Genomic DNA, 120,046 nt, shown 5'->3' on the forward strand with positions numbered 1-120,046 from the left:
ATTTTTCTGCAAAATATTTTTTTTTTTATTTTTCATAAAATTCTTTTTGGCTTTTAATAAATTTTAACAAAAAGACCGTTTCATGTCTTATTAAGAAAATAATTATATGAAAGTAAACAATATTTTTCTTGACTTGAATAATCTAAGAGTCGTTTTAAAATATAATTATTTCTAAAAGTGAGTTCTGATGAAAGCTTGTGATATTAAAGTTAAATCGTTTACATTCAAACAATGACATTGATATACACAATCATAATATTTTTATATTCCTGGTTTTATTCCTTAACCTTAATCATAAATGATATGGCTTCTGTTAATTGTATTTTGCTAACTCGATGAGAAATTTTTCTTCTCGATGTAAATTTTCTTCATAATTCGTTTGTTTTACCTTTTTGTTTCCAATTCTTTATATATTTACAAAGAGTTTCTTTTAATTGTTAGGATAAAAAGAAGAGTTTGGTTTGATTTATTTTATATAAAGTTACGGTAGTATTATGTTCAAATGAGGAAACTACATTAATTAATTGACATTCATTTTTTTATAATTTATCTTTTAATACGATTATGTCAATCTTTTGTATTCATTGTATCATGTTTAAAGATGATGAATTGTGATTTTAGAAATTATTAAGTTAATAAAGAAATCATTCAAAAAATTTAATTAAATTAATATGAATCATTTGATATGAAAAAAATGTAATAAACTAATCAATTACCTATGTACAAACCTTTTGAATACTCAAATAAAATATTAAGGTTTTAAAGCTTTTTTTTTGATAATTTGCAATAATTTGTTAACATTCAAATAAATTTTTTTTTAACTTGAAAATATTTTGAAAAGTTTAGTGTTAGGAATTTATATTAATTAAAAAATTTAAAAAAAAACTTTATAATTTATAAATAAAATTCAACGAGCTAATAACAGTTTAATCAGCTCTTCAAACCCGATTTTACATGTAATTGAGACTTCTTGAAATATAAGTAAGTAAGTAAGTAAAAAGTACAGCGTTTGTTTCTAAAGTTCTTTAAAAAGTTTTGAATGGTATGACTTCTATTGTACATTCAGAATATTAAGGTGCATTAACATAAATCAAGGGACATAATTTATAACAATCTTAATTTTTATTAAAAAGAAATATTTCATTCTAATGAAGGAACAAAAAGTTATATAGCGTTATAGTTTTATTCATAAAATAATAGAAAAGACTAAACTTTTAATTATATTTAATTTAAGTATGAAATAACTAAGAAAATTTTCTTTCCAGAATTTCTTTTCACTGTAAATGAACAAACATAATTTCGCGCTGCAACTTTTTAAGGAAGGGAAAATTTATTTCATCTTGAGGAATCTTTTTACTTTTATTCCTTTTTCGGAGAATGGAAACCTTACATAAATTTTATTTTTGTTATATTTACACAACTTTAACATCTTTATTTCTTTCATAAGAAAGTTTGTCTTATTTTTTTCCTACTTTCTTCTTTATGCCACTGACTGTTAATAAAGACAGTCAAAGAGGCAAACAATTGTTTTTTTTTGTAATACTTGCTGTTCTATTTTAGCTTTTGTAGCTCTATGATATCATTGATTTATTCTATATGGGTCGGTTTGAATCTTTTTTTCCATTTTTATTTTAGAAAAGTTTTATTTCTTCTCTTCATTTTATATTTTGGGCATTTTATGAAGTTCATGGATATTGTACTATTCCTAGAAATCATTCCCATAAGGATCAATGATGCACAGTTCGTGCATGGAAAATTTGAAATATTTTTTTCTACCTAAGTTTTAAATGTAATTTATGATTTAATCGTAAATATTCTTCAATGCATGTCTTTAGATGATTTTTAATTTCTTATTAAGAGAATAACACAACATACAGATTTTTATGGAAATTCAATAATCTTCATTTTCAGTACATTTTTTCATTGCAAAATGCGCTTTTTTCGACACTCGTTTGTCTAACTGGATAAAAGATATATTTAAAATATCTCAAAAAGAGATAGTTTTTTTAAAGAAATTTTATTGATTTTCTTTTTAAATTTAACTTAATTTTGATGTGGAACATTTTTTGTCTTTAGGATTACATTGAAATTAAAATGTCCGGATATAATTTGCATCTCATAGCCTAATTCTGTCGAACAAAAGCTGTCTTTACAAATCATAAGAATTTAATTACGATTTAAATAAACGACATTTTTGACTTCAACCTAATCAATTTCAATTTATAAGTTTTTTTTAAATTTTTTGAGCGAAAAAGAGGTGAAAAAATTGTAAAAGTTTGATGCCGTTTGATGGTTTCGAAATAAAGTCTTTGAATTTTAAAAATTTATCAATAAAATTGTCTTCCGAATCACGGAAATGCAAAATTGATTATTGATTTAGTGATAAAAATGCACTTTACTTATCTAGTTATGATAACAATTTATACTTCATTCATTGTGTAACGTTTGATGTTCTTCCCAAATTTTCTTAGTTCAGTCAAACATTAAGTAAATCAAAATAAATTTTAATTAAAAAATATTTCCTTTTATATATATATTTTTAAATATTTTATAGAGGCATCTCCACATCATAACAAATTCCTTCTCCTCAATTATTCAGAAACTGTTTATCATTTAAACTTTTTTGGCATACATTTTTAATTTTTATATTTTTGTTTTATTCAATCGCTCTTGTTAAAAATGTTTATCATCAAAACGCTGAACAATTTTTTTTCTTCCTTTTTGATTCATTTTTTATGTAGAAATAATAAAAATTTTGCTATATGTATACATAATATGTATATATTATTTTTTTTCATTCCATTAAAAGCATGTGAATGATAAAGTGATATGATGTATTGGATGGCGATTAAAAAATTTCATTTCTTTCCTCTTATAGATGATATGTGTGATCATCCGATAATGAAATTTTATTTAAAAAATGTATCTCGGTTCCGTATTTTATTGGAGATACATATAAGGATAAAAATTTTGATATTAAAATAGTTACCTAAAGAATGTTGATGAAATTATGAATAATAACGTTTTAATTATTTCACTGTTTATGAAAATTGATGTATTTTTTGAGCTGTTTGACGCTGTAATAAAAACAATTAATTTTTTTTGTTTAAAAAAAAAATATTAATATAAAGTGGCATATCATATAAATTATTAGTGATCAGAAAAAACAAAAAAATTACCTTGAACACGATCAGCTTTCGAACTGCTTGGTGGAACGGATTCTCTAGATTCAATCGGACTTGAATAAGGAGTTCTTAGAGGCCTATCACCTTCAACGCTTTCTTCATTACTTTTCCAATAGATAGAAGCTATGGTAGCTAGGCACTATTATGGTCATTATCATGTTTGTAATAGCATATGAGGGACATGTCAAGATGGGTTGCAATGACATTTTGTGAGAAAATAATAATATGGAAAGAAAAATGTAAACAGCATAAAAATATTGTTGGCTACAAATATTTAGCAATTATACGTCAATTATTCATACTTTTAATTTCATATCGCCTTTTTTGAAATGTCGCTGACGTACACGAAACTCTAGACCCAATGTTGTCGTCTCTAAGCCTTTTTTTATCGCATAAATAATGTTTGAGAAAAAAATATATATAGCACAACATTTTATGTGAATGTATTTAGATATATACATGTATATAAGATTTTTTTTATTACCTTCCCGTCCTGTTACTAGCGTTTCATATTGGCGTGTAAGAATCGGATCGGCAGGTTCACCATTTATAAACCATTGTAAGTGTGCTGCTGGTTTGGATCTCCCCGATGTGCAATTAAGCCTCACCATATCGCCAATTTGATAGCGTGCTTTACCTCCTGTGATGACTGGACCATGATCCGGTGTTGCTGTAGGAAATAAATAACATAAAAGTAAATATTTTTACGTCAATCACTTGTACTTATATCAAGTATACACTCCATGCTATGATAAACTTTTTGTTTTATTATTTATACTGAAAGTAATATGGTCTAAGAATGAAACTTTGAGATCAAGGTGTTAAAAGAGCACTAGATGTGAAGAGAACACATTGTATTGTTATGTGTGTTCACAACAAATGCGAGAGAAAATGAATTATGCAAAAAATTACTGCTCCACTCTTAATTTATGGTTGTAAAAAATATAAATTATGTAACCATTTGTTTTTTCTCTCTAGCATCCTCATTTCTTTTCTTCGCAATGCATGTATATGTGCGCACATGTTTTATTTATTATTTAATTTTCGAAATTTATAGTAACGCTTATAATGGACGTTAAAAATTACATTCCTGTATACATGTTTCTTACTATATCAAAAACCATACTTTACGAACGGTTTATCAGTGTAATGTTACGATAAGCTATTCTACGTTGCTATGTTTTTGTTATTTCTTGAAAAATATATACTATTTTTTTGGTTTTTTTTTTCAAATCAATTAAAACTTTCAAATTTTAAAAATTTCAACATAGGTGTTTAAAAAAATTTTTAAATTAGTGAAACTAAAATTAAAAAAAAAAATAATTAGGTGTTACGTACCAACAACAATCATATCACCATGGTCTGAAACAGTTGTAAATGAGGGAGCCTCTCCAGATATTTCACATCGATATCGACCAGTAGAAGCAAGTGTAACGTTCTCTAAAACAACTTGATTATCGGATGAGTTGTGAAGCTATAGATATAAGTGAAAACATATTTCAATTGATTGATTTATTAATATTAGAATTACTGATGGATAATGGAGAAAACACTTACGTTAACATAAATTCCATTTTGCATAAAAACTTGAGCAGGAGGATGATCTCGTGGCACGTATCGATAAAACTCGTATCCATCTTTATACCATTTTACTGAATATAATGCTTCTCCATTCATATCAAAGTGGCATTCTAATCTAACTGTGTTATTTCTTATAACATGATTAGGAATTCTCACTTCAGTTAAACGTAAACTTTCGGTAACATCTGAAGGAAAAAACAGTTGGGATTTATTTAGATACTTATATTTCTATTTAATTTTAGTATAATGGATTTATATTTGATTTTATGAGAGAAATAATATAAAGGAATGCGTCATTACATCTTAAAAAATTTCAATAATATCAATTAGTGCTCAAAATATAATCGAAAATAAACAAAATAAACAACAAAAAATATTTAAAAAGGGAATTCAATCTGAGTTGATTTAATGCAGAACCATAAAACCGATAAATGATATTTTTCATTGATTTAATGGCTTTTATAAAAATGAAAAAGAAAGAGCAACGGCATTTATGAAACTGGTAAAAATTATGTAAATTGTCTGTTCATTAACGTCAATAGTGACAAGAGTGTGGGAGAAGAGGTGGAAATTTTAATTTAATTGACTATGACTTGGAAATTGTGAAATTGTGTGAATGGTTTCATCGATTGAAAGCTATACAGCATTGAAATGGCAACTCATTTATTTATTTTTGTTGCGAATCAAATTATGTATATTCAAACAAAAAGGTAAAACTCATCTCTTTTATGAACATTATACCTTCAACATAATTGTTCAATAATTTGGAGGATATATTTATTCTATAAAATTAAGATCAAATATGGAAAATATGTTGCCATCGTAGTTCAATATTAAAGACAATATTTAGAATATTTCATTGAAACATATTTTTATAAATCACATTGAATTTTAAAATAAAAGTTTAGTTTATTAGTAAAAAAAAACAACTTTTAACATCTGTTGAGCTTTAATAAAGTTTACATGTGTATTTCGCTGTAAACAAACAAAGGCATTACTTGAAAGAGAATAAAGATAAAAAAGTGAAAAGAAAAAGGAAAAAGAAACATCAACAACATAAATTGGACTCGAAGTTAATCTTGAAAAAGGACACAAAAGGAAATAATGGATGTTGTGTTTGTACGCGTCATAATTTATATAGCAACCACGACTTATGCGTGTCATTTGTTACTTTACAGTGTAAACCATTTTATATCTTTTGTAAAAGATGATTAAGGGATTCCTGTTTTACTACTTTTGCATTTTTTTCTCTCTTGTTTTCATAATTAATAAACGTGGAGAGATAAGGCCCTAGGTAATAAAAATTTACAGGTATTGCAATCTATAATAATGATCTTTTGTACATTTTTATAAGGCTTTGTTTTTACTAGGATGGTTAGAATTTTTTTAAAAAAACAAACGGGATCATTAGGATTGAATAATTAACTATAATTTTAAATTATCACATCTAAAATGATTGCTTTTAGGAGTTATTACTAATTTGGCAATTAATAATATGCAGCATAAAAAACTTAATGTATGAGGTCATGTAAACTAAATGAAACTTAAATAAGAATAAGTTTAATTGATAGGAGACAACAAGATCACATATTTATTGAGTGAATTGTACATGTTAATCTAATACAAAAAATAAATTTGAAACAAAATATTGTGTCACATTGTTTCAGAACAGGAAATTTTCTCCCTTAGAAATGGAGGTATATTCTTATACCAGAAGTAAAATAAAATGTAATTCAATTTCAAAATTAGATATTTTAAAGGAAATGTTAGCAATACAATATTTTTTTCTCCTCTTTCAAGAGTAAGAAATATAAAGATAAGTATTCTCATATTGTAGAGTCTTTTGATAAAGCTTTTCTACATCATTTATTCATTAGTAAATCTTAAAAAATTCACCTCGCACATTGCCAATAATTCATCTGATAAATTATAGACACTAATGAGTACTATATAGGAAAAATACGTGCGCGTAATAAAAACGTTTTTTGGGTAGAGTTTCAAATTGCAAACTGCCTTATTAGATTTTTTTCATTTGGTAGGTATAAGTAAGGTCTTTCAGAAAAGTATTCATATGTTACACTTTAAAAACCTCAAAAAAGTTCAAAAAAATGCATGTTTTTAGAGCAAGAAGCGATAAATTCCCAAGTTACTTTCATTATGTTAGCAATACAATATTTTTTTCTCCTCTTTCAAGGAAGAAAAGCTTGAGTAAGAAATATAAAGATAAGTATTCTCATATTGTAGAGTCTTTTGATAAAGCTTTTCTACATCATTTATTCATTAGATTGAAGCAAAGGGAATTTAAATGGAGGTATATTCTTATATTTGGATGAAATTTGGATATAGAAAAAAAGTTAAAGTGAAAATACCGAAGTAAGTATCATGAAGGTATAAAAATAAAATGTAATTCCATTTCATTGAAAGGGAAATGAGTGAAATGAATGAATGAATGAATAAAAAAATAAAAAATTGCGACCTCGTTAGATATTTTATGCAGGAGAGCAATTATGAAAAAATTTCAAAAAATAAAAATTTCTAATGTATATACGTGGGTGTACAGAAGAATTATAGCTATGGGAAGAATTTGGTTTGATATCAGATTAAGTAGGGATTATCAAATTTCACTTGTGTTTTTTTATGAAATAAAAAATGAGAAAAATGCCAAAGTAAAATCCTACCTTGAATAAGTATAATGGAGAGAAGTATAACAAAGCCGTAGGAGTTGTGTTGAAACATATCCATGATCTTGCAAATGTTTAGATTTTTCGTCTTTTTTTTATCTCTCTTTTTTTTTCTTTCACTTTTTCTACTTTATCAAATTACGCTAGTACTGATGTTTTTAATTTAATGGCTTTTCTGTTTCAGTCTTCAGTTTTTCGCTCAATTTCCACTCCTCGGCGTTTCATTCGCTCGTTGTAGATGAAGATTTATTATCGATAGAGTAAGGGAAAGCTTATCAATTTTCGTCGTTTTCTGGTGTTTTTTTCTTTCATTTATAGCTTACATAAATTTATTAAATATTACTGTCTATTCTTTTCGAGCACAAATAATATTCTTTTCCACTAATGCATTCATTATAATTAAATTTGACAGAGCTTTTCTTTTCCTTCACGCATTTTTTCACTTCCTTTTTGTTCCTTATAATTTTTTATGATATTATATACTCCTTCCTTCCTTTATTTTAGCTAAAAGAGGCATTTTTTATCTTGTAATTTAATTTCTCAATATATGTTTTACTCTTTTCATCGTCATCATCAATATCAGTTATCTGTACTGATGAAAACTCAATAAAGCTAAATTGCTCAGTTTATGATGCTAACGATTCACATCTGAAACGTGGAAAAAATATTTCTTTCCTCACATTTTCATTTAAAAATTATTAAATATTTGTGGTGTTCGTGTCAGTTCGGTTTCAACTTGAACAGTGATATAAAGTTTACAACGTGTTATATTGTGGTTTTTATTTTAATCAGCTTTCAACTATTTTGTTATGACGAACTATTTTAAGACAATAAAAAAAATTCCAGTTAAAGACAGTAGTTAGTCAAATTAAAGCTCTAAACTGTTAAATTCAATTTTATTAGCATGAATTTAAAAAAGTTACACTTGCTGTTGATTCTAGAGGAAAACAAATACAAAAAGTTCCTGAAAGCCTTAGGCTTCTAAAAGAATTTCTCAAGATAGTTAAGAATGCAGTTGAAGATGGAGTCAAGAGATTAGAAATGAGACTTTTGAGATTTTATTATTGAATTCACTCCAGTATAAGTTTAACTGGAATCATTATATTATGTATTGTATATTATATAGCCCTTTAACATTTTTCATTTTTAACAGAAATATAACAGGAATAAATTAGTCACGCAATTCGCAATCTTACTAGGCAATTGAATACAAGTCAAGGAAAGTTTAACCCATTAATATTTTCTTGATTTAGCTCTGGAGGCTTTATAAATAAAATAATTGAATATTATTCATTGTGTAAGAATAATAAATTTCAATACAATAATAGTGATGAGACAATATTAATGAATTGTTTTATAAACTTGAATAGACTTTCTACAATTGAAACTGAACCATCTATAAAATCTTTAAAATAATATCCTTAAATTGGAAAATTTAAAAAAAAAATAATATTAATTTTGAACCCTTTTACTCCATTAGAATTCATTCAATTATTGCTTGTTTACAAAGTATTTCTATAAATTTTTAATTTGAAATAAATACATTGTTATAAAAAAAAAACCACGTTTTCCGTGTGGATCATGTAACATTGTGCAGTTGAAAACTAAATTTTCAAATTATGTTTTAAAAGTTTTATATGCATATAGCCATGATCATGTTTTATGCTTTTGCATAAAATTCCAAATTCTTCTCTGTTTAAGATTCTCTCGTCCGAATTACTTAAAATTGGTCGAGATTCGCCGTGACAGTGCCATCAAGATAACTTCGAATATTACCGATATTATGGCGACGCAGCGGTCCATATGTAGATTAAAGCTCTAATGTAGATCACAAGAGAGTTAGACTTGAGTTTCAAACGTATACTATGGATATGTTAGAACTTAAAAGTTTACATCCTTTACAAGTATATCTTCAGTAGTGGACGAAAAATCGATTAAAGGATTTAAAAACTAACAGAAAAACTGACAGGAAAGCAAGTTAAGTAAAAAAAAATAGTACAATTAGATTCAGAATACTTTCAAGGATATTTTTGCTTTTCGATTTGTGAATTTTAAATTGTATCTGAAAACACACTTTGGAGAATTAGAAAGAAAATGTTTAAATACATAAACTTTTTGCTTTTTTAAACGACTTTTAGTGGAACATTTTATTACTTAATTTAAAATTTAAAAGCTTTTGTATTCATTCAGTTTTCCTATGAGAACGCCTTGCGTTTCGATACCACTAAGGCAATAAAAATAAACAATGTTGATCGCTTTTTCGCGGCCAGAAAAATTCATTGGGGTGGAAAAAAGTGTTTCGTGCCATAAATTCATTCCCTTGTCGAACTAATTATTGAGCGGTTTTTAATAGAGCTTTTGCAGCCTTATATTTAATATAAAGAAGAAAAGGAATTATTTTAGAAAGCAATAATAGCAATAATAAGGGTAAAATAGAAAAAAATGTATTGAAAAATTTATAGCATGAGCTAAATTATAACAATTTACGACTTATCAAAAATAGAAAAAAAGAGAAGCAACAATAACGTATATGCTGTAAGAAAATTGCACTTAATTTTCCATGTAAACACATTCTTGTTTGCTGTTTTTTCTTCATGATGTGAATAATTATGGGGTAGCAGTAACAATTGCGATAAAATCATCACATGGCATCATACACTACCATACGTGAGTATGAGACACATATGATTATGACTATATAAAACCCTACAAATGTACTTAAATGTATATAAAAATAATCTTTATTCTTTTCAAATGAATACCTTAGCACCACCATAATAAAACGAAAACATGCTTTGATGCTTTCTGTGTTTTTTACATCAATTTTTTTCCGTCTACAATTATCTCGTGATGATTCAAAGATTTTTCTCTGTGTGCTCATTTTTTATGCCATCTGGGTCTTTTTTCCTGAGTACAAAAAGGTCGACCAGATTTGTGAAATCTCTCGACATGTTTCTCTCTCCTCATATTTTCCCTTTTACCCTTACACTAATTTTTGTCGTTCTTTTACATTTTTTTCTCTTTGCTGCTCTCAATTCTGTCCATCCACTGTGATTTTCCTTTTGATTATTTTTATTAATGATGAATGTTTTGAAGTTGATTGTGGACATTTATTTTTGGTCTAGTTGCTCATGTCACTGCCTTCTATACAAAATAAGTATATGGTTCTGAATATTATGAGCAATCATAAATATCTTTTTTCTTCTGTCATTTATTCTTATCTTTTTTATATTAAATTTATCATAATAATCTTCTTTTTGTTTATTGTTTTCGTTTTTGTCATATGTCCATAATGATGATGCGCGATTCTAACTATGCATAGATGTTATTAGTACAGAATGCGTATATTTCATGACACTATCAATTTTCCTTTTTTTTTGTACACTTTTTATTGATATACTCGACGTGGATTACATAAGCTTAGTGCTTGAAATGAAAAGCACTTTATAAATTTAAATGAGCACGTTAGTTTAACAAAATACATAGATCAGCTCATATTTGTGAACAACAGTAGATCCATTGTCGACCTATCGTACATTAAAAGTAATTTGTCTGATTCACGCAATAAATTTTGTTAATGATGTGAAGTCCGACTGTAATCTATCACAATGTAAACCAATTGTTGTCGTACAAATGCACAAACATAATAGACCTTATGTCTCTCTTTCACTCACGTTCACTCTAATGCCTAGTACATATACGGGAGCATTTCTCATTAAGCCAAAGGATATTAACTCAATAGCAATGTGTGCACATAACATATAGTATCAGGAGGTTAATAATTAATCTTCATCATCATATTTCTTTCATAAAAAATATGTACAATTTTGTAAATTACATACAAATTTACGCACATTTCGATTTTTGTATATTCATTTTCTAAAATTTTCGACTCAAATTTAAATTAATTAAACAATTCTTATTAATTATTAGTGACCAAACATATATTTGAAGCAAAATGTTTTATAACTCAAACTTAAAATTCAAGTTTCACAGCAAATAATAAACATATGGCAACATGACTCAAATTTTGGGTTGCTCCATAGTGAAAATTTTTATGTAAAAACAATTATGATAATTAACTTTCCTATATACTAATAATAGTAATGTGGATATTTCAATGATTTTTCTGAGAGTGTAGGTAGACTAATTTGAAATAATGTTCTAATAATCTATCAAGAATGTTATTAACTATAATACAAACTTTATTTTTGAATTTTCAAAAAACAATCAAGCATGTGTCATCCAACTTTTCTAGTTTAACTAGTTTAAAAGTTTTCACAAATCCAATCACTTGTGCCATAATTCCAAATGTTTAAGTAATACTAATCTTTTCTCATCATAACTACGATAATGGTTCAAAAGAATAGAATATAACGTTCCTCGTTTTTTTTTTGGATAATATATAATTAAGAAGGAAGGAAAGAAGTATTCTCATCCAAAACTGAGCATTTTAATATTTAGCTTTATTGGAAGTGGTAAAACTTCAATAAAGCAATATTAAATTAATAATAATGATTTAAATTTTATGGAAGGTGGTTAAGAAGGAAGAAGAATTGTAGATTAAGAAAAATCGTAAAGTACGAATCGTGTAAATATAAAAAAGTTAAGGGTGGATTGTTATATTAATATAACCTACATTTTATATTCATTATATTTATTTTATGGTTTTTTTTTGTGTATTTTCACTTGATTGAACGTAAGTAGATGCCTTAATATTCATTCAATTATTTTCCATGAGCGAGAATCGCTTGTGTCGTTTCAATCACGTAACATCACAGTGCCGTTCATTTCTCATTGTTTTTATGCAAAACACAAGCTTTTATCTGCATATAAATATTAATAATTTAGATATGTTTTATGAATACATGTATGTACTTTTTTTATTATTATATTTCTTTATTTATTGCACACTATACACATTCTGTCTCACACAACTTGTGTGTATATAGATACAAGCTTTCCTATACGGAATTGTCGCGCACGAAAAATTGTGTGGCTTTTCACTTGATATGTTGGCATGAAACTGAAAAAAATTTCATCTGATTTGCCGTTTTTCTCTCAAAAATCAAAAGAATATAAAATTTTCTTCTTCCTTATGATTGTGGGGCGCATGAATTTTCCTCATAACGATAGAGGCGCCACCATGTTAGAGAATAAAACGATTTAATATTCGATATGCATATAGCATATATAGAGTAAAGCTGACGAAACGAGCAATAAATTTTTTTCTGTTCATTCTGCTTTTTTTCCTTTTTTGACTATACTTTCATTATGGGCTATATAGTCGTGGAACATAAAAAAGCTTTATCATTTCTGATGGAAATTATCTCACTTTCGGGAAGATTTTAATCAATGTTTTCTCATTATCTGCCGCTCCATCAGTTATAGAGCTATATAGAGATATTTTTATTGTAATTTTATCATTTATGCCTCACTTTTCCTCCGGCCTATAAATCTCTTTTGTGTTTTAATATTTTTTCGGTGTTTGCAAAATAATAAAATAAATTATTTTTATTAATGTAATTAACGTGAACAACTCAGCATTATATCAAGCATCTTCTCTCAATTTTCATCGCTTCTTATATAAAAAAATGAAATTCAAAATTTTACATTCAGTATTCTTTTTTTAGTAGATAATTTTCTTAATAATTTTAATAGTTATTTTTATTTCTTTTAACATTAAAATTGTAGAAATTTTTTTGTATTTAGATATATTCCTTTTGTCGTTACATTTTTCTATCTATACACTTCTCCTTAAAAAGTGTCCGAAGAATATCAATTGAGTTTACCTCCTGGCGATTTATGGTATTAAAGATATTTTATAATAATGCAATATGTTTTCTTTTTTCTTAAAGAAAAGTCTGCATTTGACATTTTCATTTTTTAGTAGAAGTTTTTAGATAAGACTTATTTTCTTCATTGCTCTTATTTTTCTGATAAAAAATACTTCTTTATAATTGCATAATTAAATCGGTTGTTAACGATTGAAATGAAAAATAATTATTTTAAATGACCAAAAGTATAAGGTAACATAATTTTCAAAGTATGAAATCATAAAGAACAGAATAAAACAAATTAACTATTCTATTTTTGAAAATTGTATAACTTGCCAATAATCTAAACTGATTTGAATATGCTAATGGTCAATTAATAAAGTTTCTGTATTTCACTTGCAATTAAAAGCTTTGAGGTATATTTCCACTAACTACCATTCAAAATTAAAAGTTAATATGTTAAGTCTTTAACCCACACGTATTTCCATTTTCATTTCTTAAAAAATTAGACCTAAGCGACTCTTAAATTAACCATGAGGTTTTTAATCTTCTATACTAAGAAAATGTGCTAATTTTCAGTACTAATTTGTAAGTTTTCAACTCGATTTTCAATATTAATAATATGAGAATATTAATAAAGTATGTGTAATATAAACACATATTATGAATATTTAATTATTTCAACCTAAAAAAATCAAAAAAGAATTCATGAATAACTGCAACATTTTTTTTTGCATAGAAACATTTTCATAAAGGATATGAAAATAAAAACGGTAACAAAAGACATTCATTATTATGTACAAAAAAAAAACATTCTTAGATCTTTTATTGTAATTTTCAATTGAAGTAAAGTTCATTATTTGAAATATGTATAAATATGACAACACCCTTCACGTTTGTACAAACAGAAACAGTGCTTTTATGATTTGAATATTTGACATCATTATGGCGGAATTAAGGTTTTGCAAAATTTTTCTCTCTCTGTTTTCACCCCTCTCATTTTTGTTTCATTATTTTGTGTTATCATATTTCTTATTCTATTTATAGTTAGTAAGTGGGCATTAACAAAACGCATAGGATTCAAATAACTTTAAACCAAATTTTCTTAGCCTCAAAGCATAAAACATAGTGAACAAAATAAAAAAAAGTCCATTTAGTTATCTATTGTAAGATGATTCAAGCATACATGGGGTTAATCGAAGCCAGAAAAAATTTCATTCGTTCATGTTTTTACTCTTGTTGAATAATGCTTACGTGTAAATATGTGAATCGCAACTTAAGCACGATTTTCATTAAAATCAGCATGCATAAGTGTATATTTAAAAGCGGCGAAGTTTCAATGAATTGTTCATTTATCGCAGTATTGTGTTTCAGAAACTTTTTGTTCCATTTTATACAATTTTATTAAGTGGAAAATTTTTTCACATCGAAGTATGTATTCAAATTCAGATAAAGGCAAATAATACCTTACGCTGATTATTTTCTAAGAAAGAAAGGAAATCAATAGGAATAATGTAATGTGATGTGCTATGATAAACATGTTTACATGCTTTGTTAAGCAAGAATTTAAGGTAAATTAAAACCTTGCTTGTGTTTGGAAAAATAATTGAGCTACTGACTATCTGTTTTAAGAAAGCTTATTTTTATATCTCAAAATCGAATATCATTCTGTATTCGATCGATCATGTAAACGGAATACAATTGAAAACCGGTAAAATGTGTTCATCTTAATTTTGTCAATTATTTTCTTAAATAACTAAAATTATTTACTCACAAAATTGTAGGATGTGAAATGACGCAATTGTAAAACGATTTTCATCAATTTGTGCTGAGTAAATAATACTGAAGGATTTTCTTTCTGAAGCTCTTTTGATTATTTTCTTCCTTTTTAACGTTCATACTCTAATTCGATATATGTGGAGTAGAATAATTTGAGATCGAAATGAGATGGTTTTTTATTTGCCACGCGTTTCATTTCAATTGTTTGTGTTTGTATAGCATTTTGAAATCATTAGAATGATCCATACCATTGAGCATGAAATATATTCGCAAACATGTTCTGTGATGTGCCACGGAAATCAAATAAAATTTTACTCAAGAATCGTTCTTTTCTTTTTTCTCGCACTTATTCTCCATGTAACAAGATTATAGATATATTGGAATATTCGATTACACTGAAATCTTTTGTCTCTTTGCATAAATATTATAGCAATATAAAGGCGGAAAGGGAAATCGATCTCGAAATTTGAAGGTTTTGTTATCGTACCTAAATAACAAATTTCCACAAGTTTTACAAAAAAAAATGCTGTAATTTATTTCTTGGAATTGATAATGAGACATCTTCATTTTCTTCTTTACTGTTGCCGTAATTAAGCTATCCATTATTTGAATATACAAAATAATAAATGAAGCAAGTGCCTTGTTGAGAAAATGGCACAAGTCAACAATATTTAGGTACCATAAATCTTTTCTTATGGCCTACTTTATTCCTAAGTTTTTTATTTCCTAATTTTCTCTTTTTTAGATATTAGTGCGTTTTTTTCAAAACGTTTAATTTTAATTAAGCATTAGTAACTAGAAAATGTTAACAAAAATTTAAAAATTATTTTGCTAAAAAATAAAAATTCAATTAACGAATTCATTTTATTTTTACTAATTTTCATTTTTATATAATGTTAAAAAATTCTCAACTAAAAAGTATCTTCAGTTGACGTTTAAAATCTCTTCTTCCATGTTTCTCCTCAAGATAAAAAATAGCATTCATTCAATTTTGAAAAATAAAGCCCCTTTTCCTGTTGAATTCTTTTTACAGTTTACAAGACATCAGAAATTATTTAAAATATCGTTTTGCTAGAATAATTTAAACTGAAATGACTATATTAAAAGGAATTAACTTTTCACAATACTTTCTCATCAAATGTTTTAAAACAGCATTGTATGTTTTGTAGCTATTTTTTGAAGCGGAAAAATGATGAGGATTATTTTGATGTTCTGAATTCTTTATTTTCTCATGCCCCTTATAACTTATTGACTTAATGATTCATAAAAGTTGAATAATTTTGGCCAAAAATAAAAATATTTTTCTTTTCAAGTCGCATTTAAGTTTAGACCTTAATAATGCTTAGTTCCATTTTGTTGTCAACGCCATATTTAATTTTCTTCTAAAAACCACTAGATCAATCACTTTTGATGGCAATTATCAGTTGATCAGTTATCTAGTAGAAAAATAGTGCTTGTTTAATTGGTCATTTAGATAAATAAATCCTTATTATATAAATGAATAGCCATTGGGAATATAGAGTTCTATACCATTACTTTGACGGTTTCGTTTCTTGAAATAAAAATCACCATTTAATGCTGGTTGACATGATTGAAAGATAAATACATTTTCATCAAAAGTGCAAAGTAGTATTTTTGTATTAAACCAAAAAGCTCGGAGGATAACTGTGTTCAACTTTGATTTGTTTGATTCCTATTGAAGTGTTTTTTAACGAAAAAATTTATCTCTCGTGTAAATTGGATCATTAAAATTGGGTTTGTCAGGTAAATATGGTTTTTAAATTAATACTTCAACAATCCATGAATAAATAAATAATCTACTTCATTTCAAAGATGAAGGAGGAATCAATGAGAAAAAGGAAGGAAAACCCGAGATAGATTTTTTTCCTGCTGAAAACTCAAGCTAAAAATCATTTGGAAAACAGGGAAAAATTAGAACTGTTGGAACGCTTTATTAAAATAAAGAATTTAACTTGAATATTAATTAGTTACTATTTTCTGTACTTATAGTATAATACAATGTGACCTTTTGGAAAACTCAATACTTACACCTACTTCTGCAAAAGTTTCGTCTGTGAATGAAAATACATACGTGTGTTTGTGTATGTGGGTGTACAAAAAATACGGTTACGCATTGCAAGCTATTTAATTTAATTTTCTTTTCTACCTTTGACAGGTTCTATTCACCTTTTACATCGTCACTCGTTGCTTTCGATTTTTTTAATACATTTTTCTAGCAAACAGTAATTCGATAACTATGAGAATTTAATTTAATTGAAAAAATTTGGAAGATTTCAATTGCCTAAAATCAAAATGAAAATATGTTATGAGATTCTCTATTTTATTGATGTCATGTATATCATTGTTAAATAGTACCACAGAACAATGCAGAAAATGTGAACGAAAGCATAAAGAATGGAAGAAAAGTTTCATAAAATCTCATGAAATTAACGAAGGAAAATGAACAAATAAATAAATATTGCTTAAGAAAATTTACTGGTACAGCAAAATAAATTACATTAAGTTTACTTTGAGAAGATTAGTGAAGTTGTGTAATTTGTTATGTTTATTAGTTAAATTCCAGTAGAATTAGAATTTATGTTTACATGTAAACTTGTTTCATGGCTGTTACTTTACGAATAGTGCAAAAGCACCATTTATATGACCCTCTACAATACATTTCTTTACTCTCATCTATTCATTCGTATGTAGGTATATGTACATAAACATTCTCACAAGTTTATAGTTTGTGATGCTATGAGAAAGTTTTCACAATCTTCGCTAGAAGAAAATTGGCAAAGTTTAAGTTTATATAAAAATAAAACGTAAATTAAATAATTGAACAACAAAATGTTTGTGACGTTGTAAAATGATGACAATATAGCTCACTTGATTTTTATGTGAATTTTTTCTTTTTGTTATAAATGATCACTTGCTCATGGACGTAGCAGGGGGTATAAAAATTAAAAAAAAAGTTAAAATTAAACTGATTCTTAAAAATATTAATTTCCATAATTTTCAATGCTCTAATTATTAACATACCATTAGAGCTAGTAACGATTTAGTAGGGGCCTGCTTGAAATTTTTAAACTACGCTCCTGAATGATAGTTAACAAATACATATATATGTATATATATATAGCTTTTTAATTTTATATTATTCAATGATCATGTTCAACGGTAAACAGGATAAATTTTACTCATGTGATGAAGAAATTATTGTATAAATTTATATTACGTACTATAATTATAAAATAAGTGCTGATAACTAAATCAAGTTTTAATAACTATTTTTCCATACAGCTGCAGTGTGTTTAAATTGTTGAGGGAATTAGTGAATTAACTAATTGATGCTATTGCAAAAATTCATTAAATTATTTGTAATTATGTCACTTTAGAAGCTGAATAATTTTGAATTATGGTTTTGCTTTTTGTATAATGAACATGCAAATCCCCGCGACTGAATTATTTTGAAAATGAAAAATGAGCACGCAATAAAATTTTTATGCAATCTGGGATGAAATTCGATATAAAAGTTTTAGCTTATATTTTACTAATGATTTTTTTTTCTAATGCTAAACTGAAAATTTCCTTTAACTCTTGTTCTATGTATAAAAAACTTAATTAATCATTCTCATCGACTTTTTTTTAAAACTGACATTTAAATTATAAGCGACGTTTTCAAGTGAGTAAAGCTATTGTTTCACCAAAACCAGGGAACACTTATGGGCTAACCATAATCAGATTATTTATAATCACAGCAAGGAAAAGCAAAACACTAGAAAATCTAGATAAATTGAATTTTTAATGTATTATCTTCCCAATGGTGTTGTGATTTCAAGCATATTTAAAGAATGATATAAAAGCGTAAGGAGATGTGTGTAGATGAGAAATATTGTTCTTGTGTATTTTGAGCAAAAAAAAATATTTTATGTATTCTCTAAACAAAAATGACAAGATACGACCAAATTTTTAACCTATAACTTTTTCTTAATTTTTTGCTCTCTGGCTTTGAAACTGAGATGTATGAGTACATTTATATATATATATAATTTAATAAATAGTCGTCTTCGGATGACGCTATTCTTCATGACACAAAAAAAGCACTCCAAAACTTTTCCGCTCTTTTCATATTCATGAGAAAATCTAATTTTCCGCATGAATATTTTGATCCAATTACTCTGAATTTATATCTTTTGGCTACAACATCTTGAATATAATAGAGTTAAAATATTGAAAATCTTCTTCCTCTTTTGGAGATTTTTTACTTTTTCTTTTTATTTTTTAGTCTGCTTTGCTTCTAGTCTAGAATTAACTCTTTAATTTTTGCTCTGTTCTTTTAAGAAAGTAGAAAAATTAAAACCATGTTTTTTTTTCGTTTACTTTAACATTTTAAACTCATTTTGTGATAGAACGATAGAGATGAGGAAGCAGATAAATAGTATGTTTAGTTAAAATGGTCTTGTCTAAGTCTAGTAGAACGAAATAGAATGTATAAAAGTCCATTTGATGCATTATAAAATTAGTAACATAAATAGTGAACATAACAGTTTGACAAATTTGGTTTTTTTATTTTCATTTTCTCCAAAATAAGCTCAATGACTAGATTCAAAATTATTTCCATGCAAATTCAAATTTTTTACTTTAAATGAAACCTGTTTTAACTTGTCAGAAGAATCAAAATTATAATTCAAGATACAGATTGTCAAAAAGATTTGGAATAGGTTTGTAATTAGTTTGACATGAAGGATGAAGATAATCTCTGTTAAAAGCCTTGAGACCTTAGAAAATCTACGTACAGTATATTTGGCTTCTGTTGTTACAATTAAGTGAAGCAAAGAATAAAATTTAAATTTAACGTCTCCCCTTAGGAGACTAAAATTAAGCTCTTAAAATTTATTTATCAATATTGAAAATGAAAGTTTGAGTATCCATTTACTTCATACAGCAAAATAAGAAATAAGAAAAGCTAAACGGAAAAAAATAAAAATAATAATTTTCTACCTTTCTTTGCTTTTCTTTTTCATTCATATCTTTTTGTGAAAATACAATACATACATTTTTATATTGGTCGAAAGAGAAACGAAATGGTAGAATCTTGAAAAAGAAAAGCTCAGCATACACACTAACTCTAATTTCAATTTTATTTAGCTTTCTTTTCTATTTATCACCCATTTAGAAACTGATTGTTCGGCAGAACTTACCTCGGATGGCAGTCAGACTGATTTTGTTGATGCGAGTCACGTTGGCACAAGCACACAAAGAGATGTGAAAGAAATGAAGAAGGCGAAAGAACATTGTGATAGAGGAGGAAGGGAAAGAGGAATGAGATGGAAAAATCAATCAGATAAAAGTAGGTTTTTGCAAGTTTTAGCAAGAAAATATTGTTGGATCATACATAAAAGAAGTAAAATAAATAGATTTTTTTGAAATCTGGAATCGATTTTAATAGTTCTCTCATGGACCTGATTGAAAATAGTGCTTATCAAAGCTTTTCTTATTTTTCTCGCGTGCAATTTTCTAATATACTTTTATGAAAAAGAAAAAATAAAAGAAAGTAAAAAGAAAAGAAAGAATGATGATGAGGATAACTAAAATTCAATTGTCTCAAAAAGTATTATAATAATGGAACTATAAGTATTTTTTTTCCAAGGTATAACAATTTGGGACAATTTTATTTCATTTCTTTTATTTCCTTCTTTCTTTTCTTCTTTGCTTTCAATTTCCCCACACACGATGGACATTGATTTACGAAATAAATAAAGAAATGTAGGAAAATCCTAATCCCTAAAGTGGTTTCGTTTCTCTCCAATATCACGTCAAAATGATGAAGGTTAATAACACATCAAACCGAATGCGGTGACCATGGATGGTAATAAAATGAAATAGAAATGTTTCTCATATGTAAGTGTGCACCATTGAACGTAATAAAATCATCCCAATGGAAAGTGTCAAAGATAATTTAATTGATAAATAACATTGCGAAAAAGGCAGTGGATTAGAAATGTTTGTATATGTTACCACTAGCAATGTCAATTCTATAACGAGGGTGTTGCCATAAAATTATATAAGGAAAAATAAAAGTATATCCAAAGTGTTAAGAAAAGGAGACTTTTAATGAAAATATATACCTCGTATATAAAGAAAATGAAGAAAGAAACTACTGAATTGAAATTTTTCTTATATGAACTACATAACAATGCAGATTTATGCTGCATAGTTTTTTTAATGTTTCATATTTTTGCATGATTCATTCTGGATGTTTTTGCAAAGACTTACATATACCATTGAAATGTTTAAAATGTGCATATTCATTAACAAATAAAGAAGAATAAAAATTCTTTTTATAAATGTATATTGAAGATGTGCCTTAGTTAAATTTCTATTTGTTATCTAAAATATAGTATGACATATTTAATATTAGATTTTAATTAAGTTGAAATAAATCCTCGCCAAATTTTCATTAAAAATTTTTGTTTGTTTAAAATTTCACATAAATTTAAGTTTCATCCTTTTAAAAATACGAACGGCTTTTAAATTTGTTTAAGTATTTTAAATGTGAATTTATTTTATTTTACCTAAAATTGGTTGAAATTTGTTGAAAAACTTAGTGATTATGACATTATTTTTGCATAAACGTACAAATTTTTTCTATCCATTTGAAAATTGTAACTTAGTCTAGGGGTCATTCATTTACAACATTTATCATTTAGAGGAGCGCGAAGAATTGTTTTCTTAAGTTTTAATAATTCCATATTACTAATTTCGCAAAAATAATATTTTATTATTAAAAAGCACTGACTCCAAGTAATATCATTTTGTCTGACATAGGTAGTTTGAATAATTGAAAACGTAAGGATAAATTCAAAAAATAAAAACTTGCAAAAGGAAGATATAAGAGTAAGACAGTGAAAGATCTTCAATTGAAAAATTTCTTCATCTCTTTACATGTACTAAACTGATAAATAAAAGATATGTGTAATGTTGAAGTTGTTTTCATTCTGTGTGAGAAAACAAATGAGTACGAATTGTGTTTGTGCAAAAATGTGTGTACACCATAAGTCCTAAAGTGTAAGAGCATACTAGGTTGCGGAACATTTCAAGCATAAAATATTGCTACAACAAACACATTACGATGATACGGTAAGAATAAAAGAATAAATTAAAGGTCATGAATAATGAAAAATTTTCCCATCTTTTTCTCCTCAGCTGTAATGCCTTTTTCCTTTTGTTATACCCTCAATATGCGTATACATATATATACAATGTTGTATGTTTACATTGAATAATCTCTCATTCTCCTACTAACTGAATGTGTGAGGAATCAAAAAATTCGTAAAAATGTTGCTGTTTTCATTCTCATATAAATGTACGGATATGTAGATGTGTATGTTTCATTGTGGAATACAAAGCATCTCTTTCTACTCATAACCATACATTTTCTTCTCAATCATAAAATATTATGACTTTTTGTTGGCTGCTTCATTTTTTCTTTCTCTTTACTCGAATCCTTTTGTTTTTTTTTCTTTGCTTTCGATCCAATGTATTCATGCATGTAATCACAAAGATTAGATGGAATCTGTGAGATGTGTATGAATACGTAGTAGTTATATCTGTGGATGAAGAAAGCCTTTCTTCATTGTTTTATTATTTTTATGAGCTCTTTTCGTTTCAAGTAAAGCATTTGAAAAGAAGAAGAAATATTCGGATAATACGATTTCTTAAATAAATGTACATACACACAAAACAAAAGCTCCTTAGCTTCATGATTCTCTCAATACTTTTGCTTCATAATTTTTCAAAAGGGTTAAGAATGTAATTAAAAATTTTAAGCTACATTTCCATACATTTAAATAATTTTCATTATAATATGAGTATGCTTTAATTGATCTCTGTGGCAATTTATATGTATGTTTTTTTATATATTTTTTTAAACCACATCATGTTATTTTGAACATAAATTCACATTAAAATTCTATATATCGTATTATAAAATTAATATCTTTTATATGTATAATTCATCCTCTTGCGGCTTTTAGCAACAGAAGAATTTTTCTTTTCGCTGTCTCGAGATAATTTCTATGTTCATGTCTCCTTTTTATTTTATAGAATAGAAGGATAGAAACAAAAGAAAAAAAAAACGAGAAAGTGATAAATATGCAGTGATTCTTACAGTGCTACGTAAATTTTCCAAGTGATAAACGTTTCAATGCAATTTCTCAAACAATTCCTAAAATTGATACAAATTTATATTACGTGTTAATACATTTTTCATTCATGCCAAACGACTTTTATCATTCTATCCATTTTACTTAGAGTTTTATATATGGCATAAGTATATACATATCTATAGATTTATATGTACAGAATGAACGTTTCAAAGATATTGTTATAGATGACTAGCAATATATTTAGCATATTTTTCTATTCGATCACAATGCCGTTTAGTACATTGGCTGGATTGAAAATAAGGAAGAAATATTTTTACGCATATATCGATATTTGAGTGGTATCAATTCAATCTTTTACACGTACACCTTACAATGACTGAGAAAATAGAAATAAAGTAAAAGAAGAAGAAAAGAAATTGAATGAGAGAAATGACTAGAAATTTATCATAATGTTTAGGTACGTGCTCCTTTATTGTTGAATGTATGAGCAAATTGGTAAAAGTGTTTTGTATGCAACAAAAATTTATTACGATAAAGCTAAATACACCCCTACTCACAATTTCAGAATTTTCTCTAACTGATAAGAATTTTAAACATGAATTTGTATTTACGTCAATATATCAAATTTTACTTTACATTCAGAATAGTATCGAATGCCTGACTGAAAAGTGATTCAATAACAAATCACTGATTTTTTTTGTTAGTTATCACAACAATCCAAAATATTATTTTGGACCATTAAATATTTTTTAAATACAAACCATTCAAATGAGCTTTTTAACTTGACGCTCGCAAGCAAAAATAAAAAAACTAAGAACCATGTTTTTAATTCTTTCAGCCCATTAATTTAATCATTAATTTTTATTATAATAACCAAAAATATTTTTAAGTAAAATTAATTTTTTTTCTTTTTTAGCATTTAACGGTTACCTTTTTTGCTTTTAACATACAATTTTAAATTGCATTAGTTGCCAATGCTTGTAAAATAATTTCATTTTATTGTATCAAATTAAATGTATGTAAAAAGGGTTTGTGTTCTAATGCATATTCAGATATTTAAAATGCTTTTCTGAGTTGCTTTTATATTTAAATATTTTAAAATTACTAAAAACATTGATTAATGGAATTATAATTCAAAAATTTATTACATGTGTTCAGAAGTGACTAAAACTCTACTGTATCTTTTTGAAGGCTGGTCGTGGGTATTGAAGTGATATGTAGGAATTCTGAAATATTATCATTTGTTCTTTTGAAAACATTATTTGCTAATCAAAAACTCAAAAATACGTTCAAGTCACGCGATCATTTACCACAAAACTCAAAAGTAAAGAGTGTTCTTCATATAATTGTTTAATTTAAGTTAAATAAAGAAAAATGTCTAATATATTACTCCATATTACTCAATTAAATGGCGAAGTATCTCTATCTAATACTTAAAAGTAAAAGATATATTTAGTCTTCAAAGGAATTTTTTCTTTGAAAAATCAAGGGAGAAATTCGAATAAAGTAAGGTTAAAAATTGTAAGGATTCCTTTTGACGCATTTAATTCGATTTTTCAAAACATTTTTAAACTTCAAACGTGCTGAAGGTATTTAAGGTGTTTTCAATGTTTTGGTAAAGTCGTTTATCGATTAACTGCTAAAATTACACTAATTTTAAAGGTATTTTGAGAATAAATATAGATCAAGTTTCTCGTTTAAATTACAAGTTCTTTGGACTAGTTAAATGAAAGTGAAAATTGATTCTCAATCGATTTTAGGTTTCATATTTTATCTATTGAAAATCGAAACTTCATTATTTAAAATTATTTTATTTCCAGTAACTTTTAACGTAAACAAATACAGGATAAGATAGTTCTTCAATAATCTTCTGTTGTTTTTATTTTTTTTTTTTTTTTGCTAAAATAGTTGAATTTGTGAAATTGTAGTGCATAACTGTAATCAAATGGAAAGAGAGAAAGACAGTGTGTACAATTTAATTAATTTAAAAGTTTTATTAAGTTTCTCAATAAAAGTATTGAATTTCAGAAAAAGTAGCTTAAACATTCTGAAATATTATGTTCTCTATCGTATTGTAAAACATTATGTGTCATTATCGATGTTTTTGTATGTCTCTTCATGTATGAGAGAATGCTCAGTTGGTAAAATTGCAATTGGAGTTGTGGTGTTTCGTTCACTTAATAATGGCTTTTGAGAGGACGTTTCTCGCATTGGAAATGTTGGCATGACTTCAATTCTACTAATTGATGTTGCTGTCTTTCGATCGCACCTTTTAATGATTTTTTGAATTTAGTGGAAAGAGAGAAAAGGACATATTACGAGTGGTAAGCTATTTGAAATTTGATTCAATCGAGTGGTAAACCCATTCTTTCTTCATACCTTTGTCCAAAATAGCCTGGACTGCATTGACATTCGAAGTTCCCATCATCTTTTGGTAGTGATTTGCATGTTCCATATTGGCATACATCATGATTCTTTTCACAATAATTAAGCTCTTCGTCGCACAACATACCACCCCATCCAGGATGACAATTACATTCCTGATAATAGTCAGTTTGAAAACGAACAGAGAGAAACAAAATTAAATATACAACAGATGCTGTTTACGACAAAATATGCTTGTGATGGCGATAGTAAAGTAAAAAGTTTGATTTAATTACCCATGGGCGAGTACAATTTCCATTTTTACAACCTGGATACGGATGACACTGAAAACGTTTTTCATATGAAGATAAATTTATCTTAAGTTTCACAAATAATAATACCTCTGAGCAATTATTTCCTACCCAGCCGACTTTACACCGACATGTTCCCGGTTTTGTACAATAGCCACTTTGCTTATTGCAATTCGGACTACAAATAGCTATTGATTGATTACACACAAATTATTTTACATGGCAATATATTGAAAAACCATAAAACTACCTCTATCACATAAAAATCCAGTCCATCCCGGTAAACATTGACATTCAAAGGGATTTGTACATGTTCCATGCATACATCCTGGTAAAATTTGACAATCTCGACAATTTTTTCCAGTCCAGCCAATCCTGCACTGCATTTTAATCAATTTTCAAAAGGAAGTTAATTAATTAACAAATAACAAAGTAATTGAAAAAAAAATAAGCATAAAGTTTTAGAATATTTCTATAATTTATTTACCTTACACTCTCCAGCGGTTTCGCAATATCCATGAGTTGGGTGGCAATCTTCTCTACAAATTGCTTTTTAAGAGACAAAAAATTAAATGTTTGAATTTTTAATACAAAATCATTATTATATACAATAAAATGTAAATTATTAATAGTATTAGAAATAGTATTACAGGAATATTGTTTGAAAAAAGATGAAATACATACGTTCATTGCAAAAGACACCTCTCCATCCCTTCACACACTGACACTCAAATGGATTGTGGCAAATGCCATTCTGACACCCTGGCAAAGGAATACATTGCTCACAGTTTTCACCGTAGAAGCCAAGCTTGCAGCGACATTCAAATGGTCGCTTACAATATCCATTCTGTGGATCGCACTTTTGTTTACATATAGGAACGTCACATAAGTCTCCTTGCCAACCTTTGATTTATTGTTCAAGAAAATATAGTTTTCTATTTACACAAATTTTCAATCAAGACTATTTTTTATCAAGTCAATAGTCAAACTAAATATGTCCAAAAATTTAAACAACATATTTACTGTGTATAATGAGATTTAAAAAATACATTACCCGGTAAACATTTCAAGTCACCATTTTCATCACATTTGTAATGGAAATATTCATTTTGTTGTGGAACTTCGCAAGCCTTTAATTAAAAGACATTGTTATAAACACAATTAAAAATGAAAAAAAGATATAAGATTCAAATTAACAGGCAGTAAAGAGCAACAAATTCATTATCATCATCCGCTCAGTTCGTAACACATATAAATATGATTATTGTAATTTAGCTCAACGCTGTGCATATAAAAATAAAAATTCACTAATTGAATTCCAACGGGTCTGCAATAAAAATTCTAATTATGATGTCCACGCATTTCTTTTTATTTGATTTTATTTTTATTCGCACTACGTATTGTTTTTTCTTTCTTATTTTCTTATTTCTTATTTTTTTTGGGAAAGTTCCGATAAATAAATGATTCGGTACACAAACAGTAGAAGAATAAAAATAATAGAAAGAATAAAGGAGAAAAGAAATTCAATTAATACATTTTGTGTTAATGAAAGACATTAATTGAGTAATTTATATCCGCACACAGAATGTAGAACTTGCTCATTCTTTCCACAACATACAATCATATAAAATCTCATTTTCTCACCTGTTTCTTCCATTTTGGTATATTTTTGTTATTGTTAGCTTTAACAAGTGCAAGGACTTGTATAGAGCACAAACTAATTAGAAGTAATATCTGTTTATCGAGCATATTATATGTATTATAATGTTACTTTTTTCCTGACTGCAAGCTCTTCACATACACTCTTTTATTTGTGTTATTCTCTTGTCGCAAGTATTTATACAGGCAAGTGATCAAGCAAAAAAGTATCAATGTAATTCTATACACAACTTGAAGAAGACTGTTAGGCGCTCATGGTTTGAAGAATGTTTATGCTGAAATAATGATGGAATGAAGAGAAAGAGAAGAGAAATGGGATTCTTGAGTATTATAATACCTGCGACTTTTTACTAGAATTGATGATTCGTTGTATAATGAAAACTGCATTTATCTGATTTCTAAAAATCAGATAGGTACTTTTAATAAAATGTTTTGGTAAATTATAAAACTAAATAACACATTGATAGTTTGCAAGTATATGACTATGATGATTATTATATAAGTAAATATAACAGTTTTAAGTTCTTTCTTCTTTTCAAGATTTGATTTTTTTCGTCGTTATATGCATGTAATAATATCGTATCTAGCGAAATTAATGTGATTAATTAATTTTATTATTATTAATAAATCTGAAATAATGTCAAAAATTTCCTAAATTATTTAAGAGAACTATTAATAGTAATTACATAAAAAGTTAATTAATCTAATAAGCTATAAACATTGTGATAAAAAGATTATCACTTTTACGAGTAAATAAATAAACAAAATTTGTACTTTTACGCGTGAATTATTGTCATTTCATGTCACTATAAGCATAGTATTTATGCAATGACTGGAATATATTCTATTAAGTTACTGTTCACACGTTTACAAAAACTTTTCTTCTCTTTCATATTTTTTTCTCTTTTTCTCATTCATAAAATTCATTTTAACATTCGTCGTCTTCATTCAATAGTATTGTAAATAAAAGGTAAGCATTTAACGGTTCTAGTTCTTTCTGATATAACTGCTTTTCTGTCTTTGTATACATTGTGATGAAATGAAATGTAATTTCTGCATCTTAGGAAACAAACAGACTCCAGATTACAGTGATAATCGTTATTTTGGTGAAAAATAAACCAGAGATGTTTTAAAATACTAGAATATTTTCACAAGATGACAAAATATGAATAAAAAAATTGTTTAATCATGATGATAATGTTTGTATGACTCTAAAAGGCTTCAACATTTCAGACATAAGGAAGAGTTTAATTTTATAGTGAAAGCAGTAACGATAAGGAAGCTAAAATTGAAAATATATTTCCACGAGTCATCGAACGTCGGTACAGAAAAGAGAAATATGTAAGGTAAAAAAAAAAAAAAATTCAGATGCCTTTCAGCACTTTATTATGTATTCTTAGTATAGTAAAAGAAAACTCTTCAAACAACAAAAAGTCATAAGACAGAATAATAAAATCTCGGTAATGCTAAAATTTCATCGAAGTTTTTGACGTACAAAGTGAGAGAAAGGAAGAAAAATATTTAATGAGGAACACTGGAAGACAAAATATTGATTTAGATTATTTTATAATCCCTGCGAAAATACAAAATTAATATTTGCTTAAGGATTCTCATACCAAACCATGACATGAAAGTTTTTTCTTCTCCCTCTTCAACGCTTTCTCATCCTAACAACTTCCTTTCATTATATACTCACTCCATTCTCACTGTATTGTAGCATTATGCTGTACAATCCCCGTCGCATGGGATCAAATATTTTAATCTCATTTTTACCAAGGTTGGTAAAGTATAAAATTTCACTGGGTTTGTAAAAGCTCTGTAACTTTTTCTATCATTCTTATTCTCGCTTTTCTTCTCTTTACTCACTTCATCCTTCGCACATTACAATACATTGGGTAAAAGTTTGTGAATAGAAAATCGCGTAATAAAACAGATTTTGAGAGGATGAAAATGTATCAGCATAAGGCAATTTCTAAGGGAAAACTTGTACATAAACAATAAATTTATATGATAACATAAACCTCTGTCGAGAATGAAGAAATGAGATGGAGGTAAAGGAAGAAAATGAAAAAATAAGTAAAATAATTCTATAAACATTTTAACAAATTTGTTTTGCTGATTACTTTCACCTGAGATATCAAAATTATTCTATAGTAAAATGTTGTTTGTGATGATGGAACGAACCCGAAATAACGTAATGTTGAAAATAATGGCAACAGTAACAAAAAATTGCTTATTTTGGGTTGCTATTGGGGTAAGAATAACTTTTTTTTGTTCTCACCACTCACAGCTCATTGTCATAACTATAGTCGTGTAGGCATGTAAGGTAAAACAGCACAACCAAAAGATTAAAATCACCAGAAATATGAGCGAGATTCGGAATAATTAATAAATACTAAGGCGTGAATAAGCGGATGCCTCTCTCCGCAAAAGGCACTTTATCATTCGTAAATTGAGTCACGTTTTTTGTTTGTATGTTGTTGAGAAGAGCGATACCGGAGCCTCATATGCTGAACAAGAATTTGTATTTTTTTTTTCCTTTTTGATAAATTTTTTATTTTCAACCATGAATACATATACGCATAATGTTGCATAAAAAATTGCCTTTTTGTCTAAATTGGATTCGGTTTTGTGTTCAGTATATACGCTATATCAACTTACACATATGAATATACGCAACAAGAAGCGTCAAACAACAAAAAAAGCACAAAATTTTCAACACACAACTTACAAATGAAGCCATTTTTCACTGTAAAGGCTCTTTTGTATATTTCTATACGCATATCTACTTTCTACATTAATTTTATTTGCATGGGATGAGTTAAAAAGATCAAAATTAAATTGAATGTTGGAGGAGTCAGCACAAAATTTAACAATTTATTTATGCAATAATTTTCATGAAATTAACTGTTTCTCTGCTTCATTTAATTAATTTACCTTAAATATTGCTTAATGAAAAGGATAATTGTTGTTTTGATGTGATCCTTTTATGAAAAACTTTTTGTTTTCTCATTTTTATAAACTATATGAAACAAGGAATTAACATAAAGTTTTATCATGTTTACGTGATTACATTAAAATCACATTACATACCTTGAGGTTTGAAACCAATTTATTTATGATTGATGTAACATGTCTACATATTGATTAATTGGAGCAAAAATTTTTTTTATTAAAACTGGTTGAAATACCTAATTGTATCATTGTTTATGTAATATTCTATCTATCAAATTAAAATATCTAAAACTACTAACAAGAAACAAATAAAAAAACGCAATTGGAACTAACAATTTTAAAAAAATTGGAATTAAACAACTCTATTAACTATAGATTTTATTAAATATCTTAAATTTTCGTATTTTTAACAGTACTTAAAAATTCTTTTTAAATTTTCGAAGAAAAATTCTACTGAAACGTTAAAAACCAACTTTTTTTTCTTCATCTCAAACAAAGGGGAGAAAAGTTTTAATTGCTTTTTTTGTACGGCAATTAAAAATTTCTTTTCTTTAAAAAAATATATGTATAAAAAAGTCAAGAGATGAAATGCTTTAAAATTCATTTAATTTTTGATGAGCTTCGAGAAAAGCTACAATGCGTCGCTTGCAGCAAATAGGTAGTAAATTCACTTAAAAGGGGAAAATGTAAATACATTATGTTTATCTTTATTTTATTTTATATTAAATTTTATGGATTTTAACAAGGATTTCTCAATATGGTTTTCTGAAAAACTCAACCTCTGGAACAAAATTTGACTACTAAAAAACTTAAAATCTAAAATAGTGGTGAGGAATATTTTATTTTTTGCGGCTCATCTTGGTGGTAAGCGTAGACAGAAACTGCACACGGCATAAGGTTCATGAAATCAAAAACTTTTAATAATGTACTGGAAATTAACATGCTATGGAAATTTTAGTGTCGAAAAAAGTCGACCTAGGTCCAATTTGGAATTTTTTGCATATTTTTGTCTAATTTCAACATTATTAACCATCTTTTTTAGCAAAAGATTGATCTAAAAACAAGAATTGTTCAATTAAACCATTCAGAAAAACGTTCAATTAAAATTAACTAAAATTAGTGAAAATTTGACGGTTATTTTGAAATTCGAACGAATATTTACCATGAACTAAAATGAATCATTTATTAGCATTATAAGTCAGGTTACTTCTGAATAAAGATGAGAATTTGAAATTTCACCACTAAAACATATTTGCGATGAGTTAAAATAGTTCATTTTAAAAGGGACTGAAAAAATCAAGTAGCCATTGAAAAATATTTTATTTCGCTAAATTTTTCTTCAACTCGACAACATCGTCTTGCACGGTTTGAATCAATTGCTGATCATTTATGGTTCTAAACATCTTTGGCTTGCTATGAGAACTAAATCAAAATGTAAGTAAAATGGATTAAATATATTTTAATTGAAAATGTACAAGGATATGAGAAAATTTTCATGAATTCGACATTTGGTGGTTGCGAAATAAAAAAAAAATCTGAGCATAATGAACAAAAATCCTTTAAAACGACTCATCAAGTGTGACAAAATATCAATTTCAATAATTTATTTTTTTTTCAGTTGACGTTTTCCAGAATCAACAAGTTCTAACAGGAGTTTACCATTAACGTTTCGTGTTAGAACAAGAATAAACAATTTTCATTACATCAAGTTAGTTGCAAACCTATTAAGGAATATTATGATCCTACGTCGCGGAAGATTTACTTAAGATATTGTACATGAATATATAGATAATATTGTGGATACAAAATTAAGTTATAACTAGTTTGTGTCCATTCGAGAAGGTATTCATGAAACTTATGGAATCAATACCTTTTTTTGTCATTTTCATTAGTGCAAGTTTGAGTGTACAAAATCCATGTTCCTTTGATCCTTTTTAGCATTGCACTAAAATAAATCTAAGTTAACTCTAAATTTTTTGACTTGACAGGATTCAGTACATCATCACATCATATTTCTTTTTGGAATTCTTCTGGAAAATTAAGCATGTTCACTAATCATGTTTGGAAATACAATACATAAAAATTATTTTGTAATATTTTCCTCGTGTCCTTATATGAACAATCAAATAAAATTTTAACCGAGGATTGGGTGGGTGGGAGTTCCCACGTTTAGTGTTTTATTTATTAGCAATAAAATATTTTTTCAATGGTTACTTGTTTTTTTTCAGTCCCTTTTATAATGAAATATTTTCACTCATCTCAAATATGTTTTAGTGGTGAAATGGACTTAAGTTTCAAATTATCATCTTCATTTAGAAGTAATTTGACTTATGATGCCAATAAATAATTTATTTCACTTCAAATCAGCTCATCATTTTTTGTATTTCTAAATTTTAGGATTCGGATCTATTCAAATTTTTAAAACTCATTTGAGATCGTATAATTACTCATCTACATATTCAAAATTGTATATAAATATATTCTTCAAAAATCACACAGTACAACAGATATATATATACTGGCATGAATAAATAATGGAAAAAGATTTACTTAAAATCAATCGATTAAGAATTTTAAATTTTTGGATTATTAGACATAGATTTGAAAACTTCCTAAAAATATATTTTTTTAAACATCAACTATGCCAATTAAACTAAAATATTTAAATTGCATAAAAAAGAACAATTTCAGTAATATATTTTATACATAATTCCCTTGACGAACAAATTATTGAACGAATAAAAGTTATCAATTCCTCTTTATATTTTGTTTGATTTGAGCAAACCTCTGTTGTGCAGAATACTTTTATTATACATTTTTGTACTTAATCTCACACACATACACAACAAAAAAAAAATGTTCGTGATGAATACAGAAGTCATGTTTTTGCTATATTGCTGTTAGTTTGCCGTGTGGCAGATGAGAAATTAAGATCAATGTGATGATTATTTTTAATTACTATCCGTGGAAGAGAGAAATCTGATTTGAAAAGAATAAAGGAATGAGAGTGAAAGAGAAAAGAATAATAAAATAAAATGCGATGAAAGATCCATTGTAATTGACAGGCGATAGAACAACAAACATGCTCTGCCATTCTGTCTATCAATTTGCTTATTATTTTGTTGTTGTATACTTCCATAAGCAATAGTCGAAAATTTGAACCTTATAGATGTGATTAATGTGTTAACATAATGAAATTTATTTAATTATTCTCCGATTATCAATGTTACTTTACATAGCATTAACATCATCACAACATGATAATGGAAATCTTTTCATCGTTGAAAGAAATTGACTTATATATTGCGTAGAGAAAACGTAATCCAAGTTGAAACTTTTCGTCATTCAATGGTTCACGAAATTTAATTAGAAAAACTTTCTCCCTTAATTCTTTTTTCATTTTCCTTCAATTACCTATTGCGCAAATTCTAATTAAAATGAAAGTGACAAACATGTAGCTTTCATTTATTTTCTCCATGGTTTTGTGAAAGGACCTTTTTGATATTTCTAAAGAAATATTGAAATCTGGAATAATTTAAAGAATTTCAATATTTATTTTTTGGATCACACAATATTTTTTTAAGAAGTACAACAATACACGTAATCACATCATTTCTTTAAGATAGGTTTGCTTAAACAGGAATCAGGATACTTTTGCTTATAAACTTTATGATCTGGTGTTTTGTAAGCTTGACATGTAACATTTCTAAAATGATAACATTCATCTGGACGTGTTGTACCTTGCTCTGTCTGCAATAAAAAAAGGATGAAAGTTTTCGTTTTACGATGCAATCAGCAATTGGCATATAAAAAACAGAAGAAAAAATTTGCTTACTAGTTCATTATTATCTTTATTTATAGCCGATGTACAGTAAGCAGGTGATATGAAGTGCTTTTCATCATCTCCTTTATTGATGGAGGAGTATTCAGGCGGTTGATTATTTTGTTTATTTTGTAAGTTTTTAATCGAATCCTCAAGAGGTAAAGATGAATTTTCATACTTCACTATGACAGTAGCTTGTGATTTAACATCAGGTATCGATTGTCCTTTTTTGTTATTATTTGATTTAAGTATTCCTTTATTTTGTACTGCATGATTAGTTGGTTTTGGAATAACTGCCTTTGCTTTTTCATTTTGAGCTGAAGCTTTTATGTTCAATGTTTCTTTGCAGTTTTTCTTGATTAGAAATGAAAAGTGAATATGATTATCATCTAAATGTTTCACAATACTTTTATAAGTTACAGCGGCACACATTTCTTCATCACGTATCTTGATTATGTCATCGTTGTATACTAGACATTTCTCTACGAATTTTATCTTTTGTTTATCATCGTGATTATTTACAGTTTAGATTGAAATAAAAGTTAACCAAAAGAAGAGTTGCATTAGTAAATAAATTAATATGATAATAATTGAAAAAAAGTAAATAAAAGTGTATAGCACTACCTTACAATGATTTTCCTTTGGTGATTTTATCATTAATTCATAGAGATACGTTTCAGGTTTTAGTTGATCATGTTCGTTAAGCAAAAATATTATGAAATAAATCATCTTTGTCAATGGATTGGTATGATAATAAAAAATAAAATTGGAATCAAATGCTTGAACGAGAGTCATTGCCGACAATAATTGATCGCTTTGAAATGGAACCGATGAAACTTGAAATTGTGAAAATATTTCCATGTTATTGTGACATCGAATAAAATGCTCCGGAAAACTGCTCTTCGTGCCGGACCAATTGCATTCCCATATTTTCAATAAATTGCCCAAGCATTCGATACGGTTATTCGTATTTTCTTCACTATTTTTCATTGTCACCAGATGCAATGATTCATAGCACTAAAAGAGATAAAAAGTTGAAAAAGTATCTTTAGAGGAAATGAGAAAGATGTGAAAGGTAAAAGAAATTGCATTTTTTCATACAAAATAATTCTCAAGAGTCCATACATAAAGAGAGATTTCCTTATTTTTTCAATTTTTAGTAGGCTACATAAAGAAGATTTGACTTCTACCTTTATTGATTCTATGCACGCACGACCGTAATCGAATTTCGTCTTCGGAATTCTTAATAGAAAAATGAGAGAGCACAAAAAAAATTCTCAAGCATACCTCACATTGCAAATGCATAGATTTTCCACACGGTGCACAAAAGTTATGCTTTCGACTACACGAAAATATCTTGTCGTATCTCAAGAGCTCATTGAAACATGAGAGGCAAATGATTTTTGCCATATTTGCTATGACAACCGTTCTTCCACTTCCGAAAAATACTGCGCGACTTGAACTACGCGAAATATATGGAGAAATAAAACAAAAATATTTTTTGCTCGTTGTTTGAAATATTATCTGCAGTTTTATATTTCTCTGTGTATATATTTTTAGTACAGAGAGGTATTGATAAGATAAGCATGCCTTCAATTATTATTAAAAAAGAAATGACGAACGAAATGTATAGTTACATATTTTGATGGTGACAAAAAAATAAAAATGATAAACAAACAGCATTTGGTATCATGTCTTGTGACGCGTATCATTTATGATTTTTATGTAAGTATCATAAAAAAGAGAATGAAAAGGAAATAATAAATTGTCTTTGGTAGGTAGAAGCACAAGCATCAATTACGCATAACACAATGTAATATTAAACTTTTGAACGAAAACCGTAATCCGATGCAAATTTATTGCTTTTATGTCAAAAATATAAATGTTAATATTCAAACAAGCTTACTTAAAATGAGATAGCATTGAAGTATAAAAGGAGAATCGATAAGGAATATCTTAGTTTTGAATTTAATCCTATTGAAAATATAAGCACAAATTGAATCAATTGGTTATCAATTCAACAATAATTTAGGGCTCTTTCAATCAGATAACAAAAGTTGAGAAAATCAATTTTCGAAGTACGGAAAATTTCTTTAAGCTATATGTTGCTTCTCCCTCACACTCTCTTATTCTTCTCCTGTCTTTCTATTTATTTTCTTTACAATTTATTGTGTGATTTTGCGTTATTGTGGGTAAAGTTTTGTTCCGGGTGGTATGTTTATAAATAACTCTTTTTCAATCTCATTAGATGAAGAAAAAGGAGCATTGATGTCTTATAGAATGATAAGTCAACAATGTTTGTTATTGCTCGAAGGAAATTTAAATTTTACGAATATTTTGTCAAAGATTTGTTATATTTTCTCTATAAATAATGCTTTTGTATAAGATTTAATAAGATGAAGCTTTTATGAGTAGAAAATTTGAAAATTGGCGATAAAAAGTTTTCTGTTAATGAGCTTATTGTGGAATTATTAATTTTAACACTTATAATATGATTTTAATTTTAGATTGATTGATTGAATTAAATAGCGTAAACGCGTTAATATAGAAACATGTTTTAATAGAACGTTTAAACATCATTTACACATAAAAGTTATTAAATAAACTGCCAATTAGCATTACGAACTAACTTATACGTTCATATAATTCAAACAGTTTATTTAATAAATGCAATAAAAGCATCATAAAGGATTAAGACTCACAGTGATTTCAATTATTATTTTTTTTAAATTCACGAGCAATTAAAAATAAAATGACATAAAATTTCAAGAGAATAATTTTGAGTCCCATTAAAAATAATTCTAAAGAAATTTAACACAACTGCCACAAAATGAAATGTCATTTTAATTGATAATTTCAATCATTTAATTTATATAAAATGTTAAATCAACGTAGCTATTTTAATTTTATGAAAGCTATTTTGAATATTTTTTCATCTTCTGCCTCTGTTTTTATCTACTGCTAGCTTCACAGAACAAGAATGAATTAATTTCGCATGAAGCCATAAAACAAAGTTCTTAATTAAGAGCGACATCGTATCCATAAAAAATCTACTGACAATAAAATCTTCTATCATTTTTCTTTGCTAATATCTCTCTTTTATTCTATTTTTTGCATACTGCGATAAAAGTACTGTTTTAAGGTTAATTTGTAACACGCGTTGTGTAAAAGGACGCAAAATTTATGTTTGTGTACAAAACCTGTCATGAAATATTTCTGTCATAAATTCAAAGCAACTACACCTTCCCATATTCACCAATTTATTTTATCAAAATAACTTATACACCTTATATTTTGGTGTCCCTTGTGTACTTATTTGGGGACAATATAAACAATTTTATTTTATTAAAGTTCTTAAGTACCTTTTTGGATTTGATCATAAGTATACTAAATGTACCTGTAACAGTTGATTTTTTAATTGAAAATGTTATAATTTCTCAAGGCGGTCGATAATAATCTCATTCTTGTTGGTTTTTGGAGATTGTGAATTAAATAATTTATTACTATATTTAAAATATAGAAATTATTACATTATGAGTATATTCCCTGTATACATATCGATCATTAAAGCTTCTATGGGGAAAGAGCTTTTATATATTAATTCAAATTTTCAAAATTTCAGTTAAATACAAAACATCATACTCAATAATATTGATAAAGTACAGAGTCAGGACCTTATATGGACAATGTTAAATAGTTAGATTAAACATTTGTTAAGAGTGCATCTTATGATGATATCATTTAACATCGTTAAATACACCGCTCCTAAATATAAACTTAGTAATATGAATTGATAGTATAATTATGATTCAGCAGAATAGATCGTAGGTTCAAAATTTTTATTAGAAAGCCATGTAACAAAAAGCCTTATTCAATTCTAATAGAAGTATTAAAAAAAAAATGCTTAAACAAGAGAAAATTTTATTTCAAAAATAAATAAATTATAATTAAAAATATATTGTGTAGGTACAAAGAAATGAATAAAAGACAAAAAGAAGGAAGTTTAAAAATTCAAATTACATAAGTAAATGGTAGAATAAAAAGTTTATTACCAATTTTTTGGGCAAATAAAACTTTATGTACATTCTTATAAGTGCAAATAAGCTACCCATGCCGCTATATCTACCCACAAGTTTGCTCTTTCGTTCTCTTTCCCTCACAAACAAAAAGTCATTACGACTTTAAAAATTTATTGCAAAAGTTTTCAATTTCGATTAATGGCATTTTTATTCACTGAGCTGTAATGAATACGATTTTTATACGGTTTTTCCCTTCTATAATACAAATAGAGAATGAAAAAGACATTAAGGATCAATCTTTATCGATTGAACTTCGATTTTTTTGACAAAGAAAAACTCTGCATTTAGTATAAAATACTTTTATTATTTAAAATCAGCATTTTGTTTTTAATTGACATTTTCAAATCAAATCTTGTATTTTAAAATCAAAATCTCATCGAAAGTGCTGTACAAATAATTTCAATATTAATACAGTTCAATTCAAGTATCAAAATTTAAATTGCGTCTGAGATAATCAGCAACTTTACAAGACTTTTTAATACCTAATTTATTTAATTTTTGATTGATTTAGTTTATTTTAATACCTTTTCTATATAAATCATTTCATCTGTTGCTGCTTTTGTATTTTCTTAATAATTTATTCAAAAGTAATTTTCTTTTCTTTCGTTTTCTTTTTGAGCATGTTTTTATGCTGCCTAAATAAAAAGGACAAACATTTTCAATTGTTTTACAATAGATCAATATTCATTTACCATTTTCTTATATTTTTTTGACCGTTCATTGAAAACGAAAAAAAAAAAAAAAAATAAAAAAAATAAAAAAAATTAATAAATTTGAAAATTACAAATGCCTAACTCACGATGTAAATAAAATAATCGTTAATCATTGCAAAAACAAACAGGTGGTCAGCCATTTTAGGCTCGTTTAAGAGCTTTTAGAGAATAAAGAAAAAAATAATGTAACAAAAGAGAAAGAATTAATGGAATGTATATATGCCTTAAAACATGGGTTTGCAATAATTGTATTAAACATCCATTATCAAAAAGAAATCTTACAATTCATCAACTTCAAATGGTATTTCGCTTTGCTTTTTTTTCTCATACCTACCTTCCCCGAGAGGTCATTGATAAATTTTATGGTATTAATATTACAAAAATGTTCTCCATCAATATTTAATTTTTTATTCTTTTCCCTTCATCTCCAATACTTATTCTCTTATTTGATCCAAATGAAGTGGGATCACAATTTTCATTCAATTTGATGCTCAGCCTTTTCATTTTCAATTTAATTTAAACCTTAAAAAGTATAGAATATTGGTTTATTGATTTTGAAGTTTAGTCCCACATCAAGTATGAATTTTGTACTCTATATAGCATGTTGATGTATGTATATGTTATATTATAATATAGAGATAAATTTATTCTAATGATATGAACATTCTTAGAAACAAAGAAAAATTCACACATTAAACCGATATCGAAACTGTCTTATAAAGTAAAAGATGAAATACGAAATAAAATACCAGAAAAAAGAATCCAAACATCGATAATCCTTGAAAAGCAGCTTTGTTGCTACTTACAAACGTCTATTTTTCAGTTATGCATCAGACATTTAGATAAATAGATACTTAATGAGAAAAAATCCACACGATATACAACATTTTTCCGTTCGGAAATTAATTCTTGTTGATCAAAAAATAATCACTTGGTGCTAATCTTTGCTGAATAATGAATTTCAACCCCATCTATTTTGCTATACATAGCTCCCACTGGAATTATTTCATTACATATGTGCGAAGTGGTATTTATTATTTCGATAGACACCAAGAGATAAATGTATGGAAAAATTTATGAGCATATACGTAATGTATAATGTGAAAAAAGTTGTATTTACTTAATGATGTAGAATTAGTCAGCATAATGATGATGAGAAGATAAATTTTATACTGAATGTTTAGTAAAACTTATATGCAAAATTTCAATTAAATTGGGTATAATTATTAAATTACTAGAATATAATCCCATCCAGCACGGTGAGATGATTTTAATTTAACGATTCTTCAATATTTTATACGAATTAGTATGTAACTGTAGATTACAAAATTAATATAAAAAATGAGGTGAAATTTTCAACTTTATGTATTAAAATACATAAATCATTAATTATAAATCCATTTTAAGATTTTTAAATAATTGATGGGCTACTAAATCGATAAGAGCGGAACTAAAAAAATGAAAACGAGCTCTAAGATGTCTAAATCAATAGATATTGAAATTTGTTGATTACGACAAAAGACTGAGCCTAAAAAGCAGAATTATAGAAAGACAAATATCATAAATTATATAAATAAGTCAGTTTTTGAATCAAAACAGAAGAAAAATAATTTATTTAACAATAGTCAATTCATAAAAAAAGTATTCTATTGTAAATTTATTTTGCTTAGTTCTTCATTAAAAGTTTGAAATTTCTTTTTTGGGATGATATAGATTCATATTTAAATAAATTTATTTTTTCTCTACGGAAAATAGATTATTATTTTTTATAAAATGGCAAATTTGCTTTTTTATTCTTCAATTTATGAAAATGACATAATGTATTCATAGAAAAATCATATCACAGTATAAAAATTGAGAGAAGAAATCGAAAATTACTGATTGCATATTGATATTTGTTTATATACAAATGATATATATAAATGTGTATATTTAACTAAAGATACGTTTGTGCATTTTAAAAGCACAGTACCAACCTACAATGAAGGAATGTAAATATACTTAAGAAAGAGTATTGATATTCCTTAGAAGCATAAATTTTGTAATACTATTTGTTACCGTCTGATTTAGAAGCAGGAAGAGTACTATGCATTTGAAACTCCAACGTACATGTGTATTTATTCAACATTCTTCGTTAATGCAAGAGAAGGAGTTGGAATATAAGATAGAAAGTTATCATAAGCATACTCACACAGTGTCCATTTAAAATATTCTTTGATTAATTTGAGTTCTGATCATTAATTCTAGAATCTCGATGATGAAAAATTCTAACTGTCCATTATATCACTGGAGTGTTTAAAATTTCTTTTGATTTATAGTTAAATAACTTAAATTTTATTTTATTTTTCTTAAAAATGTGATAATAATTTCATTTAATATATTACGTTTAGTAATAGATGGTGCGAATATAAAAATAAGTAACAGATCTAGGACTAAGAATTTATTCAATCTCATGCAATATTTCTATATAGTCCCGGAAACAAGGCACTCAGAAATGTAAAACGAAGTAAGATTTGAATTCAAAATTTAAAAAGATTTTTTTTATCTAGATTCTAGAATGATTTGACAATAGCATTCTTTCGTTTATGCTTTTTGAAGTACAGGATTGTGTGGTTTACGTAAACAGCACTAAAATTCTTATATTCTGCTCATAAATTCTCAACTTGTTTTCGAAATGGATTGTTTAAATTTTTATAATTTTATTTGTTTATCTCAATCCTCGACCGATGAGCTCTCATTCTCATTCGTTCAGTCCTAAGATGAAAAAATTATGCGAATCACGTATTTTATTGTGCGTTTTTTGCTCCTATTTTCTTATCTTTTTTTTTTATTTTAACGCATTTTCGAACGAAGATTTTTTTCATGGAATTTATCATAATAACATTCTCAAATGGTATGGCACATTATTCTTTCAAACACTTTTAGAAAACTTTTCGTAAATAATAACTTTTAAAAATTTCATCCTCATTTTTTTCCAAGCTTGCAATTGCATTACAATAGAAAATGGTTAATTCTTAAAATTCTGCTGGCTCCACATACATTTAATATATTTATATCATCGCCTCAAACAAAATTAATAATTTTTGAAAATTTATTGGTCACTTTTTCGTAAGACCGTATATATGTGTAAGTCGTGAAAATAAGGAAAAAAAGAGGAAGATATGAACAAGCATAACTTCTTTTTTTTAAAGGACTAGTAAAGAAGAATCCATTTTGAACATCACAATAATTAGTGAATTAAGAGTCTAATATTTAAAAACCATTTAAAAATAAGACAGAAATAATAATGCGGAACTATTCAAAATGCACATAATTTGCATTCATCAACTCTCCATTCAATTTCTTATTCTGCAGCATACTAAAATGATAAAAATAAAGAATAGAATAAAGTTAAAAGAAAAGAAGGTGAAAAAAAGCGTCGCGCTAAATAACAAGGAAATGCTGAACAAATTGAAAAAGTTTTTTTTCTTTACTTTGGCATTTTTTTTATTTTTTAAAAGTGTGACAAGTTTTCCTATTCTTCTGTTTTACTTTTCGCATTTTTTTTTCGTACTCTAAGTGGAAATATTTCAGGTAGTAAAGTTCTTTTGATGATATTGTTTATTATTTCATTTCAACTCAGCAGAAAAAGATGTACCCGTATAAATAAAAGAAAACTGAGATATAGGCGAATGAAAAAAAAAAATATAAAGAAAGTGTTTAAAGCTATAAAAACAGAATGATTAGGCATGAAAATTGAGATTTTGTCAATAATATTTAAATTTGCATTTTCGATAAATTTCGAAAGTCTTTCGAAAAAGTGCGGAAAATCAGATATATATATATAGTCATGTTCTTAAATGAGCTGATTTTGCAAGCACCACCTTCACTGTGTTATCTCATTTATACCGCTCTTTACTTTTATGCTTTATTTTTCCCTCTTTCTTTTAGTCATAAGTTATTATATTTCACTCAATTTGCATAAAATAATAGAAATATCTCGTTGGCATAAATATTTCGAAGACAATGAAACGCCTTAACACATTTTACTTTTGCCTGCTTTTAGCGCAAATTTGTAATAATGAAAAACAAGCAGAAAATCCAATGGTGGTTTTTGCTGAAGTGTCGTTCTAACCGGAATTTATTTTACATTTTAAATTCAAATTTTATGTAAAACTTTTGCTGTGCGCTTTTTTAATTACGTAAAGCGCAAAAAGCTTCATAACAGCTCCCAGCCATAGTCATAGTCGATGATGTGGATGGTAAAAAAGCAAAGCTAGAATTTTAATTTATGGTTTGAAGGAAAATTTTGCGCTCGTTACTATTTCTTTGCTAATTAATATGACAAAAAAAAAAAATAAAATTAATAGGGCTTTATAATTTTTTTAAAACAAATCTTTGAATTTGCTTAATAAGCGAGAGATTAAGGATCATTAAAATATTTTATAAATTCACTAAAATGCACTTATTTTGTTTAAAAAATAAATTATCTGTTGCAAATAAACGTGTATTTTTAACTGCAAATCTATTAGTTTAAGAGCTTATATTTAATATAATAGATTCCACAAAATTGACACAATAAATAAAAATATAAATAGCTCTAAAAATTAAACGAAAATAGAAATGATTTTCTTGACGAAAAATCATTCAATAAGTCATTAAATTGGAAAGTGTAATGCTTGGATAGAAATATTTCATGATGATAAAAAGTTTTTGTTTGATTGACTTTTTAGAAATATTTTATTTCAAATTTATCTCTTTGCTCTTCTACCCTTCGCGTTTCTTCACCAATTAAACATTTATTTGAAAAGTTCTTTTCTTTTTATTATTTTATTCTTGTTCTCTTTATACTGTCGATCAATTAAGGGCCATAGCTAATACTCTGACGAAAAGGCAGCAAAAACTTTTTCCTGCCAATTTCACTCATTCCAATTTATGTTTTTCACTCTTTTTTCCTTGTTTGACTTTATTGATTAACTTTTCATAGACGCAAATTTTTTACTCTCCCTTTTCTCTTGTTGCGGCTTAAGAAACTTTCTTATCGATGGGATTTTTGTGAACACAAACAAAATTGTGGAAAGTTTATTTTTCTTGATGTTTTGTTTTCATGACAAGGTGAACAAACTTTGTGTGGCTTTATTGAAAAGTTCTTAAAGTACCTTACAATCAAGTTTAATCGATGTCAGATGATATATTCATGGAGAATTCAAATTTTTTCAATTTCTCACCCATGTAAATCATAAAAAAGATTTATAATTCTTATATAAAATGTCAATCCCCTGAATTTTTATAACAATATTTTTCAATCGACTTTCCTTGCTTTGCTTGAGCGAAGAACTTTATTATCAGAATTTGTAAAATCTTTTTCGCGCGTTTAATGAAGAAATATTTATCGAGCCCTATAGCAAATGATTCTTTATGGGAATGTTAAATTTCGTTCTATGGAAAAAGTAAAGACAAGAAAACAAGAAAATTATAATTTCAATCAAAATGTTCGAAAAGTAATACTTGAGTGTAAATAATTTAACGTGGCATATTCTGTAACATTTTCATCCGAGTTAACTAAACCTAAAAAATATCTTAAAATAAAAAAGAATCATTATATTTCTGATAATCAAATGAAATATTTGTTAAATATCACAAATAAAATGAAACAGGTTTATGAAGATGCAATCAATTACCAGTATTTTTCTGCAATATATTACCAAAATAACGGTAATTTATGAGAATGGTCAACAAAATCAATCACTTCAAATAAAAATAAATTTCTTGTTTAATTTCTTTAGCATTTCTACAATCAAATAAAAATAGGCGTTAATCACCTTGGTAGTACAAAAATAAAATAAATTATTGTACATGAGTCATTCAAATTTTATCAGTGTTGTAAAATCTTCACATTACAACAATTCTCATGGCTAATATAAAAGGAACATGAAATCCATGTTAAAAGGATATTTGTAAGTGAATGAACGAATAAAAAATAAATTTGCCTTTTTTAACTTTAAATATATTTCTACTTTATTTTTATCTACTTACATCAATTTTTTTTATTCTAAAGCAAGATTGATAAAATGTATAGGGTAAATAAAAAATATAGTTTCAATTTAAAATAAGGGTGCAACAAATAAAACGCAATTCTTATTAGTAATATGAATCATAACAATTATGAAATGAATTTGCATGCATATAAAATTTGAAATGCAAATTTTTTTCCCTTTGTTAAACGTTGTGCAATTTTCGCTGAAATACTTATGATTATTAATAAATTTAGCTGAGTCACATTGACTTTTTTTTATAAATTTATTTGGAATCCGTTTTGAAACTAGAGTGTTTTTTTAAATATTCGTTTAATTAAATACTAATCGTTTTAAATTTATAAATCCGGATATTCTCATTTTATATAAAATTATTTTAAAAAATTATTGACATTATTTTCTATTTATTCTATTTATATGTTGTGTGAAAACTGTCTTATTTTTAAAATTAAGTTTTGCATTTTTATGAATCATACAAACGATATTCATTCCCCTAAAAGTTTTTTTTGCATATTAGTTGTAAACCTTATTTAAATGATATTCAAAATAAGTAATGAAAAAAAATACATCTCAATTTATTTAATTTCTATTACATAAAATAATTCATAATAACTTAAATGGATTCTTTCATTCGCAATATAGCTTGCTGACAAATAAATATTGATAGAGTAAAATTCCCATTTGTTTCGGTTCATTAGTGTTATTAAAGGGGCAATTTATTAAATTAACCTACACTATATAACCATTGCGTTTATACGAGAAAGGAACAATAAGAAGAAAAAAACAAAAAAAAAAAAAATTGGTCAGCTTAATAAAGAAATTAAATTTTCATCGATTTTCGTCAACTTCAGCAGAAAATTTGTATTATGACCAGAATGCGAAGCATTTGAAAAGCATGAAATAAAATTCCATCAATCATATTTTTTATACTTAATGGAATTTTTGTATCTCAATAATTTTTCTTTGATTTCAATTACTAAATATTGAGTTTGTGATACATTTAATATTCAATAGATCTTATATTTTGGTATTAATATTGGATAATTTAATTTTATAGGAATCATTACCCATTAATGTTTGTACAAAAATATTTGCTTGCGACATGTTTTTAATGATAATAAATATATTTAGATGTATAAATATAGAACCATCATTAAATATCATCTATCATAAATTTTTATATTGATCTATGTTAATCTATACTGATATTTTTTAAGAATCTTCATAACAAGAAATTCATTTTATATACTAGCTAAAATTAAAATATATTTCGAAGCTTTAACTCTCAAGATTAAGGACGACTAATTCAAAAATTCGTAACAAAAAACGATTGCATTTTTGGATTAGTTATTCCTTTTCCCGGGCTAGTTGAATTCAAAAAAGAATATCAAAATTAGTATTGTTTACAAATTAAAATTTTTGCATGCCATATCTAGATGTCTAGATTCCTGAATCAATTTTTGTATTTTCTAAAATAATTTTTGTGCGCAGGATCGATTAATTCAAGAAAAATTCACTTATTTAAAATTTCTATTTGAAAGATAAGGCCAAAAATCCAATGATTGAATATTTAAGATGGACATCGTTCTTGTTTTAAATATTTTCCCAAAATTACGTGTTGAGAAAATTCATTGCATGAGTCAAAGATTGAGCAGGCTATAATAAAACAAGTTACTTTAATGAAATAAATAAGTTCTATTTAATTTGTTCATATAATGATATACAGTTACAAATTGGCAAAAAATAGAATTAGTTCTCAAATGTCAAAATACCATCTGAGCTGCTTGTGTAAATGAAAAAAGAAAATTAATTGTATTTTATGGTTTTCTTTTCTTTGTGAATGACAGCTTATTTTATTTAATGCCAACATAAACTTTCAATATTTTATTTTTTTTTTCTAAACATGTTTAGAGTGTTTTGCTAGACAAAAAGAATATTGAAACATACAGTTGTGACAGGAAGCTTCAAACACTGCTTCAATTTAAATGCACTAACTGCAATTGAAAGTATAACTAAACCACAAATTGCTGCAAGTTTTCCAATATAAACTTATTGGTAATACTGATAAAATGACAACATTTAATTTACTAAAGATTAAATGCGCTAATTAGTCCGAAGATCGGCTTTTTGCCGGGTTGCGCTGACAAAGTATCAAAATGTTCCAATTCGTCAAAAAGTCGAGCACTCTTAAAATTTTGAATGAAATTTGAGCAAATTTTGTATGCACCGTTTTTCATACCACCGTTGGGATTTTGGACATCTGGCAGAAAGTTACTCATGGATTTTTTTCTTCAAATTTTATCATCAGCAACCAAATTTAGAAAGTTTGGTTTTTTAAATGTAACAGTTTGTTGACCAGAACCAAGAATTGGGCAACTACAATTTGAGATTTAATAACGGATCATGAATAATTAGTAAGCACAAATGCGAACTAAGTTACAAATAATTGAAATAAATTCAAAGAATCGAAGAAATTTCTGAATGTGAAAAAGTTGGTTCTGAATGTAATGGCTTCCTAGAATTTAAACTTTCTAAAGGGTCTTTTAATTAAATTTTTAACTTATTTTTAAATACTTACATTTTTGAATTTCACTGTGTTTACTTATTACTTTACAGATCGCTGGACAAAATTGCTCATAAGTCTCTTGAAAAATAACAAGAGTTCTTTCAACATTTTTTTATAAATAGACTTTTCTTTAAATTTACTAGTTTAGCTACCTATATCATACATTTATTAATTAACAAATTATTTTTAAAACTTCAACTAGGCATTCTTGAAATTGAAAAAAATATACCAATCTGTAGGAAAATAAAACTTAAAAACCTTATGGTACTGTTGAAAAAATTAATGAAAAACTAAAAATTAAAAAAAAAAATAATAATATTTTGAGTAAAAGAACTGAAAAAAGTGGATTGAACGGATAAAAGTTAAAGTTTTATATAAAAAAAGTAAAGTAAAACACCCTTTTCATAAACATTAATTAACCTTAGGTTTTTATTATCTCTTAAAAGTTAAAAGTACATTTAAAAATTTATAGAATTTTATCTTAATTTCGTAAACTTTTTCATATCTTTTATTCTTTTTTCTCATATTATAAAAGAAACTTGTGGTATTTTACAACTCAGTTGAGTCTTTAAAGTGATAAAATGTTCAAAGTGCCCCGAATAAAAAGTTTATATATATCACGATTATTTTTCTTCCCTAAACTTTTTTTAAAACATTTTCCATTGTTATTTATTAAAATTTGAAGAAGAAAAAATCAAAAGCAAAAATTTTGATACGAATGTTTTACTTAATATGGTGTATGTAATTTCTGATTATGTTTAGGGAAAAATCTATTATAGAAAAATGCTTTTCGTGAATGTTTAAATTTCAATTATTATTATTATGAGTATATAAATTAGATAGTTAGTTTTATAGATTTTAAAAAATGTTGTTGAACACTATTGATATGACAAATTTACATGGATATGATAAGAAAAGTTTCATTCGTATATCTATTTTTTTAGTAAATTATTTTTTAAAAAGTAATTTACCATCATGTGAAATGAATTTTTTCAATCTTTGATAGTCATTTTGGCACAATATATTTTGAAAATTGTGATTTTTTAAAAGTTTTTTATTCGAAAAAATACCAAAAAATAAAAAAAAAATAAATAAATTCTGAGGCACTGAATATATTTGAAAAGGTATTGACTGGGCAATGTTTAAAAAGCTTTGAAAATTTACAATCTGCAAATTTATTTTCAAACTTCTTAGAATGCTTATAATAATTGATAGTAATCAAATAATTGGCATAAAATTTATGGCTGAATTTCATCAAAAACGAATTTTTCTTTTTTCTTAAAATAACTTTTTGGTTTGAAGGAAAACTTTGATGTTGTAAATTAAGCCTAAAATATTATAATCATTTAAAAGTATTCTGTACAAAAAAAATGATTTTTAAAAAAACTATTTAAATTATAATTATGTACATTAAGCATTCACAAAATAAAATAATGACTATTTCAATTGCAAAAATATGTCGTTTTTTTTAACTTTCAGGAATAAAGCATTAATTTTCTGTTAATTCTCATGTCTCGAAAATTTGTACATATTAATAAAATTTCCAAAAGCTAACTTCATACACAGATAATTTTTTTTTGAATCATCTAGGTATGTGCATATACGCAGAAAAATTAAATTTTTCTTTTCATCAGTTTATAAAATTCTTTGCAAGAATTTACATTCAATTTGCTGTTCTCTTAATTTATGAATATTATCTAAATTTTTTGATTTTAATTTACTGTTTGTCGTATATAAAGTATTTACATTAGGACTGCCTATCTGGTTTCATTTTCTAACTTCAAACGTTTTCAAATTGAATTAAAATTTTTGAATTTGGATTTTTTAAAACTTATTGCAACAAAAATTTATGACTCGTACAGTTACTTTTAAAATTTGATTTAAGCACTTTCTTTTATAAATTATTAAAATTTTATATCGACTCTATTGCACTTTTAAAACGATTTTATAGTTATCTTAAATCATATCGTTGAAAAAGGAAGAAAAAAAGAATCAGTAAATTTAAAATTAAAAACTGATGTGATAGCTGTAGATTTTTTGATGAATTTGCTGTAGAAAAAAAGTAAAAAAAAAAGATTATTTAGGAATAGCTGTTAATAAAAATAGTTCTTACCATGAACTCTATCAGCTCGGGTGTTGGATGTTGATGTTGCCGATAAAGGTTTTTTCGATTCCAAAATGGAAGCTTTTTGTTTGTCTCCAATAACGCTTTCTTCATTACTTTTGTAATATATTGATTCAATTACACCCAGACACTAATTGAAAATAAAGAAAGAATAATTTGAATGTTTTCATCCATTTAAATATTAAGAATTAAACTATCAATATAAAATCTGTATGAATAAGTGTTTAGATTTTAGAATTGTATTTCTCACCTTTAATTTCATGTCACCATTTCTGAAATGATGTTGCTGAACGCGAAATCTAAGGTTGAGTACAGTTTGTTCAAGACCTTCTCGACCAGTCTTTATAGGTTTATAATGTCTAATTATCTCCGAGCTTGCTGGAACTCCATTAATAAACCATGTTAGTTTAACTGCTGGCTTTGATCTTCCAGACGTACAATTGACATTAACTTTATCACCAATTTGATATCTTGCACGGCCACCTGTTATTCTTGGATCAGTCTCTGGCAAAACTACGAAATATAAATAAATTAAAGAGAAATTTAGGATTGTCAAAAACAAAATATGTATAGGTAAGAATGTAGTAAAGGAAAATTTTATTTCCTTATTTCATATCAGAAAATTCTATTATTGTACTGACAAGACTCTGAGATTTAAGTGTCCAATTACTCATCCTTGTTGAAGCGAGAAAGCGTGTATGGCAAGTGAATTGGAAATGACAAAATAAAACGAAGTAAATTTGATTTGACATCACAGATTCTCGTAATAATAGCCAATATCTTCCGATGTATACAAGTTCACATGATGGAATGAAAGATGAAGGATTTTGGGATGTGTTAAGGAAAGAAGAAGTTAGAAGAAAAAAAGATTTTTTTTTTTTTGCTGAAGTAGGTAGAAAGCAATGTGAAATTCTTGATTCAACATTGATTGAATTTATAAGATGAGAAAGATAAAGAAAAAAGTTTTAAAAGCTTATATGAACTAAACAAGGAATACAAAAGTTTCTCATGTCTAAATTCAATTATTATTGAAAATTGACTTGAATTTTAAATTTGATTTCTTTCAATTTTTAATTGTTATCACAGATTTTTATCTTTTTTATACAAGATGCACAGAAAGCACAAATGGAAAAGATTCAGCACTAAACTTGCGTTATATAGGCAAAATGGTGAAATGTTAATAAGCACTTTTAGAGAAATTTTTTTAAAATTTATATGAAGTGAAAATTGAGTAGTAAAAATATAATTAATATAAAGAAGAGTGCTTGTTTTCTATTAGAATGGTTTTTGAAAAATTAAAGTTAAAAATGAATTATTTTTAATCCACTCTACTTTATTATTTTTCTCCTTACATTTAAGTGTAAGAACCTCAATATAATTACGTTGTCATTGTCGTCTTTCTTTTTCTTTTATTCTTATTCATCTGAAGCTTTCCGTTCGTTTTTACTTCTATGCTTTGCTTTAGTGCTTTTCTTTCTTATAAATTCGTTTCGTTATGAACTCAATAAAAAATGCACTTGGTACTGTTTCTTTTCTTTTGTTTTTGTAGAAGCACAATCTAGAAACGCTATTTCTCTATCTTACTCCTCATTTTTATTATTTTCTTTTTCACATTTTTTCTTTTCGTTAAGCACACCATACAAGCGCCCACAAAAATGTGTAAACTTTTAAGCTTCTTTCTTCTTTAAATGATGACATTTCTCACTTCTTTCTGGTTTCATTCTTGCATTCGCTTCAAGTGTTATAAAAAAAATTATTGTATGTTCTCTTTGGGATTGGTAAAACAAAAGCTTATGATGTTGAAGTAGAAAGAAAAAAGCGAATAAAATACGAAGCGTAGAGTGAACAGTTAGGAAGAAAATGAGATAAAGGAAAATTGTAATGATAAAAGAATAGAAATGATGATTGTGATGAAATATAAAAAAAAAAGATTTTTACTGTGTTATAATAAGAAAGTCAGGTTGAAAGGAAAATTTTCTATAACTCCTTATAATTTACGGAGACAATCAAGAACGTATGCTCTGAAGCATTTTAAAAATGAAGAAGAAAACATTTAAAGTTTTCGGTATTTAAGTGCTAAAAAATTCATATTCAACATCAAATGATGTTGTTAAATATATTTTTCAACTTTTTATGAACACAATTTATATGAATATTGTATGTGACATTTCTAAACAAAAAATCCACAATATTAAGGGAATGGAACATTTTTTTTGGCTTAATGTACAAATTATTAAATTTTTAAATCACTCAAATATACAAGAATAATAAATTATTTACAGAAAAGATATTTTTTGTTGTAAATCTACACCGTTATTGAATATTTGTATTTTGAAAATAGAATTTTATAATAGAATCACATAGCAAAGTGATTTGCATTTCTTCTTAATATTTTTCATTTGAGAAAAGCCTGATGTAAAATCTATAAAACGACATGTAGTTTCATTATTTATTTGCTTGGCGTCAATGCTGTAAATTCATTTGATGAATATTACTTTTTTTAGCTCAAATGGCATTCAACAAATACAAATAAGCTAATCCCTTGTAATACGAATTCGATTTCACATTCGATGATTCATGAGTGAAAATGCCATCAATTCTTTGTCGCATTTTGCAAATGAATTTTTTATAACATCACAAGAGAAGCAGCAAAGCAAGAATATAATGTAAGAAAGCGTTGGGGAAAAGTCAAAAAAGCATGAACTTGAGTAAGATGAAGAAGATATACGTAAAAATATAGATGTTTTATCATTCATGTCATATATGATGCAGCATAAAAAAAGAAATATTTCGTTTATTTTACATCACACAATCATTATAAAAAGAAGGAGAATGGGAAAGCATGTGTATGAACGTAGGAAAGGTTTTGAAAATCAAGTAAAAAAATCCAATATCGAGAATATCTTTTGAGCTCCGCGTATTCTCTTGAGAAAAAAAAATATAATATTTTGTAAGCCAATGGAGTATCAGCGTATAAATTTTATGAAAATTGCCCCTCGAAAAATCAAAATAATAACAATATACATAAAGATAAAAAGTCTGAGTTACTTGCCACTTATCGTGAAGGCAATTCACATTTTCTAGCCAACACGTACATTTTTGTCATTGAATACGCATGTTTGAATGTAATGTACAACATTTATATAAATTATAATATTTAATTATTCATATCATTTTACTAGTATTCCAATGGAAGCATTGTATTAAGATAGAATTTCTATGATTGTAAGATTATCGAGAGAAAAAATCTCTGTGAACTTATAAACTTCCACTCTTGACATATATTTGATTTAAATTTTTAATACAATACTTCTTCGACTCGAATTTTGTATGGAGTCGAATTTTCAACAAAAATCCGAGTTGACTTCGAGCTTAAAAGAAAGGAAGTCGAGAAATAAAGTTGCGTAAACTTCAACAATGAAATACATAAGAAGGACAAGATCTCGATAGTTCAAATCTTAATACGACTTAATATTTATTAAGCTCCCTTTTCTAAAGAACTTTAGGCAAGTGCTAAATTACATGTTTCCGCGTAGAAGTTTTTTTTTTATCACGAAACAGATTTTTATACTTTTTTCATCTTTACCTCATAGCCACATCATGTCTTACCGTTTCTCTGATAACGTGCTATTATATAATCATAGTCCATATCAAGAGACCAGTATACTTTTCTTTTACTAATTTTTTTGACAAATAATATAAAGCAATATTCCAATTTGTTTGTTACGTGTGCTGCGCGTTATCATTTCCGAGAGCGAAAAATAATAATGTAATTTTTATGCGATTTTTGTCGAATGAATTATTTCATTTTCGTTTTTATCCATTTTCTTCTCTGTATATATTTCCCCATCACGTTTTCCTAAGAAAAAAAATTGTTCGTATATTAACTTTTTTCATTCTCTCTGTTTAAAACCCAGCGATGAAAAAAGTGATAATTTCTAGTTTGACTTTTAACTACATAAACCTACTGCTGCTGTTATGTCTCTGTTTGTACTACTTCCATTGTTCAAAATACACAATAATGAAAAATTTATTTTTTGAGTTTTGTTTGTTACTAACCAAGCTCTGGGCTGTACTATGACATCAACATTCTTACCTCTCTTCAATGGTATTTTTCGTACTCTAAATTTTCATGCTTATAATTAAAATGAAATTCGTGTTTGGAATATTTACAGCAACTTTTCTTTATTCCTTATTTCTTTCTTTGCTTGAATCTCAGATGTGGATGGAAATTTTTTTGCGAGAAATGAATAAAACACTTTTCAATCTCAATGTTCTATTTCATCGTAAGTAAGTAAGTAAGTAAGGATAAAGCAAAAGTTACACATACCTACAACAACCATATCTCCGGTATCGCTTACAGTCTGAAACATGGGTGCTTCACCAGATATTTCACATCGGTATCTTCCTGATGATGCGAGATTTACAGATTGTAGTACTACTTGTACATCCGTTGAGTTGAAAAGCTTTACGGTAGTAAAACAGAAAATATTATTAAATTCTAATTTATTGACCAATAAAATGTCTCATTTCTTACATCAACATTTATTCCTGGAAGTGGAAATAATGTTGCTGGTGGGTGGTCACGCGGTAAATATCTATAAAATTCATGTCCATCTTTATACCATTTGACCGAATATAACTTTTCATCTTCCATATCATAAATACATTCAAGTCGTACGACATTATCTTTTACTGTGTAATTTGGGACTCTAACTTCTATTAATCGTAATGCATTGGAAAATTCTGAAAAATAAAGAGAAAAATAATTTATAGATTAGTTTTATAATTTTCTTATTTCAAAATAATAAAGACATGATTTAAATTGAATTGAGTAAACAAACTTAAACATTCAACTAATTTTCTTAGCACTTTCCAGCTTTTTTAAAAATGTGCAATTCGGTAATTTTGATAGTCACTAATTAAGAATTTAGTAACTCACTTTTAAAATGAGTTTTTTGATATAATACTAAAAATGTAGTAAATTTACTTTCCATGTTTCATTAATAAAATTCATTAAAAGCTAAATGTCTTAATACTTATTTATTAATTAATTGAAACCCAAAATATGTCTCATAAAAGTGTAGTCAATAATATAACAAAAGAAAACTTTTCTTCCATTGATTAGTGAGTTTATTTCGTGCAATAAAATTTCACTTCATAATAAAAATATATGCATGTTATACATTTACACCGGAAGTTTGGAATATAATTCTAGTAAAAAAGGAACCAAACTGTATACTAGCCTTTTCATACAACTCTTTAGAGCGGCAGGAAAGCAGTACTGGTATAATTATTTTATTACTCATACACTAAAAATTCATATTCATACATATTATTTTATTAGCTTTATTTTTGTTTTAAGGGGTTTTAAGAAGTAAAAAACAATATTTTGTAAAAAAATATTTTCTTTAAAAAAATTTGCTATATGAGAAATCAGTTGATATGTAAGGTTTGTCAATTATTGATTTAGTTTTAAGCATTTTAAACTACTTAAAAATCTAATTTTATTTTTTCCTGAGTACCTAGTTTTTGGACAAAAAGTATAAAAATAAATATGTATCTCCATTACAATAAAAATTAATTTTTAATTATAAATTAATCTTTAAAAAGTTATTTCATCTCAAATTTTATAACATATTTGCAGCAGTGTTATCGTCCAATAACCTAACTTTCTCGTACCATTTAGCAAATAGTATATTGTTGTTCTTTTTTGAATGTGTCTCTAGACATAGCAGTATATATTAATAATTATACACTACCTGAACAGTAAAGTAATTTTATGATGTAATTATTTTACGAGAAAAGTTATAGTTAAAATTATTTTTCATTTTGCTAGTGAATTATAAATATGTCCCAACGGCATAGTTATTGAAATTCGAACTCATTAAGTAGATTTCACTTTCTAACTTAATTTTCCAAAAAGGAACATCAATGCCACATTAATATAAACGATTGAGTATCTCAAATTGCCACTTTTTTTTATAAAATGAGGAAAGAAGAAAAGACAGAATAAATATTTATTTAAGAGGAAAAGAAGATTTGTTGGGATCAAATTCGTATGAAGGCAATTGTTATAACATGTGGTTACCATAAAAATTCTCAGAGAATTTAAAGTCACAAAGACTTTTTCAGCTCTTATGTAAAACACACAAACAAAGAAGAAAGAATAAATGGATAGAAAACAGAACCTTTGAAAGTATATAAAAAATGCTGTTTTCTTTTTAAAATGTCAGCAAATCGTTAGGATATAGCAACTCAATTATTCAATAAAATGTTGCTTTAAAAGTATATTAAAATTATTCCTTATCTTTAAGAAAAACTATTTGTATATCTACAAAATTAATTGCAAAATTTGCAACAAGTGTAGATCTAATAATTTGTTCATTCTTTGTGTCACGTAATAAACAACATTCATCAGAACGTCTAAATTTTACGAGAAACAAAATTTATCAAGTTTAAATTGTGTAAATAAATATTTGAAATTTTCTAACGGACAAAACCACTTTTCAGAATTATTAGGATTTCTTAAGTATCATCACTTGTAATCATTGAATTTCAAAGCATTATGTTTATGATTGATATGAAAGGATTGATTTCATCAAAATTGACGTTCGTGAAACGAATCTTTTTCTATTTTCAGAGCTATATCTTTTTACAACAAGAAAAAATTAACATTTTCAAGAATCTGATGTCTGTAATAAAAAAGTAGGTATGATTTTTCTCATGAATGCTCAAAAGATTTAAGTCTTCTTTATATTACCAGACCGTTTCAATCAATGCTGTTGAAAATCTTAATGTATTCTAATTTTAAATGAAATTTACGACTTTTTTGTTTTCTCAAAAGTATATTGCGTGAAAAATGTGTGAACGTTTTATTCTATTATGATAATGTGATGGGAGTTGAAGAATTTTGAAGGAGCTACTCGAAACTCATCATCATTATTGTCTTCACTATAGCACTCATCGTATATTCTCAATTAGTAAAAATAATTTATGAGCATCTAAGCATTTATTAAAAAATGAATAACTTTTAAACACATAAAATTTCATCTAATACTTCTTTGCAAATCTTAAAATTTGCCTCAAAATACAGGTTTTAATAGTTTTCATAGGTAAATGTGTTTAGTTTTTAAGGTTAACAGTTTGTCAATTTTTTTTTAAAAATAGTTGTAGTTTTTGTCAATATACCTAAATGTAAAAAACGATAGATTTAAAATAAACTTTTCAACACAAAACATCAATTCACGCTTTTTAAGAAGAACGCACTCTATTTAATATAAGCATGACGCAAAAATAGAATTTAAACCTTACTTTATATCTTCAGAAGCACAGAAACCTTTTAACAAACGGAAAATTCTTTCATTATACTTTTATGAATTATTGCTTTCGTTCCTTTGGCTCATTTCAACACAATTATGACTGAGTATTGTGATGATAAACATACAAACAGTGTACGATATTCATTCAAAAATAAATTTCAATATATATAGGAGTATATGCATAATAATAATAATGAAGACAAAGCGTTAAAATTGAAAAATTGCTGTTTTGATGTAACAATGCTGGAGCAAGAAACTGATTATAAATCTTTCAATGCTTAAGAGAATTTTGAGGGTAAAAGGAACTTAAGAGTTTCGAAGAACAAAAAAATTTTTCATAAAAAATGCTCGGAAGAAATAGAGTTGAAATAAAGTTGTTATTTTTATATCTCTATGATATCACGCGTGTGTTTGTATGTAATATAATGTTTCTATATCAATATTTGTGTGTGGTTTTCTGCTTCATCGAAAATAAAAAAATAAAATAAAGTATATGCGGAGGACGAAAGGAAAATAAAGAGACGTACAGAAAATAAGGATATTTTTATCAAGATTAAAATTGTTGTTGTATATTTCTACTGATGTTGTACAACAATAACAACATAGAAAAGTTAAAATATAAAGATGTGGAGCATTGCAAGTCAAAAAGTTTTTTTATTTTATTTTTTAAAAAATATAACAAACTCAATTTCTGAGGAGCGATAAGATAAGCCGTTACTTAGTTTGATTTTTATTTTATTTTTTTTTTCGTTCTGTCTCCTCTTCCTTTCTGCTTTATTTAGGGAAACATAAAATCTGTGACAGCAATAAAAAAAATCTTATTGTAGAAATCCCTGTTAGCACAAAAATGCTAAAAAGAAATTGTGCAACGAATGATAATTTTATTATGGATGATTATGTAATACAGTAAGTTTTCCGGCAATATTTTTTTCTTTTCTTCTTTCTGTATCTATTTCAGAATGTGTGTCAATGATGAGAATTGTTTGAATTTCATCAGCTTGAACAAGTTGTGTTAAACACATAATTTTTTAAATGTCATTTTTTCATATTTCTTAGCAAATATCACGTGTTTTCCTTATATTTCTTCAAATATCGTGACTACTTAAGAAAACACATGTATCCGTACAGTATTTGTTTTATCGACAGAGTGTTTCTAATTTTATTTAAATAACTAATATGAAACCCCATCAAACATGATGGGAAAATATTAATTTACTCCCAATAACTGGGCTTTAATTGGGATTTATATCCATTGAAATTTTCAGAATTAGAATGAAAAATATGCGTCTGAGATTTTCAATACATTACCAACGAATCTCAGAATCACAAAACAAAAATAACTGTATAAAGGATGCGGAGCTTAGAGCGGAATGATAGAAGGAATAAAGACCTAAATTATATTAATAAAACTTTATACTTCTGATGCAACGTAGGTAATGCTGGGAATAACACTAGTAATGAGACTTTATTTTATAGAGTAGATAAATTCAATGAATCTTTTCAGGTCGGATTCCTTTTTCTGTCACGCAATATCGTTCTTTTTTGGTCCGTAAGCGCCACATGAGTACATATTGCTATTTTAAAAACTTCCACGCAATAATGTACGATTACTTTTTATGAAACGGTTCTAAATGCACCGAATGGAGAGGAGCCATTCCATGACTTTGGATATAAAATCAACTAAATAAAATGAGATTTGTTAAGACATAATAACTCTGCTATTGCAAGCCACGCGTGGAAGTTAGTAAATTTCTCCATATTTCGTTTTCTTTTTACTTTTACTTACTTCCTTCTTTCGTGCTACAATATATCTTTCATCTTATCAGAACTCTCCAAGGTAGAATTTTTGTGAAAACAAAAGGTTAAATTGAAGATGTTTTTGATGTTGAAATTGCCGTATTAGCAATCCATTGCTTGTTTATGTCTTTATATATAATGTGATTTTATATCTAAAATCAAAGCACAGTTAAACTTAAAGCTGTGCATTTTTATGAAGATAGATGAGTTTCACAATTATAAAAAATATTTTCAGAGAAATTTTGATTTTTTTTTAATTGAGAAAAAAAATAAATAATTTACCGAAATAATTTATAAATTAATAACAATGGTATTCAGAACCATAAAAGTAAGCGACAAACAATGATTTATTTTTTTAAACTGTGAACCTAAAATAACATCAAGCATAATCACTATTAATAAATTTTATCCATTGTGATAGTAATTAGTGTGTGAACGATTTGTTGAATTAGTAGCTCCCAGTTCATTTTTGAATCATATTTTATATAGTCGTGGTTGCAGTTTGGTGTGGCAGCAATTTGTTTTCTGTTATATAATGCGCTATTGTATAGTCATTTCCACATTTTAAAGCAATAATGAGCATAAGTAATGACTGACTTTGTATTTCATGAGAAATTTTTAAAATAAACATATGATGAGATTTAATATTCACTAATTTCATATGAATTCGACAGCTTATAAATTTTGAAATATTTGTTTGTTGAAATAAAATCTTCTTCTTAATATCTGCTTCCTAATAATAATTTTTAAGTAATTTAAATAACTATATTTTCTTTAAAATATTCCTGATGCTCATCATTATGAATAATTCTATATATCGACCTTTCTACTTCCTAAATATGTACAAGATGACATCTTAAAGATATGTATATTTGTATATGAACCGAAAAATATATACATACATCACACATCAAAGTATAGCATCGTCAAATGTTATTTAGATTGTTAAATCAATTAATTAATTTCTCATGGTTTATTTATTTTCATGGCACATCCGAAACGATACATATGCAAAGATAATTATCATTTCATAGTGTTCTTTACACTATTTTCTCTTTTTCATACAAGCATGCATATATATTAAATATGTTTATTTAATATAGAGGCAGAGAAAATAAAATCATTATCATTATGAATCACAAGTGATGCGTAAAATAATTCTTGACATGGGTATGTTTATAAATTTTCATATAGTGTCTGGGTGCGTTTCAATTATATTACACTTTCCATAAGTCTACCCATTCCATTATAAACAATATTAAACTTTTGTATCTTAAATATGTATGTGTTTTCCTTGAAGGCTCTTTAACATCAATATTAATTCGCAAATTAATAAAAAGTCAGTCAATTAATTCTTGAGTAATAAAAGTATTTTCAAGTTCAATGAATTAATCATGTTGATTGTATGGTTTCTATCCTGAAATGATTATCCTAATAATTGACCAACCTTCATCAATGTGAAATAACTCTTTTCTGTTTTTTACTCCATTATCTACTCCATTACTACCTACATGAATTTATTTTATTTATTGTCGCATTAATGGCTGTATCAAAGATTGAGGGTAGAAAATGATAATAAAAATCCGCTTAGTGGAAGAAAGTAATAAATGGCATCTAACAAATAGCTTCCAAATTTAAAAAGAACCACACTCCAATTCACACATACACACACATATATCGACCTACGGTCGACCTGAAATGCCATTTAGTTTATTGAAATTTCCAAATAATTTATGTTCTAATCAGATGACAGCTGTAGAGATCGAAGAGATATTGAAATTGCTATAAAGTTCAAAACATTCATCGTAGTCTCATTTTCTCTCATTCTCCCTCTCTTTATTTCTCTATGACTTTATGCTTTGAAAGTAGACTTGAAGAGTCGAATGACTGATTTGAGGCTATAACATTCAATAACACACTGAAATATTTTTAATACTCTTAAAAGGGTTTTTCTCCCATTTCACTTCCTTTCTCAGACGCAGTAGGGTCCTTTTCAACATTCAATATTGTTGTAATTTTGGTGTTTGTATTTTTAGCTGATGGGCTAAAAAGGTTAAATGCTATTTTGCAGATATTTATTTAATAAGATAAAAGTCTTCTTTCATGGCTTCTTTTATTCCATACCTTTCTTTTTCTCTGTTCTTCCTAAAACTCTTTAATTTCAACTTACTTGAAATCAACATTGGCTTTTTTTTAGATTTTTTATCGTTGATTTACTTTGGTTTTATTTATTTTGTTCTTGCACTGATTTCTTGGGAATATGGGGTTTATAATTGCTATGGAAAAAGAGTAAATTGTAAGCTCATAAAATCCTTTAATTTCATCCAACAAAAATTTCCAATTAACTGAGCATGATGAAAAGTATTCATCAAATAAGACTGAAGCATCATTTCACTTGATTTCTTACTTATACCAAGCTATTATTAGTAAAGGATGTTTTTATCCTGAAAGTACTTCAAAATAAGTATGAAGATTAAAAGTACGAATTTTAGGTTTATTAAAAAAATATTATAAAATTATTTACAAGTTAAAATATATTTCTATTTTGTAAACTAAGGCAATAGTTCGTATTATTGCAAAATATTTTTAATCAAAAAGTAAACTTCGAGTAACGCGAAAAAAAAGCAACTCGGATTCTAGGTACTCAAGATAAATAAATTTGATTAGAACATAATTCAGATAAAGGGTTAACATTTTCATCTTTATCTCACTTTTAACCCACAGACGAGCATAATAATGCAGGAAAAATCGAATTTCAGTTTATCAAGTGATCGATTGCTGAAATTATCTTGATGGATTGCAATGGTATTGAAATTGAGTTAAATACAAATTTGTTTTTCAAGCTCTTTATTTCTTCTTTTTTTTGATCACACATATATCTCACAAAACCATATGTGAAATGAATAAATAAATTAGTGAATGAGTCATGAGTTGTTCAGTCAGTTTATGCATTATGATAATCACATTTTATCGACAACTCGCATCTACCCCTTTTATTTATTTATTTATTTATTTTATGAAGCACTTTTTTCTCTGTCATATAGGTTTTCATATTTAAGTGAATTACATTTTGCATTAAAATACTCTTGCGCGTGAATCAATAAGAAAAATTTTAATAAATTTTCGTCTGAAAAATCATTTTCTCCTCCTCTTCCATAATTTATTCTTTCTACTTTTTTTTTTGAAATATATTATAGAAAGAGGAACAAGTAGTAGTAGCATAAAATTGAATGTACAAAAATGAGAGAAAAATAAATTTTTAAATTAATTCAAAAACTTGTACAATTTAAATTTATGACCAGACACAATGAGAGCAGATGAAAAAAAGAGAAGTAAAATGGATTCGAGAAAATTGCTGAATAAAAATACTGAAAATATGAAAACTGCATGGTTGAGCCTTCATTTCAAGCATTGTTGAATTAAATTGAGTTAAATTAAATTAAACGTTTTTTATATGCTTTAATGTTTTCTTGTTGTTGTTATGTTTTTTTTTATATATTCAATTGAGCATGTATACATTTTTATATCAATTTTTCGCTTTATTTGTGATAAAATATAATATACTAAAAAAAAAAATTTCTTCATACCATTTTCAATTCGCTCTGATCTGAAATGATCAAAATAATACATTGATATAAAGACCTGAATATCATTCTCTTTTATATAACAATGAAAAAATATTAAATAAATATGTTACACACAACAAAATATATTGTGCATAAGGATATGAAAATAATAAAATTTCATGTATGCATAGATGTTCAGAGAAAAAGTGAAATGAGTCGAAATTATGCATGATGATGAATTATGTTTTCTTTTTTCATATTATGTACCAGGTGATGTGCAGCTGATAGCGTTGTGTTCAATGGCGTACACCCTCAATCATACGATACACACAAAAATTAAATTTTCTACCAAAATAAAATGAAAAAAATTCTGAAATTTATTTTTTTATTGCCTGCAAATGATATGAACTTTTCGACCGAGATACACATTTAACACACATTCCGCATTTTCGACAGCTATATAAATTTAAACATGATGTTTATTTATTGAACAACATTGGGCTAAAATGCACAGTAATCAGTAAAATATCAACAGCACAATATAACATAGATATATATCACTTTTAATATCAGTCAATAAACGAGAAAATTTGATAATCCTACAACTGATTTAAGGCGTGCTCTTGTTTTAATGACGCGAGGGTAGAAAAATGTATGTGTATATACTATGTAATGTAGCGAGTAAAAGGTAGCACACTCAGCATAAATTATTTGTATGAATTACATTATTTTATAACCATTGAATTATCAAATACGTGTATTTTTCTTCTGTAAAATTCTGTATAGTCATTTCACGACTAATGGAACCGAATTAACTTTTGTTATACACTATAATGTTGTATTAATAATAAACTTAAATTTTATAGGAACAGGCATTAAATTATCGTGATCATAGAAAAGTAATGCAATATATGTACAAGAATTGTGACACAAACTCATCAAGTTTTATATTAAAAACTTAAAAAGAATTCATCAAATCAGATATCATTAATTAATTTTTTTAGTACTATCATTCATAAATTTGTCATACTTTGCATCTATAATATTCCAGGATATTGATGAAATCTTTCACATTTCTTCAATGATTAAGCATGAAAAATGAAAAAAGAAAAAAAGATTCTTGCTATCACATCGCACATTACCACCCTCTATTTCATACACTTCATAAAATATATAAGAATCTGTCGATGTATATATGTACATGTTCATTCGTAACTTTTTTGTTTTTGTTTTTTACTTAATAAAAAATAATTCCACGTTTGCTGCACTGGTGATCATTCACTTTTTTATTATTTAAACATAAAACTACGTGCTGGGGCCTGAGTTGGCAAAAAAATGAAAGCAAATTTTTACTATACTGGGGTTGAAACAAAGCATACAAAAAGTAGCGAGAAAAATTGGTTGCCGAAGTGAAAAAGTAAAATGGACAACACGCTGTATATGTATGTAGAATATTTAGAGCCCATGCAATCGTTTATTTTCTGTGCATTGAATCAAAATAAAAAAAATACTCTTTCGAATTTTTATTGATATGTCCAGCTGTGTAAAAACAAATTGAACACGTATACTTTATATATGTTTGTACATTCATACTATATAGATTATTCTTCTGCTTCTAGAAGCATGTTCTCGTCTCTTTTTATGCTTGTTTTGATAAAGAACAATAAGTTTACATAATGCATATCTTTTTGAGGTAACTTTCAGGAAGCTTTATCTTGGTATATTCAACCTTTTGAAAAATATTACTCATTATAATGTAAATTTCGCAACAAGTTTTTAAGAAGAATTATGCTTCCAAGTAATAAACTTTAATTTTTTGTAATTATCGCTATTACTTACCTTAAATCTTAAATTATAGACACACAGCAAATAGTAATTTATAATGAATTCTTTACACATGTAGATGATTGTTAACATGGAATTTGAATGTTTACATTTTTATGCAATCGAGAAATATGACATGCATTTCTTTATCCCACTTCTTCATATGTATGGACAGAAGGGTGATAGTAAACGTAGGATAGCTACAAAATATGTAAATAGAATGCATAAAACACAGCTTATATTTAGATACATGAGTCACTTTGATATTGGAAATATGGTACATAAGCCACGTTCAATTTTAATTTTTTGTCATCTGAGCTATAAAAATCTCGAGAATGATACTTAAATCGAAAATGTATGCAATGTGAGACATAAATGAACAATGATCGTATTTTGGATGAATTATACATACTGGAGTGTTTGTTTTCTCTTCAACGTATCTATTGACTAGAATTTCGTGTTTAGATGCTCACAATATGGCTATCCATTTGTTATCAGAAATTTTATTCATTTTTGATTTATTTTCTTTTTTGAAATGCCACATAAAAAAATCTTTTAAATTATAGAAGAAATGCTTTCTATCACAGAAGATACTCTACATTTCGCTTTTATCAAAGCCATTTTCAGGCATTTTTCAGTCTCTTGTTTTCTTTAAATGTGCTTTTTTTTTTGCTTTTTTTTCAACGTTGTTGATATAAAGAGCAATTCGATACTTGATTTCGCCTTCCATAGCTTTTGACAATATATTAGCTTCATCGTAGGAAAGAAAAAATGACGAGCAAATTGTATATTGATCGAAATAATGATGATGATAACGATTATTTGTGCAAAACGAAATTGTTTTCTTTATTTTTTGATGTAGATCTGACATTTGTTGAAAAAATACTCGTTAAATTTTCAATTATTTGGAATATTTCATTAATTTGTATTCAAAAAGAAAAGTCTTTGGGTTTCAGAATACGTAAAATGTATGTCTCTGATTTTTACGAAAACAAAAATATTAATTTGTACTTGGATCAATGGAGGTATCAATGAAGGTTGATAAAATTAATTGATGGTAAGTATGAAAATGAAACATTTTATAGTAAATGAGTATGTCAATTAATTACTTATAGCAAAGTCAATCAGTAAATTGCTCCAAGAATAGTTTCACATTATAAAAATTACATATACTTCTGTAGATTCGCCCAGAAATTAACTACATATTTCCTAATATTTCATGCTCATTTTTCCAACGAAACATAAAATATGCGATAAGAGGAAATTTGAATTAGTATGACTTTAATCTCTTTAATTTTTTTCCCTTTAGGCTCTTTTAACACATGTATGTAGAATATTTTCATGCATGACTTATACTTTTCAAATATTAGGGCCAAAAATCCTTTTCATAACATGTTTATTCATGAGGACGAGGTTAAAGGAAGCTAATTTCCATAAACCAATAAATATATTACCATCAATTAACATAAATAGCATACGACAACAAAACGCTCTGGTCAACCATATGTTTATAATATATTTGTATATATATGTATAGAGAGAGAATATCCATTAGGAAACGGATGGCCTAGTTAGTATGTAACCATCATGATTTGAATTTCTCTAATTTAGATGTTGAGAATGATGATAGAAAAATCATTAGTCTTGAGAAAATAACTTTTACAACACAAATACATATTAATATATTTAACATAAATTTTTGTATGTATTTTGTGGAGAACTTTCCTTGCAAATTAACATATTAAGCTCCGCATAACATCATATAATAAAGTAAATCACTCTAAAAGGCAAAAAGTTCATAATTATTAATGAAGCCTTTTCGTTAAGTTTATTTCCCTTTGTTTCCACTTTCATCTTATACTCAATATAATAATGACCGAGTCAGAGTTGTACTAAAAATTTGCATGCATACAATTTGCATATCATAAACAAAATTATTATTATTATTCAAGAGAGCTTGACGAACCGACAAGATATTATGATGATGGAGAGGAAAATTCTTGAGAGCTATTGCGGAGTTGTGGTAAACACGAATCCTGGAGGCACTTGACTTTCTAAAATTCAACTGAATGAGACGTATATTATTTAGGTAAACAGAGTAAAATTTGTTGTTGATGAATAGATGGAATAATACGCTCGAGGAAGAGAAAACGAATGAAATGAGAATGTATGGAAAGAAAGGCAACATAACAAAAATTTTATTTAATATTCTGTAAAAATATTTTTCAAGTGCGAAACGAAATGAATCCATATTTTAAGCATATTATAATTTAAATGCTAATTTTTTGTTTTAGTTTGCATTATTCATCATTTTCCTTTTTTGCTCAAGTTTAGTAAGCGAAAACTCTCATAATATTTTTGTTCTTAATGAAACCTTATATATTCAAATGTATATTAATATTTTCATTAAAAAAATGTCATACTTGTTAGAGGCTTCACATACCGTTTATATTATCAAATGTGCTGATTTTTTAATCCTATTATTGCTTAGTAATTACAAGAGATCGCATGCCATATGTCAACTAGTATTAAAGTAGTTTTAAAATTAAAACAGTCATCGTGTCAGTGGTTTCAAGTCAATTTTCAAATCTTATTTACCTAGTGATCAATATTTTTCCAGAAATTAAATTTTAATTTCAGAATTTGCATTTTAATAAAGTTGCTATAAGAGTTTCACCCACATAATGAATCATTTTCTTAATTCTTGGTATTCTCTCCATATCATAAAACATGTGGCACAGCAGCTACGCAGAGTTCTTATTATAAATACAAATCTAATCTAAAAATGGTATGCAAAAATGAACCTTAGCAGTCAAGAAAGTAAATTGAAGAAAACGAAAGAAAAAAGATGAAGGAAGAAAATTGTATTCACGTTAAAATACCTTCCTAATATGGATATATTCATATCTACATATATTACTTTAACGTATATATTCATGCATACTTACATTTTTCTCTTTTTGCTTCTCCATTGAAATATGAATTGAAATCATAAATACATGTGACGTATAGCAAATATTCATCCTTTCATTTCTTTAACATTTTTTTCTCTTGACTTTCATGACTACGCTTATGCTTTTTCCAACTTCAGCACATGTGATCTTGTTCATTAACATATTTTATTAAATTATTATTAAAAGCTTTTTTGCACTTTGTCTACAAGTATTATTCTGTATATATCATAAGTTTTAGGCCATAATGAATGTTATATTAAATGAATGCATGAAAGTGTTCTCAAAAATTTAAAGCTGCGCTTTATATGTAATATGAATAAAAATTTATACTTCATCTATTTAGATTTTTCATTGGATATGCATAGAAATGTCCATGCAATATTGAGATGAGTATGTGGTAAATTTTTCTACCATGATGTAAAAGTTATTTGATTTTTGAATTCGTCACCATAGCTAAGCATGCATAAAAATGTTTGTGAATTCTAATATTAAAGTGTAAGAAGTAATTGGAAAAGAATTTAATTTTCAATTAAGCAATTTAAATATTTAAAAGTTTTCTTTTATAGTAGAAATTTCAATTCATTATGCCTAATGGAGTGGAATTACTCAATGGAAATTGTGGTTCTACTTTAGAAAGTTTTCTATAAATTTATATAAAAAAAAAATCAACCATAAGAAGCTATGTGAACTGTAACCAATGTCCATAAAACCTCTCAAACAATACTCGAACATTGCTTTCTATAACTTGGTTTCCTTTCATCTCTTCCTTATGTTCCTAGTTTTTTGCATACATATTTGCATTTATAATTTCTCTTAATCCAAATTTGGAGTACAGAATACTCAAATTCAATGTTTTACTCTATGCTACATCTATCTGCTTTCGTAATCTGCTCTCTCTCTGCATGTGTGTGCTCTTATTTGTCATAAATTATCATATGATAAAATTCCATTTCGAACTAATGTTTGCAGATCGTTCCGGACGTTTGTATCTCTATGCTTACTGGAAATAACAAAAACCCAAGCGCTCATTAAAACGTGTCTGTATACAATTTATGAAATTATGCAAATTTGATTTCTATTGTTTATACTCTCTGTAGCTTCATTCATTTTACATTCCATCTCTGTTTTAATTCTTTAAATTTCTTTCATTGTGATAATACCCAGTAAGTAGAAAAATCGATTTTTAGTTTTCTCAACATTCATTCTTTTCTAAAAGCAACCAAAATTAGGTTACGTATGGGGTGCGAATCTTATTGTTTTAGGGCAAAGCAGAGGCATTTGTATTTATATGGGAGAGCATGCTCAGCTCTAATTTGAGCATCCTCTGAGTCTATCTGGTTTAGTTGTAAAAAAATTAAAGTTGTAGAATCTATGCATTCCAAACCTTTAGTCAATTCTACTATACGAGCATAATGTTGAAGAAGTACAAAAGGTAAATAATTATAAAAGCTTTCATGAAACCATGCATATGCAAATTCATACCATATTAGTTTTTCATTTAGTTTATATGATGCTTTTTAGTCTTAAAGTTTATTATTCACATCATTGTTGCAATATATTTAGAAAAACTTTATTCAAGTTGGCAAATGATATTTTCTCATTTGCTTTTTTTCCAAAGCTTCGTGTTCTTTAATTTATTCTTTACTCTTTCGTTTCATCCTAGATTTAGCACATTTTTGTAAACTTGATTACAAAAGGTATTTTAAACACACTTTGTTCATTAAGATTTTAACCAGTTATTGAAAGCTTGCTTCTGTAGTAACTTAAAAATTGATTCGTATTTACTTTTTAATCAAAGACTGATTGCTTCATCAAAAATGCGCTGAAGTCACTCAGTCAAATATAATGTTATTTTTATTTTTTTTTCTATAAAAGAGATGGAAAATTATGAAGTTTTTTTTTCATATACCGGGAAATTTGCTCATTCATCATTTTCAAGCTATTTAAAGTATTTATATTCTCCATGATATATTAAAGATTGAATTTTTCCCCTTCTTGCTTTTGTGTAAATTTATTGAACTTATTCTCATAAATCAATAATTATAATTTGTTATTACCGTCGAAAATCTGTTAAAAGGATTCAATATTAAATATAATATGATACAATATAGGTCTTGCGCTTCTTGTCGATATCAACATGACACATTATTGGATTAAAAGTTATAATACTATACTTATATTGCTGGTAGGTTAAACACACAACTTGTATATATACATATATATATTTTCCACTTCCTTTAAGCGTATCAACAAACCATCAATATTTCAATAATATTTTAACCTTACACGAGTAGGTCAAAATATCAAAACAACTTTCAATGTTGTTCACGTATTGTCATGAAGTAAGTATTAAAGGTGAAAGCATTTCTTTATTTAAGCATGTTTAGCTAAATAAAGTTCAAATTCTCAATTTTCATCCCAGAAATTATTCTTCACACATTAGCGTACTGCTATTGTTGTCATCTCTGTTTTCGTATTTATTTTTTTATTTTGCCATGAGAAGTGACATAAATGTATGGAAAATATTTACGAAATAAATATTCCATGTAATGTGAATGTGTTTATGGAATTTCAAAAGCTTTCTTTTTTTGCAGAAAATGATGATTTATGTATTTGTCTCTTTACTTTGCTTCCTCTCTTTTCAGATTTTTGTATAGAGTTATTTCGTGAAAATATTTTATGGATCCGCTTCCTTCATTACATTGACGTTTCCTATCTTTCAATATTTATATTTTGTTCTGCATACATTATTCAGCATAAAAATTATTTAGTATGCGCAATAGTTTCCGAATGACTGATTCGTATTTTTCTCCATTCTTTTGTATTCATTTAAACTATTAAAAATTACAAGAAAGTATAAATAGAAATAGACTTATGAAATCGAGAAATTAATTTAGTGTTATTGAATAAAATGCTTTAAAGAGGAAAAAGGCATAATAAAATATCTAAAAAAATCCCAACAAAAATTTTTATTTTTAGATACAAACTAATTCATAGTATGATGGTTTTTCGGTTGCAAAAATATTTAAATCTAGGATTTATTGTACAAAGTATTTCAAACAAGTTATTAAGTAGATATCAAAACATATGTACTTGAAACAAAGCGTTCCAACGATAATCCATCCATTGTTTTTTTTCTTCTATTCGACATACATGAATTTTTTCAAGAGGATTTTTCTGTACAACATATCGAGTATAAAAAGGAGAGAAGAGATTTCTGCTCCGTAAATAATTCGTAAAGATTACAAATGTATGAATAACAAAAAAGGAGAAAAGTGTATGATAAAATATGTGTAAATTTTACTATGTGGTACGATTTAATCGTAACTTTCATCGTAAAATGAGAGTTATTTCTAAGGAATAAATGAAGAGCATTATAAAAATTGTTATAATGTGTGTATATGCATCACAATATACCTCATATATATTTCAAAAATACCATTTTCTCTATTCATTCAAATGACATTTCCCTAATTTGGTTAAACAAAATCGTTTCTCGGTCGATGACATATCGAGATTCTGTTGATAGTTTGTATATTCCATTGACATTCGCATTTATGTTTGTATACAGAAAATATATACATTTCGGCATAAATATGTTGTGATATGAATACAAAACTATTGTATGGCCTTGCCATTTCTTTCTCAATCTCTTGCTCATCTTCTTGAAATAACGATGCTTCTGATATGATGATTTTCACATTTTATTCTCATATTTCCAATAAATATCAAAACCACATATATAAAATATACATACATATAAATATTGATACTGAGCATAAATGACTGATAACTGATTCAACGTTAATCTTATTTATAGCAAAGGGAGGACTTTGAAGAAAATAGTCAATAGTAGAAAATTTCAATAGTGAAAATTTAGTAGACAGATATATCGAAACTTATTAAAAATCTATTTATCTTAGCCGAAATTTCCTGTTTTGTTTTTTCTTTTCATCTAGATCTTTTCCAGTAAAGTAAACTGCTAAATCATTGTCGATTGCAAAAATCAACTTGAAATCAATAAAATGTTTTTGCGATATCATGCGATATGCACACATAACTATGTCCAAAAATACCTATTTCTTTTTCTAAATTTTTGTTTCATTGCGTTCATCAGCCCAACATCAAACATTTGAATTTGCTCATGCAAATAATCATGTGATGAGATAAGTACAAAAAAGAAGAATTGAAGGAAAAGATAAAGAAAAACTTTAAATAGCAAACGAAGAAACTCAGTGAAATGATGATGGTTATTTGTTATTTGCGTATCTAACACAATGCAAACATTCAAAATTTGAAAGTGTTCTCTTTATCTTCATCGCAAATTCCACAGATGTGTTGATCGAAAATTTTAGAATATTTGTTGAGAGTATATCGACGACAATATGAGAATCTGGCTATGATATTGCATATCCTTTTTTTGTTATTTTAGACCCTTACAAAGAAGTTTATGAAGAACTATATTGAAAGTATTTATTCTTTTATAAAAAAAAGATGCAAAATAAATCTTGGAAAAAATGATTTGGATTCTAATATCAACTGTAGAAATAGCCATGTTGATATGCAATCATATCAGGATATCTTTCCGTTTGAAATTTAATCAGAATACACTTGCAAAAAAGCAAATAAAAAGTTTTTCATACGCTGAAATAAGAAACATGTAGCATGAATAATTTAAGATTTTTCTCATTTCCTTTATTACGTTCATATACGCTCATAAGTGTGTATAAAACTGCACAATGACAACTGAAGAAAAGTTACAACTTAAACCAGCAGAATAAAAAAATGTTTCAGAAAAGTTTCATTCTTTGAGCAGTCACAAATTAGATTGCATTAATTTTTTAAAAAAATATATTTTTTCATATTCACATCGTGTTTCACATTTGAATACTTTGAATTTACATTTATTCGATTTGAGGTGCTCAAAAAAAAACAGATAGGATTTCAGATGCGGTAAGAATGTGTTTTCGCTTTCATCAAAAGCATTAAAGATTTGATATTTTGAACATTTGGTGAAATTTATTAAAATATCATAATAAAAATGTGGAATTTTTTATGTAGTTCCTAAAAAGCAGTGAATTTCTTATGGGAGTTTGATGGAAGTCAACAACTTTTTGTCGCTCGGGATTTTGTTCTAAAGATTACAATTGATAATATCAGAAACTCTCATTTGAATTTTAAAAAAGTCTTTGTTAATATAGAACTTTACAATTCTGTTAAATGAAATAAATGTTTGTGTTACGTAGAAATTTTACTCACTTAGATTTAAAGGACATGATGATAAAAAGTGGTCACAAATACATTTTATTAATAAAAAATGCACAAAAAGATATTCAAGAGAGAAATACAAACATTTGCATCAGCAACCCTATAAATGAGCAGTAGCGAATTTCGCTAGCATTGAGTTGGTAGAAAAAAAGAGATAAAAACATGGGAAAAAGTAATCAAAGCCATGATTCTATATACCTTATTGTAGGGAAACAGCACACGATCATCCCATTTTAAATAGCGATGTATATAAAATATGTATACATGCATAGCTGCTACAACCAAAGATTTTCCACTTTTTCCCATTGCTACTGCTTGCTTTTCTGCAAACATGAAACCTCAATTTTAACATTTGTCGCTATGTGATTGTTTCTATATACTGCATGCAGTATTATTCATGCACATTGAAGTGCTTTTCTCATCAACGCGGGGAGAAAAGGATGAAAAAAAAATTCAGCATGAACTGTTTGAACTAAAAAAGCAAAAACGTAATGATATAGAGTTTTAAAAACGAACATTTTGGAAACAAAATGATAGGAGAACAATGTTGGAGGAGGAGATTACTAAATCACGTAAGTAAACATTTGAGATTAACAAATTCATTAATGAACATTTAATTTTTAGATTTCATGTGGATGCTACATCCTCGTTTTTTAGTTTTTTAGTTCCTTTTTTCTTCATTCTCTACATCTTCATTGTTAAGCACGATGATATAAATTCACATAAGAATGGAATCACATACGAAAAAAAGAAAATAAATAAAAAAAAAATGATAAAGAATGATGTTAAATTAATTGTATTCTCAAGAGACTTTGAATTGAAATCATTTGTGAAGTTTCGATTGATTTAAATAATACTATTGAGAATATTATTGGAAAATTACGATACATTTAAAATTAAGTTCAAAATGCAGATCTAAAAGTTTGTCATTTGAAAAGTGAAAACGTATACTTTACTAACCAATTTATTGAGTACCATAGAGTATTTTAGAAAAACATTTAAAACAAGTTTCAGTAGCAATACTTTTTCGTTATATGATATAAATATGAATAAATAAATAAATGGCAACCATTTCATGTGGATTCCATACGGGTTCCCTCATCTAATTTGTATCGCTTGGGACTTTAATGAGTTTTTTGTGTTAAATTTTTAAAAATGCCTGAACATTTTATATTTTTTAAGTCAATATTATTAAGATGCTTAAAATTAACTTATCTTCTTAACATCCCTTTCTGGTTAAATAATTAGCTTTTATAATTTCATAAATTTCTAAAAACAAAATTTATGTAAAAATATTAATACAGGCCAAATTTTAAGCGTACAATCAAAGAAAGTTCTGTAGTAATCAAATCACTTGTACCATTGTAAAATGTCAAAGAGTTTGTTTAAAAATTTCTTTAAAAACAAATTTGTACTATTTCATAGAGTACCCGTATGAAAACTTGTTAAGGAAATTATAATGTTTCAAAATTCATGTTGTAGATTTAAACAAATAAAAGAACTTTTTATCTATACATACTGGTTTTGTGAAGAACTTTTAAGCTTCGATGTACTAGTGTTCAAAAATAGTTTGGTTCGTTATTTCCTTTATAATATCAAATCAAAAGTGAAAAAAAATTAATTGACACTACCAAACATTAATAAATAGCACTAAAGCTACTGGAAACATGTTTTTTTTTTTTTTTAATACAGCAGGACATTCAAATTAAGATTTCAATTCTAAGCTTTAAGTGAACACTTTTTAGTAATAACTTGAACAGCATTGTATGTTGTTTATATCTATATGTATGTGCAAACCGTCTTGGTGATTTATGGTTGAATGAAGCATATAAAAATATTAATAAAAAATTCTTTGTTGATTTATTGAGACGATGGTGTGTTATTGCGAAATGCATGAATAAAGGCAAGATGAGGAAAATGAACATGAAAGTATGAGAAAAGCGACGATGATTGAGAAAGAATGTGAAATATAATAATCAGTATTGTACACTAACTTTATTACATTCCATTCGATATATTACACTGAAATTGAATTTTTAATGAAAGCAACAATAATAATTCTTATATCCCATGAATTTAAGTATACTTTAGAATATTTTTTTCTTTCCACCTTTCTTCTATAAATTTTTTGTCGATGACATAAAAATGCGAAATAATGTCATCATCATAAAAGGCAAGCACTCGGCACAAGGATGATAGTTTTTTCTTCAATTTTTATCGTCTTATTTTACTTTTTTTTTTCTTCTTTTTACTTTTCTTCACATTCATATATATATATATATATCCATATAAATATATGAAAAAATATTATTCATAATATCACATATGATACATTACACATGTTCCTCGCTTCTTTTGCTCTATAAAAAATTTAGTTTTATAGCGCTATAAGCCAATTTGTCACGATCTTTGAAAAATTGTCTTTAACATATCATGTGTATATTTTTCTTTCTATAACATGACTTCCATATTACATGGTTGGAAGAATTATTAAATTTACTACTAACTGACGAACAAAAGTGTTATGAATGCCTCATAAAAAAACTTTTGAATGACGCAGAACGGCATATCGGAAGAAGTTAAAAAGGAAAACTGTAAATGTTTGACTGCTTGTTAAAGTAAATAAAGCGCTCATATGAATTTGTATTCATAATAATGTGGTATAGCATGAAATATATCTGCTATGTGAATAATATATAATTTTCCTGTCGCAAATTTTTTTTTAAAAAATATCATGCATTAGTGTAAGGATATAGCAAATTCGAATTAAATTATTAGTTATAACATAGAATATATTGATACAACAAGTTAAATATTTGGCAAAACATTAGTTCATCAAATTTTTGTTTTAATAATTTTACATAGCGAATTCAATGTTTTAAAAGATTAAAATCAAATTGTGGATGACAAAAAATTTTGGGTCGTTAAATTATTAATAAGACTTAAAAGCCAACGAATGTTTCTTTTGTTATTGGAGGAAACGAATTAATTTTAATTAATATTTCAGAGTATAGTTTTTTTTTGGCAAGAAGTAATTATTAATGCTTTTTAAAAATACAACCATTATTGTACAATATTAAGAATTAAAAAAAAAAAAACCAACAAAAACTAACAGTCAAAAATCGAATGAAATATCAAGCATTCCCTCATTTGAACACATGTTTTTCTTGTTAATTTTTAAATCAACTTATTTTCATGTTTATATGCATGCAATACATATCCAATTCAATAAATTAAATTTATTTAATTAATTTCCATTGAAAAAACTTTAAAGTTGTTTTTTAAAAAAGTCAAAAAGGCAATGATCCAATAATTGTTTTTTATTCTGCGAAAATAGCATTTGCTATTATATTTTTCCAAGTAAGAGAAAGAGAGAATGAGACTTTAGAGAAACTATAGGAAGACAGAAAGGGCCCGTCGAATCATTAAACACAAATTAATGCTTTTTCTTCATGAATATTTTACAAACATATAAATACTAATATATATCGTACAAAAGCCACTCCTCAATTTATTACAGTTTGTAAGGAGTGCGTACAAAAGCCACTGCAGTTTCAGAAAGTAATCGATGCTCAATTTAAGAAAAGGGCTCACGACCTCAAATTGATTACTGATGTTCAGGAGGCGCATAGTATGACAGTAGGAAGGATATTCGTTGGGAGTATGATTAATTACTGTTCCCATTGTGTAATATAGTGTGGGCCGCATGCACAACTGTTTATGCTTATAATTCTTTCTCTATTGTTTGCGATTTTCACTGCTCGATTATTTTATATCTACTTGCACAATGAATTAAGCAGTGAGTGAATGAGTATGAATGTTAAAAGAGCGGTTTCGCTTTCATTTAAATTAAGTCAAATATAAAGCCACGAAACAGACATTTCAACAGACAAACACCCATTTGTCTCCCCCTTTTTCGTTATTTTTCTTCTTCTAATCGCATACATCATTAATGTTATACAATTCTCGAGTTAGGATCATGATGATTTCAAATAGAAACCTCATTGCCTCTTCCTCCAGTTTCTATTAAGGCACTGCTATTTCATTTATAAATATCATTTATTATTTTTTTTTCACTTTTTTTTCTTTTTCATCTCTCTTTCTCATTTTGCGCCTAATTATAATTCATTATAGTCATAATATAGTCAAACAGCCTTCGGTGAGGAAATAGCTGGCTAAAGGGAAAAAGCAAAATAAAAGAGTATGAGAGTGTTAAGGAAGTAAAATAAAAACACGATGGCTTTCTATTGTTGAAATTTTCCCATTTTTCTTTTATGCTTCATACAGTCTCGCTATCTTTCTCCCTTACTTTCTTTACTATGTGCACAACACCGCGAGATAAATCGATATCATTTATTGTCATTTTGTGCGTAGTGAGTTCTCACAATTTTCATCTTTTTTTTTGTCTTATAATTTTATGTCTTGCTTATGTTGCTTGCGATTCATCTAATAAAAAACGCTCCCAATTGTGTGATTTTTGACAAAATAATAGGTGTTGTGAAACTCAAGTAGGTAGAAAATAAGTACTTAATTTAGTGACTTCATTAATACTCTAATACTTAACAGCTTAATAAAAGACAAATATAAAACCAAAAATAAATAAAATGCGTTTCGAACAATAACTATCGCTAGTAGTAGTTTTTCCTTACGTTGCAATAATATCCAACATTTTCCTTCGTACAAAATATCGTAATTCTCTTTAAAAGCATATTTATATTCTTTATTATGAATTGTGCTATACATTCAACACCAATTCACGATGAGATTTTACGCAATTTTATTTTATTTTATAGCAGCGTTGTTTGAGGGAAAAAATCAATAATCTTCGGTGGTAGTAAGAGCTCAAATTACTTTCAGAAATCCCTCAAAATTACTTCCAATTAAGAAATGTTTTTATGCATGAGATTGACTTGGGGTGTGGGAAAACAAAGAATGAGAAGGTACCGAAGGAGGAAACGGAGAAAAAAATTATTTCGCAATTTTCCATTATTGAATCGTGATTGATACCAATTATATTCAATATCAATTATACTAACGAATTACAATACTTATATTATATTGAATGAATGAGTAAGCAAGAGAATTTGCCGCGGTTTTACATTATTTATACAGAAATTAAGTGAAAGAAAAATTATACATTATAATAATACCATTTCCAGCGAAATTGAAATTGATGATAAAGTACAAATTTATGCGGGGTTTCTAAATATGATAAGTAATAATCATAAGGAGGGTGAGATACAAATTTTATTACTTTACCTTTCATTAATTTCAATGTCCAATCATTGGCTTTGAAATGCTTTTTGAACGAAAATTTTTGAAATATAATTCTTAGGCAGCTATTTTGTCGGCTTTTCGATATCATATAACATGAACATGACCTTACTGAATAACGACTTTTAACCTAAAAGCGGATTGTACCGCAAAAATATTACACATGCGAAAAATCTGTTTAATAAGAAATTTTTTAAAAATATATTTAGGAACATTGTTCATTATTTCTTTAAGATTTTTATATGTTTTGAAATTTTATAAAAATATTATTTTTATATAATGCGCTTCAATTTTCTACTGTATCATGAAAATATCAAGGAACAAATTTGAAAAAAGTTGGGAAATTGATTTCTATTCGAAGTTGTATTGAATGAAGACGAAAAGAGAGGGGCTTTGGTTCTTACAATATAAAAATCAATGACTGGAAAATCATAGCGATTATATTATGAAATTTTCCATCTCACTCGCTCTTTTTAACTTTGTTCTTATTCAGTTCACTTTTTGCTTCATTTCGCAGTAGGCGCATCAATGAGTGAATTATCCTAAGAACAATGATGAGAAGTGAGAAACGAAATAAAAGAGAAAGAAAATTGCAAAATTTATTCGGCAGTAAGGACAATAAAGAAGAGAAAAAGGGACATTAATTATTCTTGAAAACAAGAACAGCAGATTCCCATTAAGAATGACTGTCAAATGCCTTCGTGTTTTAAGTGTGTGTCTTTCCTACGCTTCGTCATCTTCTTTTCTTTTTGTTAGATATTTTTTGCTGCTTTCTTTTGTGAATTCACCTAACATTGGAATGAAAAATTTTTTATACTCTCAGACACTTGCTCATACATATACATACGTACACCAATAAATATACTTTCAACTATGCCCTGCTATTGCCTAACTGAAATTGAAGCCGAACATGGCAAAGGAAATTTTTTAATCCTCCAGATATCCTTCTTATCATAACAAGATAATTTTGTGCCTCCTTATAATGCGCAATTTCTCGTCTTACAACATCCTATTCATGTCAGTTGGTGTGAGGCAATGATATAAGACGTTTGCTGTTGCTATTATCATGAACCATCTTCTTCTCTTATTCTGGATGCGAATAAAGGGACAAGAGACAGTTAAGGTAGGTAAATACTATGGTATAATTTAAAAAAAAAATGTATACTTATTTTGTGGAGTTGAAAGAGAGTAAGTGAATGAAAGTTTATCCCTAAGTATTATTTAGGTATATTTAGTATTTTATATTCAATAAGTTACAGATTCTCTGTCAAACTAGAACACATTAAGTAATAATGAATATCGAAATACCAAAATTTTTGATTAACTGTCCAAAATAGCAGACAACTTGGCAATAAATTGAGATATCCTGGCTGTCAAGTCAAATTGGATATTTAACTAAATTTTTTTTTAGAAAAAAATCGTAAAAAGAAAAGCAAGGATTATTTAAGCAGACACACATCGCAAAAGTAAACAGACAAATAGAATGATTAATGTTATTTATACATTTAAAGCAAACAAACTAAGCAGAATAATTAATAATTTGGTATTCAATGAAAAATCAAGTAAGTTTTTTTTTATCAATTTTCATTAATGGAAATTATTCTTAAAATCTTTTTAAGCAATAAAATTCAAAAATATAAAAACCAAGTTAAAAACGCATTTATTCACGTTTACGATAATGAATAGAGCTTTAGCTAAATTGCAGTCATTCTAACAAATTATTTCTCACTCCATAAACGAGCACAAAAATGATTTCTTTTCTCTTTCATTTTACTTTTAAATGAACGCGATGACATTTTAGGAATGATTTGGAAATTTGTTATGTCTACTATTGATAACATTCCCAGACGATTGAAATGGCATTCGTGAAAATGTAAACGAAATCATTTTAAGGGTAGGACAAGAACTGAATAGACAAAAAGCAACCATAATTGGAATGGGACACGAATAAAAATTTTTATTGATGCATAAAATTATCTACTATCAGTCGTTGAGCAAATACAAAAGAGAACATTTATTTTCAGTAATCGTATTGATAAAGAGGAAAATGTCATAAAATGCTTCGGTATGCGATGATACTAGTTTAATGCTGATCATATTTATTTTGATAGTATGCTTATGTAAAAGAAATACAGGTAAAGGATATTGGCATTTTTATGTTTTATTATTTGTTCAAGGAAACATAGATGGAAATATCTATTTCGTGAACTTTTTCTCAATTTTTTATTTATTTTTTTTTTGTTTTCTTCATATATGTATGGAAAATCAAATCGAAAACTTTATTTGAAGATTATCATAATTTATTGTTAATTGACATTACGAAATATAAATGTTAGCATGAACTCTTTGTCAATTATTAGCAATAATTAGTTTCTAACATCTTTGATGTTTAAACACAAAAAACCATGCTTAATCAAGTTTTTATTAGGTAGGTACTTAATGAAGCAAAAAAGAAATATTATTTTTTCATAAATCTTTTTCAGTTTCACTTTTTACATTCTGTTATATTGTTTAGCTGTGTTGGATGTCAAAGTATAAATGCTTAAAAAAATAAAACAAAGCATACGAAAATGTTACTTCTTCCCACAATCATACTTCGACATTTTCATTTATCCGGTGAAATCTTTTCTTTTTGTTCCTTTTCTTTATTTTAACACTCCTCTTTGTGTTGTAAAAATAATGAAAATAATAAAAGCCTCGTTGAATCAAATGGAAAAGTTTTCCTCCTTTTTGTCTCTCCTCTCTTCTTTCCCTTCATTTCCTTTTTCTGGGATATTGTTTCCCTTCTTTTTTGTTCCTTTATCCTCATCTCCACGGTTAACAGTTTGGGTAAATTATAGCAACTATATTATAACGATTTATAAATCATTAAACTTGGCAAATTTTTATAGTTTAGAATGAACTAAAAATCTTATAATTTGTCTCTTATAAAAATTTGACTACAGATTTTGTACACATTTAAACCCCTAAATCCTTTCTAACTTAGTCATATATCACTGACCTGTAATTGATTTTTTATTGTTTTAAATTTTTTAAAATGTTCATTTTTGTCTTTGTATTATAAACATACCTTAGTCGTATTTTTATTTTGTTTTTGAAATAATATAGGTTCCTACATCGTAGATAAATTAAATCCCATTTTATAAATATTTTCAAAAAGACATTTAAGCAAATTGTGTCTGAAACTTTCACTCATCATACACATCTAAATACATTGATATAAGAAGTAATAAAAGACAATATTGGTAAGCTAAGAAATAAAATACTTTACATCCCATATATAGTACTGTAACTCGATAGTAATTTGCCTGAACGATATTTTTTGGTACCATCACGTTTTCCAACATATATTACGATATCAAGTATCGGCATATAATTTTACAATTTTCAACGCTCCTTAAGTTGATATAAATTGTCGAAATTGATGTTTTGTATGTCTTCATATGTTTCTAATGATAAAGACTTAACAAAATCGACAAAAATGTTAAAGAAATTTTGTTCCCAAAAAGTTTTAAAAGTTTTTTTAAAGTTTTACTTCCTTTAAATTGTATTAAACTTCTATAAAATGTAATCATAAAATTGCAATTATTAGGTACTTATAATGTAATTAAAAGAAATGTGACTGTTATGGAATTAAAACTAAATATCATATAAATTCAAACTTATACATTGGAGTTTTTCTATTTCATGAGCATATGTATGTTCATTGGTTTTTGCTATTCTGTCCACACCATCTGCATATTTCCCACTTATCGAATGGGATGTATTTATAAAATAAATGAAAGGAAAGTTGGACAAACAAAAATGCTTTTTACCATCATCTTCTTTTTACTTACAAATAAAATTAATTGTGAGGGAGAAAATGTGAAAGTTAATTATATGGAATGGGTTGTGTCGAAGTTGCCCAATAAAAATGAATGTTAGACAAACTTCTCTAATGAATATTCAATAGATTCGCTCATCTCTCTTGTAATCAACTTGATTCGAATAATTGCTGAGTTCTTTAATCTTCTCTATGCTTTCATTTTCATTCTTAGCATTTATACTGTCGTACAGATATTATATCATCTGATATGTTAAATGAAAAACTTGTAAAATTAGTTTTTGCTTCTGCCTCCTTATTTTCTTTTACTCATTTCCATGGAATTTATTTAAGCACATGAAATTTTTAACCATTGTGCAAAGTCTTAAGTACATAAACGTTTTTGTAAATTAAAAGTGCTGATACATTAATTCATTCATAATATATATATATATATATATTTTAATTTTCAAAGGTTTTTTATTTATTTTTAAACAAGAAAGTAATGAATTAATCTTTCCCAAAATTGTTAGCTTAATGCTATACAAAATAAGAAGTTATAATTAATTGCGTGGGTTGACTTAGATAGCGAAAATATTTTTCACCTACACTAATGAAGAAAAGTTTTTATGTTTTAAGGATAGCAGATATCAAGTAATTTAAGTTACGACTTTACGTCACAAAACGATTACATATTTTTTTCTAAATATCATAGAACTTAAATGTCGTGATTAGAAATTAAATGAACATGATGTAGCAACAATAAAACTTTAAAGTCCAAACTAAGCATTATAACAATTGCTTAATACGATACGCGAACGCCTCTTTTTCACATAAGTATGAACTCGCGAATTGCATTACATACTTTTTCATGTCTGTGTTTCAATAATCCTATTTCCCTTTGCATTTGGGTTTTGTTCATGTGAGCAAAATAAAGCACTTGAAATTTTAGTACATGTTATGCTTCTTTGCCTTTCCAAACATTAACAACTGGATTCACCAGTAATGTAAGCAATGTTTGTACGTATGATTGTATGCTGTTATAAATATCCAATGTGGCTTCCATTTGACTTAGCCTTGAAGCATGCACATTGTATGCTATACTTTTTTTTCCCTTTCTATGAGATTCAATTGTGCATTATGTAAGGGAAGGAAGGATATTTCTTTTGTTAGCAATATAAGCATAGCTCTCTTCCATGCAAAGCAACACTCTTAAAGTTGATCTTTTTATCGTCATAAAGAGATTTTCCTTGTGCCATGTAAAAGCTTAAGATCAAAAGCTCGTAAATATTCGCTTGAGGATTTTATGTTGCTCTCTTCCCCTCCTTTTGTATTCTATATATGTACACTTGTATGTTTGACTGTATATGCGAAATAACAATGAGAAAGAAAGAGAGAACGCGCTTTAGATTTTGTGACATGGGGCTGAAGCCCTTTTCATCTTCAATGAGAATTCAATGTTCTTGTGCTTTACTACTTTCAATTTTTTCTCTTCTTCTTTTTCTTATTTTACATTCTTTCTTTTCCAAAAAAAATAATAAAAAAGTACTATAAATTTATTTATTATCGATTGAAAAGTGAGAATCTTTCGAATCTCGTATCATTTAACAGAATAAGCAAAAATGCTTTAAAGGCATTCTGATTTGATCTATACAAAATCGACAACGAGAAAGCAGGAAATTGGCTAAGCCTTTCTCAAAGTAAAAAAGCTAAAATGTCGTTATGGAATTTTTCTTTCATTATAATTTTTTTTAACTTTAATATAATAAGAATACAAGGGGCTTTAAAGGCTATGAATAATATTATAATATAGATATACATACTATACAAAAGGATAGGTTGAATATAAATTGATTTTCAATTCATCATGAATGATAGCTTCGTGCGTTGTCAGAGTCGAGAATTTTTTTTTTGTTATCTATCTTGAGGCATTGTCTCTGGTAAGGTGAATATGTTTTGCGGATTCAAATAAAACAATAGCAAAGTAAGGTTGAGGAAATGACAACAAAATAAGAAAAAAAAAATGTTTCTTTACACTCGCGTGAATTCATGTTCTATGCTTTTCAGGCACAGCGGTACAAAGAGATGGTATTTTCATCTTTCCCCTACTTTGCAATTTTATGGGTGAAATATTTATAAGAGAAAGAAAAAAATTCATCCATAGACCTGCAAAGAGACATAAAAATATTTTTCATACTTTCCCTTTTAAGGCTTTGCATGAAGCTGCTAAAAAATCTTTCATATTTTCATGTGGCAAGCACAATTTCTTTCCGCTATCCCTTTCTTCAAGATGAAGGGGAATATCTTTTTGCTATTCGTGAAAACAGATAATGCAAAAGAAAAGGTGCAAGTTTAAGACAATAACCAATGAAGGGATTCCATGATAACACTAAGCCCTTGCCTTCTAGACAAAAAGTTTAGGGAAACTTTTTAAGATAAATTTCTCTTAATATACTTCCTTTAACAATAAAATTCTTTAATAAAGTAAATTTTTTAAAATTTAAATTTATACAAACCAAAATAAAAAACCACCAAGCATAGTGGGTTAGATTAATTAATATATATATCTGGTGATTTGCATTGCTGTAAATTACAAATTTAATATAAAATTGATCATCATTCAATCGAAAAATTTACATGTTGCTACCATGGAATTATGCTTAAAACCAAGTTATAACTTCGCATATTCAGTTCTCTTCTTCAGGATTCTTAAAACTACTCAAAACAGTAAGACAATTCCGTCAATTATATTAATAATTTAGTCAAAATGTATTCAAATGAATTTATGTAACTGCTTAAGTAACTGCTCATCTCAGGAACGACATTAACATGACTTCGGATCTCGCAATTGTTTACGTTCATGTTGTAGATTATCAAATATTTATATATATGCAGATTTTGATGAATCTATGAATATAGTTTTATTTTCCAGTCATCTCAAACGATGGTAGAACAAATATAGAATATTGAAAAAAAAAGTTTAATACTGAGTATTCAACAGCTCCTATTTTTACGATTCCTTTAACACAAATTTAAACGCAATTTTGTTAAATAACCTAAAACTTCCATTATCTTTCCTAAATTAAAATGGTTTTTTTTAAAAAAAAATTACAGCCAAGAAGTTCAATCCAACAAAATACTGAAACAAAATCGCTCCTCGTTAAGAATATAAAGAAGAAAAAAATAATAAAAATACGAAAACAAGCGATATGAGGGGAAAAGTTATAAAAACCACTTGATTTAAGCTGTTTGAGACTAAAGATGTGTCCATTAGAACCTCGCAAAAAATAAATAAAAATATAGTAGAATTTAATACCGTTTTTATATCTCTCTGTTGGTTGAAACCTTTTTTGTGTACAACGTATTTTGATATTTTTTTTAGAATACGTATATAAATAAAAAAGGACACAAACATTTATACCTTACGCAACATAGGAGAAGGAAATCTCATTTGACTTCATTCAACCGAAAATTTTGGTCTGAGTCTCAAGTACTTAAACGATGCTTCCAACTACATAATATTATAGTAAATTTTGGTATTTCGGCTTTTTTGTACATATTTTTATTCTGTAATGGGAACAAAATAACTGCCGAAGCTAACAAGATTCCTAGAAAATTATGCTGCAAAAACTCTGCTAAAATGAAATGAAATAGGACAGAAAAGGAAAGGAGTTGTGCTAACAAAAAGATAAGGAAAGCCATTCAGGGTCTGTATATATAGGCAATATGTGAAAGGAATATATGCATTTATATAGAAATATCATTCACACATACAAATATGTAAACCTAAACGAGAATGAAAAGGATCTATATGCAGAGAGAATTGATGAAAGATACGATCTTATGCCGCAAATGACTACGGTCAACAAGATGATGAAACATTTTTAATTGGAACAAAACAGGGTTCATAACTGCTATTTTACATGTGTTTAAGCATAAAATTCGATTCGACCTTCCAATATTGTTGTTTTTTTATTAACGTTGAAAAGTTGATATCTGAAATACGTATCCATATTAATCGTGGGATTATTTAAATTGGAAAATCATTCAAAAAATCACATTGATTAATAGCGATAATAATGGAAATGAGATTTTCTCACCGAATGAACGAGATCAAAAGACATTAACAACATTTTTGTTTATAATTTTTTTTCTTTCATTCTGTTCAATCGCTTTTTAACTTTGTTTATAATATGGTACAGCAGTAACAAATCTGTTGGAAGCATTCATCAACATTTTTATGGGAGAAATGAGGATAAATTGTTAGGGAAAATAAAAAATCACTTTTTAAAAAAGTAATAATTTTGCAAAGATCAGCGTTTAAACAAATATTTCTTTAAATACCTAATAAATTAATATTTTTATTAATAAATTTCGACAATTTTCATTTCAAACATGACTAATACATATTTGACTTTAAATGTATTTTCTATCATCCTTCCAAAGACGTAACTCATTTAATTTGAATTAATTATTCAATAAAAACTTTTTTACTGAAATTGAGACGTTTGCTATATATAACTAATTTATAAAACAAAGTTTTCACTCACAATTCAATGCTTTCTGGGAAGCTTTCTGTTGTTGTGAAATATTATAGCTTTTATACTGGTGTATTTTTTCTTTACAATATGGAATTTTTGGCGTTCCAAAGTGATTTGAAACATAAAGTTGATCATATAACTATGAAATATAGACACACATCAAATAATTCCCGTTGCCAGCTAGACAACATACATAAAAAAGCACGATTCGACATGTATATGACAAAATAATGATGAAAAATGATTGATTACATTTTTTTTCGTATTTTTCTTCTTATACATCATTCGCCATTTTTATAGAACAGTGTGTTGAGCTATATTTAGATATTTTTTGAAGTCCAATATAAATCGTTTATGACACTTTGTCGGCTTGGTATTTTTTTGTATCCTTTATAGTTATATACATTTTTAATTTGTTTATTTAATTATAAAAGCAATTTTTTAGTAAAATATGCAAGTTTTGAATAAAAATGGTGATAATATACCTTTAAAAAATGCGTTGGTTTACTTTAAAAATGAATTTTTATCTTGTTTTATGTTGTATTACACTGACCATCGATTGATAGCTTAGGGGGTACAAATGTTACGAAATATGATATTTTGAAGCAAATTTATGTGGCGTAATAATTTTTATATGATGCACATATTTAATATGTATCTGATGAAAAATAGTTTATGATTTTTGATTTATGCTTCCCCTTATTAGTTTAGTTTAAATATAGGAGACATTAAATTAATTTTTATAAGATACAATATTTATTCATATCAATTATAAATGGATGTTTACTTTTAATACCGAAAAAATTTCATTTACATTTATCATTGACTTTTTAATTATTGAATAATTTTCATCAGTTTTTGCTTCTTCTGCTGTTTTTAAGAAGTATCAACTTAAATTACAATAATTTATTTTTTTAGTTTTATTATTTTTTTTAATAATAAATATAAAAAGGCAACAGTAAAAAACAAAATGTATCATATTTGGAATGAAATTGTGCTTCTGTAAGCAATTTCTATTCTATGTATATGTAAGAATATTTTATGATAGACCGATTTTATTTCCTTTTTGATTATCACAAAAACGACCTCTTGGAAGGAAAGCACATTGTTGCAATGACGTAAATTGATCTCTTTTTGTCTGTAATCGTACATATGTAGAGTTTTTATAAAACGCTCATATAATGACTTTTGTCTTCATTGTAATTTATTAAAATGCGTAAAAGTATACTGTATTTTTACAAAAACTTTCATGTAAATGTTCAAGTGTTTAGGTTAAAATACCGCGTTAAAAGTTTTAATGAAGAAGAACACAGTCAAGTTAGTACCACAGCTTTGCGTAATTTCCTGTGGGTAATTTTACAAGTGTATCACATTGTTTTATCCTTAGGTAACATTAAATCTTTTATTCGAAATTCTTTCTAAAATCTTTCAACTAAGTGTTAAATTTTTTGTTCTGTCTGAGAGCTAACAAAGCCAGAATTTAATACATTTTCATTGACAGGTATCTACTTGAAATGAAAAAATATAGTTTCTAGAAAAAGTTTTTTTTTTTGCAAATAAAATGAAAAGTTCAGCTGAAATCAAAGTGATGAGAAAACATTTTTGAAGGATTCGTTTGTCCTATAGCAAAACAACTTTTTGCCAATTTTAGAAATCTCTTAATCAGCAGTTTGTTTTTTCCATCCCATATTATTCTATGTTTGCTTTTAAATTTAAATTGAAGTAAATATTTTGCAGTAACAAAAAAAAAAAAACAATTTATTTATTCTTCAAACCTTTGCATTTTTTCTGTATAAAAGCAGGGCATATTTTGCATATTGTGATTTAAAATTTTGAAGAAAAAATGAAGCAAATTTATTTTCCGTTCAATAAATTAAAAATACGCTGTACATTTTTCTTTAAAAGCTTTTAATTATAATGTTTAATATTGAAAATTAAAATTAATCATAAAGTATAATTTTTTAAAGAAAAATTCCAAACAACTTAATTTAAGAGAAAAGAACTTTTCGTCTTTTCATTCAAATTATAACAAAAGTCTGAACTCATTATAGCTGAAAAATGTGAAAGGCTCACTTAAGAATGAAGTTATTTTGCATAAATTTGAATATTTTTCGTTTACTCTATTCAACATTTCTCTAGCTCTGCAGCAGTTTCTACTTCTGCATTATTGTATCAAAAATTAAATAATGAATAAGAATCACTTACCCCTTAATACTACAAAAATTATAATTATGCACTGCAAACAGCTCTTCATATTTGTATTAAAATTTCACTATTTCTATTTCTTCATAAAAATATTTTTCAGTTGTGGATATTTTACCACATGCAAAATATAATGATTATGATATAAATATGATGTCAATTTTCGCTAACGGCGTGTGTCACAATATATCGACTTTTGTTTGACGCGTTAAACTTCAAATTGTTCAGAAACTCATTAATCACATGCCATTCGGGAAACTTTTTGATAAATTGGAACGATCAAGTTTAACAATAGTTTATGTTACTAATAAAAACTGTTGTTTAGTCGTTATTATCGTGTCTGTAGAAATTTATTGCATTAAAAAATCCAGTATGCTAAAATTCCACATAAATTTTTTGGCTTAACGAAAATTGTATTAATGCGAATATCTATTTACTTAATTTATGTTTCATGATCAACTGCAATTAACATAATATTGGAATTGGGTTATTTTATATTCATTATCAATACATGATATAAACACTGCGGTGATTTTCATTAATTTCACTTGGTAAATTATTTCATGAATTTTCCATCAACATCATTATAAACATTGACTTGACTTTTCACATTATAACATTCATGTCTACAAAATTCATAAGCTGATATGGAAACAAATTAGATGATGGTGTACGATTCAATTAATGTAACAATGTTTTTAATTAATTTTATTCCTTCACTCAGATGAGAAACCACTTAATCGCATTAAAAATCCACACATTCGAAATTTAAATATAAAAAGTATATTTATATACCGAATAAAACCGAATTAAATTTTAATTTTCTTTTTTCCAATGTCTGAATTAATTTGCATTTGATTTTAAAATTGCCATTTAATATGATAATGTCAGTTACGCACACGAAAAAGTCTATGCATGTTCCCTGTTTCAATTATATTCTTGTCTAGTTTTTTTTTTCTTTTTGACGAAATTATTTGAGAATAAAAAACGGAAAAGCGAGAGCGCCACGTGCTACAACCTAAAAGAACCGATACAACACTGAAACTGTATATAGAAATAAGGAAAATTGAATTGTGAACTAAATTTAATTGCGCCAGTCTATTTGAGAATTCGAGAATAGAACCAGAGAAATTGAGAGAAAAGAATGATAAAATGAGAGCGAGAGAACGAAGGAACTCATAAAAATGTGGATTTATACTACAAGTACTTACAAATTTTTCCTATGTAGGCCGAATTCCTATGATGAAGAAAAGACAAATACCAAAAAAAAAGTTTTTGAGAGTTTTCTAATTGCTCTCATGAGTAAACAAACATTTTTTTAGAGAATTAGGATCCTTACGATATTTCCGTTATCTTCATGCGCATTCGTTTGCCTCCAACGCTGTTATTCGTTTTTTTGTCTTCGTTGTTTCTCCTCATGATGATTCAGCACCAATTTATGTTATCAGTGGTCGGATCATGAAACATAAAAAAAATTATAGAAAAGAATGTCCTTTTAGTCTATAAGAACCTTACTCTCAAATGAATTAAGAAATAAGAAAATAAATTATTACATTTGATTTACAGATACGCTTTTATTTAAGTATTGTACATTGAAACATAAAAAATAGTATTTAGGTGTAAAACTCAGATCTAATAGGATCAGTTGTAAAATTTTGTCCTAAAAATTTCAATCTTTTTAAGAAAGTATAATAGAATAAATTTATCAAAAATTTGCTAAACAGATTGACTATTAAGTCTTAAAGTTAAAAGCTAAAAGTTGATTAAATAAAAATATCATATATGATAAAAAACATGTATCTTGAAAATATTGAAAACTTAAACTAAAATCGAGTAATAACAAACAATTTGCACTTTCCAAAAAAAACCCTAAGAAGAAACGAACAAAAAAAAATGCTTATAAAAAATTGAAAAATGCAGAGAATAATTCAGATCTTAATCAGAACTTGAACTTATTTCAAACAATTTAAAATTATTCTCAAGCACTTTGGAAGCAAACGAAGCAAACTATTAAGAGAACATTTTGAATCATTCTCTCAAGTAATTGAAATTTCTTTATTATTTTTTCGTCGTGTATTCATAAATTTTTTCATTGAAGACAAATTAATTGCTCTAAAAATTAATAACTTACAATTGAATAATTGGCATAATAAAATGAATTGGCTTTGCAAATATCTTCAAAATTAATTTTTTCTGTTTAATCTGTAGATGAGTGGTTATGATTTCAATGTCATTTTACTTACATATTCATGGTAAGCTATTATTATACCATTAAAAACTATAGACATGAATTTCTAAAATTTGTATGTAACAAACTCAAGTTTTTTGATATTTTTTGTATGATGTTTAGTAACTTTATAATAGAGACTGTTTTTCTTTAGCTTTGGATTTTTTTCACAACTGTCAATTTGTTGGAAATTTATTTCAAAAATTATAGTTTTTAAAAACGTTTCCTTTGAGGAATGAGTTTGCATCATGACCATTTGTCATCACTTGAGAGTATGTTCTAATTAAGGGCATACTAGCGCAAGTTTTCAGCATTAATGTTGTAGGCTTGTTCTTATAATACTAACTTTTTTTGCGATTCTAAAAAGTCACTTCCAATTTAATTAATTAAAGAAAAAAATAGATTTAATTTAATGTACTGAATACTAATAACAGAGTAAAAAAAATTACTGAACCAGTATAAGTTTTAATATCCCATTTGGGAATAAAAGATAAATAAAAATTTTGCCACATATATTCTCAGTTTTTTCTTCTTCTAAAATATATTTAAAGCATTTCAATTTATTCAATGTCATATTTTTGTTGGGCATGAATGCAAAAAACATTTTTTTTCATAAGATATTCGGGTTTATGAACATTCTGTACAGCAAACTTCTTGCAGATGTGTAAAATTTAATTTTTTAAAAACATATGTATTTAAACTATTGCCCAAAATAATGTCCATACCACACTATTCATTTCAAAACACGCGAAAATATCACAAAAAGAAAAAAAGAAATATTGGGAAGAGGAAAAAATTTTAATTAACACAAATTGCACATAAACATAGCATTCTAACATTACTAGAACGTGAGTTTGAAACATGTATGTGTCCGTATTAGAAGATATAAAAATTAATTTATTGTCCCATTGGAATTTGCATGTATCAAAAATTTTATTTCTGCAAAAAAAATGATCTCATAGCTTTAACTATACGCTACAGTATTCCAATAAAATTTCAATGACCGTTAGGACTTATACGGAAAGATGATAAAACATTGCGAATTAGAAACAAACTAATTGGATGCATGTAGCAAAACAACAAGAACATATTTTATTAATTTATTCAATCATGCATAAAGTACATAAAATTGTAGAATTTTTTTTTCATGTCATCGAAAAAATTCAATAAACAGCAACACATTGCGAGTCGTTCGAGTTAATCAATTCGGCACTGTAGATCAATATTTTCACATTCGGCTCTCATAAAGGATGAACTTAGTTTTTAGAAACATATGTTTCAATTTTAAAAATTTCCTTTAAAACCAATGTGCAAAAGTAATATTGAAAAATAATATATTTGAACTTTTTAATAATTCTTCACAAGAAAAATATCGAATGTGTTTCCATAACAAATTTTCGATGTATGTACTTGTTCATTACTTTTTTCAAACGATGATTCGCAATAAGTATATCTAAGTTCAAAGCTAACGATTATAATCTTGCTTTTTTTTTACTTTTATTTCCCAAAAATGTATGTTCTTTAAATGACAAATGGAATCAAATATTATATATTGTGAAGATCATTGTGATCCTAAAAGACGCAATAGAGTTTCATATTTCATCTTTTAAAAAAATAGCATTTTTGAAGCAACAAGTTGCTTTTTAAGATACTTACGGGTGGTTAGGTGTCAATTTTCTAAACTTATTTACAGTTTTCTACTTTTTACAAACATGTCTTTTAAATTACTTAATATATATAAAATTGTAAATGATAGATGCGATAACAGAAGCCTTGTAAAAAATATTAAGATTAAATTATTTTTTTAAAACAAAATATTAAATGATTTAATACCAGAAGGATATAGAACTGTTCAATTTCTACGTTTAGGGGATAGTTTGAGTAATCAGATTTAAATAAAAAGGTATTCTAACAATTTTATTGTTTCAGGGATTAAAATGTATAGAATCCTCGGATTACTACCGAATTTACATACAATTCAGAAATTAATGAAAAAATCGCATGATGCATATATGTAAAAGATTGATAAAAAATAAACTGAGAAACTGAGAGTTTTAGTTGTATCAATTCACAATAATTTTTAGTTTGAAAAATAATCATTGCTCAAATCTATTAAAGTTACATTTCTAAATCATAACGAAAAAACTAATTGAAGAATGTTTATCTTTCCCAAAGAGCAAAGAAATTACAAAGTGCATGAAGAACAAAGAGGGAGCAAAGGAACAAAAGAAATATAGATCTAGTGTTTATAGCTTTTTATAATGATGTTGTTTTTAGATCAGAGCAAAGGCAGACAAAAATATATGAGGTTGAAGGTACTCATAAAAATACAAATGGAAAGGGTACATTTGCTAAAACCATTAGAACATTGAGGAAGTAATATGTCAGTTTTTATTTATATCGACAAAATAGCATTTTTCTATAAACATTATTGGCACTTGTAATAACAAGTATTGTAATGGAAATTTTTCCGAAACGTTTAATATATTATCGGTTATCGTTGTTTTATTTACATACTTAAAAAGAGAATGAAATTTCTTAATATCATGTTTAATTTTAAAAATTTCCTCACAGAAATTATAATTTTTTTTTTAATTTCAAACTTTATTTGGAATTTGAATTTTACAATTTAGAAAAGTTGCAGCAATGCTAAAACTATACTTTGTGGTCTCCAAAACCTTCAGTATGCAGCGAAAAGTGCGAATGGCGACAGACCATATTAACACTAACAATAGCTAGTGTTTCAAAAAAGTTTGAGAAACACTGTTGAATCTCGTATTAAAACGAAAATTGCAACTTTTAAGAAAGTCTGAAATTTTTTGGTCTTCTATCGTTATTTTTATTTTAACAAAAAAGTTCCCTTTTAAATTTTAAACACTGCTCAAATACTTGTTTGAAATTTACTGAACAAACAATTTAAAATTAATATGACCGTTATTATTGATTTTAACAATATACAAAAAATTTGGTGTTAAAATCTAATTTAAATCAAAACAAATGACTTTTAATAAACTTTAATTGATTATAGTTTTGTTATTTTCTATGAAATTCTCAAATACAATAAAATTTTGATAATTTCTAATTTCAAATTAGTTTCCTAGTTATCGCCCTTCGAACACAAAAAAAATTATTGATAGTGAATTCCTGTTCAAATAAGAAAATTTACAAAATGAATAATAACATTTAAAGAGATTTAAAAATTATAAAAAGTATCTTAACGTTTAATTAAAAAGGATTATAATCAACATGAAACAAAATGAATCACAGAAACTTTGAATTTCATTCGAAAATCAGTTTAAAATTGTACGTACAATTCAAGTCGTAAGAAAAATCGATAAAACCAAAATGGAAAATGTTATATCAAGAGGAAAAGTTTCGATTTATTTGTAAACAAAAAATGATAACTTATCAGTTAAATGTGAAAAAAATATTTTTTTATTCACTGTCAACATTAAACTTAAAGTTTAGGCTGGTACTTAATATATTTATCAGAAATTCCACTTGATGAATCATACTCAGATTAAAATTGACTGAATCATATTTTCATTTTGTTTTATAAAATTGATTCATATTTTTTTAGATTAACAATCAGCACTTATTCTTTGTGAAAATCATCTTTACAAAAAAAAATCATTTTCAACCGTAACAAAATGAATATCATGAGGAAAATGAGAGGTGGTCGAAATTCGCCATCGAATAATTCCAACGAAGCAAGTGATGGATCTCAAAACCAACTTGGTCTAATGCACCTTAAAAAACTGTTTAATGAACTCACACATCCGAAAGAGCCTTTGAGCGAGCAGGATCGTGATAATAAACTATATAATATGTTACCATTATTTTGTAAAGTATTCGGAACTTGCCATTCAGGTGAGATGAATGAAAAATTTTGGGATATACTTGCATTTTGTCAACAAATATCAAGACTAATGGTATCGGAAATCCGAAGACGAGCAAGTAATCAATCGACAGAAGCAGCGTCTATTGCAATTGTCAAATTTCTCGAAATTGAAAATTATGAAGAATCTTCTAATGGATGGATGCTTTTATCAGCATTAAACCTACTTGCTGCAGGAGATGCGTCAATTATTCAAACAATGACATCAGCATCTGTTCCATCGACTTTAGTAAAGTGTCTTTATTTATTTTTTGATCTACCCGATATAACTGATGAGGAAGAAAATCAACCTAATGAAGGATGCGATTTTTCACCACGAGAAAGAAGAATCTTACTACAGAAAATTTTTATTCAGTTACTTGTTCGACTATGTTCCCATCCGTATGCAGCTGAAGAACTTGCAAGAGTAGATGATCTTACTCTTTTATTCTCAGCCATTACATCACAATGTCCAACATATAACATAGTATGGCGCAAATCGGCTGCAGAAGTTTTAACAACAATTTCACGACATGGATTAACTGAGCCTGTTGTCAAATATATTCATGAAAAAGGATGTGTTGCTCTTTCTATTGATAACATGCAAAGATCTCCTCAATTGACTCCATTAGAGGTTGTTGAAATGTTTGTTGCTATATTCTGCTTCCTGAAAGATTCAAGTGATGTATCGCCAAAGTTATTGGAAGATTTTAAAGGATGTCAGGGATATGCATTTATATCTGATTTTCTGTTAAAATTAATTGAAGAAAAAGATCAGAACAGTGAAACAGAAGCAGCAATTCGAAATCTCGTTTTCATGATAGCATCATTGTGTATGTGTGGTTTTCAGGAACTTCAACCCAATCCAAATTCCACTGGTTCTTTGTTTAAAATGCAAGGTTTCCAAATGCCACAAACTACATCTCGAGGTACATCAGTGAGAAATGTCTACGCATTTCAAGTTCTTCAAAATGTGTTTCTAAAATCAAATTCGCCATCATTATGTTGCACAATTTTGGATGCCATATCTAGTGTTTATCATTCAGACAATGCAAATTATTTTATTCTAGAATCACAGAATACATTAAGTCAATTTACCGAAAGGATTCACCAAAAAAGTCCTGAGATTCAAGAGAAATTGTTTGAACTTTTGGAATTTATCGTATTTCAACTTAATTTTGTTCCATGCAAAGAACTAATATCTCTCTCAATATTGTTAAAATCAAATCATTCCATATCGTGTAGTATTTTATGTATCAAGACTTTGCTCAACATTCTCAAACATAATACAATATTTAAGGATGTCTATAGAGAAGTTGGAATTTTAGAAGTATTTGTGACATGTTTAAATAGATATTGCACATACTTAGAAAACCAGTATGCAAAAGTTGACATCAATTATGAGGAAAAAGTAAAAGAGCTTTTATCCGATTCCAATGAAGTGCTAGGAAAATTAATTTTGGAAGCATTAACAATTCTTATGTCCAGCAATAACAACAATAGTAATGTTTTTCGTGAATCAGGTGGTGCCAAAACGATTCATGAAATGGTTAAATTCAAACACTGCAGAGAATCTGTCTTGGGTATCATTAGAGAACTAATATTATCAAATAGTGGAGAAGACGACATGTTATTTATATTAACAACAATGCATTCGGCTCCAGCATATAACATAGAATTGAAAATTCAAATATTGAAAACTGTATTAGGCTGTTTACGTGATTCACATCGTACTCGTGTAGTATTTAGAAAAGTGGGTGGCTTTGTGTATGTTACTAGTGTATTTGTTTCACTTGATGGAAAATTGTCAGACGCTTCTGATATTATTCTCAACGATGAAGGAAATGATGAGAAGAAGATTCACATAGATAACTTACTTCAACTGATAAATATAGTTTTTCAAACATTGGCCACATCAATGAGATTTGAGCCAGCAAATGCTAAGCATTTTGCTCAAGAAATTTGTTCAACATCTTTATGTGATACCCTTCGCTTACTTGGATGCTTCACAAACCGTACTATATTTAATGACATTCAGCAGAATGTAGAGGCTTTTGATAATAATGACAATTATTATCAAACAATATTTACTGGAAGTCTTACAAAGCCTGAATTTTCAAAGGAATATCCATTATCTTTATCTTTTGCTACATTAGTCTATCGATTTCTTTATGATCTCGTGCTTGATAATTTTGAGAAACTTAATTTATCTGGTGTTATGAATATTTCTTTAACAAATCAATCAAAATCAGACAGCAACAAAATGCAGAAAGTTGATCCACGTAATGCTGTATCGTCATTAAATTTAACACAACCAATGCCAGAACCATTAATCGTTCATCCAATGATTGTGATTTGTATGCTACAGCTCTTACCATCTGTGGAACATGAAACAGAGCTTTCACAAGGTCAGTGCTTGCAAGCATATTTAGCTGAAGTGATAAAAAGTCTAGTCAGAAGTGAAAGAAATCAACAAATAATGTGCGAATCAGGATTAGCTGGTCATTTATTAAGAATCGGCAAAACGGTGTTAAGTGAAGAAAAAAATGTTTTGCATGTTCCTCTCCAATATATTCTTGAACGATTAGCAGCTCAAGCGCTAAAACCCACTGAATTGAGAGAATTTTTACGTTTGGCAGCTCCATTACATTGCGAAAATCTCGAAGTGGGAAAACCTTATAAAATCGGATCAGCGATTCCACTAACAAGAATTAAAACTCTTGTTTCAATGACGACACCAAGAGACTTTAGAGCTCATGGTTCTTGTACCGTTCCACCGTTTGTTGAGTTTGATATGTCAGCAGAAGGATTTGGATGCTTGTATCTTCCAAGTATTTCACCACAAGCACCGGCTATGGGCGGAAATAGTAACATGGAATCTGGAACAACAATTGGAGGCATTGGTACAGGAGAAAGAATTTTTCCTCCTCAAACTGGTCTGACATATTCAACCTGGTTTTGTGTAAGTAGCTCATTCATAAAAAACAAATTTCAAATGATTATAAAATAAATTATATTTCAGGTTGATAAGTTTTCTGATCCACGAACAGACCCGCATTGTGTTCGTCTTTTAACAATAACAAGAATCGTCAATAATTTAAGAGAAGATAACGTTGTATGCTTGTCGGTGCTTCTTTCAGCGCGTGATAAAGCCATAATTGTTTCAACACAGGAAACTTTATTACCTCCAAGTAAATTCACATTAATTCATTTGTATTATGAGTACTTATTATTAATATTTTTATTTTTTAAGATATTGGTGAATGGGAGCCTGATGGAACTGGTGATTGTAGTGCAAGAATTTGGTGCCCAGATGTACTTCATGAAGGTCAATGGCATCATCTTGCTGTTGTTTTAAATAGAGCAGTATTGAAAAACTCGACATTTTCATTATTTCTTGATGGACAACATATGCATACACAAAAACTTCACTACATTTCGCAGACACCAGGAGGAACAACCAACAGTAGTATAAATGCTACAAATTCAGTCTATGCAATAATTGGTACTCCTCCTGCTTGGCGAAGATATTCAAGATTGTGTTGGAAGCAAGGAGTTTGTCATCTTTTGGAAGATGTTTTAACATCACAAACAGTATCGATAATATTCCAATTAGGACCTCATTATATGGGATCACTTCAAGCACCACAGATAAAAAAACAATGTGATCCATTGAGTCCTCTGCTTCCAGAAGAAAAAGTTACTTTCGGATTGAATGCGAAGGCAATGAGTCAATTAACTTTAGCAAGGATAAGAAAAGTTTATAGTAGAACTGACAATAAAATGATTGCAAAACAACTTGGAATGAGTTCCAACGAGAACGCAACGCCTATACGTATATTACATAATTCAGCCGGACATCTTGCCGGATCCGCAAGAACTCTTGGAGGTGTTGTGGTAGGATATTTAGGCGTTAGAGTATTCAGTCCAAATCCCGTATCATCAATGATGGGAACTGTTGGTGGATGTAATGTTTTATTAGGAATTATCGCAATGTCACAAGATGTTGAAAGTCTTTATGCTGGTGTAAAAGCTCTTACGTGTGTTGTAAAAAGTAACAAAGCAGCACAAGCAGAAATGGACAGAAAGCGTTGCTATCAAACGTTAGCAATGTTTTTCAAGAAGAAAAAATATCTACTAAATTCACATATTTTACATTTAACATTCAGTCTTGTCGGTACGGTAAATTCTGGACAAGAGACATCAGCTGCTATTCCAAATATAACAGCATTTCAGGATCTCTTATGTGATTTAGAAATATGGCTGAATGCACCTAATGGACTTTTAAGATCACTGCTTGAGCACCTACTAGAATTAGTATCGGAGTCTGCTGAAAAACGATCAAATATTAAAATTATGCGAGAATTGCAATTAGTTTCAAAGCTTTTGCATATAATTGGTGATATTAGTGAAAATTCAACACGAGAAATTCTATTTTCTCTTTTGTCAATATTGCTTGGTGGACAACCACGTTTAGTTGATTTATTACACTTCGGTCAATTTATAACAGCGAAACTTCCAAATGGTGCTGAAAATGAAAAAAGTTATGATTTAAAACATTTAGTATCAAATAAAGACTTTACAATAATCGATGACTCGGAACTTGGAATAACAAATGGAATAAGAAATATAATATTAAGAAATAGATGTTTATCACTTTTACATTCATTGCTGTTTACAATTCGCAATACAGTAAATGCCATTATTTGTGATGAAATTTCGAAAATTCTTGGACTCGACTGGATACTTCTCTTTATGCAACCACATATTCATTCATCAACAGTTGTTTGGAGTATGAGAATACTCGTTGTACTATTAGCAAATGAGACATTAATGACTAGATTTCGAGAAGGTACAATGAATGGTGGATATTTAAGAAATACAGAATTAATTTCTCAAAATAAAAATGCTGTTGTACTGGCTTCAACTCAATTACCACCAAGTCCAGCAAGCCCCGCAAGTAATCTCGTAGCACAGCCTGGAATTGTTTTACCATCACAAATTGCTGGAGAAGTAAAAATACAAGCTCTTACAATTAATGGTTTTCAATATCTAGAATGGATTTTACCAAATCACCTGGAAGTGCCCGAATTATACTTTCTGTTGACTGCATTAATAATGGGACAGCCTGTTAAGCTTTTGGCTTCGGAGCACACGAAACTTGATCTCGATCGAGTGTGGGCATTTCTGTGGGGAGGACCCGTTTCACCATCAAGTGCAAATTGTCCTAAGGTTGTTCTTTGTCCAGAAGCAGTATGTGTGCTTTTAGCTATTGTTCGAACAATTGTGCATTCAAATTATGAGATTGAATGGCTCAAAAATCATCCTGTGACAATAATTCAAGTGATTTTTTCATTGTATCATAACTTGCCTGATTTTATGCCCGTTCTTATGCTAGGAGAAGTCATCTCTGCTCTTGTTGCTATTTTATTTCCTTTGGAAAACGATCAAGACAACGAGAGTAATGCATCAACTCCTGAAGGTGATGTAACACAAAATCCAATTTTGTATTCAACAAGTCGTGTTGAGAATTGTCATCTTACAGAACATCCTGTAAGAAAATTTGTCATTGATTTGCTTCGGGTAATCGTGGTGGATTCATTAAGCCTTACAGTTGTTGGAAAGACACCCGTAATTGATTTAGTCATTGATGCATCACCTGAAAATTCTGATTTACCAATGCAAATTGCATTTCAAACTGAAATCATAACATCTCTAATGGATCATTTATTAGCAGCTGATATGCTTGTTGGTGAGCAGGCTGCTCTCCCAATTGTACCATTATTACAATCACATATTCAAAATATTGCTCCGAATGTTTTTTATCTAACTGCTCGTATAGTTGATAAATTATGGCAAGGCTGCTTACAAAAGGATGCTCACGAAATATTTGAGTTCATTGTTAAATTAATAGGACAAGCAAAACGACGTACTTCAAGTATATCACTAGAGCAACTTCATCATTCCTTAAATCGAACAATTCTTTATTTATTATCACGTCCTACGGACTCAGTAGCAGAACAAATGGCAGTATTAGATACCTTACACAAACTTACAACAAATCGGTTATTAATTTTTGGAGCTGGAAATCACGAGTTAGAATTTATTGGTTGCTTAACATACTGCTTATTGCAACTGACTGCAAATATGAAAATTGAATTAGATACAAACGCAAAAAATACCACATGGCACGTAAATCCTCGAAATGAGATGGTCGAATCAAGAGATGAATTGTTAAATCATCATCAAGGAAGAAACCTTATAGTGGGAGCAGCTTTTCGCGTTTGGGAGGAATTGTATGTTTGCAAAAAACCAGCCATAGAAGAAGTTTTCAAAATTTCTTTGACAAATCCACCTCAAAACACAAAAGCTCCCGACTTAACGACAACTCGAGAACAAGTGATTGAATCTGCTACAAAATTATGGCATACATACATAGACAATGAAAAGAAAGCTACCAGACATGTTCCATGGGAATTACACAATCAAATCCAATCAAAAATTCAAAAAGTAACAGGTGGCTTAACGCGACTTGCAAGTAGAACAAAAGTCAAGAAGGAAGAAGGAACAAAAATTAAAACTTTAGTAAAAAAAGAACTTGCATTACAATGGACAAATCTTCATATCAGTTTAGTTAGAGATTTATGGGAAATGCGCTGTGCTCAATATGTTCACATGTCACAACATACTCAACGATATGTTCTACAAGATTGGATTCAATCTGAGGGTGAATTAATAAGAGAACGTGGTCTATGGGGTCCAACTAAAGGTTCGTCACTCGATAAATGGATGTTAGATACTACAGAAGGCCCACATCGTATGAGAAAAAAGACAATGAGAAACGATTTATTCTATCAGCAATATCCATATCGTGCTGAATTAGATCTTCCAGATAATGTAAGTTTTAATTTTTTTTAAATGATACCTATATAAGATTAAATAACATTATTTTTGCTGTATATTCAGAAACAATTAAAATACAAAGTTGCGACAAGTTTCGATGGAAAGAAATATTTCCAGAGCTATCAAACATCACATCATCAAACAAAAGTTCTTTGCGAAGCTGAATTTTCTACACAAGAATCTCAAAAAATTGATAAATCAGAAAATACACCACCGCAAACACCAATTCAACAACAGCAAGCACTAACATTAAATCGTGCTCAAAGTGAACCAGGAGAAGAATTTGATGAAGACGTTGAAGAAGAAACTCCAATGGTGCCTGACAATCAAACATTGTTACGAATGTTAGAAGAAAATGAAAAGGTAATTGATAACCTTGTAAAATACTTAAGCAAAACTTGACATGAAATTAATATAAATTTTCTTATAGATTTCGCACATGTTTCGCTGTGCTAGAATTCAAGGATTGGATACATCTGAAGGATTGATTTTATTTGGAAAAGAACATTGCTATGTGGTTGATGGTTTTACATTACTGAAAAATCGTGAAATCCGTGATATAGATTCAATGCCCAACGGTACATATGAACCAATTCTACCTAACCCTTCAGGCAGTTCTCGTCGACAGCAATCTATGCGTCAATGCTCGAAATTTGCATATGAAGACATCCGAGAAGTTCATAAACGAAGATATTTATTGCAACCCATTGCTCTTGAAATATTTTCTGGAGATGGCCGCAATTACTTACTAAGTTTTCAACGAAAGGTTCGAAATAAAGTATATCAACGTGTTATGGCATTAGCGACATCAATAGCTGATAATGCTCAATCATCTGTCGCCGGACAAAGAAGAACGGCAAGCGTAGAGCAATCTTCTGGAATTTTAAGTAGTCTTATTGGAGAAACATCTGTAACTCAACGTTGGGTGGTAAGTCTATATACAGAACTTTATTTGAACTTTATTAATTGTTTAATCAAAATTTTCTAGCGCGGCGAAATATCAAATTTTCAGTATTTAATGCATTTAAATACATTAGCAGGCAGATCATATAACGATTTAATGCAATATCCAGTATTTCCATGGATTTTGGCTGATTATGATTCAGAGGATTTAGATTTAATGAACCCTAAAACTTTTCGGGACTTTTCAAAGCCGATGGGGGCTCAATCTTGTGATCGATTAGAACAATTTCAAAAGAGATATCGTGAATGGGATGATCCACAAGGAGAAACTCCCCCGTACCATTACGGTACTCATTATAGTTCAGCCATGATAGTGTGTTCATATCTTGTTCGTCTCGAGCCATTTACTCAACATTTCTTACGTCTACAGGGAGGACATTTTGATCTTGCTGATCGAATGTTTCACAGTATTAAAGAGGGCTGGCTTTCTGCCTCAAAACATAATATGGCCGATGTTAAGGAATTGATTCCAGAGTTCTTTTATCTATCAGAATTTCTCGTTAACTCTAATAATTTTGATCTTGGAACGAAACAAAATGGTGAAATTCTTGGTGATATAATTTTACCTCCATGGGCAAAACAAGATCCAAGAGAATTTATCAGAGTTCATCGTCAGGCACTTGAATGTGATTATGTTTCTCAGCATCTACACTTGGTAAACTTGACAAAAATTTCATTTTAAATATATTTTTTTAAACATTATCATAATTTTAGTGGATAGACTTGATTTTTGGATGTAAACAACAAGGTGCAGGAGCTGTTGAAGCTGTTAATGTCTTTCATCACTTATTTTATGAGGGAAATGTTGACATTTACAAGTAAGTGTATAAATTAGTAATCTCAAGTATCATATTTCATATAGGCGAATCTTTTTTTTCAGTATTGATGATCCTCTTAAGAAAAATGCCACTATTGGTTTCATTAACAATTTCGGTCAAATACCTAAGCAGTTATTTAAAAAACCACATCCCTCGAAAAAGATGAATCCTTTAAGACATTCAATGATTGATCCAACACCAATTTTATCAACAGGCTCTATTCCCATTGAAAAGTTATTTTTCCATAATTTGGATAATTTAAAACCAAGCTTGCAACCAGTAAAAGGTACAGACATTGTCTTATTACTTCATAATTCATACTTTTTAATTAATAATTTATTTAGAATTGAAAGGTCCAGTCGGTCAAATAATGCATCCTGACAAAACAGTTTTAGCTGTTGAACAGAATAAAGTATTAATGCCACCAACATTCTCACGATATATTGCGTGGGGTTTTGCAGATCATTCTTTACGAATTGGTATGTATGATAGCGATCGGGCAATGTTTGTATGTGAGACCACTTCTCATTCGGGAGAAATTCTTGCATGCGCTTCTCCAAACGCAAGGACAATAATAACAGCAGGTACAAGTTCTGTCGTAACTGTATGGGAGCTTGATTCTCGTCATAAATCTCTTAATGTAAAACACTATTTACATGGACATACTGACGCCGTAACTTGTCTAGCTGCAAGTCCTGCATACAATATTATTGTATCTGGCTCACGAGATGGAACGGCTATTGTTTGGGATATGAGTCGTTTTATATTTGTAAGACAATTAAGAGATCATGTTGGTATTGTTGCTGCAGTTGCTATTAATGATTTAACTGGTGAAATTGCAACTTGTAGTGCAACATGGTTACATCTTTGGTCAATCAATGGAGATTGCTTGGCAACTGTTAATACAAGTATTGGCTCAGCTGATCGTATGCAACAAATTCTTTGTGTTGCATTTTCTATGACTCGAGAGTGGGATTCTCAAAATGTCATTATCACTGGATCGACAGACGGTGTTGTGAGAGTAAGTACTTTTTTGATTTTATATAGAATCTTTACAAATTGCATTATTTTTTATCTTCAGATGTGGTCAATTGATTATGTTCAAATACCAAACGACAAACCAGAAGTAGGTGAGGAAGCAAAAGAAGAAGAAGAAGTCATAGCACAAAATAAGGAGGAAATACAGGCTAAGAAAAAAGCTGAGTTGGTAAAGCAAATGAGTTTGTCAACAGATGGTGCAGGTAAACATTTAAATGATTCAAAATGTTTTAAATATTTTATAAAATATCAATCAATATGGTTGTAGGGCTTGCGAAGTCTGGTTCTGAATCAAGCTTGTCAGAGGCTTGTGACAGCATTAAGGAGTCTAAGAAGCAATATGAAGATGAAAAGGATGAGTGCAGTGATACTGAAAATCAGTTGAGGGAAAAAAGTTTATTGTCTGTGGACAGTAAAATGAATACAGCAAAATCAATGACACAGTTAAAGGACATAAGCAGCAATATTAAACTCCGAAATGATGGAATTAGGAGACATGAATCTAAATTAAGAAGTGTTTCGCACATTGAACAATCTGTGGATGATCCAGATGATTTCGAAGAGATTCCTAGTACTTCCGAGAAAGGTATCCGACCAAGTAAGTCAGACACTAGTTTAACAGAATCCTTTGTTATGATTGATAACGATGGTGGTGGAGGTGGAAGACGTTTATCTAACAAACAAAATATTTTACGTGATGGTGAGTTACGATTTTACTTAAAGTTTTGAAATACTAAAACTATAAAAATATTGTGTTTAAGGTTTTAAATGGCAAAAGCAACTAGTGTTTAGATCTAAACTAACAATGCATACAGCATATGATAGGAAGGATAATTCTGAACCAGCGAGTATCACTGCTTTAGCAGTATCTAAAGATCATCGAACCTTATATGTTGGTTAGTATATTAAGCAATTCAAAGCTTTGCAATCGTTGAATAAATTTTAATATTTTTTAAGGTGATGCACGCGGAAGAGTTTTTTCATGGAGTGTTGCAGAACAACCAGGTAGAGGAATGGCTGATCATTGGTTGAAGGATGATAGTGCAGAGTTATGTGTAGGATGTCACATAAGGTATTTAAACATTAATATCATTTTACAGAGCAATTATAAAATTTTTAATTCTATAGATTTTCAATTTATGAACGAAAGCATCACTGTAGAAATTGCGGACTTGTTTTTTGTAATAAATGTAGTCGATTTGAATCTGAAATTTCACGTCTACGAATTCTCAAGCCCGTTCGAGTATGTCAATCCTGTTACATGCATTTAAGACAGTCATCAATCGAACATTAAAATACTTCTACAACTTCTCAGGCGTAGCATTTCTTCAATATAATTCTTCAATAAAAATATAATTATTTCGTCTTTTTGCATATTCTTTTGCATTTGATTGCTCATGGATTCATTTAAAAACTTTTATAAAACTTTATTTCCATGTACATCTTTTGTATCAAAATTTATGGAAGCATATAATAATATTCCATCACACATCGTAGTAAAAATAAGAATCCATGCTAGTTAAAGATTTATTAAATGGAGACCTGTAGATGGAACAAAAAAAAAATATTTAAAAATGTTGAAAATTCGTAGAAAAATATTGCAACCGTCAAATCTCCAATAAAAATGATGAAAACCACGTAGAGATAGTGAAGTCCTTCTAGTATAATAATATGTTGTCATAATCCATATAAGAGTAAGTAATAGTAAAAATCACTATTACAAAAACAAGATCATTATTAAAGAAATGAATAAATATTGTTGCAAATACAATATACTATAATAATTCGTTAAATTGTAGCAAATTTAAAGACATAAAAGAAAACGAATAAAATGTATTACGCTAAAAAATACCATATATACATATATACACACAGATAATAATAATAATAATAATAATCATATTTACATGCTTGTATTTTATTAAAACATTCTGATTTTGACAAACATCTTCAATATTATTTGATTAAAAAACAATAAATTGGCTGTATTTTTTTTCTAAATAAATAAATTTGAGAATGAGAAAAAACTTCTTTTGTGTTAGAAAACCAAAGAGAAAGGCTTAAAAAGATGAATGCATTCACTTATCTATTATCGTGATATTTTGATTTTGCTTTGAGTATACATATTTATTATGATATTTGAATAACTATACTTCAAAATTTTTGGTTCCTTATTTTAATTTATTGGTATGAAATAAAATATGAAATGTATGAATTACCTATTCTAGCAAAAATATCAATAATGAAATAAAAAATTGTGCAATAAAGTGAATTCTAAAAAGAGATGTCCTCAATTTTTTTTTTTGTATGATGCATTTTTAAATTGCTTTTATCTACTTTTTCAGTTTTTCACAATTGATTGCTCTTAATTAGCGAAACCGTATATTTTTTAAACCTTTGTGAAGAGAAAATGCTAATTAACGGTAGATATACGGGGATTTTTTTGGTAAAATAAAAGAATAAATATAGTTTTTTTTTTTTGTATTTTTGTGTTACTTTAAAAATCTATTCAAGACACAATAATTCTAAAGTGATAGTATTTATGAAAACATTACCTTTGTAATGTATAAAAAGTATAAAACTCTCTCAGAACATTTTCTACATTCAAATAAACCACGCCCCTTGAGAATCACACTGGAAATTCTGAACATACATAATATTCCTTTCCTTCAAAAGTCCATTTTTCATGTCACAAAGCTTGGCCAAAGAGAAAAAAAGGCTGCTTGAAAGCGAAAAAATTAAATATTAAAATCTACACATCATGTGAGAAGAACAAAAAGTAAGAGTAGAAGGTTTTTGTGTTGTTTGGGGTTGATTTTTTGGATTTTTGGCATTTTCCCCTGCACGAGTGATTTTACTCATACTTTCTTTTTAGAAAAGCCTTAACATTTCAACATTAGGTGTTAGATGAGAGCACAAAATAATAAAGAGAAATATATGATGACAGTGATGGTGATGATGATGATAAACTGTATCCACATGAAAAGTTTGCACCAGGGTTTGCAAATATATGAGATGTTGGCAATACTTTTATGCAATTATTTACTTACTGCACAGAACTCTTCTAATATTTATAGTATGGCAGCATAAAAATTAAATTTCGTTGTTAATTTGAATGGAAAATTCAATTTATTGCATCTCAAGAATTCATTTATGCTGGCTCAATTAACATTTGAATTTTATATAAAGCACTTGTCATTTTCAAAGATTTTAAAAATATGTAAATAATACAAAGGAGAAGTAAGCAATAAAACAATAAATATAATCATAAACCACTATCAAATATTACTATATCATAGAAGCGCTTAGTGCATAGAAACATATTTGAAAAAAATCTTAGTAAAAGATGCTTCGAAAATGAATCTAGGTATATCTATTTTAATGTATTACTTTAAGTTGTATTAAGATGGCAATCATCAATTTATATATTATTTCAAAAAATTAGAAATTGACATTTAAATTTAATTTGCTCATAATATATCTATGGCAATATGACTAAACAGCATATGGGCTGTATGTAAGTCATTAAATGTTGATAAACTTGAGTTAGCTGAATATGTAAATAATTATATGTTGGCATGCACTAATTGCATTTAATGCAAATTATCATGACAAAATGACAAGTAGTCATACATACATGAAATACATTTATCAATCCATATGTGAAACATGTTAATCCCTGTTTATTGAAAGTTCGTAATCTGAGAGTGTTAACATAATTCGAAAATGATTTTTGATTTTCTCATTTTCAGTCAACAAATATTTGCCATACATTTATTTTTAGTAAATCGGGTTGGTAAAAAATTAGAATAAGTATAAAATATACAAAAAAATCATCAATTTACACGTGAAATGAAGCTATTGTAGTAAGTAATTACAGCTTTTTTCATCTCAAAGTTGCTTTGTCGCATACAAAATAAGTATTCAAATGGTTTTTAAGGGGTATTTACAATGAAAAAGTATATTTATTTTACGAAAATGACACGAACCATTTATCAAACACGAATAGAAAATGAGGTAAGTGGTAGAGGGACCTGAATACACATTAACCAAGGATGAAAATGAAATTCATAAATGTAGAAAGTGATACAAATCATGAAGCGACAATATATAAATTTCTTTATTTGTGTGATAACGAGAAAATCTGTCACTTTTGCCAGTTTGGAGTAATTTGTTATCCTTTAGAATTCAAATAAGCTGATTATAATGGTTATTTTGAAATGTAAATTAAACCATATTAAAATGTTATTTCCCTTTATTGTATTCAAAAAAAATCCTTGTGTCATGATTGTTGTGACAGTAAATTGAGGTATAAATACTGAGATTCAAAGATTTATTGAACCTTTTAATGAATGTTCTTTCTTCAAATTTAGAAGAAAAAAATGTAATTTTTAGATCATCAAATTTCACATACATCATTTTCAAGTATTAATATTAAACTTATCACATACTGCATGCCTTTTAGAACCCAGCATTCGTTTTTTGATTCTAAATTATTAGAAACTTGAGTCAACTGAGGCATAGACACAGTACATGGTCGAAAAATCGTAGAAATTATTTTTTTCCGGAAAAAACAAACTCAAAACTAAGAAGCATCAACATTTAATTTTGTTAATTTTTTTAATCAGGTAATTAATACTTTACATTAGTAATATAACAATAATTGATAAAAAAATGGTTTGAAGGCGTTGATTTGTCAGAATGTTCGATTTGGATACAGCTAAAATCCATTGTTTATAGTAAGGTATCAATACAAAATGACCTATTTCATCACAGACATTTCTGGTGGAAATTCCATATAAAGAATTGTCGCATATAAATGCTCCTCCTAAATTTCCACAAAGTATAGGCTCTGTATCATTCAAATGATGAGCACAAAATATAGAATCGGAGCTTAAACATTCATCATTATTTACAATAGCAAGAGAAATGCCAAATAGATCAGGAATCCGTTGATTGCTTATTGGATCGATACTCCATGAAAAAAATTGACAAGTTGAAGATAAGTCTAATGCTAAATCATTTATTTTAACAGGTTGTACGTGGAAATTTCTACTGCTGCTGTATTGTAAAATTGACCATCTGGATGTGGATTGACGAATACTAATGGAAAGTTGAAGAATTGCTACGTTACCATTTAATTCACTTAATTCACTTGTTCGATTAAAATTTGGATGAAAGTGCATTCGTTGTATATCACGAATTACAGTTCTCGAGTGACGTGAGTTAATATTTTCTACACCTAAAACAATTTGCAATTCAGATACTAAAAAGTTTGTTACACATGTTGCAGCTGTAATTGCATGCCGACTATTGATTAATGCTGCAGTACACAAAAAACCACTTCCAATTGTTTGTTGCTCTAAACTTCGAAGTCGAATTGATGCAATAAAACGTGCATCTTTCTGAAATACTTTATCACCGTTTCGAATTCCTTTCGCAGAAACAATATATGTGAAAAGTAAAATAAGCTTGAAAATTTGTAGATTCATTTGAAGTCAATATTTTCAGTAGAAACTAAACCTGTATTTCAAATTTTAAGTTGAAATTAAATAATAAATAAGACTTAAAAAAATATAAATAAATTATTACACTCAATCACTTACCAGATATTCTTGTTAGTTTTTTTTATGTACTTGGTTTTAAAATTTACAAACTAGAATTAAAATATTGTTTATAATTTTTTTCACACAAGCAGGTTTTATTTGAAAATGTTTTATCTATTCTGGTGATAAAAACTGATAAAGATATGGCTAAAACCTGCTAGTAAAAAATTATGACTCAGATTCTCCAAAATTAAATGCAACATATTTTATAATGTGTTTAATGTCAATTATTTATAAAATTCATTTTTGTTTCAGGAAATGAAATGAACCTCTTTAAAATACAAGATAAAAAGAACGTACATATAGGTAGTCATGAAATATAGGAGTCTATAAAGCAACATGTGTTAAATTCACACGAGATTCACAATTTATTTGTTGTTATTTGTATGTTTTCCATAATATGATCTCTCAACTTTACTCTAATACCTTTGCGTATATGTGAACGGGAATAAGAGGGAGGTAAAATGTTTTTCACTTCTCTTGCTGTTCGGGATTAAATTGCATCAATGCGTGTGATGAATTGTTGTTTTACTTCAGTCAGTATATTTTTTCCCTTTAGTCTAATTTTTGGAGACGTAATTCATGACCATGTAATTTTTATCAGATATAAGTAATATGAATGGAAAATCTAAGTATTGAAATAATCGATAAAAGGAGATAACAATATTGTTTAGATGTCACATTAAATTTACAAAATATCGATGAATATAAAAATAATAATAATATTAATAATAGTTAACCGAAGATAATTCCTTTCTGTGGAGCGAATCATTTACAATTAATTATATGGTGCTTGCGTGATTACGTGCTATTTTGAATTGTAGGAGGATGAAAATGTACTTTTTCCTTTATATGAATGTAAGAATATGAAATAAAATAAAAATGAAATTAGCATCTGGAGTTTTCTCAAAATTTATATTTTGTTCTATATGATCGATTATTAATTGCCAATGAATGAAATGTTTTTTGATCATTGACCCTTTAGAAATAAAAAAGGCAAGTAAAATGAAAATGAGGATCAAAAAGATACCAAAATTGTCATCGTCTTTTCATGTTTATTTTAAATTCCTTCAAAAATAAAGGAAAAAAGCAATAAAGTTCTTTAAAATGGAAAAGTCTTTAGTATGCGTAATAACTTAATTTTCACAATTGTTAGCAATAAAAAGGAAGAAAGGCATTTGATGTGTAGAAGAAAAAATAATCCTGTTAAACATCTTTCATGAAATGCTTTGCTCCTTTTATGTCATTCGTGTGCATGGATGTAGAAAAATTTCAAGATTTTCTCACTCACTCGATTCCTACAGATGTTATTTTTTCAGCCGTACAAAAATAAGACAATTGTTTATATAGAAAGAAAACTTTTCTCTTACTACATTTCTCTTTTTCTCCATCTTTTGTGGCTTTTCATTTTATACCGTTCTTTCCCCTTTCGACCACTTTGAGTTAACATTATTTCGTTCTTTACATTGTAGCGTGCCAGAAGTACAAAAAGAAGAAAAAAACATAAAATATGAAAAAGAAATCTTGTTGCTTTGCATTTTATAATGTTTTTATTTAACATCAGATCATGTTCAACTTTGAAACCAATAGATATACAAGATGTCATGGCTTCAAGCAAAGTTTTACACTTCATGTAGGATTTCTAGCAATGATGCTTTCATTTTATTCTTCCCTATTATAATATGTTTTGAATTGTGTATTTGTTTATTTAATATTAAAGATAGAGAAGTTTAATCTCCACTATAGATTTTATTCTTGTGCAAATATGTATGAATTGGCACCAAGTTATAGTATGAATTCTTTTTTAATTACATTATTTTGTTATTAATAATTCCTAATTCATTTATTTCTTTTTTTAACTAATTTAGGTATTTTACTAACTTTGATATTTTAAATTTTGTTACGGAAAAGTTTAAGATCTTTCACAGATTCATTCCTGACCGGCACATATTTAAATGTTTCCATCATGACAACGAAGGGGCAATATACTTAAAACCAAATTGCAGCCACTTACCAAATACTACTAAATTTCAAATTTAAAGTTAAAAAGAACAAATAAAACTAAATTTGCTAAATGGCTGCTCCTGCTACTTCATCGAATTGATAGCAGCATTTCAATATTTGCCGATCGGGATCAATTAATTTCTTATTTTTCAAAAGATTTACAAAAATTCAATAGGTTATCACTAAACTGCTTAAACTGTGTAGTTTGCTTTAATCAATAATTTTAAATTTTATCTTTTAAGTTTTTTTTTGCAGGCGTTCCAGAATTTATTTTCAGGAAAAAATTAAAAAAAAAAGTTATATTCATATCTTTGTAATATTTAGATATTAATGCTAAGATAAAATATTTTTGAGAATCTAAAACAAGTTACAGACTCAAGTGCTATTTCTTTGAAATCACAAAAAAGTAAAAAACCATCGAATGTGATGTTATTATTAAAAATTAAAAGAAAACAAAAGGTAATATTTTTGCTTATGCAAAATTTCCCATAATATTCATTCTGTATTTGATATTCTTGGAAATATATATTAACAATAAAATTTCATTTCGCCTTTTTTTTAAAAGGTAAAAAGCGGAAAATTTCTTCTTTATAAAAAAATGTATAATAGCTTCTGGATATTTTTTGTTCAATGTCAGTCTTCATAAAGTGAAAAAAAAAAATGTAATTGAAAAGCAAAAAGAAAACTCATGATGAAAAGTGGAAAAAAATCAAGAAATAAAAGGAATCATATTAACAGGCTTCTGTATTGATAACATTATTGGCATTGCTATTATTTGTATTGTTGTTATTATCGTTTTGTATTGCATTTTGTTGACTGTTATTATATTTTTCCATTAAATACATATCTCTTAATAATCTTGATATTGGAACATTTCCGATAGTTTCCTTAAAAAATAACATTTCAATCGTTACAGAACGAATTGCTCTTAAGGAAGGTAATAAAAGAAGTAAACGGCCAAATCTCGTTGGCTGACGTGAATATCTTATGCGAACATGATCAGAGAGAATACATTGCGCTTGGTCTTGAAGCATTTCAACTGGTTGCACATCACATAATCCTGCAGCTTCTGTATTAAAAGAATGAAAATATTTGTCACTGATTATGTTGATAGTTCATAAAACTCGAAAAAGTAATTTACCTGGGGAAAAAAGAATAACTGCTTTCATACATCCAACCTCACTTGAATCTGGAGATAATTGCCGAAATCTGCATAAAATTTCTTGAATTGTTTTCATCTCTAGATTTGTTGTTGGATCATCTGGTAATCTTTCGCGAACTTGTGGACTGTCAAACAATGATGCCAAATCCCAAGGTACACTCCATTGGGCAAAATTTAAAAGAAAGAGTTCTTTCCATGATTCTTGCAATAACAATTGCTGATCTGACTTGGAGAGTGTTTGAAATGGAACTAAACATCGAACCCATCGAACTGCCATAAATAGTAATCTTGCCGTAGTTTCCTATAAATCATCAAATAAAAAAAAAATAAATATATTGTAGTCATTAAGACAAAAGGTGATGATGAGAAGTAAAGTCCCTGTAAAATAATTAATTCCCTTGCTCGCCCCTACTAAAATATGTATGTATCATAAGGATAGACATGTATACAAATTTATGTCACCTGTAAAAACTCCCACGTTGGTAATCTTGGATTTAATGCATCAATTGGATACGCAGCATGATGCAAGGATGGAAAAATAATTGAATTTTGGACTTGATGATACTGTATCAACTCTTGGTATTTATCAGGACACATTAAAATGTCCAACAAACCATTCTGCATGTTAGTTCGTGTGGTTTGTTGATTCGTTACTGATGACGATATATTTCCATTTGGAGCATTTGGTAATGGAGAAATAGATGATGTTGATGAGACGGAAAATTGAGCTGACACTTTTGGCTCAAATGATATTACATTTTGACCATAATTAGCATTAACATTAGGTGGAGTCGTTGACACTGGTGGGGGAGTAGTTGCAATATTTCCAGAGTGTGAGTCAACAGTCGAGTGTGGACTCATTATTCGCTCAGATACACTCGATGCTGAAGATGAATCTATACTTATAGTACTTTTTGAATTTGTTGGAGACAGTTGCTGCATTTGATGATTAAGTGGTTTATAAAAATTACTATTAATTGATGGAAAATCAAAGTTCGAAGTCAACTTTGGTTGCTCCGAAAATTTTGAAACAATGCTCGAAGCTGCCTGATGAAAAGATGAATGCTGATTCATTCCGGCATTAGGCATTATAGGAGTCGGATGTAATAATGTTCCAAAAGACAACGGTTGCGGATGATGAAGAATTGTAGAATGTTGTTGAAAACTATTTAACTGTGTAAAATGCGATGCATTAATGTGATGATTTTGTAAATTATGATGATTATAGGTTTGTGGATTAACCGTCATTGGATTAAATGTATGGTGATGAGGATGCTGTTGATGTGACATCTGCGAATGTAACTGTTGAAGTTTTGGGCGTCGAGGTCCACGTTCATGTTGTACAGCTAGATAAACAAAAATATTTAATCGATATTAAAATATTTAAAGACTGAATAAATTTCAAAAATAGTTTTACTATCAAATATTGACTTTTCAACTTATTCCACCATTAAATCGTCATAAAATCATATCGTCAAAATAAGATCTTGATAAGTATCATTTACTAATCGGATAAAATGAAAAAAAAACCCCTATTGTTATCCTCTTAGAAGGGAATATAAAGAAGATCCTTTTATATTTATAATCTAAATTTGAAAACTTTTCATTCATTTTATAAATTTTTTTCAAGAGGGAAATTGATTTAGCTCGTTTGAAAATTTAGATTAAAAGAAACTTTTTAACCTCTTTAAAAGTTTTCGATTCTTTTTGCCTTTTTTCGATTTTTTTTCCTTGAATTATTCAGTGTCGTTTAGCAATAATAAATTGAAATCATTGTGTGGAAGTTGTTACATTTTCTCTTATTCCTCTTCTTTTATCGTCAAACCTACATTAAATGTAGCGAAATGATCTGAAAAATCTCCTTTCATTGCACATTAAATGAATAAATTTATGTTGTGGGTGGATTGGCATTCAGTTTTGTAAATTGTGAGAATTCTTGCATCCTGATGACTGTAGGAGAAAATATACTTTTTCATTCATTATTTCTTTTTTTTTTTGAAATTTGTTGAAGGGCGTATTTAGCTAATTTGAAATTTTCAGAAGATTATGTGTGTGATGATTTGAAAAAAATATCTCATGTTAAATACTTTAAACCTGACTTATTGAAAAATCTTGTTTTTTAGCATAAAATAATGATGGGGTTTCATTTCTGCTACTTAAAACATGCAAGCAACTTTATATAATAATTATATAGTGTAGACAAAGTAGGAATGAATATTGAGACAAAATGAAAATAAATTTATTAGTTTAATACTTTTCAATCTTTTTATAGCGTGAGATTGCATGCATATGTGAATATTTGATGTGATGTGATGATGTTAAAATGAGATACATTTTATATGATATTTGATGATGATTTTCCACTCTTTGATTGTTGATAGTTTTTTCTGCTCTTTTCATATAAGCTTGATATCACATTCCTATCTGTTTAAGCGATTTTCTATCATGAACTATAAAATTTAATTTAATGAGATTTCGCTTGGGAAATTTTTGCGTATGCTTAAAATGATGGAAAATTAGCGAAGCATAATTTATGTGTTTTGCAGTTTCCGAGATTTATCCAAATGTTTTTGATTAAGCACTATCTCACGTACATATATGAATATCTCATGTTGATCGTAAATATTCAAAATGCCGTTTCATGTTTCAATTTATTTTATCGCTTAAGAACTTTTCATGTCATTTTCCATAGTTCTATATGAACATTATCAACATAATGTAGTACTAGAACTACACAGAATACAATTTTCAACAAGAATTTGTAATTAACATTTCTCGTCATTTCAATTTTTGCGGTAGTGCGAACGGAAACTTTTCTGTATCCTAAGGGCAACATCTTTCAATTTCTCTCACCCTTACTTCAATAAATATTTCATAGAACTGTCACTTAGTTTTTACAACTGATGCAGATTTTACTGCGTACTATAATTTCAAAAATTATTTTGAGCATTTCGTCTGACATGAAGCTACCTTTCGAAAATTAATAGTGATATAATTGTAAAAAAGTGCATCTCAAGAGGTTCTTTTTATTTACTAATAACACAATTTAAGTCAAGGTCGTATTAAAGAGATCGAAACCACATCGTAAAAAACGTCATATAGAAAAGTAATATGTATAGGTATTTAAACAAAAAAACTTACCATCTTTATTCATTGCTGATTGAAAACATTTAGCAAGTCTACATGCACGACATTGATTCCTATGCGTTTTATCAACAGGACACCGTCCTTTTAGTTCACCGGCAGCTTTGCACGTATACACTCTATTCCTATGAATGCTTCTTTTAAAGAAACCTGAACATCCTATGTATATGGAAAAAGACTTAAAATTATGAAAAAAAAAAAAAACTTTTCTAATAAAATCTTACCGTCGCAACTGTAAATTCCATAATGTTTTCCTAGCAGGAAAAAAATTACATGCTTTGTTAAAAAATACTATGGATTGATTATTTAGATAAAATGCTTACCACTACTTCTATCTCCACAAACTTTACAGGGAATGTCTAGCAATCTATCGCCTTAATATACATAGTAAGCATAAAAAAGATAAAAGGAAGTGAAAATACAAATTAGATTAAGATGTTTTTGCAAATAACGATTAGTAACTGTATGATTTGTGCTTCTTCAAACATATCTTCTTAATTAACAACAAATCCATGGCTAACGATTTTTTTTTTTGCTAGCGGTTGTAAGTACTGATTTGTTCATTTTCTGCTTAGTCAATTATTTTTTTTTTTCACAAATAGAACAAGAATGTAGATTGTGAAGAGCGTCTGAAATAAGATTTTTTTGTTGGTTCACGCTTATGCATTACGCCTTTTGTTTATTATCCGGAAATGAGGTAGATTTTCTAGGGATTAACGCCCTCGAACATAATAAAATTAGGTGGATGAATTCAAACTTCAATATTTACATTAAAAATTGAAAAGAATAAACGCGGGCAAAAAGCAAAAGGGTAAGCAGTCGAGTGTTAACGAACAATTGAAAAACTAGGGGAGGGAAAACACTTGTGAAAATACATGAGTGTAAATGCAGAAATGTCGCAATCTTTTATTTTTCTTATTTGCCTTTTTATTATTACAAAAATTAAATTGTTCTCTTTTGTTGTTATCATTAAGCGTGTGATCGAGATTTAGAGTAATTTAAAATCACTGCAGTGTCAGAATAATATTTTTTTTTCTTTAAAAAATCCGTGAGAATATGCATGAATAATTATAATTTAATTTTTATAAATCACCAATTTCATATTTTAAAATCTTTTTTGGCTTCACTTTTTGATGTAACTTAAATTTGTAAAATATATTCTAAAATGAGTCTAACCTGTTCCCATTTTTCTAAATTTTAAATCAAAATAATCCACTTTATTTGAGTCAATTCTGCCAATTTTTGAAATGTGCACTTTATTATTATATTTAAATTATTTTTTAATATTATTGTACATTCTGGTATTTCACTTCACTTTTTCACTTTTATATTTTAATATTTTTCATAATTTATCCTTTCATGAAATTAGTACTCAAATGATTAAAAATGTTTGATTTTCTTGACAATCACTTTTTCACAATTTAACTTCTCATGAATTAATAAATACGTTTATCCTCTACTACTGCACAAAACAATTTGATTATGAGACTTCTCTCTGTTAAACATTTTCACCGACATCCAAATATCTTATCATATCGACGGCATGTTAATAAATTTTAATGCCAGCTAGCACGAAGTGAAAAAGTGTGTTTCAGTGCGGTTGTTAAAATAAAAATCAGAAAGAGGGTTGATGGAAAAATTATAATGTTAAATTGTTCAGTTGGGCGTGGTATGTTGCTTAGTCATTTTTAAATGAATATATGAGAGCAAAATAGGTTTTCTACATGAAGTAGAAATTGCTCTCTTCCAATGCATATCTATATGTAAGAAAGAGAGAGCACATAAACATGAATGAAAAGCAAGATATCGTAAGAATGGAGATTTGTCAGTTTGGCACTTGAATTAGTTACTGACTATACTTTTTGCCATCCTTAATCCTATCTGTCATAAATAATTCTGTATTTTGTTTTAGTGGTCTTTTTTATTCTATCCAATATAGATTCGTTCATAGTCATAAAAAATATATTTTATCCATTTATTATGTGCGAATGTCATTACTACATAACTAACGCATATACAACAATTTTCGTCATTATCATCATAATGATGTTTGGACTTTTTGAAATGAAAACATGGACTTTTTATCATAATGACTCTTTCGAAAATTAAACAATATGCGATTTGTACATACACGCACAAACACACAGTATTTTAACTTACATACATGAAACAAGAAGGATGAGTAAATATTATACGAATATACACATGAGTGTGGATAAAAGCTCTGGAATTTTATTGAGTGCCTTGTTGAGTTTCTGATATTTTTACAAAAAAAAAAGTAGCATCACCACAGCTGTTTGATTTCTCATCGAAGCATGTACATGTACGCCTTGCGACTTTTTTGCGGTCACATTAATACAGTCAGAAAGCAACACGGAAACAATATGGCTAAAACTTCGAGCTAAAAAATGAAAAAGGCGCGTCTCCACATTTTTTGTCTGTTTTATACTTTCGAATCTAATCGAAAGTATTATTTTAGTAACACCCACATTGTATAATAAGAAATTCGTTATTGCAAAGTTTAGAAGATACCGACGGAAAAAGCTTTCTGTAATTTTTGCTTTATCCAATTTTACTAACAATCTATGCAATACTTTTTTGATATTTAATGACATCAAGGTTTATGAGTATATAGGAATATATGAACATATTAAATATGAGATAAATTATGTTAATACCCACCTTTTTAACCTTCGTATTTTACCAAAATATTGCGTCTTTTTTACCTTCGAGTGCTTTACTGCTTTCTCCCTCATCCTTTTATTTATTCATTTAATGTTTAGACCGAAAATTTTCTAAGTCGTGAATTAAGAAGCTCATACATAAAGTAACTCAAACTTATGTACATCTTCTTTATGGTGAGAAAATCCACATGTTGACATTGTATGTTCTTAAGCTAAACAGATAATTAATCATGCTTTTACCTTTGTAATTTATTACTGTTTTTTTTTGAGAATTTCGCTAAAGTTTCATATAAAAGTGTACATAAAATGAATAGTACAACTGGCAATGGCATTTTATTGAATTTTGTTGTAATTATTTTTATTATTTTTTATATGGATTTTCAATTTTTATCACTTTTTTCTGCTTAAGATGAAGCGTAAGGAATTTTTAATATTCTCCGAAGCAAATTGTAATGAATACAATTTTAGCTTAATAACCAAAACATGAGCACAATATTCATGTTAACATAAAACCTTATTTGTGGAAAATATCAAGGATTTTTCATCCATTATTAAATCAAATTAATGAAGTGAAATTTTCTTTTTGGATGAAAATATTTTATTTCTTGCCAAAACGATTCTTGATCACGAACATCTTACATTAGCGCTATTATAGAGCTTATGGCTTGTTATTTTATTCAATTTTGTAAATCCCCATTTAATGTTTTCGTTTCCCACAATTTCTTTTCTTATTTATTATCATTTGCTCCTCCTTCCTCCTGTTATGATGTATTGTAAAATGTTAAAAAATTCAGTGGCTTAGTAATTTTCAATATTTAATGATATATTTATTTTACAATGCTAAATATTCTACGTATTGCAATCAAATAGAGTTTTTCGACTAATATTTTAATAAATTTCATAATTCGTAATAATCACATCCCTTTAAAATTAAGAATGTAAAATTTACAAAGTCTGCATTGATTTCTCGATTAAATTTAATTAAAATTTTGGAGAATTTATTAGAGAAAGTATCTTATAGGTTTTTTTCAAATTAGGGTGAGCATGATCACGAAAACCAATAAATTTCTATAAATCTAGATGTACATGTCAATTGTTTGAAGAGTAGCATTCACGTTTTTCAATTTAACTGGCATTATTGTGCAAACATGGCCAAATCAATTTTGACGCTTCTGAACATAAATATCAATATTGACATAAACATTCTCTGCTATCGACACTAAAATCAAAAATCATTGTGCCAGTATTAAGTCGTGTCATGTCAGGTAATATTTATTGTAGACATAT

The 120,046-nt window shown here is 27.6% G+C and overlaps 6 protein-coding genes and 2 long non-coding RNA genes across 11 annotated transcripts; 2 read left to right on the top strand and 6 right to left on the bottom strand.

Annotated features, from left to right (window-relative positions):
• Positions 1 to 909: 909 nt before the first annotated feature.
• LOC139090650 (cell adhesion molecule 3-like) lies at positions 910 to 12,451 on the bottom strand. 2 transcript variants are annotated; one of them, XM_070640448.1, is made up of 8 exons: positions 12,087 to 12,451; positions 7,445 to 7,903; positions 4,743 to 4,951; positions 4,524 to 4,659; positions 3,670 to 3,855; positions 3,488 to 3,564; positions 3,180 to 3,324; positions 910 to 3,077 (listed from the first exon to the last, which is right to left on the bottom strand). In XM_070640448.1, the coding sequence occupies exons 2-8, from the start codon at positions 7,506 to 7,508 to the stop codon at positions 2,986 to 2,988; spliced, it is 909 nt and encodes a 302-aa protein (XP_070496549.1). In that variant the 5' UTR covers positions 7,509 to 7,903; positions 12,087 to 12,451; the 3' UTR covers positions 910 to 2,985. The 2 variants fall into 2 exon arrangements, with proteins under 2 accessions (XP_070496549.1, XP_070496548.1); XM_070640447.1 differs by having other exon boundaries at positions 7,445 to 7,951.
• A 12,790-nt stretch (positions 12,452 to 25,241) lies between these two features.
• On the bottom strand, positions 25,242 to 27,869 carry LOC139090787 (delta-like protein 1). The gene is made up of 10 exons (XM_070640609.1): positions 27,846 to 27,869; positions 27,494 to 27,783; positions 26,904 to 26,979; positions 26,534 to 26,752; positions 26,337 to 26,398; positions 26,100 to 26,229; positions 25,940 to 26,037; positions 25,835 to 25,882; positions 25,554 to 25,714; positions 25,242 to 25,443 (listed from the first exon to the last, which is right to left on the bottom strand). The coding sequence occupies exons 2-10, from the start codon at positions 27,596 to 27,598 to the stop codon at positions 25,257 to 25,259; spliced, it is 1,086 nt and encodes a 361-aa protein (XP_070496710.1). The 5' UTR covers positions 27,599 to 27,783; positions 27,846 to 27,869; the 3' UTR covers positions 25,242 to 25,256.
• Positions 27,870 to 33,994: 6,125 nt separating this feature from the next.
• On the bottom strand, positions 33,995 to 35,774 carry LOC139090578 (uncharacterized). Of its 2 annotated transcripts, none has more exons than XM_070640337.1 (4): positions 35,574 to 35,774; positions 34,911 to 35,303; positions 34,299 to 34,781; positions 33,995 to 34,213 (listed from the first exon to the last, which is right to left on the bottom strand). In XM_070640337.1, exons 1-4 carry the CDS (start codon positions 35,694 to 35,696, stop codon positions 34,073 to 34,075), a joined length of 1,140 nt encoding a protein of 379 aa, XP_070496438.1. In that variant the 5' UTR covers positions 35,697 to 35,774; the 3' UTR covers positions 33,995 to 34,072. The 2 variants fall into 2 exon arrangements, with proteins under 2 accessions (XP_070496438.1, XP_070496439.1); XM_070640338.1 differs by lacking the exon at positions 35,574 to 35,774 and adding an exon at positions 35,388 to 35,520.
• A 122-nt stretch (positions 35,775 to 35,896) lies between these two features.
• LOC139090779 (uncharacterized) lies at positions 35,897 to 37,375 on the top strand. Its single transcript, XR_011544451.1, has 2 exons — positions 35,897 to 36,011; positions 36,065 to 37,375. It is a non-coding gene; the product is annotated as an uncharacterized lncRNA (long non-coding RNA).
• An 11,558-nt stretch (positions 37,376 to 48,933) lies between these two features.
• LOC139090778 (uncharacterized) lies at positions 48,934 to 89,381 on the bottom strand. The gene is made up of 6 exons (XM_070640600.1): positions 88,337 to 89,381; positions 54,321 to 54,529; positions 54,114 to 54,249; positions 50,034 to 50,296; positions 49,772 to 49,913; positions 48,934 to 49,707 (listed from the first exon to the last, which is right to left on the bottom strand). The coding sequence occupies exons 1-6, from the start codon at positions 88,383 to 88,385 to the stop codon at positions 49,610 to 49,612; spliced, it is 897 nt and encodes a 298-aa protein (XP_070496701.1). The 5' UTR covers positions 88,386 to 89,381; the 3' UTR covers positions 48,934 to 49,609.
• Positions 89,382 to 93,711: 4,330 nt separating this feature from the next.
• bchs (WD repeat and FYVE domain containing 3 bchs) lies at positions 93,712 to 106,396 on the top strand. 2 transcript variants are annotated; one of them, XM_070640687.1, is made up of 15 exons: positions 93,712 to 93,863; positions 94,141 to 97,399; positions 97,460 to 97,628; positions 97,691 to 101,334; positions 101,404 to 101,703; positions 101,771 to 102,268; positions 102,329 to 102,958; positions 103,018 to 103,121; positions 103,184 to 103,407; positions 103,466 to 104,142; positions 104,203 to 104,362; positions 104,428 to 104,757; positions 104,921 to 105,055; positions 105,117 to 105,231; positions 105,288 to 106,396. In XM_070640687.1, the coding sequence occupies exons 2-15, from the start codon at positions 94,211 to 94,213 to the stop codon at positions 105,451 to 105,453; spliced, it is 10,341 nt and encodes a 3,446-aa protein (XP_070496788.1). In that variant the 5' UTR covers positions 93,712 to 93,863; positions 94,141 to 94,210; the 3' UTR covers positions 105,454 to 106,396. The 2 variants fall into 2 exon arrangements, with proteins under 2 accessions (XP_070496788.1, XP_070496787.1); XM_070640686.1 differs by having other exon boundaries at positions 93,713 to 93,863; positions 104,428 to 104,859.
• A 2,364-nt stretch (positions 106,397 to 108,760) lies between these two features.
• On the bottom strand, positions 108,761 to 109,806 carry LOC139090777 (uncharacterized). The gene is made up of 2 exons (XR_011544450.1): positions 109,766 to 109,806; positions 108,761 to 109,682 (listed from the first exon to the last, which is right to left on the bottom strand). It is a non-coding gene; the product is annotated as an uncharacterized lncRNA (long non-coding RNA).
• A 2,694-nt stretch (positions 109,807 to 112,500) lies between these two features.
• dsf (nuclear receptor dissatisfaction) lies at positions 112,501 to 117,479 on the bottom strand. Its single transcript, XM_070640484.1, has 7 exons — positions 117,252 to 117,479; positions 116,399 to 116,449; positions 116,300 to 116,329; positions 116,073 to 116,234; positions 113,394 to 114,277; positions 112,911 to 113,232; positions 112,501 to 112,838 (listed from the first exon to the last, which is right to left on the bottom strand). Exons 1-7 carry the CDS (start codon positions 117,259 to 117,261, stop codon positions 112,501 to 112,503), a joined length of 1,797 nt encoding a protein of 598 aa, XP_070496585.1. The 5' UTR covers positions 117,262 to 117,479.
• Positions 117,480 to 120,046: the final 2,567 nt, after the last annotated feature.

The sequence above is a fragment of the Chironomus tepperi genome, unplaced genomic scaffold (assembly GCF_022539635.2).
Source record: "Chironomus tepperi strain 1889 unplaced genomic scaffold, CSIRO-AGI_Ctep_v1 contig_219, whole genome shotgun sequence".
Lineage (NCBI taxonomy): Eukaryota > Metazoa > Arthropoda > Insecta > Diptera > Chironomidae > Chironomus > Chironomus tepperi.

What these genes read in the sequence shown, in the direction of transcription:
- LOC139090650 (XM_070640448.1), bottom strand. Translation starts at nt 7,508, where the DNA reads ATGGATATGTTTCAACACAACTCCTACGGCTTTGTTATACTTCTCTCC. An exon ending in CTCCATTATACTTATTCAAG is followed by an intron (nt 4,952 to 7,444) that starts GTAGGATTTTAC and finishes TTTTTCCTTCAG; the next exon opens with ATGTTACCGAAAGTTTACGT. An exon ending in TGGTGATATGATTGTTGTTG is followed by an intron (nt 3,856 to 4,523) that starts GTACGTAACACC and finishes TATTTCCTACAG; the next exon opens with CAACACCGGATCATGGTCCA.
- LOC139090787 (XM_070640609.1), bottom strand. Translation starts at nt 27,598, where the DNA reads ATGCTCGATAAACAGATATTACTTCTAATTAGTTTGTGCTCTATACAA. An exon ending in TGGATTTTTATGTGATAGAG is followed by an intron (nt 26,038 to 26,099) that starts GTAGTTTTATGG and finishes ATCAATCAATAG; the next exon opens with CTATTTGTAGTCCGAATTGC. An exon ending in GAAATTGTACTCGCCCATGG is followed by an intron (nt 25,715 to 25,834) that starts GTAATTAAATCA and finishes GACTATTATCAG; the next exon opens with GAATGTAATTGTCATCCTGG.
- LOC139090578 (XM_070640337.1), bottom strand. Translation starts at nt 35,696, where the DNA reads ATGGCAAAAATCATTTGCCTCTCATGTTTCAATGAGCTCTTGAGATAC. An exon ending in CTATGCATTTGCAATGTGAG is followed by an intron (nt 35,304 to 35,573) that starts GTATGCTTGAGA and finishes TATCTCTTTTAG; the next exon opens with TGCTATGAATCATTGCATCT. An exon ending in ATAAAGATAATAATGAACTA is followed by an intron (nt 34,214 to 34,298) that starts GTAAGCAAATTT and finishes TTTTTATTGCAG; the next exon opens with ACAGAGCAAGGTACAACACG.
- LOC139090778 (XM_070640600.1), bottom strand. Translation starts at nt 88,385, where the DNA reads ATGAAGAGCTGTTTGCAGTGCATAATTATAATTTTTGTAGTATTAAGG. An exon ending in TTCCAGGAATAAATGTTGAT is followed by an intron (nt 54,250 to 54,320) that starts GTAAGAAATGAG and finishes ACTACCGTAAAG; the next exon opens with CTTTTCAACTCAACGGATGT. An exon ending in CCGAGCTGATAGAGTTCATG is followed by an intron (nt 49,708 to 49,771) that starts GTAAGAACTATT and finishes TTTTTTCTACAG; the next exon opens with CAAATTCATCAAAAAATCTA.
- bchs (XM_070640686.1), top strand. Translation starts at nt 94,211, where the DNA reads ATGAATATCATGAGGAAAATGAGAGGTGGTCGAAATTCGCCATCGAAT. An exon ending in TGTTAGAAGAAAATGAAAAG is followed by an intron (nt 101,704 to 101,770) that starts GTAATTGATAAC and finishes ATTTTCTTATAG; the next exon opens with ATTTCGCACATGTTTCGCTG. An exon ending in TGTGTAGGATGTCACATAAG is followed by an intron (nt 105,232 to 105,287) that starts GTATTTAAACAT and finishes TTAATTCTATAG; the next exon opens with ATTTTCAATTTATGAACGAA.
- dsf (XM_070640484.1), bottom strand. An exon ending in TTGTGGAGATAGAAGTAGTG is followed by an intron (nt 116,330 to 116,398) that starts GTAAGCATTTTA and finishes TTTTCCTGCTAG; the next exon opens with GAAAACATTATGGAATTTAC. An exon ending in ATCAGCAATGAATAAAGATG is followed by an intron (nt 114,278 to 116,072) that starts GTAAGTTTTTTT and finishes TTGTTTATCTAG; the next exon opens with CTGTACAACATGAACGTGGA.